At 36.5% G+C, this 144179-nt stretch overlaps 4 protein-coding genes and 1 pseudogene across 4 annotated transcripts; 2 read left to right on the forward strand and 3 right to left on the reverse strand.

Annotated features, from left to right (window-relative positions):
• Positions 1 to 9116: 9116 nt before the first annotated feature.
• LOC131144068 (uncharacterized) lies at positions 9117 to 22371 on the reverse strand. The gene is made up of 3 exons (XM_058092439.1): positions 22052 to 22371; positions 21119 to 21643; positions 9117 to 9622 (listed from the first exon to the last, which is right to left on the reverse strand). Exons 1-3 carry the CDS (start codon positions 22194 to 22196, stop codon positions 9261 to 9263), a joined length of 1032 nt encoding a protein of 343 aa, XP_057948422.1. The 5' UTR covers positions 22197 to 22371; the 3' UTR covers positions 9117 to 9260.
• A 15131-nt stretch (positions 22372 to 37502) lies between these two features.
• LOC131144069 (uncharacterized) lies at positions 37503 to 66422 on the reverse strand. Its single transcript, XM_058092440.1, has 3 exons — positions 65850 to 66422; positions 65571 to 65695; positions 37503 to 38095 (listed from the first exon to the last, which is right to left on the reverse strand). The coding sequence occupies exons 1-3, from the start codon at positions 66208 to 66210 to the stop codon at positions 37883 to 37885; spliced, it is 699 nt and encodes a 232-aa protein (XP_057948423.1). The 5' UTR covers positions 66211 to 66422; the 3' UTR covers positions 37503 to 37882.
• A 27773-nt stretch (positions 66423 to 94195) lies between these two features.
• Positions 94196 to 96273, reverse strand: LOC131144070 (metacaspase-9). The gene is made up of 2 exons (XM_058092441.1): positions 95873 to 96273; positions 94196 to 94967 (listed from the first exon to the last, which is right to left on the reverse strand). The coding sequence occupies exons 1-2, from the start codon at positions 96237 to 96239 to the stop codon at positions 94336 to 94338; spliced, it is 999 nt and encodes a 332-aa protein (XP_057948424.1). The 5' UTR covers positions 96240 to 96273; the 3' UTR covers positions 94196 to 94335.
• Positions 96274 to 97321: 1048 nt separating this feature from the next.
• LOC131143839 (metacaspase-9-like) lies at positions 97322 to 98265 on the forward strand (annotated as a pseudogene).
• Positions 98266 to 139292: 41027 nt separating this feature from the next.
• LOC131144071 (calmodulin) lies at positions 139293 to 143618 on the forward strand. Its single transcript, XM_058092443.1, has 2 exons — positions 139293 to 139543; positions 142944 to 143618. The coding sequence occupies exons 1-2, from the start codon at positions 139468 to 139470 to the stop codon at positions 143315 to 143317; spliced, it is 450 nt and encodes a 149-aa protein (XP_057948426.1). The 5' UTR covers positions 139293 to 139467; the 3' UTR covers positions 143318 to 143618.
• Positions 143619 to 144179: the final 561 nt, after the last annotated feature.

Genomic DNA, 144179 nt, shown 5'->3' on the forward strand with positions numbered 1-144179 from the left:
TTTAAAGACATTCTTCTTGTAATCAATATTAGATGCATCCACTAAGGGATTCAAGTTTCATAGTTAAATCAAATTTTCCTTTTGAGTCTAAAACATGAATCATTTAATCTTGGTTCACTCATTTCCTCTATAGGAACTTGTTACCTCTACACGATCATATCTGGTAAAGTTTCATTCATTCACTAGTCTATATCCTGCTCCAAATCATGATCATATCATAAGGATATTTTCCGATAGTGGCAAACTAGTAATAACCAAAGAGTATCATTCACTAGATATACTCTTTTGATTTCAAGTAAATTCAATTGTATAAAAGTATTTATTCAAATCTCATCTCGTAAGCTCCTATCTTTAAATCAAATCATTAAGAGCTTCTTTTGTGTTAAGTCTCTCACATGCTAAAATTCATAAGTAAAGAGGCATATACAAGCTTATGACCATGGAGAAGTATTGCTTGTAACTTTTTGGTCCTCTAAGCCTTAGCAAGATAAGCCAAGTTTAAATCATTGAAAATCTAAGGCTCTTGGCAAAGGCATAAAATGGTGATAGTGCAAAACTCAGGGGGAGCATTTATCGTTGTATTGTCGTGACTAAATTAAATGTTCTCATAGTTATATTTTATATCCATATGCCTTCATAAGAACAACACTGAACTTTCACTATCCACCCTTGTTTAATATCTATGCTTATCTGTTGGATAGTTTATTGAATTTTAGCATGAACAACAATTAAGCTATACTGAATATTGTGAGTTGATTGTCAACTTAACTGCATGCTCATATAGAACTCGATTTGAATATGAATTGCTTGCATGCTTATATACATAGCTTGAATTAACAAGTAATATCTGAAGCTTGTCTATACTATTGAATTATTCACTGGTTAAGTGATTTGAACAGTTTGATTTAAATGTCATATGGATGATGCAAAATCCTTATGACCTATATGATATAACTAGGTTTGAAAGCAAGGTCTTATGGAAAACATTCTATTTTTAAAAGGAATGCTTCCCAAATTTTCTAAAAATCGCATATATTTTTTTGGAAAAACTAAACACTATGGACTTACATGCTTCATCCTTTTGTTTTTGAGTCCAAAATCTTGTTTGCACTCCTAGAACATCATAATTATGGGCTTCATGATTATATTCAGTGTGGATTGTTCTAGTGTCTTCTGAACACCTTACAAGACTTGATGTCAGAAACTTTGTTGCTTGTGTGTTCCAAATCTTCCATCTAAGCTAGCTTTCAAATTGAAAGGGGGATATGGCACTTGAGTTCGTGTGCACTAATGAACAGTGGGCTGACATATTCACAAAACTTCTTCAAAATGATAGATTTATACAGATTAGACATGAATTAGGTCTAATGCACAGTAGAGATGCCACATAGAAGTATGATTTAGTGCATAAACTAAGGGGGAGCCATTTAACTTAGAAAACTTCGGCTTTGAAAATTTAAACAATCTCTCACATCAATTATTTATATACTTCATACTTTGTGCATTTGTGTTATCCATTTTACACTACATGATTATACTATCTTTTGGATGTTGGGAGTAATGCACTTATTATATAAACTATTTGATTCATATTGGACTGCTTGAGTTGATTGATGTAGATATTGTAAACTATTTATTGAAATCAATCAGGTCATTAATATACTAATTTTTTTGGGGAAATGCTCTACTTTCAAACGACATGCTGTCAAAATTTCTAAAAATCTTCCCAAAACTATATCTTGTATTTGAATGACCAATATGCACTGCATACCTATCAACTTCTGTCTAAGCTTATTTTCAAATGATTATATCTTTTCTACCGTAGCCATTTTGTTGATGCCAAAAGGGGGAGAAGTAAGGCAAAACTAGGTAAACAATTTCTAAACAATTTGACTGCATGATTAATTGTTGGTGTCTTCCTTTCCTTGAGCTTTATTATAAATTCCTTTATGTGTATTCTTAGGGAGAGGCTTTCATGGCTACACCCATTTTTGCTTAAAGTATTTATCATCATCAAAAAGGGGGAGAATGTTGACCTTACAGGTCATATCCCATTTTAATAACGACAAATATTTTGGTATCTTACCTGTGCTTTAAGTTTGTAAACAGGACCATATGTTGCACGCAAGGATAAGGATACGGTGGAAGCTATAGAGATCTTAATACTCATAGCACAAGATGACATTTGAAGAAGCAAAAGGAAACGAAAACCAATCTTTCATTCTTGTTAATTGCAATTTAAATTTGTTGGTCTGTAATAATTATGCATCACATGCATGATAGGGTTAATAAGCTCAATGACCATAGATTGACTTTAGGTCCCTATAAACACTTCATGAAAAATCCCCTATAACTTAAAAGTTATTCCATTAGTAAAAGGGGAGACTTTTAATAAAAACCAGGACCTAAAATAATTTTTAAAAGGATCTCGATCGACCGAACCCACCTAATTATACTCAACTGGGTCGACCGAACCTTTGATTTGAAAAAAGACTTAGCTACAATCGACCGAACCGTTTGGAAGTCAACTTGTTGACTTTGTTCAGTTGACCATTTAGTTTTTGAACGTATCATCCATGGTCGACCAAACTGACACGTGTTTGACCCCCAACTATTTAACCGACCAAATTTGTAGTTCATTTTGGTCACAGTCGACTGAACCACATGAACGGTCGACCAACCTTTATCTTCGGTCGATCAAACCCACGAAGGGGTTCAAAATCGCCTTGAGACAGCCTACGAAATCCCTAGTTCAAAATTACAACGGTCGACGGAACTCAGCAATATGGTTTACCGAACCCTAAATACGGTCGACTGAACCTCTCGAGTTGGCGAGGTTTTTACCAAGGCTAAACTGGGTTATTTTTTATTAAACCTAATTTAGCATTTTCAAAAATACCCATTGAGTCCCAAACGGTTATAATTTTTGGAGTGTCTATATATTCTCCTTCATTTTCTTTGATTAGCAAGAGATTAGCTAACATCATTAGCAAAAATCCTCTAAATTTTCATATACCCATTTTTCCCATACAAGCTTAAAAATCCTACTCTTACACATTCCTCTTGCAAAATCTTTTTGGTAAGAGTGTCTTGAGATCATCCATACTATAAGCTTACACTCTCATTTGATATTTTTTGATTGATATTGATTTTTATTGAGAGTAAGCTTGGGTTTTCCCTTTTGATTTAATTCATAAGTCTTCTTTGGGAAAACTCTCTAGGGCTTGCGAGCCTTGCCTTCTTGTTGCAAGATTCAAGCGTTTGTCTAGGGCTTTTAGCAAAATATTTTTGACAAACTAGAAATCCAAATATCTCTTATACTTAATACTTAATAAACTATTTTTTGAGATATTTGATTGTGCTCTTAAAATCTTTGAAACCATATTTGTGATTGATATATATATTGTTTCAAAGAATCTCCCATAATACACTCTCACATATTACTTGCTATATTGACATTATCTTGAGAGTTGTTTTAACATACTTCATTGAGCTTATAACTCCTATCATATTGAAGTGCATTGATTATATTGGTACATACTTGCTTATTGGAGAATCATTGATATTGTACATAAAATTTATATTGAATATCTATTGTATTCCCGACGGGTTATCGGAAGAGGGAGACTAGCCCTGTGAATAGTCCCAAACTTGCTCAAACTTGGTTAGGAGAGCAGTGGACTGGTTCAGACCCGATTAAGAGAACTTGGTGCACCAGCCTGTAAGGTGTTGTAAACGGTGTCACTCCATCCGTTAAGCAAGTATTAGTGGAATCCTCTTTCTTTTGAGCTTAAGGCAAGGACGTAGGCATTATTGGCCGAACCCCGATATCATATCGTGTGTTCTCTCATTTTCTACACTTCAATTTTCATACATGTATGCTATTATTTATTGTCTTGATTATTTTACATACATGGTTTGAATGGTTGGGAAATACTGAGATTGGTTTATTTGTTCAAATATTTTCTCAGTAGTTTTTTTGAGATATTTGGAAAAGCTTAGACAGACCTTAGGTTGTGTATTACTATTGCTGGCTTAGCTAAACCTAGGGAGAATTTTTAAATTTCCAATTCACTCCCCTCTTGAGATTACACCAAAGTCAGTAGTAGCAAGTAGGTAGTTCTATTTTTGACTCTCTTCTTCTTGACTCTCCTTTATCCAACTTGGAGTACAGTAATTTTCTTATAAATTTCTTGTTCTTCTTGAAGAACTTTTCGAGTCTTTTGGTCATAAAGGCTATGTCATTAACTTTCATCTCTTTTTCATCTTCATCACTAGAGCTTTCCTTGGAAGCTTTGAGGGTGATGGATTTCTTGGATTTAGGGTTTTCACTTGCTCATTCGTTAATAGTCATCTCATACGTGAGAAGTGACCCGATGAGAGTCATTGCCTTCAAACTCCTACCTTTAGCTATGACTATAGCCTTAGGTTCCCATATGGATAAGAGTCCTCTATGAATTTTCCTAATCATTTCATAGGTGGGATAATTCTTTCCAAGAGCATTGAGAGAGTTTATAATATGAGTGAACCTACTGTACATACTAGAGATGGATTCATCAGAATTCATTCTAAAGGCTTCATACTCATTAGTGAGCATATCCATATGACTATCCCTAACGTCTACGGTTCATTCATAACTTATCTCTAACTTCTCCCAAATTTCTTTAGCTAGCACTCTTACATGTCATTATCCTATTAAATTCATTTGCATCTAACGCACAATATAAGGTATGCATGGCACTAAAATTTATTTGCATAAGCTTCATATCAGCTTCATTCATTTCACTTTTAGTTTTAGGCACTTCCTTATTATCAACAAATTTTGTAGGCACGTAATTGTCTTGGACAATAACTCTCCAAGCCCTCCAATCCATAGTTTGAATAAAAATTCTCATCCTTTGTTTCTAAAAGGTGCAATTAACACCACAAAAAATCAGACACCTTTTGGAGGATTAACCCTCACCAAATGGGGATATACCTAGGTTTGCCATTAGATCTTTATGCAACTACTTGTTAGGATTTATTACAACCTTACTATGATACCAATTGAAAGTCGAGGTGTGATCTCAAGAGAAGGGGTGAATTGGATTTTTAAAAAATTTATGCGGAAGCTTTAATCAATTTAAATATTATTTTCACAATTGATCTTAACTTCTCAATCAAAGCAATATTCTCAGCAAACAGATATCCTTAAATACAAAAGTGTTTGTACACTGATTTCAACACGTGATTAACTACACAATGTTAACACTATTCACGGCAGATCAATATTCATATACATATGCTTAACTATACAATATTAAAAAGATTCACAGCATATCAATATTAATATGAATATTCTTAACTACACAATATCATCAACATTCACAGCAGATCAATATTAATATGAATATGCTTAAATATGAAAGAGTTGGCAATAAGAGTGATACCAGATTTTTTACAAGGTTCGGTGACCGTGCCTACGTCTTTACCTCAAGCAACTCGCTATGAGGATTCACTATCCCTCCTTCAGTAAGCAGAGAAGCCTCTCTCTTTTAGTAGGTGGAGAAGCCTTTTACAAACCTCCTTCAAATGGTGGAGTCGCCTCTCTCCTTTACTTAGGTGGAGTTACCTCTCTCCTTTTTTTAGGAGAAGTAGCCTTACTCTTTCACTAGGTAGAGTCGCTTCTCTCCTTTAATAGATGGAATCACCTTTCTCCTCGAATAGGTGGAGAAGCCTCTCAAGAGAAAATCCCCTTTCACTTGTACAAAGAAGTAGTAACAGTAGAGTTGTACAAATAAAAGCTCTCTGAATAGAGTAGATGTGTACATAATCAAATATAATACACTCTCAAAATGATAATTCTATGAAGCTCAAAGAGTTAGGCTAGGTTTTTCGGTTTTGTAAAGCTAGAAGCTTGAAAATATGAACACAGAAAAACTTTTAGCAAAACCGGTGCAAGTCACACTTGATAGTCAATAATAGGTGTAATCTCTTATGTAAAACACATTTAGGGTTAGCTATTTATATGCAGGTTTGAATTATAGTCGTTGTACGTGTTTTGGTAACTTAATATTTGAGAATCGAAAAGATTTTCTACCATTTAAGAAACTTATCGTAGTGCTTCGATCGATTGAACTTAAAGTTCGATCAACTGAACTAATTAAATCAGGAATTTCAAAACAGGCGGTAGCCATTCGGTCGATTGAACCCTAAGGTTTGGTCACCCAAACCAACTATTTCTAGAACTTAACAATGGCAGTAGCCATTTGTCGATTGAATCTAAGGTTCGGTTGCCCAAACTTTCTAATATCATACCAGTGTTCAAAATATACTTCGGTAAATCGACTGAGCATTGTGCCTCAGTCGCTCAAACATCCTGATGTATGAATTCCTTTTTATTTTTTATTCCAAAAATGATTTTAACCCTTTGAAATAACCTTTTGGACTTGTAAAACTATTTTCCAAAAATATAAAATACCTAAGGTCCAACTAGGTCACCCAAGAGTTTCGTAACAAAAATCAATTGAGATGTACTTACATGAACCCTATTTTACAATACACATGATAAACTATTTAGTTCTTCATGTTCTTTAAGCTTGGTCTTCATCCAATCTTCATGTCAATAGCCATCTTTCATTTTCTTGTATGCTTCATGGCTTTCCATTTTGTATCTTTCATTGTGCTTTCATACTATAATACATGTATACACACTTAATGACACAATTAGATGCCTTGGTTTGTCATTATCAAAACGAAATTAAGTCTTCTTAGGCCAACAAATCATCATCACCACACCCATTTGTTGCTTCTGGAAAAATCTCATAGACCTTCCCTAAGATTTGGTAAAAAGACGTGGACCTCCCTTGATACATGTTTTAAAAATATCATAGAGACCTCCTTCGAGATTCGACAAAAAGACACAAACCTCCCTTGAAGTTTAGAAAATCCCTTGGATCTCTCTTAACATTTGATTTTTGGGACATTTATACCCCTCCAAAGGCTTGAGGTAAATTAATGAAAGCAATATATATAAGTGCCCTAAAAATCTAATAATAAGGGAGGTCCATGGGATTTTTAAAATCTCATGGGAGACCACATTTTGTTTGCCAAATCTCAAGTGAACTCTTTGAGAACTTCAAAACCTAAAGTGATGTCTAATCTTATTGGCAAACCTCAAGGTTGGGAGGTTAGAATCTTTTTCCTTTAAGTTCACATAGTCAATTTATTATAATGTTAATTATTAATTTCATATAGAATATTGAATGATGTTATTCACAAAAGTCAATCTAAGTATTGAATTACAATAACATGTTACCATAAGACTTTGGTTTTTATGAAAAATGATAATAGAAACAAAAAACTAACAACTCAAACAAACATGTTGACTTAATCCTGTTTCTTAATTGTACAACAACCAAACAAAAAACAAAAGCTCCTAATTATCAAACAAAGAAGAGCTATTGCAACCAAATTGTCTAATTTAAGTTATAAGGTTTTGGGGGGGGGGGGGGGGGAAGTAATGCTAGGAAGTCCAACCAATTAACCATGAAAGGAGTTTTGGCCCTTTGCTCCAAGCATAAAAATTGTTGATTAACGCATGGAAAATGGAATTTACATATGAATTATTGTTTTAGACCCCTCCCACTCTTGTTGCATTCCTTCTAGATCTCCTAAACATCGTAGCAACAATAGCATTGTGAGTACTCCTTATTATACCTCTTAAGGAGGTGAAATTCGAGATCGTGATGCTTCAACCTTTTTCAACATAATCCATTGGAGCCATAAAGTTTCTAGCACTAGGACCAAATGACGAGAATGAAAGAACAAGGGAACTAGGAAGAGATGGTTGATTGACTCTTTATCATTTCAAAATAAGGGGCAACTATTTGCAAGCTTCCACCATCTTCTTTTTAGGTTGTCATGAGTCAGAATTTTTCCAAGTACACCTAACTAGGGAAGGAAACTCACCTAAGATGGATTGATGAAAGATCATATTATGTACTTCATAAAGGAAATGTAATTTGAATTTTGAGCTAAAAGACCAACTATTGTTGATGATTAAGAAGTTGTATTAAGCTTTGAGTGTGGAATTGCTGCTAGAGAATTGCATCCAAAGTATAGAATTAATACTAGTTGAACCCTTGTTGGATATATTGTTGGAATACATTATCTCTAATCAATTATAGAATTATTCTTCCCCAAGACCTCTTAAATCTATAAGTAAATGGAGGTTCCATGGACCACTAGAAGATACTAAAACTTTTATATTTGAGCTAATGTGGAGTATGATGAAAAGAAATTCCAGTGACATATTAGAAGCGCAAATATTTTTTTCGCTAATTTTGATACGATTGCAATGTCAGAAAACAAGCAAAGATAATATATACTATTCCAAGGGCCAAACCTTGTGCCAATTTAGACCCTTGGGAGTCCAATCATGAAGGTTGTAGCCATACTCTATGAAAATTAAAATACACTTAAGTTCCTTCTTTTACAAAGCAAAGTCTCGTTCATTTTTAACATAGAAGAAATCTTCAAGTACCATTTTATGTTTTAGGATGAGAACATGAAAAAGGTCCCTTGAGCTTTTAAATTACCTATCTGAAGGAAGGATTTTGAAGTGCTTCCATTTTTTTTAGTAGCTAACTCATAATTAGTAGGATATACAAAAAGTACATAGACAAGTTGAATAAGGTACACTTAATTAGCGTAAATCTCCACTTAAATAAAGATATCGTGCCTTCCAAGAAGTCAATATCCTTTTAATGTGTAAATATAGGGTCTGAAGTTTATCATTGTGCAATTGTGGGAAGCTCTCAAAGGCAAACTAAGTACCACGTTGGCAACTGACACCAAAGGTTCTGACAATGATATTTAAGTAAATATCGGCATCAAATTAATTGTGCAATCCATGATACCAAAAAAAGAAAAACTTACAGAAATGGCATAAATTAGAAGTGAGAGTATTTATAACTAATGTTATACATCATCAAAGACACTCTAAAAGGTGATTTTCATTTAATTAAATTCTTTCTTTCAAAGCATTACTAGACTTGAACTACACAATGAGAGGTAACCCATCCCCATTTCTTATGCCTCCCAACTACTTAGTAAGGTTAGAACCTTAAGCTTTTAATATATATATATAAAAGTCTCAAATTCTAGGACTAATAATATGTCCCTTCTAGAGTTCGCATCCAATTATATCTATGTTTTCATATATATGTTAAGATGGATGCAAAAAAGCACACACACAGCCATCAAATAATAAGTTAAGGTTAGAAACACAATCTTCTCTTACAAGCCTCCAGAGGCAAAGAGTTGGGGATGATGCAACAACAACCCATCTCTTTTACAGTCTCTTCGATCAGGTCTCTACAGATGTGATCTTGCAGGGCCAACCCTATTCTCCCAACCTCTCGCTTCTCCCCCCATGCTATGTCCCTGCGAACTTCTTCCACGGTCTCTATCATGCCTCCGCTGCTGCTCCAATACCATGGCAGCTGCTGCGCTGTGCTGCTCTCATCTGCATTGATCTTCTCCACTTGCTTTGCCGTCTCTGCTGACAATTTAATGTCATTGTCTTCTCCGGGTTTCTTCCTCACTAGTTGTTGCTTTTGCTGTCGCATTCCTCTTCTCCCTGCATCAATCATATTATGCACCACTGCGTATATCAATATTCCATGCCTCTAGCTCTATGAAAAGCAAGCAAACCAAACCCCCTGCTACGTGGTCCATCTGTCAAGCAGGGAGACCTCACCTCACATCCTCTTGCTACTTTGACATTTCATCACCGACATGTTATGCATAACATCACTCAAAGAAATGTATAAGAGGATGAATTTGGGGCTCACTGGTGGATGGGTCATATATACCAATCATTTCAACATAAAAGAAAATTTTCTATATACAGAATTTATTAATATTACAAATAGAAAATCACTTGATATATCAAGTTGAAATTAGAACAAAAAATTTGAATTTTTATAAATTTAAATAAAATATAATACAAAACAAGTATACTGAGATTCCTTAAAATTTATGTAAATTCAGACCTATGTACTGAAAGATTCAAACCCTAACAATATTTAAATATATTTCATGAGATAACAAAAATAACCGAGTTAATATCACTTTATTTGCCATTGAGTTTTTGATCATTTATATATACACTTATATATATATATATATATATATTTTCTTTGTGTCAATTGTGACAATGTCCACTTCATGTTAAAAATCATTCTTATATTCACCTTACATTTTAAATTTCTGATAGCAACAAAAAAAAGTGATATTATTAATATATGACTTTCTATTACCACAAATAATGTGAGTATGAATTATATATGCACAATATATTTCTAAAAAAAAAAAAAATTCTTGTGGACCAATTTGATGCCATAAAAATATAACATGAGAGGCGGCATGTCCCACAAAGACAATGTAATGGTAATTAAATTAAAGTGCAACATAATATGGATTTCAAGTTCAAATTTTAGGAATTGTAAAAAAGGATATACAATGCGAAACGGATTTTTTTTCCCTTATGTAATACTCTAATCTATCCAAAAACAAATTATGGCAAGTAAACATTTGTGTTGAGTTATAGTTCATATTCAGAGAGTATGCAGTTGAAGGTTGTTCAAATTGGCAGGCTCAGGAGCCTGCATGCATGAGACCTCTGTGTCAGCTTAAACTAGTTAAGTCAGGGTACGTTGAGGGTTGCGAGAGGGCAAACCCCCCCCCCCCCCCCCTCCCCACAATACGGTACAATATATGTGAGTTAGGGTGTAATGTAACTATATATCATATGAATATATTTTGGGGTTTTCATACTACATTATATATACATATTATAGTTGAGGGTTGAAACCCTAAGTTAGTTTTTCATTTGATAGTGAAAATTGTGCGAGAATTCTGTAAACGTAGGCACATTACTAAATCACGTAAATTCGTGTTTTTCTTTTTCCTTTTAATTTTCTCTAATTTTCGTATTTGTTGTGTGTGTGTGAGCGTATAATATTAAGACGTAATTTCATAAAAAACTGAAATAACTTCAAATTTGAATTAAGGGGGTTTTATTTTACAATATCTTTCAAGATTCTTAAGAATGTGATACTCCTGACATTCCAGTTTCACGTTTTCTTGAATATGAGAATATGACATGACAGACATATTCACATTCTTTAGAATGTAAGGATTCCCATGAAACATGGAAATCCTGTTTCCATCTCATCCCATTGATAAGTTTTATGGAAATCCTATTAAGTTAGACTAAAATGCCATCACTATTTTGGATTTTGAACAATAATATCTTTATGATATAATTACACTCTATTATTAGATTCAAAATAATAAATTACTAATAAAGTGAAAGTAAAAATTTTAAATTGAAATAAATTTTAATTACTTTAATTAGAAAAAATAAGTAAAATGTTGATTGTAGATATTTATTATTAAATTTTAATTTAATTAATCATTAATTAGAAAATAACTATATTTTAATTAAAATATTAACTAACATAAATTTTAGTTAATTTTCCATTAAACATATTAAAAAGTATTTATTACAAATACTAATCAAGAAATTTTATTTAATTTTTTAATTAGAAAATATTTAAAATTTTTATAATGAGTGTTATATTAATGTTAATTAACATTTTTAAATTATTAAATAAAATTAATATTATTATTTTTTTATATAAATTTAATATAATACTCAATATTTAGACAATATATTTGTTTCAATTATCGTGGTTAATTGATTATTAATTGCTAAATATTTTAAATTTATAATTATTAAAATTTTTATGATATAGATTTAATTAAGTATGTGTTCTTAGTATATTTTATGTTAAAAAATGTAATTATTTTTTATATATTCGTTAAACACATATCAAGGGTATAATAGTCATGTAAAATACTTCTGAAGATTTTCATATTTAACCAAACATTCACATGAAAATTCTATATATTCATGTGAATCTTATGTACAAAACGAATGGAATAAAAATATTTCCATGCAATAGACATCTTATTATCAAAAATGAGATTCTTAAAAATATTATTTTATGAGAATATTTTTAATATCACTATCAAACGATCCTTGAAAGGGAAAGTGAAATTAATCATTAAATAGTTTAAACTTATCCTAATTTTGAATTTGAAATGTTCACTCCAATATAAAAATAATTTTAATTACGTGCTGAGATTGTCACAATTTCAAACATTAGAATGAAAATGAAAAAACCCCAAATTTTGGTAGGATGATATAATTAATTGCCCACCATGTTATTATATGCAATACTAAGAGAAATTATACAAGGAACCTTTCATGTGTTCATGTGTCTATTTGCTTAATGTTAGACATATGACAATTTGATCCTATTTTATTAATATCAAAGAGAGACTAATTTTCAGTAAGTGAATAATATGTTGAAAAATAAACTTGACTAGAGATGGCCAGCAGCCCACCTCTGTTGAATTTGGGCTGGAGTCGGCAAAAACCTCACCAACCAACCCACCATTGTTGATTATAATCTTCACATATCGTCAGATGCTTTGTATAAATAGATATGTGTGTGTGTGTGTGTGTGTGTGTGTAATGTAATGTGTGGTGTAAAGATGGTGAATAACCAGTGAGTGAGAGAAATTGTATTTTGAGTTGCTTGTAATTTTTCATTATTGAAAGTTATCTGTATTTTCATATTCAAATCAATTGAGTGTGATTCTCACTAAGTTTCAATCACAACCAGTGATTGAGTAAGTCACCCCCACCCATTAGTGGTATCAGAGCATCAGGTTTGCCAAAATTCGCCAAATAGAGGCGAACAGAGGGGAAATTTGATTTTTTTTCCCAGATTTGAAGTTACTCTAAATCCAAAATTGAGCATACTATTGTGAAATTTGCGTCGAGACGAGTTCAGCGACGAAAATCGTGCTTCAAACGGAGTCTGGGAGCACCCACTCGCGCTCTCACGCGCTGCCAGCGAATTCAGCGTCAACGACACGCACCTCATGCGTCGGCGAGACTATTTACCAGTGATATCATGTGACACACACATCCTCACATGTCTTCTCTGCCCAACTGACGTGATCCAACCTAGACGCCCGATCCGCGACCCGGGCCGGAACCAACAACCCAGAAACTGGCCCTACGAACATGACCTGACTCGGCTGACTAACCCGCGTCTAGTCGCTGACATGCGGTAGGCCCAGAAAACGCCACGTGGCTCTAATAGTGTTCATTGACGCCATCTTTTGGTCGTTAAGTCAAATCAGTTTAGAAATTTTCTTTTAGCCGGTTCAATGTCATTTTGATTGGTTCTTTGCAACCCAAAATCAGTTCCTAAGGTGTTTTGACCTTCTAAAGACACTGGTGGCATCAAATTTGCCAAAATAAATCTCTATCACTCTGTTTTTTGATATATTAAACCCGATGGCTAATGGTACTACAGAAGCTGTTAGTCTAAAGCTGACACGCGGGAACTATGACAATTGGTCTATTCAAATAAGAGCCCTACTAGGTTCTCAATATGTAATGGACATCGTTGAAGATGGGTACAGAGAAGCCCCATTAAAAGAAGATGAAACAACTATATCTGACACTCAAAGAACGATCTTGCGAGCCGATCGAAAGAAAGATTGCAAGATGAAGTCCATAATCTACCAAGGCCTTGATGAGGTCACGTTCAAAATCATCGCCTCCGCCAAGACATCCAAAGAATTTTGAGACTCTCTTCATTGAACACACAAAGGTGCAGACAAAGTGAAGAAGATTCTTCTTCAAACATTGCGAAGTGATTTCGAATCTTTAAGAATGAAATCTACTGAATCTATTGCTAATTACTATACACGATTCATGGTAGTATCAAATCAATTGAGAAGAAATGGAGAGACTCTCAATGACGAGAGAATTTGTGAGAAAATTTTGCGATCTTTGGATCCAAAATTTGATTATATAGCTGTGACCATGGAAAAAACAAAAGATCTGGAAACCATGTTCGTAGAAGAACTTGTGGGCTCACTCCATGCCCATGAGTAGAAAGTTAATAGAAGGAGTGATGATAAAGCATTGGAACAAGCCCTCCAAACGAAGTTGTCCCTCACTACAAATAGATACGACAAAGGGGGGATGTCACAATAAGGAAAAGGCCGAAGCCGAGGATCTCATGGAAGAAGTTCGAGAAATTTTGAATCCAAAGAAGGTGGCAGAGGCGGAAGAGGTCCCACCAGAGAAGGACGCAATCAATAGAACTATGTCCCACGAGATAGAGGACAAGGAAGAAGAAGGGGATAATAATCGCTTGAACGTAGAAAAGAGAAACATTCATTGCTACAACTGCCACAAGTACGGACACTATAGTAATGAGTGTAGAGGTAATCCCCAAAATTATGAAAAAAATCAAAATGCTAACTTTGCAAAAAAAGGAGAAAGCCGAAAGAGAATCATTGATGCTAATGGCACATAATTCAACCCACTAGGACCAAAAAGTTTGGTACCTTGACTCTAGAGCTAGCAATCACATGATTGGTAGAAAGAACCTATTTAATGAACTTAATAAGAAAGTTCAGGGAGAGATATCATTTGGTGATCTCTCTAAATTCCTAGTTTGAGGAAGAGAAAATGTCTTAATCAAGAGGAATGATGGAGACCATGTTTTTATCTCCAATGTCTATTACGTTCCAGACATGAAGACTAACATCTTAAGCCTCAGACAACTTGTCGAGAAAGGCTACCGAATTAGCCTTAGAGATAAGCAAATGGTGATAACAGATGCTCGAAGTAAGCTCGTTGCTCGAGTACAAATGGAAAAGAGTCAAATGTTTCCACTCGCCATTCAACATGATATGCCTAGGTGTTTGAGCACTATCATCAAAGACAAATACTAGTTATGGCATCTCAGGTTCAGACATCTGAACTTTGAAAGTTTGAAACAGTTGGGAAGCAAGAAGATGGTGAAAGGCTTACCCAACATCCACTATCCAAATGTGATATGTGAAAGCTGTGTTTTGAGCAAGCAACACAGAAATAGCTTTAGAAAGCAAGTCGAATGGAGATCTACCATGCCTCTAGTTCACACAGATGTGTATAGTCCATTGAGGCCATTTTCAAATGGACAAAATCGATACTTTTTCACCTTTATCGACGATTACAACAGGAAGAATTGGGTCTATTTCCTTAAAAGGAAGTCAGAGGTGTTCAACAAGTTCAAAGAGTTCAAAACTCTTGTGGAGAAACAGAGTGGCTATCGCATCAAGTCACTCTGATCAGACCAAGGAGGAGAGTATAAGGATGAAACTTTCCTGGAATTCCTTAGGCAACAAGGGATTCAAAAATAGTTCACACCAACCTACACTCCCCAGTTGAACGGTGTAGCTAAGAGGAAGAACCGCACAATCCTTAACATGGCTAAGAGCATGTTAAAGGATAAGAATATGCCAAAAAGTTTTTGGGCAGGAGCAATTTCATGTGCAGTCTATCTACTCAACAGGTGTCTTACAAAGAGTCTTGATACAAAGATGCCACATGAAGCCTAGAGTACTCACAAGCCCAGTGTAAGTCATCTTAGAGTATTTGGCTTCATAGCCTACGCCAAGATCTCAAAGGCAAGAAGGACAAAGTTGGAAGATAAATGAGAGAAATATAGCCTTGTTGGATACGACGACAGCACCATGGGATATCGACTATACAATCCCATCAACAAGAAAGTTATTCATAGTAGAGATGTCATTTTTGATGAAAATGAATCCTGGTAGTGAGACAAGTTGAATCTTCCAAAGATGTGGAATTGATGCTTGAAGGAAAAGAACTCACATAGACAAGAGAAGTGGCTATCGAGTCACAAGTTCCCAAGCTGTAGACACCTCCACATGATTCACCACAGAGGAATGAAGCTCCATCACCAATTAAGCGTGAAAACTCATATATGAGGTCTAAAAGAGCCCGTAATCTAGCTTACCTATATGAAACTATAGAACCTATAGAAGAGTATGTTACACTATATTGTCTATTGTTGACCAGTGACCCAGTTAACTTTAAGGATGCTAACGAAGAAGACAAATGGAGAAAAGTGATGGATGAGGAGATTCAATCCATCGAGAAGAACAAGACTTGGGAGCTAACAAATCTCCCAAAGGGCCGCAAAACTATTGGTGTGAAATGGGTCTACAAGACCAAGAAGAACGCTCGAAGAGAAGTTTAGAGATACAAAACAAGACTTGTTGCCAATGGCTACAAGCAGAAAAAATGAATTGATTATGGAGAAATCTTTGCCCCGGTTGCCACGCTTAAAACCATTGGATTTCTAATTTCACTATCAGCACAAAATGAATAGAAGATTTACCAGCTAGACATGAAATCAACATTTCTGAATAATTTTCTTGAAGAAGAAATCTATATCGATCAACCACTTGGATAAGTGAAGAAGGGAAAAGAAGATAGAATGTACAAACTAAAGAAAGCACTCTATGGTTTGAAGCAGACACCTCATGCATGGAACATAAGGATTGATGACTATTTCTAGAAGAATAGATTTTAGAAGTGTCCCTATGAACATGCGCTATACATGAAAATGGAGACAGACGAAAGCATGTTGATAGCATGTCTATATGTTGATGATCTGATATTCACCAGAAACAATCCAGAGATGTTTTTTGCTTTCAAAAGAAGCATGGTCAAAGAATTCGAAATAACGGATATTGGTCAGATGACTCATTTTCTTGGGATAGAATTCGTGCAAAGTGAGAAAGGAATCTTCATCTCCTAGAGTCACTATGCAGAAGAAGTACTAAAAAATTTTAGGATGGACAAATGCAAACCTGTGAAAACTCCGGTTGAAACAGGATTGGAATTGAGAAAGAATGAGCGAAGAGATGTTGACCACACATATTTCAAGAGTCTGGTTGGAAGCTTAAGGTATTTGATGTGCACTAGACCAAACATACTCTATGGAGTTGGACTTGTCAGCAGGTACATAAAGACTCCTGACTAGTCTCATTTGAATGCAATGAAGAGGATACTCCTCTATTGTAAGAACCTAAATCGTGATATGTGGGTTTAAATAAATAAGCCTCATTGATGAAGTTCAGAGGTTCGTCGATGAGGAGAAGCTGAGGGGTTTTGGAAAAACCGAAGATCCCAGACTCGTCGATGAGGTCTTGGTCTCGTCGACGAGGACGCAATTCGTCAACGAGAAGTGGCCGGGTCAAAGTGCTATAAATAGAAGTTTTCATTACTTCCAAGCTAAGAAAACTAAATCTTATCTCTTTCTTCTCTCTCTCTCTAGAACTCTCCCTACTCTCTATCTCTCTAGATTTCTTCATCGTTCGTCGCGAGAATCGTAAATCTAAAGTTACCACGAGGATCGTGGAAGGATTCTCTACAAATTCTATGGATCAGAATCCCGTTTCGGAGATCTTCGGGTTTTGGAAAAAAATCAAGGTAAGGCTCGGTTTTCAATTCTGATACGATAGTTTTGTAGGGAACAGTATTGTGAGTATATTTTGTACTATGATTTGTAGGTTTTGGAACTCGGTTCGCTGTTTAGGGACCTTAGAGTTCTAGATTTACTATTCGGGGAAAAGGTAAGGGAAATTGTGTTTGTATTGGTTATTTTTGACTCGGTGGAACTGTGGTTCATGGTCCTATGTGTGTTTTTGCTACTCATTTGGGGGGGATCTAATGGGAAAAACTATGTGTTTTTCATGATTACAGTTTTGGGAAAAAAGGGGCGACGGGCTGCATCCCTGGTTTTGTTGAAAATCGAGCGTATATGTTGATTTATACTGTGTTATAGGGATGGTCATGCCTTGACTTGTTTAAACTGTATTTTTTTTTGGAAAACCATGAATTTTAGATTACCAAATGGGTGTGGTTTTTTTAGTTATATGAGCATGCATGTGTGTGTGATTGTTTAAATGCTAGTAGGAACGCGGTTCCGAATTGTTCCAGGTACTGAGAGTGTCCGGCTCTATATCCAAGGGCGTATGAAATCGCTGGCCATAGATTGGTAGAGGTCCGGCTCTATATCCGAGGGCATGAGCCTATTCCGACAGATCAGGTCAAAGGCTGTGGATCCACTAATTAGCGCTGGTACGATGCCATGGGAACCGGGGACTAGCCATGTGCCGGTGGCGCCGTGTTACTCAGATTGGCTACGGGCCAACGTCACTGGCTTCTGGCCGAAGGGTGTGACGACACCGGGATTGCTGATCATGTGTGTGTGCTTGTAGGCATTGTTGTGAAATTAGTACTGGTCTGCATTTAACTGCATGTATGTTGCATCATGACAACACTCAAATGCCACACACTGATATAACATATGTTCTTCCTTACTGAGAGGTGTCTCACCCTTACTGTACGTACATTTTTACAGATCCTTCTAGTAACCGGAACTAGCGTCCTGGTGTGGGGAGCATAGTGGTCGGTGTACTGCAGTTAGCGCTTGGGTAAGTGCTAGGACTATGTTTTGATAAGTTGCCATTTTGGGATGTGTTGGGCACTCAGTTGTACGTTGTATGATAGAGCCTGTTCTACTCTTGTATAGACTCTAGTATGGTACTGTATTTATGTATAGAACGACCTTTTTTTCGCTGCGTATATTCTGTCGTGTTTGGATGAGTTTAAGGTGTTTAGGAACCCCATGAGGTCGGACCCTCATCATTTATACTGTATCTGTGGATGGTTTGTATAATACAGGGATAGGTTAGGTTACATTTTCACCCCTGGGTCCCATTTTCGGGTTCAGGACGTGACAGCTATGTCAAGGGGTACCATCACTGATGGTATGTTCTATTCATCAAGAGATGGTTGCAAACATATTAGCTATTCAAATAGCGATTAGGGAAGAGATCTTGATGAAAGAAAAAACACAACTGGATTCACATTTATCATGGGAGATACAACATTTACATGGTCATCAAAGAAACAACCTATTGTAACGTTGTCATCATGTGAAGTTGAGTATGTTGTCGCCAATTTAACTATTTGTCATGGTATATGGATCAGGAATGTACTGAAGTATCTGAGATTTCTTCAAAATAACCCCATAGAATTCTACATCGACAACCGATCAATGATTACACTTGCGAAGAATCCAGTATTTCATGAAAGAAGTAAGCATATTGATACTCAGCATCATTTTATCAGAGAGCATGTCAAGAAGAAAGAAGTGGAGTTGATATATTACAAAACGTATGATCAGATTGCTGACATTTTCACAAAACCACTTAAGCATGATATTTTTGTAAGGCTGAAAACAATGCTCAGAATGACAAAACTAGGAGAGTCAAGTTTAAGATTGAATGTTGAAAAATAAACTTGACTGGAGATGGCCGGCAGCCCACCTCTATTGAATTTAGGCTGGAGTCGGCAGCAACCTCACCAACCAGCCCACCATTGTTGATTATAATCTTCACTTATCGTTAGATGTTTTGATATAAATAGATGTGTGTGTGTGTGTGTGTGTGTTTGTGTGTGTGTGTAAAATGTAATGTGTGGGGTAGATAGAGTGAATAACCAGTGAGTGAAAGAAATTGTATTTTGAGTTGTCTGTAATTTTTTATTATTGAAAGTTATCTGTATTTTCATATTCAAATCAATTGAGTGCAACACTCACTAAATTTCAATCATAACATGTGATTGAGTGAATCATCTCCACCCATCATAATCAAATAAACGGACACATGGATATGTGGATGGAAATGTCTCCCGCGTATTTTTTCAAATACTAGTCATGACTCTGGGTAATTAAATTAAAAAAAAAAAATGGCCATATGCTAGTCCATGACTGCCCTATTAAAGACGACCGAGGTGTCAAAATTATTAATCCCTTGGTGTAAAGCATGGAGATATTATGATTGCCCGGGCCTGCGAGCCATCCTACTTTGCTAAATTTGAAAGCAACGTAGTACTTAAATATAGCGTGGGTCCTCTTGTCCTTTCCCTCCCATGCACATGCAGACATGCACAGTGTCCCCAGTCCCACCTCCCCCCACCCAAACCCGGCCCACCGCCGGTCCGGCGACCGGTATTCGTACCGACCACCTGCAAAAGTGCACCTCCTGTCGCCCACTCAAATCTCTTAAGCTAAGCTATCGAGCTCTCCATTGTCTTTTTATTGTCTTTCTCTTTTCGTTTTTCCTTTTTCAGATACCTTCTTCTTTATTCCTATTTCCTGCATCATCATCTTTTATCTTTGACTGGGTCTGCCTGCTTTAACGCCAATAACCCGCAAAAAAACAGTCGGACCCTTTGCTTGTGTTACTATTATCTTTTTCCTTTTTTAAAAAATATTTTGCTTGTTGGTGTGATTGCGCATGTGTTAATTAGTTCTCTTTGTTTTTTTTTTGCTGAAAAGTATATAATTTTGTATTTGTATGGGAGATAACGAGATGGATTTTTTATATTATTTTTAATATCAGCAGAACTATTATAGCCTCTGGAGAATCAAATCCGACAAAGGCTAATATTCTAGGCAGTCTCATTTGCTATTTTTCAAAAAAATTACTATAGGCAATGCAATATTTCAACCCTCGGTCATTTTTGACAAATCGATCGCTTGCAATACATGCATTTAATGTACTACGAAATTTAAATTTGTATTTTAAATCACAAATAGCGTTCTTCTATTATAGGCAGTCTTTTAAGGCGATGGGTTTTCATTTGACCAACTAAAATAGCAACTATTTATTATGATTTTAAATTTTGAATAAAATGGTTTGATCTCTCTGTTCAAATCTTTAATGAATTAAATGTGTGATACAATTAATTAGAAATTTATGTTTATGGACTATACACAATGTTTTCATGCATATGGAGCAGTTGATTTTGTATAACTTTAGGGCTCACCAAATAGTTATAGCACACATGTATGCACCAAAAAACAAATAATAACAATAATAATTTCACCAATATAGATACAAGTTAAAAGGCAGAACAATTAAAAATATAAAAAAGAAAATAAGTCTATATAATTTCTTAAATTATTACTGTGTTAAAATATTGAAAACTAACCGTTAGACAAACATTAAAATAATTTAAATAAAGTAAAGCTAGTTCATTAATTCATATTAACAAATACAAACAATCATGCTTTTGAAAAAAAAAAGTTAAGAGAGAGAGGAGGCTAACCGTTAGTATATTTTTGGGCGTAGGTGCTGGGAGGTGAACGAGTGAACTCGTCGAGCACGGAGACCGGACTCGGCTGCTCGCCATTAAATTCCGGAACCCTCTTCTTCTTCGTCAACTCTCCACTATCTTCCACAATAACGTTCTTCACAACCGGCGACGGTCGAAGATTCTCCGCCGACCGCAGCGCCTCTATTATCTTCTTCAGCGCTTTTAAATCTTCATCGCATTTCTCCAATGCTCCCAAAAGCTTCCGCCGCTTCTCCGCGGCAGTTTCCTGGGCCGGCACTCCCTCCAACCCCATCAGCCGCGCCACCAGTGCCGGTGGAGTTCCGCAGTTGTCCGGCGAGTTGATGGAATTCCATCGTCGGATATCCGCCGGAATCGTCGGGCTTCTGGGTACTTCGCATGATAATCTCCGGACATCGGTGACGATGTCTCCGTGTTTTTTGTTATTACTTTCCGTCGCTGATTGCGTTTTGGAAAGAAGCGCCTCCTCCTTGGGACATGAGACCGCAGTTTTTTTCCCTGAGAAAGAGAAAAAGGATAATAAAAAAAAAAAAAATTCACCTCTGGTTGATTGCCCGAGAAATTAAAAATCTTTGGGTCGATCTTATGTCTAGTCTAGTGCCACGTAAATTTATGCGCACGCATAGAATTAAAAGGAACAACTTGTCATGTGGAAGGTAGGTAGATAGCTAGTTGTTAATTTCTTTCCTACATACAGTTTCTGATCATGAACCAAAGAAGTTAAACCAACCCTCCGTATATAGAAGGGATCGAGTTACGACGACAGAACTGTACAAAAGAGAATTAAAGCTATGGAATGGTCGCCGGCCGGTTTTTCATTCGAAGGAAGAGAGAGAGAGAGAGAGAGAGAGAGAGAGAGAGAGAGAGAGAGAGAGAGAGGGATTAATTATATAAATAATAACGTACCGAGAGTGAGGAACTTGCGGCGGATATGGTAGGTGCAAAGGAGTTGGAAAATGCCGGACATGCAGCCGATGCTTGTGGCGTGGTGGTTTCCCGGCCCCATTTCCCGGCGAGAAGTAGAAGACAGTTGACTGTCCTGTCTCCTCATCTCTCCAATCTCTCTCTCTTTCTCTCTCTGGTCAGGGTGAGAATTTTTCTTGGAATGCTGCGAGAAAATTGGTTGGGGGCGGAGGGGCGGTGGCGAAGGGTATACCGGTCTGAAATGGGGGTCAGGGGAAGGGCAGAGGAGAGAATGATGTGGTCTTCTGAGGGCAAGGCAATGCACGTGGAGTTTCCTTTTGGCGAGGGCCAAAGGGAGGAGGGGTAAGGTAACCCCGATGCTAATGGTAAAACTGAAAAAGGGCGCAAGACCCCACCACTTCATCACTACTCTCCCAGCCTTTGGATTGCAGCTGTATCCCTTTATTACAATTCATATTTTCCCTTCTTTTTTGTTGCTGGTTAAAAGCATTGGAAAGCTGAAGGCTAGTTGGGATAAATGGTCTGCAGGTCTTTAGTAGGGACATATCATTGTCCTGCGAGGGGAAGATCGATGCTGAAGGGTATATTTGTCAATTCCAGATAGCTTATATACATACTCTTACACATCAATTTTGCGTGGGGTGAATATGAATTTTGGTGATTGCCATTCTGGCTTTCTCCACTAATTCATCTCCCCTATCCACTAGCACAAACTCCTATTTGAGAAAATCTATTATAATGACGATTACTTCATTTGAGATTTTGATAGAGTTTAGGATTATGGGACTCACATCTGAGTTTCTTCATGATTAATTAAGTTGATTCATTCTTTAATTGAGGGCTGGATAATTAATAGCAGGTGTTTGAAGAGAAAGTTGCTATTATGTGAAATTGAACGTTACACATAACACATCAAAGTATACACTAGTTGAAAATATACGAATTTCGTTTGAAGTTTGAAAAAAATGTTATAGAGAAAAAAAATTTAGTTTTTTATGTTTTATTATCAAGAAAAGTAAAGACAAAAGAATCAAAATAATGTCAAATCAAAGAATAAAATTTTAATTTTAAGCATGTTAAAATAAGGTTTTCACATGTTCCTTAATACATGATTAAAGGTTCTTGTACGTGGTTTAAAATAAAGTTGCTTATGTTTGACATGAAAAGCAACAATAAAACTTAGATTTGTGCATTGTATTTGTACTTGAAGCTCGGAAAAGACAGGTTTTAGGTTGAAAACGAGTTAACTCGTCTCAACTCAAAGAGTGGGTATCGAGTTGACTCACACGAGTCAACCCATGGGGGGTTGTGTCGACTTGGAGACACTTCGAGTGGGTTTAGTATTTTGGGCTAGGCTCTGATTTATTTTGAAAATGGGCTTGTGGTTTATTTAAATGATTTGGGCTCAGGTTTTGAATTGGGCTTGGTTAAGAATTGGGCTTCGGGTGTTTTTTTTTAAAAGGTTGGGCCTCAGGTTTTGAAAATGGACTTGGTTAAATAAGTTTTGTGGGCTTTTGGTTGGTTTTACAATGAATGGGTTTGATTTTAAAATAAAATGGGCTCTGGAACGTGGGCTTGGTTTTGAAAATAAAAATGGGCTCGATTTTGTTTAAAAAGAAATTGGGCTTTCTTTAAAACAGGCTGGGCTTGGGCTTGTTTATAAAACGGGCTTGGGTTTGTTCAGAATGAAGTTGGGCTTGGGTTTTGTTTAAAAGGAAATTGGGCTTAGGTTTTTTTAAAAAGAAATTGGGCTTTATTTAAAATGGGTTGGACTTGGGCTTGTTCTTAAAACGGGCTTGGGTTCAGTGAGTGTTGGGTTCGGGTTCAGCAGGTGTTGGGTTCGGGTTCAGGTTCAATGGGTGTCAAGTCTGGATCTTGGGATCCAAACAAAGTTCAATTCAGGGGTTTAGTGGGTTGATCTGTAGGGATCCAAGTTTGGAAAATAAAATAAAGAAAAAGATAAGGGAAAATAAAAAGGATAAAACAATAGAGCTTGTCAACAAGGCTCCATTTCTCGTCAAGGAAGTCTCTTCTGTTGCTCGGCGACGAGACACAAAGGCTTGTCGACGAAAAGATACCAAGGGATTTTCAGTGATTTTGAAATCTCAAGCTCGTCAGCGAGGTCACCTTCTCGGCCACGAGCGACCTTCTTCAGCTCGTCAACGAGGCTGGTTGGGTCAACCTAGTTATAAATAGAATATTCATTTCTTCCTTGTTAAGTTATCTCCATTCTCTCTTTCTCTATAGACATCGAATCAGCCCTCTCTTTCTCTCTCTAAAAGTTCGTGCCGTCTGTTATCGGAATTAACAATCTGACATCACTAGGTGGATTAGGAAGAGAACCTCTATACTTATAGTGGATTAGATTTTCGATCTGAGGATTTTCAGATTTTTCCCAAAAGTTGAGGTAAGGATCTGATTTCGTTTTTGGTTCGATAGTTATGTAGTATACGAGATTATAGTGAAGTAATGTTCTTCGGATTTTAGGTTTCGGGAATCCCGAGTCGTTGTTCTGGATTGATTCTTTCAAGATTCGGTTTTCAGGATTAAGGTAAGGGGATTTGCTTACATCAGTTTTTTTGGAAAACTAAACCGCTAGAAAGTTAGCTTATGTCATTATGCACATTTTGACTGCTTATCTATAAAATTTTATCAGGTATAAATGTTGTTTCTTACTTTTTTACGGTTTTACGATTTTTGGCGAAAATGGGGTCTTGGCATAAGAACTCCAAACTTTCCAAAACTACTTTATTTTTTAAAAAACTAAAGTAGGAACAGCTTGATACCCATGCTTGCAGTCCAAATGGTATTTTTCGAGTTATACGCTGTTTATAGTGGATTATGACAAAACGAGCGTGACATATGATATGAAGTGGAACATACTGAACTATTATATTTGTGAATGAACTATGAGAACTAGAATCCATTCTGTTATTTGAAAATGTGGAAAACAGGTACTGGTTAATCACCGAGCTTTATACATAAAAAAGGTTGAATCGAGAGCATCTGTGTCGGTTAACACCACTATCTGACAGAAAGAAAGAATGCATGAAAGATTGCATGATTACGATTGTGAAATTATTGGAATTGCACAAATTGTTATGTTTTCATTGTAAATTATATATATGATAAATTGGGACTACAACTTGTTACTAAAGCAATCGAAAGACACTCTGAAGGAGTTGAAAGACACTCCAGGTTATCTGAGGCTTTAAATAGTTAGAGGCACGATTCCATTACTAACTGAGGTATAGTGCAACCACATATGTGAATCATTGTGGGTATCGAGATAGTCGGCTTATAGGAGTGTATGGGGTTACTGGTGAAATAAAGACCAGGTGGGGCAGTCAGACTATATATGTGATGCTGGATAGTGCCTACACGAACAGGGCCCTGTCAAAGTTATCAGTGCACAACCCATGCCACGGGGTAATTAGGCATATTTACGGAAGTTTTAAAGCTGGTCATTGTCCTAAATTTTCATATACATGATTTAAAAACCTAAATAGGCAAAATCATAGGGTTGAGTACCGTGTGGAGGGAATCGTATAGTATATGGACCTGTACCCTACCCTAACCGCAGGTACTCTCACTTGTAATGATGTTGCATTGTGTTTATATACCTTGCAAAGTACTGTACTGTAAATGTGATAATGTGCAACTATTTTCAAATTGGACTAAACTCATGTAGTCACGTGCTGATATAATATCTTTCACCTTACTGAGAAGTGTCTCACCCTAATCTTACAACCTTTGTTTTAGGTCCCACAGGACGTCAGTTCTAGTCTTTTAGAAGGACATTGGCACGTAGAGTCTTGTTAGTAGACATAAGTTTTTGTGTCAGTATTGGGTTGTTATCCTGGTTGATGGTAAGGGGATATAATACAGTTTATGTTTAAAGTATGGATTTTGTGTACTAAAGAATACAAATAGAACTCTGGTATATATCTAGTAGGATCCCGTAAGAATGTTTATGTTTTCCGCTATGCATGAATACAGATCTGTATGAGATACTCGTTTGTCTCTGTTTAGGGCGGGTTGTTTATGTATGTTTACCAGATACAGGTATAACGTATGTGTAGTAGCACTCTGTATTCAACTAAGAACCGGGGTGTTACATGATCAGAGTTCACTTCCGATTCCAGGTTCGGGCTCAAGTTGAAGGTTAGGTTTCTGGTTTGAGTTAAAGGATTCAAAGGCGTCTAGTCCCTGTTTAGTCCCAGGTCAGGTTCAAGTTTGAACTTGAAACTTGAGTGAAGAACCTGCATTCACATTATCATACACATTTGCATCACATTCTAAGAAGTAATTCAAGAAGGAAAAATCTTTTACCACTAGTCTTTCACTTCTCCGATCTTCCTGTCCTGGGTGTGTCTGTAGTTATCTATCTGGATGTCTTGTTGGGAGTTTCTGAACTTGCCTATAGGTTCCGAGCGGCCAACACCAACTTTTTGGGGTCTGGTGAGGCCACAACAGGTTTTGCTGTTTGCCTGAGATCTCCTTCTCAGTGCTTTTGATTCTGTCTCCTATAATGGCTCTCTTCTAATGATTGCTCTGACTGCCTTCTTCTTTGCTAATTACTCTAAGTCTCTCTGCTTTGCTAATTGCTCTAACTCTCTCCCCTTTTCTAATTGTTCTAACTTTCTCTCTACTTCTCTGTGCTAATTTCTCTATCCTCGCAACTTATCTCTTGGTAATTTCTCTTTTCTTTCCTCTTATGCTCCTATGTTGGCTAATTTCTCTCTTTTTTCTCTATCCCCCCCCCCCCCAACTTTTCTCTTGCTAATTTCTCCTTTTTTGCTCCCCCTCCCCCCCCCCCCCCGGCACAAGTCTATGCGAGACTCGCTACTTAAATATAATGCCCCGACCCGCCATGTGGGGCCTGGGGTGCTACTTAAGTGATATATGTGTTCCTGATACCATATTCAATATAAATATAGCGGAAATAAGTGATACATTCTCCAAACACATTACCAGAGTTCTAATTACTATTATACATAAATGTTAAATATCCATATTACAACCCATAGTACTGCACAAAAAGAAAACTCAGTCCATACACACTACATACATAGACTTTACAACTAGCTCAACCCCTCTAGCCCTGCTAAACAAGGTCCCCTGGTGTTTCCTGAAAAGATAATTTGTATATTGGGGTGAGACACTTCTCAGTAAGGAAAAATAAGTTAAAATCAGCGTGTGGCCAGCATGAATTTTAGTGTATACATAAAATAACCAGTTTTTCATTTAACTAAAAATAGTATGTAAATATATATTCATTATAAACCGTTAAAAAGAATGCCCTTTTTCCCTCCTATAGTATAAACCAGTTCAGTAAATATTTAACACCATGTACATAAATCAACAGATATGCATAAAAGACACTCCCTGTGACTAACACCATTCACTTCCCCCATGGTACGAATTGTGCGGCCTGAAGGCTGGACAACGCCTGGGTGATCAGCCTAAAACAAAGTCAAAATATCCCTCTGCAAATTCTTCTGTAGGCATCTGCAGCCAAGTTGCAGGCTTGCTGCCCTTACTTCATCCTCACACAAGCTATCCGCTAAGACCACCCTACACTTCTATCCAGAACAATGTGGGCGCACATGGTCTAATAATCAATCACTAGTAATAGTATCGTGCTCACAAAACAACTGGTCTCCAGGGTTCCTAAAGCATATCATGCAATTTAAGTAATTAAAAATTGTAGTTTAAATTATTTCATTTCAAACTGCTATTAAATAAAAACTAGGCCCCTAGCCATCAAATAAACCCAATTCACAGTCGTCAAATAAAACCTGGCCCCCGGTCATCATATAAAACCCGACTCACAGCATCATATCAAACCTCTGTATTATTCACAAGCAATTCCAGTATATTTTACCAACAGTTCTAGTATATTTCACAATCATTCCCAAATTCAGTTACACGATAAACCATATAAATTTATTCACCTGCCACACAATTTCAATATTCAAACACAATCCAGGAGACAACTAAGAAAACACTGTATTTTTAGTTCGTGAGATAAATCAGATTTTCCACCGTTCATATTATTCAAAATACCGTACCATATATCTTAGGTTTGTAAAATCTCTGTTGAATGTTTGGTTTTCAAAATAATCTTTGAACTCATAAATAAATAAATATATAACAGTTTAATCAGTTTATATTTAATAAAAATCCTAACTTAACTTAATCCCCTTACCCGTTTTCTCAAAGCTACGTGTGCAGGGATTCCAAAACTGTGCCTACGGCACTCACGCGAATCTTGAATTCATAAATCCTAATTTAATCAACTCAACCCAAGGTAAAATACTATTTTAACATTCACCAGACCCACAAATTCCAAATAAATTATTAAGCTCCCAAAAACATCAAATTTTCTTAATTCCCTACATCTTAACCCAGCCTTGGAGTGGTGCTTAAGAAACTCAAATTGAAAATCCACTCCGATTACGATTGAGGCTAGGACCCTGTGGTGGTGTCCAATCGTCGATTTGACTAAATATTTAAGGAAAAACTGAGGAAAGGAAAAGAGTTTACCTTACCCCAGGAGTGGTGCCTGTAGACACCCTATTTTTGCCCTAGTCAAATAGAACAAAGGAGCACCTTCTCATTATATTGTTATTATTATTACCTTATTTTTATTATTATTATTAGTACTTTACTATTATTTTGCTAGTATTTTTATTATCATTATTATTATTATTTTCATTTTTATTATTATTACTAGTACTTTTATTATCTTTATTTTATTTTTACTTTACTATAATTATTTTTGTTTTCCATTTATTTTATTATTTTTGATATATTATTATTATTATTATTATTATTACTTTTTGTATTATTACTCTATTTTTATTATTACTATTATTATTATTTTACTGATAATATCTTTATTATTTTTATTTTTACCATAATTATTTATTATTATTTACTATTAATAGTAGTATTATTTTTATTATTATTATCTTATGGATACTTATATTATTATGATAGTTATTATTATTATTATTTCCTTTTTCATTATTACCATAAGAATAAAAGAATAAAAAAAGAAAAAAGAAAAAGAAAATCCAAGAAGGAAGGTTTTCACAAATTTTTTTTTATAAAAGGACGGGCGCACAAAGGAACACGGGGGAAGCGCACAGCCAAAAAGAAAAAAAAAAAAAGGCTCTCATCTCTCTTAGGGTTTCTCACCACGCCGCCGCTGCCCCCTCCTCTGATTCTCTTCTTCCATAACCTCTTCTTCTCTGTTTCTTTTTCATTCTCTTCCTTATTCTCTTCCCCAAGCTCCAGCCATCTACTGCCTGCAACTCAGCAACTGCTGCACCGCCGAAGATCCTCCACGCTCCAGCCATCTACCCAACAGGCGAGAGTTCCAGCAGCCCCAGCTTCGCCATTCCGGCAACTCCACAGCCACGGCTAGCACGACGACCCCTGCAACTCCGACGACTCCAGCGTCTCCATAGCTCCGGACTGCCACACCAACAACTGCTGCCCCTGCAACTATCCATCACGCACACAGCCACGGCAGCACTGCTGCCCCTGCAACTCCCGTCACCGTCTGCTCCACCGCCGCGGCTGTCTTCGGCCATCTCACAGGCAAACCGAGCCCTCTCCAGACCCACCACCACTCCGCACTCGCCGTCGCCCTCCACCACTAACCAGCTCCAGGCTCTGCCCCTCGGCCAAGGCACCAGTCTCCCTTGCTACACCGACCACCACCACAGCAACCAGCCCCGTGGAGAACCTCTGCTCCCAGCTCCGCACCAGAACACCAGCAACAGCTCCAGCTGGGGCTATCTCCGGCCTCTCCAAGGCAATCAGTCAGGAAATCCTCAGACCAGTCGACTCCAGACCCTCGGCCAGCCCTTGGCTTCCTCCGCTCTGCAACACAGCTGAGTCCTCCGGCCATCACTGCAACACAAGAACCCCCGGTGAGTCCTCCCTTTGCCTCCTGTTTCTGCTGCACACACTGTTGTACACACAACACACAGGAATATACACAAATATTACTGTTAGTATTAATATATATATATATATATATATATATTTTCTTTTATATTATGTATATATCACTGTTAGTGTAAATATTTATATATATATATATATATATATATATATATATATATTTTCTTTTATATTATGCATATATATACATATATATATATATATATATATTAATTACTGTTAGTGTTAATAGGTATATATATATATATTTTTTCTTTTATATTGATCATATTAAATATTATTATTCTCTGTATATTATTATTAGCAATATTATGGTATTATTTGTGTGTTATTATCAACAGTGATGTTATGATATTATTATTTAACAATATTATTATTGTGTTAGTATTAATATTATATTGTTATGTGTAGTATTATTATTATTATTATTACTTATATTGCATGGTATTTTTTTTTCTTTAATAATTGTTAATTATTGTTACTAATTACCCTTATTATTGTTATGTTGTAGATAATATATATATATATATATATATATATATATATATATATATATATACCCATGTCCATATTTTTAATTGTTTTCATATTTAATACCCATGTCTATATATATATATATATATATATATATATATATATATTTATTATTAATTGATTTGTTCCCATTGTTGTAGGATTTCTTTTATTTTGCAGTGGTAAGTGGTCTATTGCCTTGTATCTAAATTGCGTGTATATTAACACATTGTTTGTTGTAGCATTTAATTAACTATGTTATTGATGGTAGTATGTTATTTACTTTAGTATATATTGTATATTTAGGGATTAAACTATTATGTGTTGTATTTAGGGTTTTTAATGGTATATTTAGGGTTTTGTTCATCATATGCTTTATTTAGGGTTCAATTGGTCTCTTATATTGTCACTATATATTAATGGTAAGGTTTCAAAATTATTTCCATAATTATTGTCGCGTGTGTTATTTGTTAATTCTAGGGTTTAAATTACTTCCCATAATATTGTTTGTGTAATAGTTTCCATTATTGTATATATTGCATGTATATTATAGGGTTTAATTTGTTTCCACATTGTTATTGTATATTAATGGTAAGGCTTCAATTATTTCCATAATTAGTAGTGCATATATCGTATATTTATTTTAGGGTTCAAATTGTTTTCATATTATTATTATTATTATTATTATTATTATTATTATTATTATTATTAGGGATTAATTGTTTCCATATGTGTATATATTGAATATTAACTTTAGGGTTTTGATTATTTCCAAGTCGTTATTATTGTATTTATAGGATGTCAATGTCTTATTATGGTATGTGTTACATTATTATTATTATTATTATTATTATTATTATTATTATTATTATTATTATTATTATTATGCGCGTATTATTACTATCTATTAGGTTGGTTTGTTATTAGGGCAAGTCATTAGGTGTTATAGCAATTTATTATCATATAGTATATATGGCATATAGTTATTATTATTATTATTATTAGTATTATTATTATTATGTAGTTTTTTTGATTTTCATGTACTATGGTATGTTTGATATCGTTGTTTACATTGTATGTTTATATTTAGTATTATATATTGTAGTATTATTTTAGTGTCCATTATAAGGTGTAGTATTTTAGCTTATTACTACGTTCACTATTATTATGTTTACTATTATTACGTTTATTATTAAATTATGTGTTTAGTATGTTATGTATATGTTTATATTATAGTATTTATTTTTACGTGGGTGTATCCCTATGATTTTATTGCGGGGGTATGAGCCTTCGGGCATCACGTACCCTAAGCTCTGAGGGAACATATATGTATATATTAGCTTTATTTATTTATTATTTTACTTATTTATTTTTTTACATGTATTTACAAATTCATAAAAATGAGTAATTTAAAGAATTATTACATTAATTTAGGGATAATTTCAAATTAATTAGGTACCGTTCGTAAGAACGGTCGCGTAGGGGGTGCTCGTACCTTCCCCTTGCGTAACCGAACTCCCGACCCTAACTCTGGTAATGTAGACCGATTCTACCCCTAACGGGGTAGTAATCATGTGTTCTAACCGCACTAAAGGTTAGTGGCGACTCCTACACCATATTTTTCCTGAAAATATTAAACTGATTTTTTTATTTCGCCTCCCGGGGCACACGCGCTCCCGGGACGTCGCGACAGTGCCTACGTCGCCCCTACGACAAATCCACTCCGGTAGGAATGTTGATAGCGAAGAATGGAACCCAGTGGTATTTTCTATTTTTCGATCGATGCTCGTTGGGTCAAGGAAATCGAGGAGAGAGAGAGAGTAGCGAGAGTGACGGCCACTGGAGGTTCTCAATTCTTAGATTCAATTTCTAATTGAATCTTCCTTGCATCAGGAAGATTCAAGTACGTAGTTAGCTTAATGATAATATTATATTATTTTAATATCATTAAATTACTTACATATATATATACATCACTTATCATATATATAACCATTCTATCACTTAATTTAATTAATTCAGTTTAATAATAATTAATTAATTAATAATTAATCTTAATTTAATTTTTTAATTTTTTTATTTTTTACACTTCCATGCATATTAATTTTATGGGCCGTTACATTATAGGGAGTCTAGGCAGTTCATTTAGCACCCAATTGGTTTCCCTCCAAAAGAAAATCCATTCAATTAGTGAGGACTTTGGCAAAGAATATTTTAATAGCTTTCATTCTCTTCATTGCTCACCTGTATTTTTTTTATTTTCATTTTAATAGAACTGACTTACTGATTTTATTTCCAATTTGGTGAATAGGAAATCCCAAAGATGCTTTGGAATGTGGTACTCGAGCTCAAATGAGGACTTTGATTTTCTTTGTATTTCTTGTTTATTTGTTATGTATCCTTGTATTTGCACATTTTCCAGTATTTGCCTTTGTGCAGCTGTATTTCATGTATTTTCTGTATTTACACCATTTTTCTGTATTTGATTATTTTTAGTATTCCCTTGTATTTCACACCTTGGGCATGTGCCCCTTTTTAATAAAATGTATTATTTTATGACTTTAGAGGCTCTCACATGTATGGAACAAGTAGGAATTAAAAGGATCAATTAACCAACAACACAAAGGATTTTTAACAAAAATTCCCGAACTCGCTTAAATTTTCCAACAATAATCGGTTAAGGATACTTATGAATGGTTAAAATAAATTGAAAATCGATTAACTTAGGAGTTTAGGAATAGTCCATTAATAATGCATGATCTTATTTTTTTTTTAAATCTGGACTTAACCTTTGCTTCAGAAACCCTATTTTTCCAATTAAAATGACTTGGTAAAAATTAGGATGTCTACATAGATGATGAGAAAAGATAAAATTCATTGATTTTACATTTAAAAATTTGTTGTGCATTGTTCCCTTGCTAAAACTAATTTTTTGGTTTACACCTTCAAGTTTTAAACTTTCAAACCTAGAAAACCAAGCCAATCTCTTGAGCTTCTTAACAAATATTCTTTTGAGAGTATTATAGTTTTTATTGTGTACAAATCCGCTCTAGTTAGAGAGTATTCTTTTGTACAAAATCAGTTATTGATTTCCTTGCAAACTGATGGTTCTGGTTGTGAATCATTGACAAGCGAGAGGATTGTTATTGCTTGATAGGTAACTCCACCTATTGAAAGGAGAGATGCGACTCAGCCTAGTGAAGGAGTAGGGTGCTCTGTCCAAGCAAATGAGAAAGGTAACTTCACCTATGTAAATAAGAGAGGCAACTCCGCCTATTGAAGGAGTTTTGTAAAGGCATCTCCGCCTACTAAAAAAGAGAGGCGTCTCCACCTAGAAGGAGATAATAAAATCCTCATAATGGGTTGCATGAGGCAAGGACGTAGGCACGGTTACCAAACCTTGTAAAAAATATCGATGTCACTCTTTCCCTTATCTCTTTTACTTTCAAGCACACTTATATTGAAATCTATCAACTGTGAATGATTTATTTTGAGTTGTGATTGCTATATTGATTTGTGAATGATTTTAGTACCCATGTTGATCAATCTCTACTATAGTTACGAGTTTATGTTTGATTTAATCTGCTGAAATTGTATGTGAAAGTTAAGATGTAATCCCAAAAAGGGGGTCAATTGGGTATTTTAATTTGTTTTTTGTGCGAAAGTTTAATTAATTCCAAAACTTATTTAACACATGCTCTAATTATTTTAATCACCACAGAAATCTATTTAGCTAACAACTATACCAATAACAACAATCCTAAATATGAGATAACTTAAAACTTATATATTGATATGTGATCAACTACATCCTATTAACAGTGCTTGCATCAAATCAATAATAAAAATAGTTTGCTTGGTTACCAAATAATTTATATAATAAAGTGACTAAGTGATGAACAAACACAATACTATTTCTAGTGGCTAAATCACAATATTTATATTAGTAGTTACAGCAGATTTTGATTAACAAGATTATTCAAATCATTCATAGCATTCACAACATCCACAAATTGAAACAAATTCACAGCACACATAGCAGATATTCTTCAAAATAATTATGCTAGAAAAGTAGATAAGATAAGGGAAACAGTGGCACCGGTATTTTTTACAAGGTTTGGCAACATGCCTACGTCCTTACCTCAAGCAACTTGCTATAAGGATTTTACTAAACCCCTCCGTTCAGTAGGTGGAACACCTCTCTCCGTTCAATAGGTGGAGCACCTCTCTCCTTCTAGTAGGTGGAGATCCTCTCAAGTAAGAACAACTCTCTTGCTTGTCAATGATTCACACCCGAATCGTTTGTTTACAAATAAATCAGCAGTGGATTTTGTACAAGAAGAAAACTATCTTAAAGAGCAAATTTGTACACATGAAAATCACTAGGATACTCTCAAAAATAAATTTGCTACGAAGTTCAAGAGATTTGATAGGTTTTCTAGGTTTGAAACCTTGAAACTTGAAGTATAAAACCAGGAAATAAGTTCAGAGAAAAGGAACGGCGCACAGCAAATTTTCAAGAATAAAATCAATGTATTTTCTCACTATTGGGTTGCCCTAACATGATTAGGGTTAGCCTTTTATAACTAGGTTTGAAATCTTACTGTTTGCCCAAGTTTTGGTAACAATATATTTCCAAATCGAAAAGAAATTACGATCACAAAATACATCACGTGCTTTGGTCGGTTGAATTGGGAGTTCGATTACCTAAACCAATTAAAATCATGAATTTCGAAATAGGCAATAGACTTTCAGTCGACTAAACTTTAAGGTTCGGTAGCCTGAACCTATTTGATCGACTGAACTTTCAGTTCAGTCACCCTAAACCAACACTGTCTGGACTTTAAACAATGGCAATAACCATTCGGTTGACCGAACCATTTGTTCGGTTGCCCAAACTCTCTTATGACAAACCAAGTTGTTCAAATTCTTGCATTTGGTCAACAGAGCATGAACCTCGGTCGCCCAAACACCCTGGAATTCAATGTTCTTTTTATTTTTGATTCCAAAACTCATTTGTATCATTTTGAAAAGATATTTAGACTTTATAAAAATATTTTCCAATTTGTTAAACAGCTCTCTAAGTCCAATAATTAATCCTAACAGCTTCACAACAAACATAAGTTTGAGAAATACTTACTTGAGACTTATATTACACTACGCATGGAATATTATCTAAGTCTTCATGTTTTTAAGATTGATCTTCATCAAAGCTCTTCTTCAATATCAATAGCCATTCTTTATTTTACTTGTATTCTTCATGGTTTTACATTTAAATATAGTTCATTGTGTTTGTAAGATATAATACCTGTAAATACACTTGAAAGCACATTTAGATCCCTTAGTTTGTCATTATTAAAATGAGATTAAGTCTTGTTAGGTTAACAATCTGCTTTTTTTTAATGATGACAAATAAGGAGTAAAATGAGGTAGCCTTGATAAGGCTCCCCCTCACAATAAGCATAAAACATAAAAAATAATCAATGTAAACATATTTGTACAAGCTCAATTGTGATTAAATTATCTCATTTTCAAAAAAAAAAATTCCCTTTTTGTTTTACTTATAACTCAAAAGGTATTTTATAATTAAACATACGATTTTGCCATTTGCCATATTTAGTATTTTATTATTCTCCCCCTTTGAAAATACAAATACAAGTTATTCTCTCCCTTTGAAAAATAAAAATAAAAGAAATATTATTCATATTCATTTTACTTATTCTCCCTCTTTTGATATCAGCAAAAAATACTCGTCCAACATTAAGCAATATAGCACAACTGCACAACGATTTCCAATAGTCAGCAAAAATCAATAGCCAGCATATAGTTCACAAAGACATGACCATCGACAAAAGGGTCACAATCGACATTCAGTTGTTCAACATGCATACTCAGTTGTGATAGAATTCATAAATGTTGCTTATAGAACATAAATATATGAACATTATTAACCATACATAAAAAGCTGTTTTCAACAGATTCAGAATACAAAACAAGTAATCATGGGAAAGGTATTTGTCAAATGAAGACACAAAACAAGTACCAACAAGGTACAACCAGATACAAAATTTTACAAGAAGCTATTTGGTATTATAATTTCATTTTTTTTTATAAAAAAAAAAAAAAAAAAGGATTTAAATTAGGATTAAATTAAGGAAAACCCAAAATTAATATCTTAATATAATAAATGAAAAAATAATGCTGGAGAGGTAAGGGGGCTGCCCTCTAGTTCTGCCCTTGATTATAATCATGCTATTTCTAAAAATGGACATTTGATGAACCAAATGCAGGTAGTGAAGAAAAAATTTATGAAATTGCATTTGTTTATGTTACTAATTTTCAATTGCTTTTGATAAAAACTAAAAACTAAATTTATAAATTTTCAAATATTTTGGCAACTTGTTATCGTAATACTTTAAGATCCTGAACTTTCTTTTTATTACAGATTATTTAATTTGATAAATATATTATAATTTCTTTTTCAAATATAACTAAAATATCTGCACATATTTACATTTTCTAAAATAACATATCTATTTTGACCATTCTGCACATTTTTTGACACCTTAACACTTTTACTTACTAAAATTAATTTTTACAACCAATCGTGGCAGGGCAACTCGGCCTTAGCCCACTTAGGACTTGGATCTAATGGACACAATATTATGAGGGAAAGGATTAGCCCTAAGGATTTCGCGATAATAAGATGACAGTTAATTTTTCATTTCATTTCCACTCTTTCAAATAAAGATAAAAATGAAATTTATGCAGACCCGAATAAAAACAGAAAAAACCAAACGTCGATGGCATATGAAATAAAAGAATTTATTTATAAATTTACAGTATACTTTATTTCTCATTTCTCTCAATTACCAAACATGTAGTCTGATATTTTTCTTTCTAGAATGAGTCCAAAAATCAGTGTAAAACAAACGGCAGCTACAAAGCGATAACTTCCAAGATTCGCATATACTGATCTTTTATCATCCACTGTACACTGACTACAAGTCATAACCATACGTTAGATTGTTCTTTCAGCATAGAACTAGAAATACCATTGGCTTTGCGGCTACATAATTGAGCACTTGCATAGGAAAAGCCAACACACTGCCACCAAATTAAAGTCAGAAAGCACATTGTAAACTGCACTACATCTACATAGATGCCTAAAAAATTCTCTCTGAAAACTAATTCTAGTCTTTGAGGCCTCAAGACATGACAAACCTCATGCATAATAAATGAAGAAACAAAATTAGATGGATGGATTGTGAGATTCCAAGTGAGAGGAAGATGGAGACACAAGAAATAGTTGACAAAATGTCATGCTTTCAGATCTTTCCAGACATTAAAATCAGTAGAGGAACTGCTATTGTTCACTATGCTGTCTTGACACCCAAGGAAGAATGCAGTCCGAATGGGATCCACATTTACTAGAGCATGTGCCATTCCACTCGGGCTACCTGCAACAGCAACCTCGTCTGCTCCAATTATCACTTCAGCATAGCCTTTATCAACTACTTCAGAGTTCTCCAACTACAAGGTTTGCAGGTGAGCTGATGAGTCAACAGAATAGAAATCTTGAAGCCATATAATGCAAGAAACATCACAATAAAGGAATGGATTGCACCATGTGACTGGTGCAATTTAGAGGCCCACAAATAGAGAGAGAGAGAGAGAGAGAGAGAGAGAGAGAGAGAGAGAGAGAGGTCAGATATCATGGTTAATTGCATAAAAATTGCATTCAATGTCTCCACTTGCTGCAATTAATTATATTTTCTACACCGAACAAGAAAAAGAGACGTCATAAAGCCAAAAGTTTCAGATCCCCTCCATTGCTTTCAGAATCAATAGTATTCAGAGCACTTGTGCACCCACCAAAACTGTCCACCCCACCCCAAGTCATTGATTTTGACAATTACTAAACTTGTCCTAATGGCTAAATTGAATGTTTATGATTTGAGAGCTATTGGATAATCACATTTGTTAATAGGCCAACAAAAACCATTTAATTGCAGGTGCCGAGCACACGGGAATGGTTTTGATGGATACATGTACATCCAACACCTAGATTGAAAAGATATATGAAGCAAAAAGATGATTTAGGAATATACATCGAAAAAACTGGCAATGGGAATAAATATATTGGTGCAGAGTGCTCTCTGTGCGGACTGTATTTCTTCCCTCTCCTGTAAGGCGTCTCCTTCTCCCTCGCTAGGGTTTCCTTCATCATGTTGTAGGACCCTCACTTCTCCGTCCATCTGATCTAGTATTCTCAAACGTTTCCTTGCTGCACGCATTTTTCGCTCCTCACTTCTGCGTAATTATCCCTTTCAAGTCCTTCCTCCCTCCCCTTCTTGGAGACATGTTTGGAAGACTATGGGGAGTCCTGGCCCCACTCTCTCCCCCAATTAATAAAAGCCGGCCTACATTAAGCACCAACTGTTGCCCCATGGAACAGATTATTTCACAGAAAACCGAGTTTGAACAAGGTGGTTAAAAACAGTCCTTGGAAGCTATAGTCTTAAAGAGGGGAGGTCACTGCAGTAGATTTGGATGTAATCCTGCTATCTTCAGAGGACCAAGACCTTCACATTGAAGTACATGGGACTACCAGGTCTATTCTGAACCACTTATACTGAGACAATGGGCAGGAAGCAACCCCATATGAAATCTCCTTCTCATCATTTGCTTTCTTGGTCATTAGCTCTAGAGTTTGTAATCGCAGAAATTTTAGGATTCATGTAGCAGATTTTAGACTTTCTCAGCATCACTCATTCAACTACACTTAAAATCAGTCCTTTGGAAGCTACAGTCTTAAAGAGGGGAGGTCACTGCAGTAGACTTGGATGTAATCCTGCTATCTTCAGCGGACCAAGACCTTCACATTGAAGTACATGGGACTACTAGGTCTATTCTGAACCACTTACTCATATACTGAGTCAATGGGCAGGAAGCAACCCCATATGAAATCTCCTTCTCATCATATGCTTTCTTGGTCCAAGTTCATTAGCTCTAGAGTTTGTAATCGCAGAAATTTTAGGATTCATGTAGTAGAGTTTAGACTTTCTCAGCATCACTCATTCAACTGCACTTTATGACATTTTGCTGGATCACTGTCAATATCAAATTGTGCGGCGGACCTTGGATCAACAGAAAGGTTGCTTCTTTGTGACTGGCTAGTCATTGTTTGAGCCCAAGGAAACAGTCTCTCGACATAAAAGCAGGGATAAGGATGCATACACTGTGACAACATTTCCCCTACCCTCGCAAAGCGGGGTGCCTGGTGATTCGGGAATGCCCTTTACTATCAATATCAAACTGTCAATGAACCCTCCCTTTGACTCTGAAAAAACTGTCCATGTGTTAACACACAATGAAAAATTTGAGCAACTCAATGAACAATTTGTCAATTTGCACAAATCCCAAGTTGTTAGAGCAAGCACCTTATAGTGGAATACCTAAATCAGCTATGCAGAGGCAACATCAAGGTTCTGCGGCCATGGAGAAATTAGAAGAGGAAGGGGAATGGAGGAGAGAGGAGACACCAGGGGGGAAACTCATGTTCAATTCAATTCAAATTCATCAATTGCCGCCCACAACATGGCTTTCACACACTATTTATAAGAAACCCTCTCTTCAAATGAAATTACATATAAACCCCTAAAACTACATTACATTATAAACATACCCCTACTTTACACAAATATTAAAAACAACCCCCAAATACACATAATCCTATGCTAATTAATAGTAAACACACATAATAAACTACTAACTAAACCCAACAATTATCAATCCAATTCTTTTTAAGTAATCTCCAACTTGGATCTTTCCAAGGTCTTGCTTCTTGTCCTGCATCAATCAGTCACTTAAGCTAAGGCTAATGGTTATGGGTATCCACATTCCACAGTGTCAGACTAGGGTATTCTCCCCACTCCTAGAGTTATTGAAGCTCTAGTGGGAGGAGTCAAGCTCCTAGACCATCCAATAGACCAGTTCGGCCTCTCTAGCCTCAAGTCAATCTAGTCTAGATTTGATGATCATTTTGATGAGATTGTCTGTGCATGGTATGAGCATATTCATAGGCATCTCCCACACCCACCTAGGCATGAATAGGACAACTTGGGTGATATCATGAGAGGCTCAAGGTAGATGCACGCATACATGATGAAAAATTAGATCCCAGTATCATTTGGATTGGATAGAGGAGATCCATAAATACTTTTTGTGGCATAGATAAATACTTTTAGTGGCACCATATGACAAGTGAGGAGAAAAGATATTTTTTCCAAAATAAAGTTAGTTGGACCAGCAAAAAGATACTAGCAAAATATGCAACAAAAACTCCAATAGAGCCAATATCACTAAATGAGAGGTCATAAGATAGACGCTCACCGAATAAATCAAGAACCAAGAATTGGTATCTGACAATTTAAAGTGTTGCACAAAGGATTAAAGGAAAGAAAAATACAAAAAGTGGAGGATAAGTAGTCCTCATAAATGAGATGGACCATCCTTCACAATGCTACCACCCTTCGCGACAACAAGAATAGTGAACTACTCCGAACATCCTTCTCTTTCGTCTTCTAGCCTGAATCATAGTTTCTTGACTATCCCTAACCTGTAATTGAATCGAATCGTAGACTTTACAACTTCAGAGAGTTCGAACTTTATAGCCATCAATGAGACTTTTCGTATTCTCATACAACCCCTGCGATGCATTTGGCAAGTCATCCTTGGCTTTAGGGTTCGTGTAGTTCCATCAACAATAGAGAGTGATTGTTCGACTTTATCATAATCGATCATTTATCCAGCTAGTTGAGTGTTCTTCTACAAAGACCTATCGAGCCCCATTTTCCTTTGCTTTTCCATCCTTTTTCAAAAAACCCTTCTCACTCCCTTTAGAACATCCCAACAGATCTTCAATTCCTTTCGAGGCAAATTATCCTTGACTTTTGAAGATTACCCAACTATGAGTCTTAGTCTCAAGTTCGGCAAGGGTGGTTTTTGGCTTCTTCATGACTCAAGTCGATCAAAGGTGGTATTGTAGAGTGGATGAGACCAGCTACATATCAGGTAAGAAGCTATTTGGGTGGGGAGGACATTCCTCAATTTAGTTCGATCGCAAAATATTTTGTGCTAATTGTCTTGGGCCTTCAAACTTAAGATTTAAGCGCTTGTAGAGAGAAAGTTCTCTCACAAATTCACTAAAGAAAGATTTAGGAAATCAAGGAGTTGATGAGCTCTCTTGAGGAGGCTTATACCTACAAGGCAACGGATCCTTGGTCTAGATCAATTTGTGATCCAATCCTAAAGGAAGATTCCTACAAGTTGAAAAGGGTATCGCAAGAGTAAGACAAAGCTTTATTTGTGTCCCTATGAGTAAGAACAATGAAGGCTGGAGGGTTTTCTTCGCAGCTCCATTGTAACTCTCATCTGAACCAAGCAAAGAGATTGTATTTAGATGTTCAGACTATGGTTTCTTTTAACAAAGGATTAGAGTGGAGGTTTGAGCAGCAAGAGAGACAATACTTCGCAAAAGTCACTGGAGATGTGTCGACAAGGGGAAGGAGGGATTTAGAAAGGAAAGCTAGAGAATCTCATGATATCAGGAAAGATTTTCCAACTGTCCAAGCCAGACACAATTTTAAACTTGCTTCTAAATATAATTGTGGGCTTGGAAAAGAGAAGTTTGGACCTAGTACTAGCATGCCTCTTGTAGTCAATAAATGGGTAATTAAAAGGAAAGCGAACAGTGAGCCAAGCTTTATCCAAAGGGGGGTTGGGCTTGTCTTTGAAGATAAAAGATCAAAGGTTAGTACCCAAGAACAAAAGATTAATGAAAAACCAACAAGGAAATTAATGAGAACATAAATGTGGGAGAAAATAAAGAAATCGGCCCAAATATGATGGCTTCTAGTTAGCATACTTAGGCTAATTTATCCTTAAAGGATATGAATGATCTTCCCAAAGACCTAGATATGAAACTAAGGGTGGAGAAGGCTGAAATGGCTAAAGAGGAAGCAGAGATTACTATGCAACAGGCAGCTGGTATGCATAGAGGATCTGGAAGAACAATCATCACGACAGAAAGAGGGCAGGTTCTCTTATGAAACTTATCCAAGTTGCAGCAGAGGAACACATTTAGTTGTATATGAAGAAACTAAAATTGATGAGTTCAATGAGGATGAGAGGAGCTCAGAAGTAGATGATGACCTAAGCAACTTTTGTGATTCTGAGCCCAACCTTCTAGTCAATCAATTGAGAAGGGAGTTAGATATAGGAGGAGAAGATAATTGGGAAGAACTTGTTGGAGATTTGGGTTTGATGAAAAAGCGGAAGAGTTATTGCTAAGTAAGAAGCTATCTCATATACCTCAGCTTGCACAAGAAGAGAGTTCTTTATTGTCCTTGATATCGTGCAAGGACTAGTTCGTTCTATTAAGCACAAGTCTAATCAAAAGACAATATTGATTGACGAGGGGCATTTGTCCTCTGCTCTTGAGTTTATTCCTATTAAGGTGGAAGTTGGTTTAGTCCTTTAGGTGTTGAAAGGGACAATGATAAGTAGATAGTTGCTTTAACGGGCAATTCAAATTCTTTAGAATTTGGAAAAGGTATTCTTCCTACTCCTATTCAATCCTCCTTTTCTAATGACTCTTTATGCCACAATGAGGAAACTAATGGGGGAAGTGACTTTGGCGCCAATCAAGGGGTTAGTGAGAGGGATTATAGAGACCCGAACGAACTCTTAAATGTCATGGGGTTGACGCTAGTGAGTTTTACAGGGGTTGAAGTTAAATTGGGGGTGAGTCTTCGAAAAAAAAAAAAAAGGTGGAAAAAGAGTTAAATATATATATATATGGAAAAAGAGTTAAATATATATATATATATATATATATATATATTTTCTGCTATCAATTACAGCGGATAATAGGGGACAGGAAAAAGGGGTAAGCGCATTAGACTATGAAGATTATTAGTAGGAATGTTAGGACTTCCCCCAATATTGTCTTAATCTAGTAGACTAAGCTTGAGTTAATAGACGAGGAGGTAGTGAAGACGATTTGGTAAGAGCAGTGTAAGGATTGGATCTTTGTGCATTCTAAGGGCACAACAGCCAGCATTCTAGTGTTGTGGGACAGTAGGTCTATTACTAGAGTGGACAATTTAGTGGGTTTTTTCTCTGTCTGACTTCATATTAAAGATAAGGGTCAATGGTAAATTTCCACTATGTATGGTCCTTCTAGACCAGCTCTTAGGGATAATTTTTGGGATGAGCTATTTTCTGTTTTTGGCTTATGCTCGCCTAGGTGGTCAACAGGAGGTGATTTTAACGCAGTTAGGTTCCCTTAGGAAAAATAAAAGGGGGTGGCAGGATTAACATCTCTATGCAGAAGTTTGATTTGGTTATCAGGGAGTGTGGGTTGAGGGATCTTCCTTTGAGCAAATACTAATTTTACGTGATCAGTGGGAGGAGCTAGGGAAGTTGCTAGTAGAATCAATAAGTACTTGTTTTCTATTGACTGGGAGGAGTTTGCTAATCTTTCTTAAGTGTTTGATCATTTTCCTATCATGTTGGAATCTAGGAAAGTGCCTTAGGGTCCAGCCCGTTTAAGTTCAAGAATATGTGGTTAGAGCATGGCTCCTTTCAAACCTTAGTTAGGGACTCATGGAGGAAGTGAAAAGGGGCTAGCAGGGATTTAGACTTACGAAGTTGTAGAGATTGAAATAAAATTTGGAAGTATGGAATAGGGAGGCGTTAGGAGACATTAGAATTAAAAATTTTATTATTCTAGTAGTTGGAAGAGTTAGGAAGGAGTGATCCTTTCTAAGGAGGAAGAGGTTAAAAAGGTTTCCCTGAAGAATGAATTGGAAGAGCAAATTTTTAAGGATATGAGAAGTTCGAGTCAAAAGACAAAGCTTAAATGGGTTAGAGCTGGTGAGTGTAATTCTAAATTTTCTCATAGGATAGAACGGAAAAATGAGGAAGAATTTGATTAGGGAATTGGAGGTGGATAAGGGGGTTATTATCTCAGATCCTAATGTAATTACCTCTGAGATCACTGATTTTTATTATAATCTGTATACTGAAGAGGATGAGATTAGACCGATGGTGGAAGGATTAGAATGGGATACATTGCCTATTGATAAAATAGCTTGGTTAGAGAGACCTTTTGAGGAAGAGGAAGTTAGGGCTATAGTTTTTGGGATAGAGAAGGATAAAGCTCCTAGGCCAGACGATTTTAGTTTAGCTTTTTATCAAGATTGTTCGGTGGTGGTGAAGAATGACCTAATGAAGGTTTTCAATAAATTCTATTGGAATGGGGTTTCAAATAAGAGTACTAATTCTATGTTTATAACTTTTGATGCCTAAGAAAAGTAGTTCTATCAAGATCTCTGACTATAGACCGATCAATCTAGTTTCGAGTGTTTATAAAATAATCACCAAAGTGCTAGCTAAAAGGTTAAGAATGGTGCTTGATAAGACTATTTCTAAGGCCTAGAGTGCTTTTGTTTTTTTTTTCGAGGGGGGGGGGGGTTGCAATCTTGATTGCAAATGAAACCTTTGAGGATACAAGGAGGAGGAGGAAGAAGGGGCTTGTTTTTAAGTTGGACTTTGAAAAAGCTTACGAAAAAGTGAGTTGGAACTTTATCGATAAGATTTTTGTGAGGAAGGGGTTTGGAGAGAGATGGCGTAGATGGATGAAAGGTTGTATGTCTAATGTGAATTTTGTGGTGATGGTGAATGGTGAGCCCAAATCTTGGTTCAAAGCCACGAGGGGGATTAGACAAGGAAATCCTCTTTCTCCATTCTTGTTTGTGCTAGTGGCTGATGTTCTGAGTAGAATGGTAGAAAGGTTTGTGGATAGATGTTTAGTAAAAGTCCTTAAAGTGGGTAGGGAGGAGCTCACTGTGTCGCACCTTTAGTTTGCGAATGATACTATTTTTTTCCCTAATGGATCATAAGCCTTCTTTCATTAATATTTTGGGGCTACTTAAAATCTTTGAAAAGGTTTCTAGGCTTAATATTAACTTGGGTAAGAGTGTTATTGTAGCTATTGTTGTGCCTGCAAAGCATGTTAGGGATCTAGCCATGGAAGTTGGGTGCGCTGAGCTAGGTTGGCCATTGTCCTATCTAGGGGTTCCTTCGGGAGGTAATCCTAGATCATCTAGTTTTGGGATCCTAAGATGGAGAGAGTGTCCAAGCATTTAATGGGTGGATGGGGGCCCTTTTTTTATTTGGGAGGGAACATTACTCTAATTTACGCTTGCCTTTCTAGTATTTCATTGTATTTTTCTTTCTATTTTTAAAATTCCAATGGGAGTCGCTAGTAGGAATAAGAGAATTATAAGGGATTTTCTTTGGTCGAGTGTAGTGGGTTCTAGGAATCATTTGGTGAGTTGGGAGGTGGTTTGTAGGACTACGAAGGAGGGTGGATGGGCCTTGGAAATTTGGTGTCCAGAAACACAGCTCTTCTGGCTAAGTGGCTCTGGCAGTTCCCGCTAGAGGTTTCTCCATTGTGACATAGAGTAATTAAAAATTTGGACTTGATGGGAATGGATGGGATACTAATTTGGGTTTTAAAAGCTCTTCAGAAAGTCTGTGGAAAATTACATCTCATATTTACCCTCTATTCCCAATACTAAATTTGTTTTGGGTAAGGGTTGTAATATCCATTTTTGGAAAGACCTATGGATAGGGAATCTTGTTTTGTCCACCTTTTTTCCTCCCTTTTTCGATTGAGCTTAGGGCAAAATGATCCCATTTCTTCATTTAGAGTAGACTTGGATGGTCCTTTACCCTCTTGGGATTTCCATTCCCAAAGAGCCTTGAATGATAGGGGAACTATTGATTTATCTTCTTTATCAATTATGTTGAATAATTGTAGGGTATCCTCTAAAAATAATAGCCGTCATTGGTTGTTGGATTCTTCGAAAGTCCATTCTTGTAAATCTTTCTTTGAATTCTTGGTTTGGACAAATTCCTCTTTTCCTCTTTACAAGGTTATATGGAAGGTCAAAATTCCCCCTAAAATCTCAGTGTTTCTTTGGTTGGTTGTGCGCAAAAGGATAAATACTAATAATTTTTTGCAGATGAGAAGACCTTTAAAGCTCTCCTTCCTAATATTTGTATGCTGCCCTTTAATTGTTCAAAGTCTATTTCACACCATTTCCAGCACTGCAATTATACATGGAAGGTCTAGAACAATTTATTCAATTACTTTGAAGAAAGCTAGATTTGTCCTAAAATAGTGTAGTTCTTGGGAATTTCTTTTGTGGGCTTTGGGAGGAAGAAGGAAGGAATTGCATTATGGAATTGTGCTATATTTGCAGTATTTTGGGGCTTGTGGATGGAATATAATGTGCACGTAAATTTGCAGGGAAGAAGTCACCATATTGGTTTGTGTGGGAAGATTTTCTGTTTATGGCTTCTTTATGGTGTATGGCTATATGGAAATTTCAAGGCAATGTGTGTTTCAGAAGTTCAGCATGATTGGACGTCTCTTCTAAGGGCATCTTGAGTTTTTGTCATTGGTTATTTTTACAATTTTCTTTTTGGTTTTCCTGAGGATTATCATACTTTGCTAAGGAGATGCCATCTATCCTACTTGTAAATTCTATCATTAACTAATGAATTTCTTTTTATATCCAAAAAAAAAAAAAAGATAGATATTAAAGGAAAAACCTCAACTATGACTAGTTCGCTTATTCTATGCTAATCTAGACCACAATGAAAATGCTAGCTTTATCCAAGTTGTTGGCCCGGTTGAGCGTCTAGAGGGGGGGTGAATAGACGTTTTTCGCGGATGTGCTGACTTTCTACAAACATAGAAATCTTACCAAGAACAAGTGCATAAAATCACAGTGTAAAGATGCAGGAAATCACAACAATAGTATAAAAGAGATATGAGATAGGAGAAACTTAACACAAAAATATTTACGTGGTTCGGCACCCCGCCTACGTCAACGCCTTGAGACTAGCTCAAGGATTCCCAAAATCCACTATGATCCTCTTTCGGGCGGAGAAGCCAATACACACGGTTGCTCACAAAGAGCTTCAACAAGGTGCTCACTTAGAGACACCCTACAATGGCTCACAAAGAGCCTTTCTTTACAAGAAGTAGATGAGAAATAAATATGAATTTGAATGCTGCTCCCTTTGAGTTGAGTATTACAACAAAATCCTTACTCAATGTCCTCTTGTCAATAGAGTGGAAGCAAAACTAAGAGCAGCAAGAAGAGGGCAAGTGAGTGTATGAGCAAACCCTAGAAATGAAAGCACCAATAAATGATCTTTGTACAATATTAACTTTCTTGGTGAGGAATAAATGTAATAACTCCTATTTAAACACCCAATAGGAGAGGGGAATGCTGGAGAGCCGTTGGGCATTTATTAATATAAGACAAGGGTCAAACTAGCTGTTCTACAGCATTTAATGAACGCTACTGCCCGATGTTTGTCGACGAAATCTGAAATTCATCGACGAGCTTTTCAGCTTCGTCGACGAGTTGCTGGTTCTGAATTCAGGTACCTCTCGGTATCTTTTCGTCGACGAGAACCCTGTGTTCGCCAACGAATTCTTCATAACATTCGTCAACGACGCCCTGTGTTTATCGACGAGTCATGGTTCTAAATTCAGATGGCTCTCGGCTTCTTTTCGTTGATGAGAACCCTGTGTTCGTCGACAAAGGTATGTTTTACACTCGTCGACGAAGCCCTATGTTCGTCAACGAGTCCCTTCTTCTTTAGAATTTTTCTTCCTTTTCCATTTGGGGGTTTCTTTACACACTTTTAAATAACTTTACTTGTTTTTTGTTGTGTGCATGTGATAGCCCATTTCTTGCTCTTAGCTTTGACTTTACTCTATATACAACGGGATTTACAAATATGGTTTCTCACTCTCATTTTCACACTCATCCTTTAGATCACTTTGTATATTGTGTAGCGTCCAAGAATGCTTTGAGAGACTGTGCTATTGGTCATGGCACGAGTTGCTTTGACTGATTTGAGACTTGTTGATTCTGGTGCCGTTCTATATAACTGAACATGACTTAAAGAGAAGGGTTAGTATCTTTGAAGAACTGCTAATGGGTTGTTGTCATCAAAACATAGTAAGAATGAAAGACCCTTAACTACTTGGTCTAACATTCTTAATATAAGACAAGGATCAAACTAGCCGTTCTGCAGCATTTAATGAACGCTGCTGCCCGACGTTCATCGACGAAATCTAAAATTCGTCGACGAGCTCTTCAGTCAATTCGTCGACGAAGCCCTGTGTTCGTCAACGAGTTGCTGGTTCTGAATTCAGGTACCTCTCAGTATCTTTTCGTCGACGAGAACCCTGTGTTCGTTGACGAGTTCTTCATAACATTCGTCGACGACGCCCTGTGTTCATCGACGAGTCATGGTTCTGAATTCAGATGGCTCTCAGCTTCTTTTCATCGACGAGAACCCTGTGTTCGTCGACGAAGGTATGTTTTACACTAGTCGACGAAGCCTTGTGTTCGTCGACGAGTCCCTTCTTCTTTAGAATTTTTCTTTTAAGTTCTAAGAAGTCCTTTTCCGTTTGGGGGTTTCTTTACACACTTTTAAATAACTTTACTTGTTTTTTGTTGTGTGTGTGTGATAGCCCATTTCTTGCTCTTAGCTTTGAGTTTACTCTATATACAAGGGATTTACAAAAATGGTTTCTCACTCTCATTTTCACACTCATCCTTTAGATCACTTTGTATATTGTGTAGCGTCCAAGAATGCTTTGAGAGGTTGTGCTATTGGTCATGGCACGAGTTGCTTTGACTAATTTGAGACTTGTTGATTCTGGTGCCGTTCTGTATAGCTAAACATGACTTAGAGAGAAAGGTTAGTATCCTTGAAGAACTGCTAATGGGCTGTTGTCATCAAAACATAGTAGGAATGAAAGACCCTTAACTACTTGGTCTAACATTCTCCCCCTTTTTGATGATGGCAATCCATTAGTGTTCTCTTTGAAAGATAAATGTTCCCCCTTACTAAATGGACTAGTTTAGAATTTAAATAAAGTTCTCCCCCTTAATATTTGCATTGTATGAAAGAATATTTTATTAAAATTTTCGGCAGCATACCGTTTATAAGTAAGACAATTTCCATTTAATCCTGCATAAAACATGACAGTCCAATATAGCAATCATTCAAGCATGCTGGTACACAGATAAAGCATTTATGTTCAAAAAGTTTCAATGCTTACTAACTTTCAATACTAAATTTGTGCAGTGATTACAAGGCTATATTATCAACTGGAAATATATTCTAAAAACATCCGAATTCATTTGAATAGAGACCTAAGTCTATTTCTCCCCCTTCGCCATAATCAAATGTGGGGGACAGCAGAAATAGTACGCTATTCACGTGGACGACCCAGACGATCAAGGAGTGCAACGAAAGAAGCGTCGAGGGAGTCAAAGCGAGCGCGGTTAGCGTTTTCGTGCCGAGCAAAAGATGCATCTAAGGAGTCAAAACGATGTCAGTGTCGAATCTCTGATTGTGTCATGGCGTGCTGAAGCCCATCCAGGCGCTCCAGGATATGGCCATACACAGTGTCCTCATGCTCGCCTTCCACTTCTTTGGCCTCCAAGGCGGCCTCAACCTCATCGACGGGAATATGACCCTGCTTGTGGGCTTTGACCCACGTGTTGGTTTCTTTGTCCTTTTCAAAATGCATGCGATGAAAGGTCGCCTCAGTGTAGATATCTTCTGGCACAGGAGGAATGCAAGGCAGGCCTGCGCAAATTAGGTCGAAGTGATCAAAGAAAGTCGTGAGGAGACGACCGTAAGGGAGGCAACCGCGCTGCCTTTTGAGGCCTTCCTCCATGTTCCGAACAATGATAGAAGGAAGATATATACCTCGTCCAACCCATAGGCAATACATGTTGAAGATATCGCCTAGGGTGACCCAGTCCCTGCCACCAGTGCAAGGGCACAAATTGTACGTGATCATATGATGAAGGACCCAAAATTCTACAGTGAGGTCTTTGGATTTCGGGCGGGCCATTGCGGGAATGCGAGGATTACCAGTAATTAGCTTGAGGGCGGTGTGTGAGTCGAACCAGTCGAAACGTGTTGGCCAAGAGGACTTGGGGAGGCCTCGAAGGGGATAAGGGGTGCAACCGAGCACGGCGGAGAATGTATCCTCGAAGAGCCGAATATCTGTGCCGCGAACAATGGAGTAAGCGGCAATGCCGCGATGCAAGGGAACGAAGTTTGCGTAGAACTCGCGAACAAGGTCTTCATAGACGAGTTCATCAAGATCAAAGAGGACATCCCACCCTAGGGCTTTTATCTTGGAGAGAAGAGTGGGGAAGTGGAGCTGGAGGAAATCAAAGGGCACGATTTTTCCGAGACTATGTGCCACCTTGCGCCACCTCCTACCTCTCTTGCCACCACGCACGACAATTTCCACCACATCCTCGCCTCTCTCCCTCCCTCGGCTCTCCCATTTCCTCAGCTTTCTCATCTTCTCGGCCATACCAGCTCTCTCCATCCCTTCGTCCCTCCATGGCTCCCCGTCCAAAACGCCGCAACCTCCAAACCGAAGCCGGCAAAGGTTCATCTCATCGCCCTACCTCCGGTCCTCCTACGCCTGCCCCAGCCAATCCCGACCCCCGGTTCATCTCTCCCGAAGCTGCCTCCCGCTATTAACACAACATTCTCAAGCGCACATAGTCTCGGAAAAATCGTGCCCTCCGATTTCCTCCAGCTCCACTGCCCCACTCTGCTCTCCAAGATAAAAGCCCTCGGGTGGGATACCTTCTTTGATCTTGATGAACTCGTCTATGAAGACCTTGTTCGCGAGTTCTACGCAAACTTCGTTCCCTTGCATCGCGGCATTGCCGCTTACTCCATTGTTCGCGGCACAGATATTCGGCTCTTCGAGGATACATTCTCCGCCGTGCTCGGTTGCACCCCTTATCCCCTTCGAGGCCTCCCCAAGTCCTCTTGGCCAACACGTTTCGACTGGTTCGACTCACACACCGCCCTCAAGCTAATTACTGGTAATCCTCGCATTCCCACAATGGCCCGCCCGAAATCCAAAGACCTCACTGTAGAATTTTGGGTCCTTCATCATATGATCACGTACAATTTGTGCCCTTACACTGGTGGCAGGGACTGGGTCACCCTAGGCGATATCTTCAACATGTATTGCCTATGGGTTGGACGAGGTATATATCTTAATTTTATCATTGTTCAGAACATGGAGGAAGGCCTCAAAAGGCAGCGCGGTTGCCTCCCTTACGGTCGTCTCCTCACGACCTTCTTTGATCACTTCGACCTAATTCGCGCAGGCCTGCCTTGCATTCCTCCTATGCCAAAAGATATCCACACTGAGGCGACCCTTCATCGCATGCACTTTGAAAATGACAAAGAAACCAACACGTGGGTCAAAGCCCACAAACAGGGTCATATTCCCGTCGATGAGGTTGAGGCCGCCTTGGAGGCCAAAGAAGTGGAAGGCGAGCATGAGGACACTGTGTATGGCCACATCCTGGAGCGCCTGGACGGGCTTCAGCACGACATGACACAATCAGAGATTCGACACCGACATCGTTTTGACTCCTTAGATGCGTCTCTTGCTCGACACAAAAACGCTAACCGCGCTCGCTTTAACTTCCTCGACACTTCTTTCGCTGCACTCCTTGATCGTCTGGGTCGCCCACGTGAATAGCGTACTGTTTCCGTTGTCCCCCACATTTGATTACGGCAAAGGGGGAGAAATAAACTTAGGTCTCTATTCAAATGAATTCGGATATTTTTAGAATATATTTCCAGTTGATAATATAGCCTTGTAATCACTACACAAATTTAGTATTGAAAGTTAGTAAGCATTGAAACTTTTTGAACATAAATGCTTTATCTGTGTACCAGCATGCTTGAATGATTGATATACTGGACTGTCATGTTTTATGCAGGATTAAGTGGAAATTGCCTTACTTATAAACGGTATGCTGCCGAAAATTTTAATAAAATATTCTTTCATACAATGCAAATATTAAGGGGGAGAACTTTATTTAAACTCTAAACTAGTCCATTTAGTAAGGGGGAGCATTTATCTTTCAAAGAGAACACTAATGGATTGCCATCATCAAAAAGGGAGAGAATGTTAGACCAAGTAGTTAAGGGTCTTTCACAAGTTCTTCACAAACCATTTAGATTCGATGCCCAAATGATCGCAGACATTTTTTATCTAGAACCGTGAACACTCGAGTCATGGAACAAAGTTTTACCCCTCAGCAATTCCTGCTGCTTGTGATGGAAGAACCCGAAATAAACTTAGGACATCCTCCGGCCTATAAGATCTTGACTCATGAAGGCAAAAATCATCCACCTTTTTATCTCATATAATATTCTTTCAAAAGGTGGATCTCGAGACTATATATCATATTTAGACTGCTTCGTTATGTGGTGCTATATACTAACAGACGCCTAAATCTACCCAGTCTTATCATTCGCTGGATGTTTGCAAAAGAAAGTGCCAAGAGGATCATTCTTTCTTATGGAGGACTGTTAAATTGAATTTTTGAAAAACTCAACTTTGATCACTCCTCCTCCTTGTTCATCCCTCGTCGTTCATCTGATATCTTCACATCCACCACAATGAAATTGATGGGATATCAATTGAATGTCGACGGTATATGGGTGGCTAAGGTTCCCCTACCCAGAAGAATGGGTGAGCCTGTTGCAGAGGAACACCGACATGCTCACATGGATAATCCTCATGTTGAGCCTCAGGTGCCGGGACATGCTGCACAAATTCCTCCCAAACTCCTCACTTCCATGGCAAACGTCTCAGGAGCATTCAATGATTTTTGACAGGATGTAGAGCTTAAATTCTGCACAATTCGTGAGGGTATTGATACGCTCAATGAATCCATGCAAGCGAATTTTCAGATCCTCAACGATAGATTTAACAGATTTGAAGGCCCTTCTACTTCCAAAGGAAAAGAGCCTATGGAAGAAAGCTCATCTAAGGACGAGGACAGCTCATCTAAAGAAGATGATGATTAGGGGACAGCTGATATTGAGGGGGAGTTGATACTATTTGAATGAAGTTTAAAACAATTTGCTGTTATCGTATATTTTTTCTTTTGAAAAACACTTTCTTTAATGTTTTGAAAACATCATATGTATGGTAATGCTGATAGCCAATGGCATAATCATTAGTTATGATTGCATGATGATTTAAATTTTCTGGATAATAAATACCGATAAATATTGCCTATTGAGTACTGCATGCTGATTAAATAAGTCAATGTGAGTCTCTACATGCTGGATAGGTATAGGAAAGCTTCTGCATGCTGGATGCAGACAACTGTGTGAATATTGTCACTAATGAATACCGATAGTTTCTGCCTGCTGGATGCAGACAACTGTGTGAATATTGTCACTATTGAATACAGATAGCTTCTGCATGCTGGATGCAGACCATTTTTATGATGGATTATATTGCATGCTGATTGAGTATAGCCTTGCTGGCTATCGCATGCTGGTTGGAATGTCATATGCAGGTGACTGTATGTTGAATGATAATAATATGACAATATGCAATTGATTGTATGCTGACAGGATAATGATATAATAGGAATTGCATGCTGATTAGTTGATGATCAATAGGATGTTGCATGGTTGGATGATATATGAGTGGCTATCGTCATAATGCGAACTGCATGCTGAGTAGTTGTCATTAGGATGCTGCATGCTGGTTGAGCATTATTATGCAGGATGTTGAATGCTGGATGAATGAAGAAACTTAATCCTTGATAGAAACTGCATATATGCATGCATGAGCGCACACAAGGGAGCATAAGCTCCATCCTCAGAGAAAATGTTTTAAAATTCTTGTGATGCATATGCATGACATTCATTGTGTCTTGGTTGTTGGGCCTTTCCTGAAAATGAAGCAAATTCTATATAACTTCTATGGCTTCAAGAAATATATGGCTAAAGAACACCATTTGGCTTAGTATTCATATGATTGCTTATACTGGTTGGAGTATTTGAATGACTTGATCTATGATAAGTATAAGTGATTCATTACATCTAAACTAGCCTTAATGTCAAAAAGGGGGGAGATTTTGAAGTAAACAACTATTTTATTCGTAACACCTTTTGATGATGTCAAAAGAGGGAAAGTTTTTAGCAAAAATTGTTAAAATTCCATTTTTATATGCTCACCCAACTTTTGGCTTAAATTTCCATCAAGAGTTTACTGTGGCATGTGTTTTTTAAAGCATAATAACTTGTTTTGGATCACAGTAATCATATGTAGCAATATGATACTCATGTACTGATCTTCTAGGCTTTGCCATATGCTTGTATCATATAACACACAATTGCTAAAAATCTTTTCAGAATCATATTCAAAGCTAAATGCAAACTGAGCTAAGCTCAAAAGTTTTAAACTTGACAAATTCTAAGTCTTCATGTGAATATGCCTAAATTGAAATGTACATTGCTTATCTTTCTAGATTTATGCATATTGTGAAGGGGAGCCTTGTCAAGGTTATCTTATTTTACTCCTGTGTTTGTCATTATCAAAAAGGGGAAGATTGTTGGCTTTTTGGGCCTTATCCCGTTTTGATAATGACAAACCAAGGCATCTTAATTGTGCTTTAAGTATATTCACAGGAATGACGTTTTATGTAAGCACAATGACTAATGCAAAGTGGAAGCCATAAAGCATTCAAAATGATATCACTTGGCCAATTTCATGGAGCCCTTGAAGATCAAGACTGAAGACTCAAAGAATTTTCTATGTATATTGCATTTAGGACTTGCATTTAGGAACTTTGTAAGTATATTTCAAAATGAATTTGGTGTGAAGCTCAAACTTGACCTTAGTTGGACCTTAGGCACTCTAAGTTTTCATGGAAAATCATTTTATTAAAGTGCAAAATCATTTCAAAGACTTAAAATGTTTTTAAAGTATAAAAAGCCAAAAAAGATTGCAATTTCGGGCAATCCGAGCGACTGAAAATCGTGAGAATCGCCTCTTGGAAAATTGCCACAATCTGAGCGACTAGATCATAAGGTTGGGCAACCGAAAATCGCTTATTAGAAAATTGCCAGCAATCCAGGCAACCGAATCCTAATCCAGTCAACCAAATCTCTTGAAAAAAAGCAAAATAGCTTTAAAACGGTTGGATTTTCAAAAATAAAATATACATAAACTCGTCCAACGGTCATATAATGGCTATAACTCGTCCTTGCCTATAAATACAAGGCTTCTGGAGTTATTCCAAGGTTGATTGATAATTGATTCATTTTGTAAATATCATTTACATCATTTGCAAGTTCTCTCTCACACATATTTCCCAAACACCCTAGAGAACACCTTGCTTCTCCTTTGAGCTTCATTCATATTCATTGGGAGTGTATTAGAGTTGCATTTTTATTGTACTCATCAACTCTATTGAAGAGCACTCACTTGTACACCATTTGATTCTCCATTCTACAACAACGGTTTGGGTGTGAATCGTCTTAAGCAAGGGTATATTGCCTGAGGTTGAGTAAAGGCATCTCCGCCGAGTGAAGGAAAGAGGCAGCTCCGCCTATTGAAGGAGCGAGTAGTGAAATCCTCAAGTGGTTTTCTTGAGGCAAGGACGTAGGCTTGAATCGCCGAACCTTGTAAAATCTCGGTGTTGCTCTCTCTTTCCCTATGCTCTTTTATTTCCGCACATCTACGTTTATATATTTTGATATTGCTTTTACATACTTAGAACACAAGCATTAACTAAGTTGGTTGTTATTTAAATATTTGGTTAAAATTTTAAAATATCCAATTCACTCCCCCCTCTTGGGATTGCACCTAGGGGTGAACAAAATTCGGGGAAATCTGAATTAACCGATCGAAATTGGTCAGTTCAATTTGGTTAAGAACACAAGATCATTCGGTTCGGTCATGGTTTTACAAAGTTCGGTTAATCGATTAATCGGTTCGGTTAAGAGGAATGTTAATTCAATTAATCAAAATAACCGATTTAATAATTAATTAAAATTTAAATATAAATTAATATATGTTAATTTGTTAATATGTTAATTAGTATATGCTAATTTGTTAATATGTTAATTAGTATTAGGTAAAAAAATCTACAATTATATTATGTTCTTATTAATTAATTTCAAATTAATTCGGTTAAATTCGATTAACCGAATTACCCGAAAAGGTAATTCGGTCGGGTTTGGTTCGGTGAGACCCCTCTATTCGGCCGGTTCGGTTAACAGTTCTCATTAACCAAAAATTTCAGTTATTTCAGTTAATTAACCGAATTTGGCCAAACCGACCATTTGCTCACCCCTAATTGCACCAATTCTAACAACTATTCACATGCAATCACATGGAGTGCAAGTGATATGCAATACAAATTAAATTGGCAAGTAGGAGAACCTTTAAGAGGAAAAATTATGAAGTTAGGCCACCTAACCACGTCACATTTTTTACAACAAATCACATCCTTGGATTTTGTGATTTTAGGAAAACTTGACAAACTGTTATTTTTAATTCTAAACCATTCAAAATCTAAGAGTATGATTTGTTATCTGACATGGTTAGTCAGCTTAACCTAATAATTTCTCTTTAAGAAGGGTTTATATGATATAGCCTTAATTCATGAATTGTGCTAGCCCTTTTGACCCAAGAAAGATGAATCTTGGAGGATGTGCATAGATAGTAAAGTCATTAATAAGATTACTATCAAAGATTAGTTTCCTATACATGGACTTGACGGCATGCTTGATAGATCATCGAGCTCGAGTTGGTGCTCCAAGATTGATTCGCATAGTGTATACCACCAAATTAGATTCAACTGCATTCAAGATCCAAGAAGGTTTATATGAGTGATTGGTCATCCTTTTTGCACTTTCTAATAGGGGCGAGCATTATTCGGGGAAACCTGAATTAACCGATTTAACCGACCGAAATTGGTTGGTTCGGTTCAGGTAAAAAAACCGGTTCGGTCCGTTTGGTTAAGCTTCACCAAAATTCAGTGAATCCGGTTTCGATTCGGTGAGCATGAAATATAAATTCGGTTAACCGATTTAATAATTAATTAAATTTCAAATATAAATTAATAGTAATGGTGCAAATTTCACTTTTATAGACTAATAGTAAAATATTTTTTTTATTAATAAAATGAATAGATGCAACATATCCTTTTTTCTTTTTAATAAAATTAATAAATGAACCACAGAATTCGTAAAAAAAATTATAATTATATTTAGTTTTTAATAACTAGTTTTAAATAATTTTCGGTTAAATTCGGTTAACCAAATTACCCGAACAGGTAATTCAGTCGGGCGAGGTTTGGTTAATATCCCTTATTCGGTCAGTTCGGTTAATGGAAATGATTAACCGAAATTTTCGGTTAATTAACCGAACTTCACCGAACCGACCGTTTGCTCACCCCTACTTTCTAATGCCCCTAGCACTTTATGGAGGTTCTAACCCATGTCTTATGGCCATTAATTGGGAAATTTCTAGTGATCAATGTTAATGATATACCAGTGTATAGTGATCTACTACCAGTTTTGTCCAGTGCACACAATCTTTTGGATGCTGTGGGTAGAGAAGAATGCAGGGATATTCACCTTTCTTTGCCAGCTAAAGGATAGGGTTTTTTTTTTTTTTTCTTCTTTTTTTGCTTCTTTTTTGTCACACTTTTGGATTTTTAGGAGGGGATATCACTGTCTGATCTTCAATGGGATTGGAGGGCAATGCTCTATAATTAGCTCATCCTTGGAGGATGCCTTCCCTTGCATCTTTTGAGATTTTGTTTAGTTATTAATGGATTGTTGTCATCTAAAAAAATATACTAGTCTATAGTAAGACTAGGACGAAGTACATGATTCATGTTATAAAGATTTTTGTCATTCTGAGGAATCTAAGTTGTATACTAACCACAAAGGTGAAGTTTTTTACAGCCTTGCATCCTACGTTTGTGGTTTCTACACAAGATATAGCAATTGATTGAGCCTAGGACTACTTTTGAGGTTTGTAACTTTAACTATGTCTAGCTACTTTCTGTAGGCAGATCATTATGCGCTTTGGCACTATTATGGTTCCATCACAAATTGCCCTAAGAGAAGGGGGTTTGATTGGGCTTTTACTGACTAAAGCTTTGGAGAGAGTAAGCATAAAATGATTGAAGCACAGTAGGCATCCAAACATTTAGTAAACTCTTCGTTGCTTGTGAGGCCTCTTCAATAATTATAGGTGAAGTTTTGAGTCAAGGCACCCGTCTTTGAGAGAAATTTTCAGAGGTTAAAACAGAAATAAAACATATATGATAAAGAAATTTATGTTGTGTGAGATCCCTCCATCATTGGAGATATTATCTATGTCCTCAAGATTTTGTACTCTATTCGGACCATCTTGCTTTGCTATATTTTTCACTAAAAAATAAAGTTAGCACTAAGCGTGACAATTGGATTGAGTTCCTCGGCAAGTACACTTTTACTCCCAAACATCATGTTGGTGTTAAGAATAAGGTGCATGGTGATATCAATGTCATTATAGTCATTTTGCATGTCATGAATGTTGCAGATTTAGGATTTGAGCAATTGACGGATTAGTAATCTTCTTGTCCTGATTTTGGTGTCATATTTCAGGAGGTGGGTACGGTAACCATAAGAAGGTTTGGGCTTTGTAGACTTTGTACTCCATGTGAATTATCAATTCAAGGGCACTAGGTTATGTATTCCCCAATTCTTTTGAGGATTTTCTAATTTGGGAGCTATATGTTGAGGTTAGGCCACCTATTTGGCATACATACATTATCATAGATTTTGGAGATTAGGGTGTACATATTAGGCTTAGTTTTGTATTTCTCTATTATCTATGATTCTTGCATCTTTTGTTAGGGTAATTGTGTGTTAATGTCTAGTTCTACTTTTCTTCTCCTTTCTACATCCAAGCATTTAGGCACCATGAACTTTGACATAATCCAACAATTGGTAGGAACGGGGAACCTTGTTTTTGTTAGCGTGAAGGTGTTACAATTGAACCCATCTACTCAAATGACAAACCCGATATCTGTAACAACCTTCTCAGATCCTCTTTTTTATCTTGAAACTGAACCAATGTCTAGCTCCATGTAGATCCATAACAGTCCCTTTTGGAATGAAGTCATCTAAATTCTCAACTCCTTAAATGTTCCAATAGTTTACATCTGGTGACTTCAATAACATTGAAGTTTGACATAAGGAAAAAAAAAAAAGGAAGGAAATGATTCTTTAGCTCTTCTAATGGGTAATTCATTAAATTTTCATCGAGCACAATGGATTGATATTCGTTTTTAAGGAAATTTCACTCCTTAGCAAAATGCAAGGCACAGCAAATGTTAGGGAAATTCTCAATCATGGGGAAATTCATTGCATAAGAAAAGGCAATGTAAAAATGTATTTCTTCCAGCCCTTGGTTATTATAAATTGCTATTGATGCCTTGAATCTTAGTGATGGTAGTTGAACTTTAGGAAAAAAGATTACATTGGAGATGAGCTGATCCATCATTTCAAGAATCTCTTCAACTTTTGTAACTCTCAATGCCCTTACGACTTGGACTCTCTCTCACACCCTCTATCTCTCTTTGCTCCCATGGAAAAGTCCTCCCAAGTTGAACTTTAGGGGTTTGCCCCTGCCCAATCTTGTTAGGGATTGGCAAGCAGAGCTTTTGTTATTGTTTTTTTGTAATTTTTGACCTAGAGTCTCTCATTTATCCTATAATCCCCAAAGAAGATAACAAGCGGTTATATGAAATACCATCAAATGAGGAAATGAAGGTAGGGCTGCAAATGAACCAAACCGCTCATGAATGGCTTGACAGCTCGGCTCGGTAAGACCTTGTTTGGGCTCATTTATTACGTAAATGAGCAATCCCCAAGCCTAATTTTTAGGTCATTTTATTAAACAAACCAAGCTTGAAAACAAAGGGCTCGGCTTTTTTCGACTTGTGAGCAGCTTGGTTAGGCTCACTAATGAGCTCAAATTAGGAACAATCACCAATTGTATATTTTTATTTCTAATAGTATATATTTTATTAATATTGAACTATTAATTTGTCAGAATTATTATTAAGTAATAATTTTATATAAGACAGTATATTGCTATGAAAGGAGGGTAAAAAGAAAGAAAGGGAGGGGTTTTATAGAAAAGAGGAGCCTCCCTCAAATTCATCCTATCTGATGTGGGAGAGCACGTCGACACCGCCACTAAAGAAATTAAGCAGCAACTTCGCATGACTGGAAGAGATACCCACACTTCCAGTAAAAAAATTAAGCCACCTCCACCCATCGGAGGCAGCCATTTTTAACTACATAAATACCACACCATGCACCCGTCTCCCCCCGCCATCCTTCCACAAAGCCCAACTCTCACCTCTTCCCTCTCTCTCTCTCTCTCTCTCTCTCTCTCTAGTAAATGACAAATCAGGTCTTTGCATGTCACTTTGATCCCTTCACTGCTGCAGATGGTGCCCAGTAAGGAAGCCTACTATTGTTGCTGGGGGGTCTTTCCTTTGAGATTTTCAGTGGCTAATTCAGACGGTAACAGCTTTGCGGCAAGGTTTCCCAACTGGATGCTCCCAATCTTTCCAAATTCACAAGCGGCATCAGAGAATCCAGAAGGTTTTGCGGAGGTTTCAAAGGGGAGTGTTTCGGCAGAGTTGGGGAATAATATTGTGTGATGATAGAATGAGTTTTTGCAATTTAGGAACTTGGTAGACTGATCAAGTAATGACACAAATGGGCAAATGGGAGAAGGATGAAGCCACCTCTGTTTCGCAGTGTCGGTACTGTTGTTGTACTTATTGTACTTTGTTAATTGTTAATGTTCCAAGATTGTTTCTATACATAGATTTCATTAGGTGTTTGGAGTTTTGTACCTCAACCATGTTTCTGCTCAAACACCTGCCCCACATTGATCAAGAAAACATGGGAAGACCTTCTTCCCCTTCATAAATATCCACCCCCTTCCAGAAGACTGAGAGTTGTCGTTGTGCCGAGGTTGATTGTCTTGTTGCTAGCCCTCTCAAAAGCCCATAAATTATTATAGTGGGGCCTTAACATGTCCATCCTCATGGGCCTTGTTTAAATTTCGGTTGGTTAGGTCCTGTTGGCAAATAGAATCGAGCTTGAGCTGAGTCTTTAGGTTAATGAGTCGAGCTTGAACACATTAAAGCTCAGCTTGGCTTGTTTGCAGCCATAAATGGAGGCTGTTATTTTTTACATGGACCCCTTTAAATCTCTAGGACAGGATGGCCTCTTGATAGCTTTCCATAAAACTTATTTGCCTTCGATAAGAACTGATTTGAGTAAAATGGTCAAAAATTCTTTAATGAGCAAAGGTACAAACACAAGTCACTCATTCATTTCACTTATTCCAAAAACTCCTGAAGCAACCTCTGTGCATCACTATCACCCTAGCCTTTACAATCATCTAAAAAATCTTGGCCTACCTACAGCACATTATTAGCAAAATGATCTCTCTTCTTACCAGTCAACCTTCAACAAAGGAGCAAACAGAGCAGATCACATATTTTTTGCTTTAAAAATATTCCACGCCATTAAATCCAGAAGGTGGAAAAAGGATCTTCTCAATATGAAAATTGACATGCCAAAAGCTTTTTGTAAGGTGAAATGGGATTTTCTTCTTAAAATTTTCTGCTGCTTTGGACTCTATGGGAAATTCATCATCAACGGCATCAACAATGCATTTCCACTTCCTCTTTCTCAGTGCAATTTTTTGGAGGAATTTCTTCAAACCTAGGCATAAACTGAAGCAAGGATCTCCTCTCACCCTTCCTCTTTATGGGTTGTTTTCATTTTTGCTCTTGATAAGCTGAAATCAAGATTGGTAGGCCAGAAAAAGAACACTATATCTTACAATGGATGATCATGATAAACTAGGTTCGTAAGTTTTTGTCCTCCCAAAAGACCCTATCATAAGATGGACTCTCTCATCCAAGATTTCTAGTTAGGCAAGAGCTATGACACCAATTACATCCCCAGCTAGGGACTGGGACCTTATTTGTAAAGGTGGCAAAATGGATTGGGTAGCTAATAGGCAAGGCTTAGATGGGTTTAGGTTTGGATTGACCCATTTATAAATGAGAAAGTAAAGAAAATACTCACACCCACCCAATTAATTAATGGGTTATAAATGTGTACCAAGTAACAAATAAATAGTATAATTTCTTTGATATTTCAACATACTTGAGTAGAATTTGTAGAAGAATTGCACTTATGTTCGCCAATAGATTTTCTCTTCAAAGTAGGAAATCCTTTTTAAAAAGTACAATTTTAGGAGACATTTCCAATTTTAAAAAGTGTGGGTCACCCAACCCAAACTAGTTTGGCTCGTTATCAACCAAGTATGTTTGGGTTGACCTAATTTTTTAACAAGTCGATATTACCTAAACCAAACCCCACTTCAATTATATGGATCACAACTCGCCTGTAATCAACCAGGCAATGACCCATTTTGCTATCCCTAATTATTTGGACTCCCAAAAGCTTTGGAGGCTTGGGCTCAAGAAGAACACATGACAGTCAACAGATACAGAGCTCTTCTTGAAAAGCTTAGTTGGGGCCTTCTTAAAGGTGGTTTTCTCTAGCAAACAAACTTTCAGCCAAGTATTGAATGTGTTCATCATTCCTTTGAGTCAGAAAGTCAAGTTCGGATTCTCAGTGCACAAGAAGTATTCTAAGTTGAAAAGGCATAATTAGAAAAGAGGCATGCCTTGGTTGGAGATGGAAAGCCAATTAACATAAGGATGGACCCATGAATCTACAGAAAATTTCTCATGGCCTCGAATGACTTGAATCCTTCAGCCTTTTCATTTAAAGATCTCATAGATCAGACCTTGCAATGTTCTCTCGTAGCCTGCATTGATCACAACACTATTGAGAAAGTCATGGAAATTCCTATTCCTGAAACGAGTGCCTCGGATTCTTCATTTTAGACACTGGATAGTCAACTGCCGCAGTAATTTGTTAGTCAAATCTGCATATTTTGAGGATCAATCTTCTAGAATTGTTGTTTTTCGGTGGTTCACTCTTCAGTGTGAATAGCTATTTGGTATGTTGGGTTCTCTTCCTCTAAGGTTGCTTTTTGGCTAAGACATTCCCAGTCGAGTCCTAGCCTCGACTCAGCCATTATGCAATCAATGTCAAGATTCAGTAGCACACTTGTTCTATTTCACCAAAATCCTATTTGGTTTGCTCGATAGGACAGATAAGTTTGCCACTAAATGAAGTCAACACAACCATGAACCACCCAAGCTCAAGAATGGACAGGGATGACCATGCTTTATTTACTGTGATTATGGAGAAAATTTGGAGCCTTAGAAATGAAGTCTTATTCAATCAGAATTCTGTAAATTCTGTATCTCCAATGGTTTCCCCAAAAATGGCCGCCTCTCCTTTGCAGGAACACAAGGATGCTTTGTCAAAACCTTTTGAAGCTAGATTCTCAATTTCTCCCCCAATATCCAAACCGAACCCTTTAATTAAGCCTGCACAGAGACCAATTTTAATGCAGCAATCAGGAATGACTTTGGCTGTGAAGCTTGTGTTGCTAGGAATTATGAACAGAAAGTTCTTGGACTTTGGTCCTCCAAAGTTCACTCAGTGCAGCTTTTCTATGGGAGAGGCTTCCACTGTTACGATTGCCATGAAATTTCTTGATAAAATTCTTGGTCAAGTTCAGTTTAAAGAAGATTCCTAATCAGCATGTGAGGCTACTGAGAAGTCTCAGGGTACTTGACAAATCACTGCCATCATTTGTGACATTCAAGCCTCAATGAATTTGCTCTCTTCCTAGGAAGTCTCTTACATAAAAAGTGATCTCAACTAGAATGCCCACAAATGGGGTAAATGAACAACTTTTTACCCTTTTTTACACCTTTCAGCATATTTCCATTTGCTCCTCCAGTTTTCTTGCTGTTCTTGTCAAGAGTTGTAATTCTGCCCTGTGATTTGTTTCCAACTTTCCTTTTCGAAATGTGCTTAAAAAAAACAAAAAACAAAAAAAACCAAAAAACTGCTTCAATTGAATCAAGTGGAACCCAAATCATTTTCACTTCTCATAATTCTTTTTCCCCCGAGAGCAAGCCTTCACTCAATGATAAGGATGCTAGTGTTACATCCAAACCTAAAGGTAACATGTTCAAATAAACAAAAACAATTTCTTCATGGGCATAGAGGTAAGGCTGCATACATCTTGCCCTATTCAGAGCCTTAATGATGTGGGAGCTTCACACACTAGGTGTAACATAATAGTCAATACATATTACATGCATAGAAAACCTTTTTTTTCTTAACAAAATTACTAACTACGTTTTCTAATAGGAAATCTAACATGTAGCAGCTTTTGTCATTACCATCACAGTAAGCCATAGATGTGGGTTATAGGCTTACAGATGAGAAAATTTACGGTATGCATGGAGTATTATCCAAAAAGAATTCACTTAAACTCAATTCATTTAAAAATTCAATAATCCTACATGAAATGGATTGCATGGAGTATTATCTAAAAATAATTCACTTAAACTCCATTCATTTAAAAATTCAATAATCATGCATGAAATGGATGGAATTTAAAGTGAATTTTCTATAATTCCTCTGATTGGTATTGCAAATGGGGAAAAATGCACTCATTTTTTTCCATCTTATCCCATATTTACAAAAAAGTTTAAAGGAGAACTTATAAATGGGGGATAATAATGGCATTTTATTCCTAATTCTTACTGATTCTCGCCAAATCCAACCATTTTGAGTCAATTTTGTAACTCACAAGATGTATCTTTTACAGAATTGTGGTTCGAGTTACCTTTATCTTTTAACATTCCATGCACCAGATTTAACGAAAAATGAGAATTACAAACATGCGATTTGCATATTCTCCCATTCCAAGGAACGCCCTAACATCAAACAGAAGCATAACAAAATCACTGCACACGAAATGGAAATGAGAACATACCCTAAATTTCGTTTTAGCGCCCCAAATGAGAAATGTCTCATTACAAGTATGGTGCCTGTGATTCCCCCTCAGACCACGAGGTCGAATTTCACCCATATGAATCGAAGCACAAAACGCAGCTCCACCTGAGACCGAAAACAATACACACTCAATATGTGTGTGTGTGTGTGTGTGTGTGTCTCTCTCTCTCTCTCTCTATATATATATGTGGAGAGAGAGAGAGAGAGAGAGAGAGAGAGAGAGAGAGAGAGAGAGAGAGAGAGAGAGAGAGAGAGAGACCTGTAATGCCAGCTTCACGGGCTACGGCGATGGGGTCCAACAGCCAGCCACGCTTGTCTTTGGCGATCTGAGAGGGAAACGCAGCGCTGAATCTGATCAAACCGGCCTTAGCATCTTCTTCTCTGCTCCAATGCAGACGATGGTTGGAGAAAGAGAAACGGTTGGAATGCTGGAGTCTGAGAGAGACCCAGGTGAGAAGAAGAAAAATGGAGAGGAGTAAGGGGAAGGCATGGGGCTTCTTGAGGAAGAAGACGATGGAGGAGAGAGAGGGGGTCTGATGGTGGGCTTGGAAAGAGGGTAATGGAGAGTTCTCAGGGAGTTGGGCGTTGGAAGAGTATGAACTCCTCCTAGGGTTCGCCATCACTAACTTCTAAAATTCTCTCGACTTTGGGCGGGTTTGAAATTGAAATGCTTCCATCACAGCTTTAGTGGGGCTAGGAAGAGGAGGAGGAGGAGGAGGAGGAGGCGGAGGGCTGCTCTGTTTCCGATTAGTGATGCTTTGGCGTGATGAGATGACAAGCCTGCTGCCCACTGGTTGTTGCCCACTCTGAAGTGTCTAGGATTGTTTCCATTATTTTTTAACATGTTTAATTTTTTTAATGAGTTACACCAGTATTATTATTGTATTTTGCAACTGTATTTGATTTTTTCATTAGTCTTCAATTTAATATTATTTAAAAGAATTTCAACTTTTGCTTTTTTTTTTTTTCAATGTAATAAATTGTGTCAGGCATATGTGGCGAAATTACATAGATATGAGTTTTAATGCAAATATCAAAACAAATGTTCTCATAAGAAAAGATCAAATGGTCAATTCAAGAAGAAATGATCAAAATGGACAATCACTCTCAAAATGATTCAAGCACAATCATCAAAGCACATGTAAAGTCATATGTAATAATGAGAAGTGTTTAAGATGATGTTTATTGTAACTATTGTAGTTCTGATTCGAGTAAGTTTATTTAACAACAGTTGAGCAAATTGCATGTGCATACTTAGTTGTAAGAGTATATAGGATATCACCGAATCATAAGTTCAATACTTATGAGCTTTCAAAGTCAAAACAAGAGTTTTATAAAAATATCATTTACTCAAATCAAATGTATTTTTCATAGGGGACAAGTTTTAAATTATATGAGTGTTATAATCTTTTAAAAAATTGGTCGTAGTTGGGTTTAAAACTTCATTTATGCACTCCTCAAATTCTTCTCTCGAATTTCCTAAAACACCCTTTATTCTTGTTGAGTTCAAATATTAAAACCAATATGATCTTTTAACTGTATATATCCTTGTTGATTTGTTGATTTATTTTAAAAGTATTGGTTATAGTTTATGAGATGAAGTAGCATGCACACCCTTATAACCTCTTTATTCAAGCTTGTTCTTTAAGAATAAATTTATGGGTGACATTAGAAAAACCTTATATTTCTGAGATAAACAACCTAAGTCATCTACTTTTGATTAAAATCTTAGAAGCATGCCCAAGAAACTCACCTCTTATAGACAAGAGATGTCTTCCCTAGTCATATGAACATATGATAGTAAAACTTTTGAATATGCATAGTCAACATATTTCTTGCATAATATTGAGTCTTAAGAAAATTAATCATAAACAACATGAGTACTAGGTATCATCCAACCCCTAACTCTTTTTTGGAACATTTTAAGCCAAAAGAATCGTTCCTTTCTTTTTTATGATGATCAAAGGGGGAGAAGTAGGTTGGTGTTATAGGTTGGGTACTATAAGTGGGTGTATTAAGTACAAATCTGTAGTGTTACTTAAAATAATTTTAATGGAAGTTCAGATTTGTTACTTAATCTGTTTCAATAAAAGTTCAGTTTATTTGTTAAGTTGTCTTAATATAAAATGAACATTCTAGTTTATGTAATTGTATTTTAAACGTTTTAATTATGCCTTAAATGCATATAGTAAAGGGGAGAAAGATTTCATCTTATTCAACAATATGCATAAATTAAGGGGGAGTTTACAATTATATCCTATGAGAACACCAATGGTTTGTCATCATCAAAAAGGGGAAGATTTGTTGGAATTGGTGTAATCCCAAAAGGGGGAGTGAATTGGAAATTTAAAATTTCTTACTAGGTTTAACTAAGCCAGCAATAGTAATGCACAACCTAACAGTAATGCACAACCTAGGGTCTGTCTAAACACATACCAAGTTAACAGACAAATTATTGAGCATATATTAAAACAAATAAATTGTTCTTAGTAATTCACAATCATACAAAATGCTTATGTAAAATAATTAGAGCATTAAACAATAACATATAGATGCGGAAAATAAATTGCGAAAATATAAAGTGCACACACGATATGTTATCAGGGTTCATCCAATACTGCCTACGTCCCCACCTCAAGCTCACAAGTAAGAGGATTCCACTAGTTGCTCGCTTATGGGTGGAGTGACACAATTTACAACACTTTACAGGCTAGTACACCTAGTTCTTTCAACCGGGTCTGAACCAATCTGGTGCTCACCTAACCGAGTCTGAGCAAATTGGGACTTTTCACAGGACAAGTCTCCCTCTTCCTACCACATGTCAGGAATACAACAAATATCAATATTTTTTGTACAAATGTAATGCTTCTAATACAAGCAGATGATGTACAACAATATGCTCTATACACTCACGTATGATAAGGATTTATGCTCAAGTGAGATTTGGTTAAAACAATATATCAGCTCACAATAATATGTGCATCTATATGTATATGTGTGAGTGAGTGAGATCTTTGAATCAAAATGGTATGATCACAATATGAATACTCAAAGATTCTCTACAACCCTAAGCAAATATCTCAATGAAAATTTTCAAATATCAAGCACAATAGATATTAGGGTTTTATGACTCAAAAATATTTTTGCAAGTATAAAATTGAGCCTTTAAATATTGCAATGAATGTGCAAGATTCACAAGCAAAGAAATAGATTTTCTCCAAGGATATATATTAATGAATATATATGGAGAAAACTTTGATTTACTCTAAAAAAAATAAGATATGAAAAGTGAATAAACTATGAGAGTAAAAAAGATTTTGATTTGTAAAACAAATGCTCAAAATAGTGTTTAAAGCAATGCTCTCTTTAGAAATTGATCTTTCAAAGTAATAATAAAAAAGAGGATGAAAAATAGGCTTAGGAATATGAAAATAGGATATAAAAATTTGAGAGATTTTTCTGACTAATCATCTTGCTAATTATGAATTATGAAGGGGTATATATAGAGTTGGGTGAAAATATGATCGTTGGGAACATGCTAGGTATTATTAGAAAATTTTAATTAATTTTTAAGCATATCTAAGCATTTAAAAATGGCTTAACTCGAGAGGTTCAGTCGACCAAGGACAAGGTTCAGTCGACCACTTTTATAAGTTCGGTCGACCGAGGTAAATTTGAACTACAGGGTTTGATCAACCATAATAGGGTGTTTCTGAACCCTTCGTGGCTTCGGTCAACCAAGGCAAAGGTTGGTTGACCATTCATATGGATTCAGTCAACCAATGCCAATTTGAACTATAAGGTTTGGTTGACCAAGTAGTTGGAGTGTCAAAGGTTAATGGTTCGGTCGACCGAGGACGGTGTGTTCAATTCAGTATGGTCAACCGAGCGAAGTCAACATGTTGACTTCTAACCTGTTTGGTCGATCGAGGCATTTATACTGCCAAGGGTTCGAACGATCGAGACCACTTAAAAAAGTGCATTTAAGTTCATTTTGCCCTCTATGCTTCATCAACCCTATATGAATAAGCATATGTCTTTTAAGTTCAAGAGTATTGGTCCTATGGTCATCCTATGGCCTAGGCTTCTTAATTAAGCCCAAAAATCTAGCGCCAGTCAACCGAAGTCTTCGGAAAATTTATTTTCTAGCCTTGTTTTGTTCCTTAAACACTTTCAACCCTATGTGAATAAATTATGGCATTTTACTTTGAAAGGTTTTGGAACCTAATGATCAATCTGTGGTCATTGAGCATTTATCCCTATCATACACGCGATGCAAATATTACAGACCATATTATAATTACAAACCTAAAAACCTAATGCAATCACAATAAAAACAAATGTCTTCAATCTTCTTGCTCGTATGACTTCATGGAATGCGTTAGATACATATGATTGTGGGTTTTCTTCTGTGTAGTAATCCTAAAAAAAACAAATTAAATTAAATTTAAATTTAAATTTAAATTTATATTTTAAAAATAAAAATAATAATAATAAAATATTAATTAATTAAATATTAATAATAATATAATATAATATAATATAATATATATATATATATATATATATCAGGTTTCCTGAAGGATCAGGAAACAGATTATATGTTATTTTATTTCTTCTTCTTCTTCTTCTTCTTCTTCTTCTTCTTCTTTCTTTCTTTCTTTCTCTGCGTCAACGCTCTCCTCAACTCCTCTCTCCCACTCTCCTCCATCTCGTCTTTGTTATTCGGCCGATTGGAAATCTGAAAATACCATTGGGCTCTACTCGTCGCCACCGATATTTCTACTGGGGCAGATCTGTCGTGGGAGCGGCGTAGGCATATCTCTTGAGGTAAGGTCAAATTTCAAACTTATCTCAATTACTCTTAAACTATAAGCCCTATCAACGAATGAAAATTGTCAGGAAACTCATGGAGAGATTCTCTACAATCTAGCCGGAGCGAGTTTTCGAATTGGAGCTCCAGGGTACTAATCCTAAATCGAGGGTAAGTTTAATAATTTAAACTTTTATTAGGCTATTTAGGGTATTCAGAACCTAGGGAAATTTTAAGAAAAGTCACTCTAAGAATTGTGATGAATAATATAGTGAAATTTGAATTTCAGGGCTCGGGGGTTTTTGAACACCTAGAGCGTAGGCCGGGGTGTTATTGGGTTTTTTCAGGAATTCGGTAAGGGGATTAAGTTAAGTAAGTAATTTTATGAAATTTGAACCAATTAAATTGTTATGTTTATATAAATATACTTATTTATTTATTTATTTATTCATTTGGGAATTTAAAGGATATTTTGGAAACCAACCGTTCAAAATGGATTTTACAAACTTAGGATATATGGTATGATATTTTTGAATAAAATGAACGGTGGAAAGCTTGTTTGTTTATATGGGTTTGTTAAAATGTGAAAAATCGTGTGGCAGATGATTTAATTTGTTTGGATTATTGTATATCTAGATTTGGGATTTTGAAATAGTAAATTTTCTGTGAAATACTGGAAATGCTTGTGAAAATACTGGAACTGTTTATGAAATGCAGGAGTTTGAACTAACGGCCAATGGGCAGGTGTTATTTGATTGGCCAAGGGCCAAGATTATTATTTGATGGTTGAGGACTGAGTTTTAATTAGTGGCTACATGCTTGATTGTATTTTGTGCCGGGTGCTAGTTGTTTGGAATAACAGGAAATATATATGAATTAATGTTTTAAATGATGATTTCTATCTTCTAAATTGCATGATATGCTTTAGGAACCCTGGAGACTAGTATATTTTGAGAACGGTACCGTTGCTAGTTAGACCATGTGCACCCACATTGTCTGGATAGAAGTGTAGGAGGTCCAGCCGACTACCTGCGTGAGGTTGAAGTAAGGGCGTCGGACTTGCAGTTTTGCTGTGGATGCCTGCAGATGTATTTGCAGAGGATGTTGTATTTGACTTTGTTTGGGCTGATCACCTAGGCTTAGTCTAGCCTTCGGGCCGCATAACCCATGCCATGGGGATGTAAATGGCGTGTTTATCGCAAGGAGTGTCTTATATGCATATTTGTTAATTTATGTGAATACGGTTAATTAATAAGATAATTTCGAGGGCTTACTGAGAAAGATGAGTGCCCTGATAGCAGTAATGGTACTAGAGTAGAGGAAAACTACTTGTATGGGCGGATAATCTTCCCTATCCTCGACTAATTGTGTGTGTGAGTGTAAATTAAGAATGTTTTCATAAATGTGATTATTTGTTTAGTGAACTGATTATTTTCTATACACTAAATGCATACTGGCCACACACTGACATTAACTTAGTCTTTCCCTTACTGAGTTGTGCCTCACCCCTACTTTACCAACTATCTTTTTAGGAAATCCTAGAGATCGGGTCTAGCGGGCTAGAGGAGCTGGGCTGGAGGTGTAAATTTATGTATGTAGTGTGTAGATAGAGATTTTATTTTTGTTTAGTTTTATGGGATGTAATTATGTGAAAATGGGTATATTTGTGTATAAAGATAGTTAAAACTCTAGTAATGTAATTTGTAGATTTTATATTTTATTTTCGCTGCGTATATGTATTTTATATTTGATGAATACGGTATCAGGTACACTGACGTCACTAAAGTAGCACTCCGGGCCCACGTGGCGGGTCGGGGTCGTTACATTCTAACTTCCAAGTCCCTTGATCTTATGTGTACTGAAATTTAGATTTGTTCACATACTTAAACACACATAAGATGCTGGTGCTTTGTCAGCATCAAAACAAAGATCGGACTCAAAAAGTCAACAATCTCCCCCTTTTTGATGATGACAAGTACCGAGGAGCAAAATAGGTTATGCTTGAATAGGCTACCCCTAAGAATATGCATAACTTGAAAATAAATAATATAGATCAAGCATATTCACAATAGAAGACATCTCAAATAATATGTATTTAGTTTTGACAATAAAGCACAGATAGACATGCATGCAGCTCAGCAAACCTCCCCCCCCCCCCCTTTTTGGTAATGAAGATTTTTATCATTTTACTCCTAAAATTCTTCCCCTTTTATCATCAGCAAAAGGGTTAGGCTAAGTAAAAATAATTTTGTCATTTAAAACAGACTTAGTAAAGAGAACTCCCCCTTTTTGAAAAACTTTCCCCCTTTTGAAAGTTTAAGTGCAGAAAAATTTTCCCCTTTATCATATAGTATTTTGGGCATAAATAGTTTGCAAGTGTTTGAAGTTTATAGCAATTTAGCACACACGAAACAAATAATATAACTGGTCATAAAAGAATAAGATAACCTGATAAACTAGGTTAGACCAGAAATATACACAAACCAATTCAATTTTCTCAAAACATAAGATCTACAAAGATTCGAATTTTAAAGTGCGCGGCGTGTGACCACAAAGTGTAGGTTTGAGTATAAATGTAGTCTAACTGGTTCATATGCATGTTCATATATGATTAGCAAACCAGTTAAAATATTATAATAATAGTAAGGCAAGATATAAAGAATTTTAGCTTTTAAAGTATTTCTTGCCATAAAAAAAAAAAAAAAAAATCTCCCCTTTTGATGTTTTAAAAAAGTACTAGGGATGTGCTTGCTGAAAAAGAAATTTTAATATAAAGCTCAAGCAAGCAGAATTTTTCTGGTGAACATTTAAGCACAAAACAACTCATGACCATAAAAATAAAACCATATGAAATTTAAGGATATATCAGAAAATAAAAAACAAGATCATATGGTAAAATGAATGACTGTGGCAAAACAATATATTTCAACTTAAGATTTTTAATAAAGCCAATGCATTTTAGCACATACCATAGTGAATTAAAACAAAGATCTAAGTCATAAAAGTTGGTGAGCATGACATGAAGATTTAATTTTAGATACTCCCCCTATGAAACTAAGTAAAAGCTTAGATGTTGTGAGGTGCTTATACTTATCAAATGATAGTTTCACTAAGAGTTTCAAGCCATATAAGCAATCATTTAAAATCTCTTAAAATAAATATACTGGTAAGGATTGATTTATTCTTTTATGCAACCTGTATAATTATTTCAATAGGTCACAGATGCATCAGAGAATATATATATATATATATATATATATATATTTATAGATCTTTAAGTACTGGATATGATGTTCAAGGTTTTTCAAAAGAGCCTCAATATTCAAAAAGTGAAGTGATGCATGTGAGTTCTTTAAGCTCTTTCTATAGGGATGGAGCTAAGCTTCTCTAAATATCCGATAATTATGCTAGAATGAAATTTAATATTTAATTAGTTTTCACTCATTCTTTTAAAATATTAGAACATTTATTTTTATCATAATCATCCTTAATACATGGTTTTATTTTGGAAAAATTATACCAAAATTTCGACAGCATGCCGTCTATAAATCGGACATTTTTCCATAAAACCTATACCTAATAACTGGTTGTTTTTAACAGATAATTCATATGAAGCATGCAACAACCTAAATTCCACTACTAGCATGCAGTTCACATCACTACATCCGCCATGCAAGAGACATTTTAGACTAAGCATGCAATCAAATAGCAATCAACAATTCATAAAAATGAACTATCCATCAACGAATATACATAGTAAAGAGCAGAGGATAGTTATAAGTTTAGTGCAGTGCTTATATACAGATTCAGGCATAAATAATGGTTGAGAACATTTCAATTTTTATAGACATGAAAGTGTAATGCTCCCCCTAAGTTAAGTACATATTCAACTTATGCATTATTTTTCAAATCCATAGCCAAGAGATTTAAGGATTTCAATGATTCAGACTTGGCATTGATTGCTTTAGGCTGATCGGACCAAAAAGTCACAATGAATATTCGTTTACGTGTGACAAACCAATGTCTGCCTCTTTTCTTATCATCTTCAAAACATGAGAGGCACAAGTTGGAATGACTTTTAATTTTAATTACATGTGCATAGGTCTCCTTTAATTTTTATTCCATCATCTATATTTGAAACCTAGTGTAACCACCTTAATTATTCAACATCATTTGAAGCTCTGAAAGATTTGACTTAAATTTTGAGAGCTTTTGAAGGGAATGTGAATGAATAATCTTAAAGAGAAAAAACATTTTCATTATGTTCAGAAGAGTATTCAATAGAAGCAAGACATTTTTCAATATAAGCAAGTTGGAGGGTATGTCCTAACTATTTAGCGAAAAAACATTTACGAGTATATGAATATTATTGAATGATGCTCTTTAGAGAATAGAAGGTATCCTTTAGATATGATCACAATCAAGAGTAAGGATACACACCAATAAATAAGTAAAATCTTTACCAAGTGTGATAGTGGTTTGGTAAAGATTTCATGTGGAGGAAATTAGCTAAAAATTTGAGAATTTAATGAATTAAGTACATAGGGATTTTATTATAATTCGATGAACAATTTGAATCTCTTCAAGGCTGCCTCTAATTTGGCTAAGAAGGATGTCTTGTAATAAACACTCAATTTATTAGTCATTTATGATCAATAGTGCTATAAGCCTAGAGTGAAGACTGAGATTTTGATCAAGGCTTTTACAGTCAAAATTGAGTTTAGGGATAGATGATATATTCCCTAAAAACCAGGCTTGTGTAATGGATAGAAGTGTACTTAACTTTATATTTTTATAATAAGACATGAGTTAAGTAATGATAATTATATTCTAGGCAAAGTTGTCTTGTCCATTCGGAAGTGGATTTCATTTTAGTAAGCTATAGCCAATGTTTTCACAATTTCACCAATCATTATGATATGTATGCATTAAGTTCAAATTGGATATATTACATGAATTTCCAAATTGGCGTGATTCTCTAATGGTTCTTAGTAAAACAATATTATATAGTGAATGCATATACTAGGATCTTATATTTTAAGCATAGACCACTTCCTGACCTTTTGGTCATCATAACCCTCTAAACCTAGGAGCTAAGGAAGAATTTAAAATGAATATTTAATTCTTATTTGATCCCACTCTTCCTCAAGTCCTACAGGGTTTGCTTTCATAACTACCCACGCCATCTCCTCATCTAAGCCTCTGACACTTCTGATAGACAATTAAACCAGAAGTGCCCTTTCCTTTTGCAATATAAGCAAGTTATATATGTGCGTGATAGATTATGCTTGTTTGATCTATTTTCATTTGATGAGGCATGAGAATGACTATGAAATTTATGAATCAAGCCTGAACCCATTTTGAAAATATTTTTCCTTTTGATTCCTAAGGGTTTAATATGATTATTCTTTTCATTTTTAACTCCGAGTGTAACTTTAGAATAATCATCCATTTCTTCTTCTAAGCAGATAATTTTCAATATCTTCTTAGAAAGAGATTTGGGTCAGAGAAAGGAGGAGAGTTGCAAAAGCAGAGGGGTTGCAGAGAGGAGAGGGTAAGGCTCGTAGGGGATTAGGGTTTTCGCACGTACAGAAGAGAGAAGGGGAAGAACAAGAAACCCTAGGGTTTCGTTCACTGGGTTGTAGAGAAGAAGAGAGAGAGGGAGAGAGAGTTTTTGAAAAAAATGAAATGAAGATAATGAGAGGAAGAAGAAAAAGGGAGGTTTTTGTATCTTGGGTATTAGGACCATGACGATGCGACAAATGGAGCATTCATCTCCACACAGGCTGAAGCGTGCATGGCCCTTTAATTGCTGTCGGATTTATGTTTCCTAGCAACACTCAGGATTAAGCCACGTCAAGGATATGAGCACACCACAATCCTTCACTGTTCGATCCATGCCTCCCCACTACAGACAGGATGATGCCACGTCTTTAATCCATGTTTGTGTTTGTCCGTCCACTCAGCAGCTGACATGCGGCACCTCTACCCCCACACCACCAGGCACTACGCAGCTCTCCGAGAGCCGTCCGATGTGCGTTCCCTGGCAATGGCTACGATGATGCCACGTCAGGGATCCCTTCTGTATGCTCCCTTCCACCCGATGGCGATCCCTTGACCGGTTGACCGCCCTTTGACTGGTTCCTCCATGAACTAGCTTGTCTCATTGAATCGGTCTTGAACCGGTTTATTATTTACTTGTTTATTTTTATAACATTTTATTTATTTGATTTTTAAATTCAAAAAATATGGAAAATTACGAAAAAATTCAAAAAAATCAAGGGAAAATTCTGAAAATATTTTTGACTTAGTTTCCTTAAATTATTTTTTGTACCATATTATTTAATTGTTTAAAATTCAGGAAACATATGGAAAAATTACAAAAAAAATTCAGAAAATTAGAATTTTTTTTTTTTTTTTTAGGTTGAGAAAATTGTTTTTGCAAACTTTTCATCTCAAATGAGTTCAAAAACCTCCCAAGATTCCTAAAAATATTTGTCCTTTCATAGAAAAATCTTACGAACTTTCAAAAATTCTGGGAGTGTATTTTTGTAACATATTTTCTTGATTTTCTTTCTCTATGATTTCAAAAGGGGCATGGGTTGTTTGGAGTATTATATGCCTTAATTCTGAGGGTATATGTATATTATGTAAATATTTGTGTGGTTTAGTATTTTGCATGCGTACGAGCATTTTTGCAAATTTTCAAAAGGAGTAATTTAAAAGGCTATTAAGTTTAATTTGAGGGATAATTTTCGATTAATTAGGTACCGTTCATAGAACAGGCGTGTAGGGGGTGCTAATACCTTCCCCTCACGTAACTGAACTCCCGATCCATGCTTTGGTATACACAGACCGATTCTACCCTTAATTGGGTAGTAATTACGTGTTTTAACCATACTCCAAAATATTAATGGCGACTCTATCACACCATTTTTCACAAAAATATTAAAACGCTTTTTCATTCGCCCACCTTGGGGCACCTTTGCTCGACGAGGATGTCGCAATAGATAATACAAAATTTTAAATTTTACTAGAGCCGATTGACCACCTAAATGAGTTGGTTGACCACCTATTGAAGGCACCAAATAATGGTGGGAAATGGATTAACCACCAAAAGTGGTTAGTTGATTGCCCCATGTCATTTTCCTTTCCTTTTGCATTTTGACCTAATTTTTCAAATATTCAGTTTAGTCTTTATTTTAATGGGTAAAAATGACTATTGATAGCTATCCCTCTTTCACTAATATTTTTGGTATAAAATGTTAGAAAAAGATAGAGATTCCATTTTTTAACCATCCCATGGAGAAAGTAGTAAATATGTTGGGCTATCCGATATGGTCCTAATCATTATTTGAGTTGGAATTCAGTTGTAACTACTAGTTTCTTTCATAAATTCTTTATCTAAAGTATTCTTTCAAAAATTTGCATCATTTTGAAACATATTTTGTTGAACAAGTTAGGTGTTTGGTTCGGATTAGAAAAAGCAGTTAAGGTTTATCAAAGGTGGAAATGAAATCATCATTGATTGTGTTAAAAAACACTTTGTTCTTCCTTGTGACAAAAAAAAAAGAAAAGGATTTTTTACCACTAAGAACATTTTCAAGAAACCTTTGAAAACCCCTTCTAAAATTGTCCTAGTATTTATGCCTTTAAATCTTAGCCAAACATTGATTGATCCAACCTATCTGAAAAAGTTTTTCCTCGGGTCTTTGATTATCCAAAAACCTTTGTTTTTATGCAAGTTATTTCCATTAAACCTAGATTTGTGACAATTTGGACTAAATTTATCATTTCATCTGATAGGCTACCTACATGCCACTTTTTGATGGATCAACTCCATTTATAATTTAGATGCAATTTCAAAGTTAACAATTTAGTTTTTTTTTTTTCAAAGTTAGGTGACACCTGAAAACTCTGAGTAATGGAGAAACTTGCATTTTATTAATCAATGAAATGAGTATTACATTTTGCTCATAGGCACAATACAAGGCTTAAGGATAAAACTTTTAATTACATTTGAATTATAAGGTTGATCAATTACTTCGTTGTCCATGTCAGCTAAAATAACAACACATCCAAGAAAGCTTTCTTCACTACAGTTGTCCACATTGGGTTTAGAAGGCCTATTTGGGTTGCCAATATTTAGTGACTTATGAAAATCAAAGTAACTAAAATGAACTAAACCCTTGGTTCCTTTACTTATCCTTTTATTTACAAATGGAGTCGCCACTTTATTTTAATTTTTAAAAAGGTAAAATATAGGAAAACCGTTTTATAAAAAAAGATTTAGTTTAAGAGTACCGTTGTAAGTAGGGAAGGTAGACTTTTAAATCTTCCTAATTTAAGATTTAAAAGGTTTAGCACCCAACAACACCCATTCCAATGATGGTTGCAATACTTACCCTATTTGAGTGTGTGTATCTTCCACTTGAAAGTTCAAAAGTTTGAAGAATAGGTTAAAAAACAACCCAAAAATATGCTTACAAGATAAGGTAGTCGACTGCTTGCAAAGTACAGTCGACCAAGCAGTCAACCGTCTCTTTGGTTTTTCTATTTTGTTTGCTTTTGAAAATTCAAATTTACTACTCTCAAATCCATCCTAAAATACCTTTATAGAGTTCATACAAAGGTCTATACAGTAACGACCTGCTATTTAAATGGGTTTTTATTTTATTTTATACTATAACATTTAAAATGCCCTAATACCATACTGGATTAAACCTAATCATCAACCTAAGCAGCGAGAAGCAGAAATCAAATATATATAACCATATATAATTATATACAATACCAAAGTGCTAAAATGTTCCCAAAATATACATGTACGGCTGTTCCCCAAAATACCCTCAATTGGGCTAAGGCTATACAGAAATACTCCAAGAACATACTCACTTTCCACAAACAGGGCAGTACTGAGGCCCCTCTATCTGCGAGCCTGGTCTGCTCGCCTAACTGGATCACCAGAAAAATGTTAAATTAATTGGGATGAGCCAACGCTCAGTAAGACGAAATATGCTATTGCTAGTGTGTGACAAATGACTTATAATATTGTGAAAATCTATTACTATATAATCATGTATCACTAAATATGTAAAGTAAAATACCATTAATATAAATCATCATCTTTTATCTATTGCTTAACATTTCTATACTTTAGGCTTCTACTCAAAATACTTCTAATAAATAAATAAATAAATATATATATATATATATATATTTTCTGTCTCTGTAAATATGTATAAACATAGTAATAACTAAAATCTTCCTTGTGGATAACTGTGTATTATGATTTAACCCCTTATGACAGGGTTGTGCGGCCCGTAGGCGGGATCTATCTTGGCTGGCCAACCAGGAATAAATCATTATACTCCATAAGTCTGATCAGCCCTCCTCTACCCATATCTGATGGAGAGCTTGTCCACTCGTGGGCTCTATGCGATCAACCTTTATGCCACGTATTATCTGAATAGGTGGTTGCACTCTATAAACTGTATGTAGCTACGGTACCGTGCTCTGTAACTGTATGGTCCAATAGGGTGTGATACTATATAATACATCTCTATATACAACTATATGTTTTACCGTGATTCTGTAATAATTGTATAAACCATGACGTCATAGAAAATTGTATCTATATCAACTGTGTTTCTGTAATTAACTGTAAATCTGTATGTTATGGTACTGTAAAACTGTATAATCATGGTATTTCTGTAATTGCTGTAAAATACATTCACTGTCTGTATATCTGTAAAACACATCTCTGAAAAATACTGTAAAGCATGTTTCTATACTATATCTATATTCTCAAGCCACACATTGATTTTAAAACATATTAATCATTCTTGATAAACTGTATAAATCTCTGCTGTGAATAATACTCTGATAGAACATTTATAATTTATACTGAAATCATACTCAAATAACCTAGCATAACATATTTCCCTTACTTGATTTCTTCTAAAACCCTCTTACTGTAACGGGTCCTACACTCGCAGGGTTTTCCACTCAACACCCTGAAAACTATAAATTCCAAAACAAAATATTACTACTTCTACATCTATTACATTTCTTACAAATGCTGAAAACCCAAATTCCGAATAAAAGACCTTACCCAAGATTTGGGATGAATTCTAACTTCGTTCCACCAATGATCCGCTCCGGCAAACTTAGAGAACTCTGCCAGGAGCGTCGTGGTGGCCTCAAATCGTCAATTCGACGATTGAAGGGACCAAAATCGAAGAGAGATAGAAGAGGGGCCGTAGGAGAGAGAGTGGCACTGCATTTTTGAGTTAATCCGAAGTTTGGCACTATTTATACTGTGGGATTCATCGACGAGCCACGTCACCTCATCGACGAGTCATGTAGCAAGTTCATCGACGAACCTGCACCTTCGTCAACAAATTTCAAACTTTTCAAAAATCCTCTCTTGGTATCTTCTCGTCGAAGAGACGGGACCTCGTCGACAAGATCCTGAAGTACCCTTGTCGACAAAACTCTCATGTTCGTCAATGAGGCCTGGAAAATTCTTGGAAATTTTTTTTTACCTCCAAAATGCAATGTCGTCGACTGCCTCCTTCTGTTACTGTTTTCATTTTCCTTCCTCTTTATTATTTAAATACTATTATTCTTCGGGTCACTACATATATTGTGACGACCTGCTTAATTTCCACTTTTTTTTTTTTTTAATAAATTAATATCACAAATCCCAACTCAACAGATCATAATCCACCTAGACCCGTGGGTACTAGGGATAAATCAGAACACGACACAGAAGCCTAAGAAGCAGGAAACATATAATCACAATATTGTAAATACAAAACATCCATCACATTACTACAAATATCAGAGTCACATCATCCTCTGTATTTCAGTATATATACATCCCAAAAACAAAATCTAGGGACATTTTCCACCAAAAATCCAATTGTCGCTACAAAAACTTACCCTTCAAAAGGGCAGACAACAGCTCTAGATCAGCGGGGCTTTTCTCGCTCTCCTATCTGGGGCTCCTGAAAAGTTTATAAAATTTTAGGGTAAGACACCTCTCAGTAAGGGAAATAAATTAATACTAGTGTGTGGCAACATGAGTATTCCGTGTTATACATATACCATACATAAGGGAAAACATATATATATATCAAATCATGGTAAAACATACTGCATTTTCATAAACATATCTCATCTTATATAATAATAATAACATAAAACATTCCTTGTAGGTTAGCTGGCTGTTGTCATATATCAACCCCATCTGACTAGGTTGTGTGGCCCGAAGGCGAGACCTGACAATGGTTGGCCGATTACTACCAAGTCAAAAGTACAGTTTGTAAGTCTGATGGGTCTGCCTGACTTGGTCCGTACACCAGGGGCGATCACACACTTCTTAAAAATCACATCGACCATCCAATCTCACACCACGCCGTACAGTGGCGTTAATACAAATATCATGATCACGAAGACCATGGACACATAGCAATGGTACCGTGCAAGTGCTAGCCTAGACCAAGCCAACCAGGTTCTGATACCATATAACATATATTGAAACTGTGATACATGGATATTTCATATCATTAATTTTCAAATCAATCATATCATTTTGCATATATACGTATATCATGAAAATCATCGGCCCGTACGCCGGTATTACACCTTTTATCATAGCTTGACCCGTACGCCGACAAATCATAGCACAGCTCGTATGCTAGCAAATCACATCATAGCACGACCCGTACGCTGGCAAACCACATCATAGCACAACCCGTACGCTGGCAAATCACATCATAGCACGGCCCGTACAACGGCAAACATATATAAAAATCTTGGCTCGTATGCCGGTTTTCCCATTATAAAAATCTGTATCATAATCTCATTCCAGAAAGCAATATTTCAAACATTTTATACTCATGCCACACTGAACAGATTTTCCGCATATTTAACATACCATCATTTTAACCATATTTTCCCAAATATAAATCATATATAAATACAGTCATTTCCCTAAAATCAAATTCTATAATAATATACATACATTTTTCATAAAATACTAACTTAATTTATCCCCTTACCTGGCTACTGAGAAAGCCTCCAAAATATTCTAGTCTAACACTCGAAGGATTTCTTGACCAACACCCTGAAAATGAAAACTCCCAGTATTAAACTTCAGCATTTCCACGTATATCTCATTTCCTATAACTATCACAAGACCAAATTTGGTTTAAAAAATCTTACCTCAACTCAGGGATGATTTCCAACTTGCTTTCACCAATGATCCGCTCCGGCAGAGTTGGGGAGAACTTCCCCAGGAGTGTCGTGGTGGCTTCAAACTGTCGATCCGGTGTAAATTTAGTCCGAAATCGAAGAGAGAGAGAGAGAGAGAGAGAGAAAACCGAAGGGGGAAGAGAGAGAGAGGAGAGAGTTAGGCTTCATTAGTAAGTTAAAAATCCAGATTTTGATATTTATAGAGTAGGGGATTCGTCGACGAGCCACGTCATTCGTCGACAAAATTCAATCGGCTAAAACCTCTCTCGGTATTTCTTTGTCGATGAATCCCCTGTATTCGTTGACGAAGCCCTGATGATTCCCCTTGGTTATTCCTTCCAAAGTGTAATGTCGTCGACGAACGCTTCGTATTCGTCGACGAAGTCGACTTCCTCCTTCTGTTACTGTTTTCTATTTCCCTTCCTCTTTATTATTTTAAATTCCATTTTATTCGTGTCGTTACATATACCCCATAGGAACTCCATTACTTAGATGCCTAATCAATTTCCTCAAACAAAGCATACAAAAAAAACAAAGAGAAAAGAACAAAGAAAGACACTTAGTTTTTTAACTGTGGTTGAATGTATAAAGTAAATTGCCTACATATCCTCTAGTGGAGGAATTAATCCACTTATAGTTCCAAAACATTCTCAAAAACAAGTTTTAGAAAACCATTTTGGTGGTCTTTTTTTTTTTTTTAAAAAAAAAAAAGACATGTAAAGATACATGAAAAATTCTTGAAGCCTTGCTAAAAAAAATCATTTGTTCTTGATTAGAAAACTAATTTTTCAATTAAAACTTTGTAGAACAAAGATTAAAGTTAAGTTAAAACATTAAGAAAATTTCTTTTTTATTTTTCCACCCTCAAGCCACTTTATAGGTGATTTCTTTGAAAAATGGCTTTTTAATTGTCTAAACTTGAAAAGTGTGGATTTTTGGTGGGAGAACCACAAACTTGCCTGGATATATGTTTTTAAAGACTTGGAGAACATCCAAAAGCCACATTATGGATGTATGACTCCAAGAAAGTTTGAAAACTTTGTGAAAAATTGTGTAAATTCATATTTTAAATGAGAAACTTGGTTTTTTTTTTTTAATGGAAAAACCTTGAAAATCTCTAACAAAAAAAAAAAAAAAGAAACACTTAAACTCAACAAACTACACTCTAACGAGTGTAAAGACTCCAAAGAACATAAAATCTCAGAGAAATCCATGAAAAAGTGCAAAAATATGCATTCTTGGGATTCCATGGTTGACTACTTGCAAAGGGCAGTCAATTGCCTAGTAGCCAGCTAAATGACTACTTTTTCAAATCTAACAAGTGGAAGCTAACCACAAGCTTTTATCAATGAGATTAAAATAGAAACACCCTAAAACATATATCATGCAATTATTGATATGATTTAATGAAAAAAAAACATAACGCTTCTAATACATGAACATTCATAAAATATCCACAACATACAAAATCTTATAAAACTAATGAAAACTAATGAAGAGAAGGGTTAGACACTAACCTTGATGAAGAAAATACTGATGTAGATCAAGTGGAGTACCCTTTCTTTCAAATTCACTCCCTTAGTACTTAAGACAAAAGATGAGAGATGCAGTTATCTCTTTTTTTTTTTCTTTTTTTTTTTTTCTTTCAATCAATCAAACTCCCAATTTCATCCCTCTAAAACTCTTGAAAGTCCTCTCCTCACCCTCACTTGGACGTGCCCCTTTTCTCTCCCAAGAGGTCCTTTTATAGATCTCCAATGGAATGGAGAGAAAGACCTTTTTTATTTTAGTTTTGAAAATTCAAATTCAAAATTAACTACCGTTAACTACTAACTACCAACTGCCAATGTGGTTACTTGACATGTGGCAACATTGGGACACTTGGCATACCCAAATTCCTTAGCCAATCACAAAAGGACAATAAAAAATTTCAAAATTTTCTAGGGTCAATCGACCACCTGTTGGAGGCACCAAATAAAGGTGGGAAAAGAGGCCGATCGATCGCCAAAAGTTGTTGGTCAACCACCTTATGTTGTTTTCCTTTCCCCCTTTGCATTTTTTTTTTTTACCTAATTTTTCATATGTTCAACTCAGTATTTATTTTAATAGGTGAATAATGACTATTGACAACTCTATTTTAGGTGGTCGAGGTTGTGATCAAGCCAACAAATCATAATCTAGATTTTAGCGATAACAGTTTGATACCACTTGTGAGAAGTGGGAGGAGTAAATTGATAACAATCATAACATCCTCCTATAATTCTAATTTCAATCATCTTGTCAAAGATGTAAGAACTCGACCCAAGATATGTAGATTGAATAAATAACAAAAAGGTAAAAAGGTAAATTTTATAGGCTTTGTCGACAAAGCCATTGTTCTCGTCAATAAAGGACCTCATACTCTTCGTCGCCGAAATTCAGAGTCTCGTCGACGAAGAGATACTGAACATGTTGTAAAATATTGGAATAGGGTTCATCACCGAAAGAGCTGGTTCATCGACGAAATGTGTGGATGATTCGTCGACGAAGGCGCCGTTTCATCGACGAGGTTGGCCGGGTCAAAGGGGCTATAAATATCCTATTGCTTTGCTTAGAGGTTAAGTAAGATAAAACTCTCTCTCTCTCTCTCTCTCTCTCTCTCTCTCTAGAACCAGTGAAATCTCTCCCCCTCTCTTTGATTCTTTGCTATTCATCACCTGATTCAACGATCTAATGTTACTATGTGGATCAGGGGAGGAATCTCTACGTTTTTAGCAGATAAGAAAGTCATTTTGGGCTTTGACCCAAAATCGAGGTAAGGGTCCGATTTTAGTTTTGTTTCAGTATATATGTAGTAGTAAGAATTGTAGTGAAGTATAGTTTTGGATGTTTAGGTTTTGGGGACTCAGTTCGTAGTTTTGGAGCCATAGAGTTTGTATTTTGTTATTTGGGAAAAGGTAAGGGGATTTTGTTTATATCAATAATTTTCGAAATCGGGATTGGTAAACCTATAGTTTACGATCGTATGTATGTTTTGGCTACTTATTTGGGAAAATCTATCGGGTGAAAATGCGGGGTTTTCGGGTTACAATTTTTGGAAAAATTGGGGGTTTCAGGTATCATCTCTATTTCTGTTGGAAAAATTGCATGTTGTATAAAACTGTAGTATTGAGATGACCGTACCTGTATTTGTATTAACTTGTATTTCTCGAACTGAAAACGATATGATTTGTTGTATACTCAAATAAGTGTGGAATGAAATGCTGTATGTAAAATGTTTCAAGGTTTTGTACGAATATTAGTTTGTTAACTTAGAACTTGTAATCTAGGCTTTGAAATTAACATCTTTACACATAAAGTTTGATTCCTTGATTAGTAATACTTGGGACTTATTTTATGGACAACATCATACACCTTTTCAAAATCCAACAATATGTGAAATATAGCATAATTTATGATGTTTATGATAGTTAATTGAATTCTTAATCCAAAGTCTTTTGAGTGTATGTGCTTGTGTGAGGGTTGAAATGTAGGATTGGGCCACCCATACCCATCCTACACCATCTTGGTATCAGAACTTAGGTCAGATTAGGCAAACCCTTAAAAGTCCCATTTTCCCTTAGAGCTATAGAAAAAAAAAATAGTTTTTGTCCAAAATAGTCGACTATTTAGCCCAAATGGTTGACTTATTGGCTCCAGAATTCAGACAATATCCATTCTGTCTGAAACAATCGACTAATTAACCCAAATAGTTGACTAATTGCCCCAAACAGTCGACTTTTGATCCAATCAGTCGACGAATTGACCCAAACGGTCAACAGTTTGGTCTAGTTGGCAACACAAATTGTGTTTTGATGGAAACCGGAGTTGGGAATCGTTATCGTGGTCATAGGAATGATATGGACCTTGACACACTCTTAGATGACCTACAAGACTAAGTCCATGACTTGACCCAATACTTGACTAATGCACTTGTAAGAATTAAGAAGCTAGAAGCTAGCTTAGCCCCCAACCCACTTCCAAAAAAATTTGGGACAGCCCCTTAAGGTTGACAAAGAGGTTGCTTCCCATCATTCTAGGGAGCAAAACCATACTCCAAGAGAGAGAGAGCAATACCACTCAAGAATGACCTCCAATTCATCCTCGACAAAGACCAAAGGCTCCTAGAAGGTTCCAACATCATGACCCTTATGTTCCAAACTAGAATGGTGAGGATTATGATAAAAGGATTTTCAACCAAGGAGACCATATTGTAGGGAAAATCATTATCCAGATGTGGATGTGATGAAAAGAGTAAAAAAAATTAAAGCCCCTACATATGGTGGTCAAATGGACCCAAAAATTTTCAACATTGGTTGATTGAAATGGATTCATATTTTTATTGGTATAAAATGAATGACCCACATCGAGTGAGATTTTCAAAGATGAGGTTGATTGGGAAAGCAAAGCTTCATTGGGTGAATGTTGAAAGACAAGAAGCTCGTCTTGGTCATAGACCTATAGAACATTGGGATTTGATGAAAGAAAGGTTGAAAGAAAAGTATGTCCCAATATCTTATAAGGAACGCCTCATGGACCAACTATATAGTCTTAGGCAAGGAAGTTTGAATGTGACCGAATACATGAGCAAATTTGATGAACTTTCCATTAGGTATGGTGTGGAAGAGTGTATTATCCAAAATTTTTCCTATTTTAGGATTAGCTTGAAACCCAAGTCAAGAAAAGAGTTGTTTTCCCATCATATTGATTCACTTGAGCATGTATTTAATTTAGCACACGACTATGAGCAAATGAGTAAATATCAAATGGGAAGAAAATTTGGAAACACTTCCAATGATACTTACCCAAGAAAGGCCACATCATATGAGAAGATTAGACCCACCAGCATGGGTCAAGTAACTTCTAGAGGTAACAATCCCACTGTCCAACAACCATTGGACAAGAGAAAGGCACCCATGAATGGATCTTCAAAACAAATTTTTAGGAATGATGTGTGCTATAAATGTCACAAAAGAGGCCACTTTGCTAAGCAATACCTAACTAGAAATTTGGCAATTTAAAGAGAGGATGAAGAGGAAGATTCGAGAGAAGAACAACCCTTTGTCCCTGAGGAAGTAGCAAGTGAGGATGAGTTGTCAATCGAGGAAGATGAAAATGCTAATTTGAATGTTATGAGATGCATCATGGTTACCACTCAAGAATAAGAGGATTGGTGACACATTTCTATTTTCCATACTTACATTAAGTGTGAGAATAAAAGTTGCAAAATGATCATTGATGGAGGAAGTTGCATGAATGTAATTTCAAAATCAGCTTTAGAAAAATTGAATTTAAAAGTTGAATCCCATCCCCATCCTTACAAAGTTGCATGGGTAAATGCAACGACAATACCTGTAAGGCATAGATGCTTAGTCCCTATCAAAATTACGGACTATAAATATGAAATTTGGTGTGATGCCCTTCCTATGGATGTTGCACATATTCTTTTAGGAAGACCTTGGCTTTATGACTTTGATGTTTCACATAATGGTCGTGCCAACACTTATTCCTTTAGGTGTAATGACAAAAGAATTATTTTGAGTCCATTAGAGCCAAAAGGTGAGAAAAAGAAAAAGGAAAAGACAAAAACTAGTGGAGAATCATTGAATATCATAAGTAAAAATCAATTTGAGCAGGAAAGTAGAGATAGAGAGGTAGTGTCGGAGGTTATTACTAGGGAGACTGAAACACCCCTTCTCGAGCATGAAACACTATTAGAAGTATCACCTACACTTTCCAAGTTTGAGGATGTCATCTCTGAGCCATTTAGTGAGTTACCTCCCATGAGAGACATTCAACATGTCATTAACCTTGTTCCTAGTTCATCTCTACCTAATTTACCACATCCTAGAGTGAACTGATAGAACATAATTAGTTAATGAAACAAGTGAATGAATTAAGGGAACATGACTTTATTTAGGAAAGCATAAGCCTATGTGCTTGCCCTACTCTCCTTACTCCCAAGAAAGATGACACTTGGAGCACATGCATCAATAATAGAGCAATCAACAAGATTACCATCAAGAATAGGTTTCCCAAGACTATTGTCTCTGATAGGGATGTAAAATTTGTGAGTTATTTTTGGAAAACCTTGTGGGCCATGTTAGGCACCAAATTCCAATTTTCTAGTGCCTACCACCCCAAACTTATGGGCAAACTGAGGTAGTTAATAGAGTTTAGGAGCTTAAGTGACCTATTGAGATGTCTAGTGGGTGAAAACATAGGTTCGTGGGATTTGTGCCTTTCTTTGGCTGAATTTGCATTTAATAGTTCAGTGAATAGAACCACAGGATTGAGTCCTTTTTAGGTTGTCACTGGTTACCAAGCAAGGAAGCTTATAGATCTTATCCCAATACCCCCACAGGCTGGAATGAGTGAGCAAGTTGATGCTTTAGCAAAGCATATGCATGATTTACACTTTGAAATAATAATGAAAATTAATGAATAATGAGCATTATAAATCTAGTGCTAATATACATCGCAGGTTGCAAGAATTTTTAGAGGGTGATATGGTTATGATCTGTATTCATCCCGAGCAGATTCCTATAGGAAAGGTAAGAAAGTTGCATGTCAAAAAGATGAGACCTTCCAAAGTTTTAAAGAAAATTAGTTTTAATGCTTACATACTTGATATTCCTATTGATTTTCGTATAAGTAATGTGTTTAATGTTGAAGATCTAACCCATTTTCTTGAAGCATTATATTTTTTAGAGCCTTCAAATTCTAACCTTGTAGGATCCTACTCCATTCCCTACTCCTCTTGAACTTGAAACACCAAAGTTACCTTTACCTCCACCTTTACCCATACCAAAGAACCTTGATGAGATTGAAGAGATCTTGGATGACAAGACTACATTGACATAAGCAAGGTCATACCAAAAGTTCTTGGTCAATTAGAGAGGCAAGCCACTTTTCAAGAGGAGCTGGATTCTTAAAGAAGATGTCCTTTGTCTCAACCTGGAGTTGTATTTGTAGTACATCACTTCTCATTCTTCATAGAGAATTCTTTTGGTCCCAGGAGAGATGATGGGGATCAACATAACTTGTCTATTTCCTTTGTAGATATGGTGACACATGGATGACCTCCCGATGTCCGCTACTGTTTATAAGTCTTTTGTAGCTATACATGAGATTTCTTGAAGACTATCTACTTTTGATGGAAGACATTTGTTGAAGAGTTTATTATTTTGGATTTGTATTTGCTTGGATACTTTATTTCAAGATTATTAGGTTCTTGAAGACCAAGTGAAGTATTGAAGCAAGATCTACCTTAAGACCCATATGGACCCCACATGAATTTGGGCCTCCCTTTGGCATATGTCTCATATTTAATTTGTAATAATGCAAGATGATTAAGCTTGCATGTGTGTGCTTAGTAAGTTGTGAGAGTATTTAATATGTTAGTAGTTAGTGTTAGTATTTATTATGTTTGTCTCCCATGTTTGTGTGGGAAGTGTATGCTAGTTAATGTCTTGTCCCCCATGCTAAGCTTTTATATATTTCAGTGTAAGAACTTTTATGGAAGCTCATGTTTGAATATTGAATGAATTTCCATTATTGAAGCTTGTTTAGCCTTGTCCATTCTATCAATTGTGTAGTGTGAGACTACATCGTTCTCTCCGGAGATCAAGTGGTGAGAGACCATTCTATCCAGTGATACCATCACCATCTCCTCCCTCTTACCCACATGAACACCCCCATCTAAACACTCGCACGACCACTTCCCTTTATACACCCACACAACCACCTTCCCTACACTCCATTATTGCGTTCATCTTGGTGATTCAAAGCTTGTACGAAGGACTCACGACGTGGTCTAACTTGTGTTGAACAATGTCAAGTCATTCAATGAATCTCGTGGTAAATTTAGTACTTGTTTGAACAATTACTTAATATTGTGTAAGCCTTTGCTTGAAGCCTAAAATTACATATTTGAATAGCACATTTAAACCCTTAGATTTCAATATTGTCACTTGCTAGCTAATATCAATCATATGAATATTAGTTCGTTAACTTATAACTTGTAATCTAGTCTTTGAAATTAACATCTTTATGTATAAAACTTAATTCCTTGATCAGTAATACTTGAGACTTATTTTCTAGACAACATCATACACTTTTCAAAATTCAACAACATGTGAAATATAACATAATTTATGATGTTTATGATAGTTAATTGAATTCTTAATTCGAAGTATTTTGAGTGTATGTGCTTGTGTGAGGGTTGAACCATAGGACTCACTGATACCCATTCTACATCACTAACGGTGCCCAAAAACTCCTCTCCGGTTGAAAATTATGTGCTTAGAAGTAAACCTAGCAAACTTAGTCGATTTTAAGCACTTCGGTGTTCAAGTTGGGCATAGGAGTTCCAAATCGAGTGGGGTCAATCTCGACACATCCATGATATTGAGCTGGACGTGGCAAAGCTGATGGTGCCCAAAAACTCATCCTTAATTGAAAATTATACACTTAGAAGAAAACCTAGCAAACTTAGTTGATTTTAAGCACTCTGGTGTCCAAGTTGGGCATACGAAGTCCAAACTAAAAGGGGTCTATCCTTACACATCTTGACATTAAGTTGGACGTGCAAGAGCTGACGGTACCCAAAAACTCATCCCTGATTGAAAATTATACACTTAGAAGCAAACCTAGCAAACTTAGTTAATTTTATGCACCCTAGTGTCCAAGTTGGGCATACAAGGTCCAAAATGAGTGGGGTCAATCCCGACATGTCCATGACATTGAGCTAGATGTATCGGAGCTGACGGTGCCCAAAAATTCCTCCTCGAATGAAAATTAAGCACTTAGAAGCAAACATAGCAATCTTAGTTGATTTAAGCACTCTGGTGTCCAAGTCAGGCATATGAGGTCCAAACTGAGTGGGGTTAGTCCTGACACGTCTATGACATTGAGCTAGATGGGTCGGAGCTGACGGTGCCCAAAAACTCTTCCCCGATTGAAAATCATGCACTTAGAAGCAAACCTAGCAAACTTAGTTGATTTTAAGAACTCTAGTGTCCAAGTCGGGCATATGAAGTCCAACTCGAGTAGGGTTAGCCCTGACGCATCCATGACGTTCAGTTGGATATAGCAGATCCAATGGTACCTAAAAACTCCTCCCCGATTTAAAATTATGTTCTTAGAAGCAAACGTAGTAATCTTAGTTGATTTAAAGTACTTTAGTGTCCAAGTTGGGCATATGAGGTCCAAAATGAGTGGGGTTAGTCCCAACACGTGTGTGACATTGAGCTGGACATGTTGGAGCTAACAATACCCAAAAACTCCTCCCCGATTGAAAATTATGCACTTAGAAGCAAACCTAACAAACTTAGTTGATTTTAAACACTCCGGTGTCCAAGTCGGGCATATAAGGTCCAAACTGAGTGGGGTCATTTCCAACATGTCCGTGACATTGAGCTCGATGTGCTGGAGCTGACGGTGCCCAAAAACTCGTCCCCGGTTGAAAATTATGCATTTAGAAGCAAACCTAGCAAACTTAGTTGATTTTAAACACTCCAATGTCCAAGTTGGGCATATGAGGTCAAAGCCGAAAAGGGTCAATCCAAACATGTCCGTGACATCGAGTTGTGCGTGGCAAAGCCGATGGTGCCCAAAAACTCCTCCCCGGTTAAAAATTATGTGCTTAGAAGAAAACTTAGTGATCTTAGTTGATTTTAAGCACTCTGGTGTCCTAGTCGAATATACGAGGTCCAAACTGAGTGGGGTCAGTCCCGACACATATGTGACATTGAGCTGGACATGCTGAACCTAACAGTGCCCAAAAAATCCTCCCCAGTTGAAAACTATATGCTTAGAAGCAAACTAGCAAACTTAGTTGATTTTAAGCACTCTGATGTTCAAGCCGGGCATACGAGGTCCGAACCAAGTGGGGTCAATCCCGACACGTCCATGACATTGAGCTAGACGTATCAAAGCCGAAGGTGCCCAAAAACTCCATCCCGATTGAAAATTATGCGCTTAGAAGCAAACCTAGCAAATTTAGTTGATTTAAGCACTCAAGTGTTCAAGTCGAACATACCCTTTGCAAATCGAGTGGGGTCAATTCCGATTGATCAAACTTAGTTATTTAAAATTGTATCACTTTTTGTTTAGCTATGTATAATCATTCGTGCTATCAAATCATTTGTTTTTATAGTACATACGCATTAAAAAATAATATACTAATTTTTTTGTATAATTATTACTTTGTAGGGTCTGCAGTGTGTCACAAGATGATGAGGACGATGACAAGCACTATAAAAACGATGCATCCTATTTTTATTTTTTTTTTGTTTGTAGTTTTTGTTATCATGTATACACATTCTAACAATTTTTATGCATATATCTTTATTTTCTAAACAATTTATCATGTATTTATTATATGATGTATACACATTCTAACAATTTTTATGTATATATCTTTATTTTCTAAACAATTTAAGAATTTATCCTTAATTATGGTTCAATATTATGTGTGCAGAAAATTAATTACGGGGTTCTCATAGGGATTAATGTGCGATTTAAAAAAAATAAAAACTTAGATTATTTAAATCTTTTAGTGACGCTTTTACAACCGTCACCAAAAGTTAGAAATAGTAACTATTAGTGACGATTTTTTGAATCGTCACTAAAAGTTGTCAAATAGGAACTATTAGTGACGGTTCTGAAACCGTCACTAATAGTGTATCTTTAGTGATGGTTTATTGAACCATGTCACTAATAGTGTGTCTTTAGTGACGGTTTTGAAACTGTCACTAATAGTATGTCTTTAGTAACAGTTTTGAAATCCGTCATTAATAGTATATCTTTAGTGACGATTTTCAGCCAAAAAATTGTATCAGTTATAGTGACAGTCTTAGTCTTTTAGTGACGGTCTTCTTCCGTCACTAATAATTGAGACCGCGGTTACAATGACCACTCCGTAAGCGTCACTAGCTAAGTCATCACTAATAAGTATCAGTGACGACTTTCTATTATTAGTGACTGTTTGAAATCGTCACTAAAAGCTTTATTTTTTGTAGTGGCTATACAACCATTACCATATCCTAGGAGCTGCACAAAAATGACACAAAATATTTTTCAAAATGATTAATAAATTAACGACCATGCATGTTTACATGAACTACTGAAGAGATTTAAAATATTATTTATGTTTCAAATTCTTACATTGAATTTATACTTATTTAGTTCAATGTTTAATGTGTTGCATTAAATTTATATAATGGGTCCTCAAATTTTTGGGAAATAGAACACGGGCCTTCTTTGAAGTGTTTGAGGCGGTTTGTCTCAAATTCAAACATTTTTGACTTCAAAGTTTTGGGAATTATCCCTACTAGTTGGTTGTTTATGAAAATAAAAAACTACAACATTACACCAAAGATTAACTCAATAGCTCACGTCTTCTTCAAATCATCATGTTGAGATAGTTGCCTTTTTCTTTAGGTTACTTTATAATTTTATTTAGAAAAAAGAGAGAAAACCTTTGCACTTACCCTTAGCTATTATAAGCTAAATAAATACTATTTCCAATCCTTTCTCCCGTAAAAAATTAAGAACACAATGAATGACATATCATCCATCCTAATTTATTAATAAAATTTCACAAGCCATTCTTATTCATAGAACTCGATCAATCACCATACGCCACGTCTCACTGATCACTCGCGCATCCATCAGGCTGCGACAAGAAAACCGCATCCGCATTCTCATCGCTGCAATAAAGGCAAGGATGCTGCCCCTCAAATCCTTCCACCTCCAAGACCTTCCTCGCCATCATCACTACCTCCCTGTTGCTGAGCTTCTCCGCGTGCTCCTTCAACGCGCTCTGAACCGCGTTGCTGAACGCTCCGCACGCCTTCCTCCCCCCGCCGGGATCCGCCGTGACGTCCGCCGAAGTCTCCTCCGCCTGGCAGCCGCTGAGCAAGATCCCGGCGTCGGGGCGGAGCCGAGCGGTGAGCAAATCCTCCGCTTCGAACGGCGGCAGGCGGAACCGAGGGCTGGCGTCGGAGCCGAAGAGCTGGAGGAGGTGGGTGCCGATATCGGGGGTGTTGATGTTGGTGAGGGATGCGAGGTGGTTGAGGATAGCGTCGAAGGGGATGGTTCTGAGTTTGGAGAGAGATAGCTGGTGGGGTGGCGGCGGAGCGGCGGAGGAGGAGGTGAAGGTGGAGGGTCCGATTTGCTCTTTCTCTTTGTCGATGAGGCCGCCGCTGTGGCAGGAATCGGAGACCATGGTGAAGCTGACTCCTTCAGGGAGACGGTTGACCAGCTGCCTGAAGTCCAAATCTAGGTCCATGGAAGTGCAAGTGAAGTTTACTTTAACTTTTATTGAAATCATAAATGATAAAGCCAAGTTAATTAATTAATTATGCCATTTTTTTATTATTTTTCACTATAAATAAGATATTAGCAAATGACAAGATCTGAAACCAAATCTTCAAGAATAATGTAATTAGTTTAAACTTCATTTTTTTTTTTGTAAACAATAACTTGTGAAAACAAAAGGTTTATATATGAAAGAAAGAACCATAATTTTTAAATCTTAAAAACTACCAAAAAAGTCCATCTACTATATATACCCATATATGTGAATTTGAATTGCATTGAATTTGTCAAAATTTATATAATTTTAAATTTAAAACTTAAACTTTATATCCACAACATTAAAAAAGAAAAGTGAAAGCACAATGAAACTAGTCGAGTGAAATAATTCAAAATCTCGATTTAGTTTGCATCCTAATAAGTTGTCCTTCTTCTTTCAGCATTTGAAAATTCATGCAAATCTTAGGCATGTTTAGTTATTGGACTTGTTTTCACTTTTTCATTTTTCAAAATTTCAAATAATTACCAATAGGATTCACACAAACTTTAAAATTAATTTTAAATTTTTAAAACTAATTTTATATAAACTTTAAAATAAAATAGGACCCTTTTTTTTTTTAATTTTATATGTATGCATTGCAAGATATATCAGGTTGAGTCTCTGTCTATAAGTATCTACATATGAGTAATGTTATTTGTCACAAGTTTATAATATAATTATGGGCTTAGGCAAGACTTATATAAGTTCATGTAGATCTATGTCTTATCAACTCGCTACGTCAAAACAACATACTATGACACGAAGAGTATTTTTTCTTAATAATATTTAGAAACAAGTAAATAGAAAATAGTAATAAGCATGCACTTACCAGTAATGAGGTTAAAATCACAAGGCACGATGGCTTCTTCGTGGCGGAAGGGATGGCCTCGCTTCAACGATGGGATTAGCGTGCCGTGGCCACTATAGTGGAAGAAGAGGACGTCTTTTGACTGGGCCTGGTCCACCATCCGATCTAGTGCTGCTTTAATGTTTGTGCCAGTGGGCATGATGGTGGGGCCTGGCGCATCGTCGATCAAGAGTTCGATGTCACCTAGTTGGAACCCAAACCGATTCAGGAGCATGTCTTGCATGGCAAGCACATCGTTGATGCAGCCATGCAACTCATTTCGGGTGTTTGGATAGTTGCACCCTACTAGTACTGCCAACCTTTTTTGTCCTCCGTTCTTATTCTCCATTATTAATTTCAAAATGACAATTACCAAATTTTCTCCACGTGTTGTTAATTTCCAATGTATGTGTATATATAGAGGTTTTAAGGGGTTAGGTTCAATTTCTTGGTATGAGTACTGTTCTTCATATCTAGCTTTGGAAAATGGTTTTGAGTGACCTTTGGGGTTAAGTTACACCAATAGGCAATAGGCTTAAATTTTTTGGAAGGCTACTCTCTTATAACTTTCTCAAGGGATTATCATATTAATTAGCTTTAAATTTTTAATTCTATATTAATTATTATGTTGCCTCATCATAGCCTCTTAAAAAAAAAATTATATTGGCCCTTCATAACTAATTCAAATAGTTAGCAAATTAGATTTTTGTGTACGTCATTTTCTAATTTTGAGAAGGGAATTGCTGACTCATGAGTTATACTAGTATGAAGATCTCATTCTAATTAATGAAGAAAAAAAAAAAAAAACATACGGGTGATTATTTAACATATTTATCCCATATTTGAGAATCTAGAATTGAGACTTTAGATTTGAATTTATTTGAATAATTTGGATAAAACATGGTACAAAAATTCCCACAAATCTAAATTCAAGTCTTGAAATCTATGGAGACTCTTGAGCACTATGTTAGTGAAATCTGTGGAGACTCTTGAAATTTCATAATAGATCCTTGAAATTTTAAAGTAGGGGAGTATCTTTTAACTAAACCTCAAGAGAGACCATTGTTTTTTGTTCTAAAACTAAATAGTGACAGAATATAAAGTAAGATTTTGAAACATACACAATATTTTAAATTTCTTTGGTAATTTGAGGAAACATGCACAGCTGGTAATTAATTATTAACCATTTTGAAAGAGAAATGGGATCATAGAATTTTAGGCTCTAATAGGAGGCTTTATTTTAATTAGGTTAAAGCGCAATAGCTTGTTTCACGTACAAGCAAACATTTATATTTGTTGTTCGTCTTATTCATAAAAATTCCCATGCCTCACTGTATATATACTTCTTCTTTTAATCTTATCCCACGTTTAAGTTCTAACCAAATAAAGAGAATTACATTCGACTTTGGAGCAAAGAAAATGTTGGCAAATTTGGTGAAGACAGCCCTTTTAAAAACCACAGGAGAAACTCTCTGCTGATGTGAATACGCAGAGAGAGAATTTACAACACATCTGCAGGATTAAGGCAACACCACTAAGCATATCTCCTAACTTTACGCCCAAGGTCACTCCAAACCATTTTCCAATCTCTAAGACTGCCCCCAATACATACTTGCTTTTAAATTTCGAAAGATCTATTCTTTTCTTTGAAAAAATTACGTTAATGAACTTGGCTTATGACTTGAATAAAAGCTCAAGTAAACTTCACTCCGCTCCATCCCTCCATGTTCGTAACTTTGGACTTCTGGCGGCTGGTGAACCGCCTTCCTAAAGGAGTGATCAGCTTCACCATGGTCTCCAATTCTTCCCACAGCGGCGGCCTCATCGACCAAGAGAAAGACCAAATCGGACCCTCCACCTTCACATCCTCCTCCGCCGCTCCACTACACCCATCCTCTCGATCTCCAAAACCAGAGCCATCCCCTTCAACGCCGTCCTCACCCACCTCGCATCCCTCGTGACCAACATCAACACCCTTGATATCCGCACCCGTCTCCTCCAGTTCTTCTGCTCCAACGCCAGACGCCTGTTCCACCTGCTGCCGTTCGAGGCGGAGTATCTGCTCGCCGCCTGGCTCGGCCCGGACGCCGGGATCTTGCTTAGCGGCTGCCAGGCAGATGGGACTTCGGCGGACGTAACGGCGGATGCCGGCGGTGGGAGGGACGCGTACGGATTGTTCAGCAAAGCGGCTCAGAGCTCGTTGAAGGGGCGCGCGGGGAAGCTTAGCAACAGGGAGGTGGTGATGATGGCGATCGAGGAAAGTCTTGGAGGTGGAAGGATTCGAGGGGCAGCACCTTGCCTGTTCCAGCAATGAGAACGCGGATGCGGTTTTTGTTGGGGGCCGCGTTACTTACTATGTAAATTTCGTTACTTAGAAAAATAAAGAAAACGGCTAAATAAATAGTAACTAAGGATACTATAATTTTATGTAAAAAAATCCTTCTATAAGAAGGTAAAAATCAAGGGACATCCCGTGCAAAAACTCTATTATGATAAAGAAGCTTACAAAAAAAATATTCCTAAATTTTGCTCAAAATTTAAGACACCCAACAAACAAGAGGTATTAAAAAATTTCTGAATAAATCCCAAACCCAAAAACTACCCTCATAATTTTATACCACACTCACAATGTATGAAACGCCCCTCACATCAGACCCTAATAGTGTATAGAAAAATATATAATACTCTCTTGAGATCTCTTCTCTCGGTATAATTGGTTTAAGGATAATTCCTCTATTTATAGAGACCTTCTGCCCGCAATTTACATGGGTTATTGAACAACCCCCTCACGCTAGCCATGCGCCAGCAACAAAAGTTGAAAAACACTGGCTAATCATGCTGCCTTTGTTGATAAAAAAAACTGTCCAGCCGTTTGCCACTTTTATTGACAAAGCACCACCAAAATGGGAGTGGGTAGGTTTGTCTCCCATTCATGGAGATGGCTTGGACCCCAACAATTTTCTTGTGCCAACCTAATGATTGTATAAGTGAGCAGTGAGACAGTGATTGAGATGCGACGTGTTGTTAACTATAGAGTTTGTGGAATAAGGTCGGCTTCTTGTTAAATAAATGAAGTGGCTACGCTATGACGATATTTAATTTGCATTCTTATCGTTATTTTTGAAAGGTGTACTACATTTTACTAGAGACAAAACAGAAGATAATATTATTTAATTTTTTTTAAGAGGTAAGAGACAAATTTATTCAAAAAAGAACTACTCCCAACTAAGGAATTTGAGAGTACTTAGATAATATAGATAGTTCCCTCTAAAACAATAGGTGCAACGGAATTTACAAGCCATGATTAGAAGCGATTAGTTTTAAATCATTTCATCCCCATGCATGCATAAAAACAAGAACAAGACTTGCTCCAAAGAAAAAGATTTTAAGATCTTAAAGTAAACAATATAAGGCGGATTGATCTTGTTGAGGAAGACTTTACATTTCTTTCCTTCCGTGTCTTCTAAGAAACAGTTACATGAATCACCATTTGCAACTCCTTATCTTTACTATTTAATCTTGAAGATGACTAGCTACTGAGAAAATCAACAAACTTCTGTGGCATGATCCATCTTATGTTTACCAAATTAAGCAAGGAGCTCCACACTTCGTTGTACTTGTTGAAATATTGGGTTGATCTTGTACTTAACTTAAATTGGGATTCTTTCCTATTTTAGAAATAATGTAGCTATCCAGTCATTATATATATAGCTTGATTATAGGGACCCAAAAAAATATATATATATATATATATATATATATATATGAATTCATTGAAATAAATAGAACAAAAAAACATATTATTCTTACACTATGATTTCAAGTTGGTATCAGAGCCTTGAACACTAACAACCCTCGCCATCACCCAGTTCGCCGCCCGCCCCTTCCCTCCTCCCAATCCTCGTTTTTTCCGAGGGCCATCAGGCGCCAAATCACCCAACGGCAACAGTGACCCCTTTGATGAACTGCACAGCTCCGAATCAAATGACCAACGTGATGACCCGGTCAATTTCATCATCATCGGAAAGAAGCCCATAAATTCTACAAACCCAACTTGATCTGCAAAATCCGAATATGCAAAATCAAAAAAATCCACCAAGTTTGAATCTCTGCAAACCCAAGTGTAGTGTGTAATTCAGCTTATTGCTAATTCTATTTTCATATTTTAATTAATTCCAAACAAATCACAATAACAATCTGATTTTGTCCAAGCATCAACCACAATCACACCTAAACTTAAACCTATTTATTTTGACATGTGTGTGTGCGCTAAGCCTAATCAAGAAAAATATATGTTCACCAATCCAATATTCAGTAAAGCCTTAATAAATCTAGCAAAATATAAACATGCCAATCACATAATCACAAGAACACATTTACGTGGTTCGGTCCAAAAAATTGCCTACATCCACAGTAGAAACTCACCTCAAAGAAACTATATTAAATTGGTGGAAATAAATACAAGTACACACTAATTTACCCTTTCTTGTCTTACTAATCTCCTCTGAAAATCAGCCCAAGAATAACCCAAGAAACCCCCACTTCGCACCTGCGAAAAACCCTAGGTTTTTCCTTATATTCCTCCCCGATTTCCCTAAAAGAAACCCTCCCTAAGAAACTAAATCTGTGTTTTTACCTTGCCTTACCCTTGTGCGAACATCCGTTGGAGATACCCAACGCCGCACCCACCTCCTACCGTCTCCCTCTCCCACGCGCTACAGTTGAAGGATCTCATGGCGGTAATGGCTTCCTCGTTGTAGGTCTCCTCTCTCGGCTGGGAATGCTCTCAGGGTTGGTGAAGTAGAAGTCTCGCTGCGGCTCTGCAAGAGTCTCTCGCGACTAGAGCAAAGAAAACCTTCTGCGCTGCTGTGAAAAATTGAAGTGAAGAAAAACCCCTGCCCCCTACTATGTTTTTTTATTTATTTATTATTTACAATACATTATATATGGAATTATGTCACTGTCCCTCCACTAAATAAGTAAATGTAAAACAGTCGCTGGATCAAAAACGAAATGGACGACCTGGATTTTTTCAAGCCTTGACACTCCAACAATTCTCCACCTTGGCGAGCTTGTGATCCTTGCACCTCTTTAGCATCTCCTATGACGGTTCCTGCAAAACAAATACTAACAAGTTCCAAGGTTAACCAAGTTTGAACAATGTTCAAACTTGGATTTAGGTACTGCTTTAGTCATCATATTTGAAGGATTATCCTCCGTTGGAATTTTTCTGACTTCTATTTCTCTCACAAAATGCAGCCTAACATCTATATGTTTGGACATATCATGATAAACATGATTCCTAACCAAATGAATAGTGTTTTGATTGTCACAATAAATTGTAACGGTTCTACTATACATTCCTAACTCTAGGCATAGTCCTTTTATCCATATAGCCTCCTTAAAGGCTTTAGTCATGGCAATATATTCAACCTCCGTGGTAGACAAGGCTACCATCAACTGCATGTGAGATTTCCAACTAATAGCACTACCTAAAAAAGAAAAGACCATATCAAACAAAGACTTCCTGGTATCTAGATTTCCAGCATAGTCAGAATCTACATATCCTTTTAATCCTATTTCACAATGCATATCCTTTTTACCAAATATTAATCCTTGCTGTTTTGTTCCAGACAAGTATTGAAAATTTTTTTTCAAAGCATGCCAATGTGGTTTTCTAGGTTTGCTCATAAATCTACTCACTTGACTTACAACATAAGATAGATCAGGTCTAGAACATACCATAGCATACATTACACTACCAACCATACTAGCATAAGGTATTCTATTAATAAACAATGACTCATTTTCAGTTTCAGGACATTATTTTCTAGACAATTTAACATGCTGTGCAATAGGAATAGAAGTAGATTTAACATGACTCATTCCAAATCTTTTTAATACCTTTCAAATATAAGACTTTTGAGACAAGTAGAGAAACTTTTTATTCCTTTCTCCAGTTATTTCCATACCAAGTATTCTTTTAACAGGTCCTAAGTGTTTCATTTCAAATTCAGATTTGAGCATGCATTTAACTTGATTTAACATATCCATGTCTCCACATGCAACCAACATGTCATCAACATATAATAGCAAATATATATGACATTTATCACATGATTTAAAATAAATACAACCATCATAATTGCTAATCATTTTGAATCATGTAAGAATCAAATCGTTTATACCATTGTCTAGGTGATTGTTTCAATCCATATAAAGACTTCTTTAATAAACATACATGATTTTTATTCATTTCCGTATCAAAGCCCTCGGGAGGTTGCATATAAACTGTTTCTTCTAAAGTACCATGCAAGAAAGCAATTTTAACATCAAGTTGTTCCAAATGCAAGCCATGTACAGCAACAAAGGATAATAGAATTCTAATAGAACTATGCCTTACAACAGGGGAAAGTATTTCATTATAGTATACCCCTTCCCTTTGTGCAAATCCCTTTACCACTAACTTAGTTTTATACCTAGGTGGTTCAACTCCTGGGATTCCCTCTTTCCTTTTAAAGATCCACTTGGATCCTATGAGTTTCTGTTTTTCTGGTCTAGGTACCATCACCCATGTCTTATTCTTGTTTAGAGACCCCATTTCTTTTTACATTGCAAGAATCCATTTTTCAGCCTCTTTACTATCCATGACCTCTCTAAAAGTCTTAAGCTCCACCTCAATTTCTGTTTCAGCAACAGAAAGAGCAAAAGCTGTCATATTAGCTTCCCCATACCTTTGAGGAGGTCTTATGACCCTCCTCTCCCTATCCCGTGCTAGAAGGTAAGTTTTACTTAATTCAGAGGTTTCCGTTTCTGAGTTTTTCTCCTCAAAATCTGCAACATCTGTTTCTAAATGGCTATGAGAAGTGGAGGGTTGCTCCACCTCAAGCTGTGGCTCACTAGTATCAGAGTGCCTAACACTATCATATGAATTTTCTGGTTTTCCCCCCATTTTAGTTTCATTAAAAACTACATCCCTGCTAAAAATACATTTTTGTTTTCTAGGTTTAATAACCTAGAGCTTAGAGCCTTTAACCCCCTCTAGGTATCCCACAAAAATGCATTTAATAGCCCTAGGCTCTAATTTATCAGCTCTAATGTGGGTATGAGTTACGCACCCAAAAACTTTTAAACCCTGATAATCAGCAGGCTTACCCGACCAAATTTCTTGAGAGGTTTTATAATTTAAAGCTGTGGAAGGACACCTATTAATAAGGTATACAACAGTGGTCACCGCCTCTGCCCAAAAGGTCTTAGGCAGACCTGAAGTGGCTAACATGCATTTTACCCTTTCCAAAATAGTCCTATTCATCCTTTCAGCTAATCCATTCTGTTAGGGAGTATCCCTAACAGTCCTATGTCTAGCTATGCCCTCGGCTTTACAAAATTCAGAAAATTCATTTGACAAGTATTCTAATCCATTGTCTGTTCTCAGTGTTTTTACTTTTCTGCCAACTTGATTTTCAACTAGGGTTTTCCATTCTTTAAACTTTTCAAAAGTATCACTTTTATGTTTTAGAATATAAACCCATACTTTCCTAGAAAAATCATCTATAATTGACAGAAAATACCTAGAACCACTATGAGAACTAACCGTAGCAGGCCCCCACAAATCTGCATGTATATAATCAAGAGTCTGTTTCGTGGTATGAGTGGACTTCTTAAAACTAACCCTAGTAGACTTACCTAAGACACACTCCTCATAGAATGACAATTCCTCAAGTTTCCTATCTCCAAGGAGCCAATGTTTCTCCAGCTCCTTTAGGCCCTGTTGGCTAACATGTCCTAACCTCCTATGCCATAAGGAAACCTGATTTTCTACCCTGTGATTGATAGGTGAAGTCTCACCAATTGCTGTCTTTCCTACTAAGGTGTATAACCCATTCTTTAGCACCCCTTTCATCACTACCAGTGAACCTCTACAAACTCTTAGGCTACCTCCTTCAGACTTAAACGTGTACCCTATTTTATCTAAGCTACCAAGAGAAATCAAGTTTCTCTTCAGCTCAAGTATATACCTCACATCTCTTAGCACTTTTTCCATCCTATCATGCATTAGAAGAAAGTAACAATCTCAATACCCTGTATTTTACATGACTTATTGTTTCCTAGGATAACATGACCTCCTTCTAAGCATGTAAAGGACTCAAACCAGTTTTTCAATGGACACATGTGGAAGGAACATCCTGAATCTAATATCCATTCTTTTCTTGAATCTCTATCAAAGACATTCAACACTTCTGCACTGTTATACCCATCTAAAACTATAGATGCCTTACCCTTTGATTCAGAGGTGGTGGCATTGCACCATTTTTCCTCTCAGGGCAGTCCCTCTTGAAATGTCTCTCCTTATGACATGCAAAACACTTTAGTGTCTTACTCTTAAACTTTGATCTAGACCTCTTGTCTTTTCCTTTCTTGTTCCTCTTTTCAGACCTACCTCTCACATTTAAGCCTTCCCCTGACCCTGATTTAGGCTCAAACTTATAGTACAATTCCCTAAAGTGCAAAACGGCTTGCACATCTTCTAAAGTTAGCCTCTCTGTCCCATACATCATAGTTTCTTTAAAATTTTCATATGTGGAGTCAAGAGAACTCAATAAAAGAATTGTCTGGTCTGCTTCATCTATACTAATATCAATATTAGATCATTCCAAAAGAATTTTATTAAATTCATCTAAATGATCATCAATCGATGTTCCAGGGGTCATTCTAAAGGTGTAGAATCTAGTCTTCTTATGGAGTCTATTTGCTAGGGATTTTGTCTTGTACAAACTTTCTAGTTTTGACCACACCCCAGCTACCGTATCCTGATTGGCAACTTTCCTAAACACTTTGTCTCTTAGGGACAAGATAATGGCACTATGTGCCTTTTGAAGGATTTCGGGCTTCACTTTGTCAGTGGAGGGAAAACTTAGTTTCCCCTTTTGTGAAGTGGAAGCTCCTTTCTTTTCTCCAAGAAGAGCCTCCTGAAGCCCCTGATGTACCAAGATGGCACGCATCTTAATCCTCCATAAACCAAAGTCATTTTTTCCGGTGAATTTTTCTATTTCAAACCTAGCGGTCCCCATTACATAGCTAGGCTCTGATACCACCTGTTGTGTGTAATTCAGCTGATTTCTAATTCTATTTTTAAATTTTAATTAATTCCAAACAAACCACAATAACAATCTGATTTTTTTTCCAAGCATCAACCACTATCACACCTAAACTTAAACCTATTTATTTTGACGCGCACGTGTGTGTGTGCTAAGCCTGATCAAGAAAAATATATGTTCACCAATCCAATATTCAGCAAAGCCTTAATAAATCCAGAAAAATATAAACATGCCAATCACACAACCACAAGAACACATTTAGTGGTTGGGTCCAAAAATTGGCCTACATCCATGGCAGAAACTCACCTCCAGAGACACTATATTAAATCGGTGGAAATAAATACAAGTACACATAGATTTACCCTTTCTTGTCTTACCGATCTCCTCTGGAAATTAGCCCAAGAATAATCCAAGAAATCCCCCCTTGGCACCTGCGAAGAACCCTAGGTTTCTCCCTATATTCCTCCCTGATTTCTCTAAAATAAACCCTCCCCAAGAAACTAAATCTGTGTTTTTACCTTGCCTTACCCTTGTGCGAACATCCGTTGGAAATACCCAACGTCGCACCCACCTCCTGCTGTCTCCCTCTCTCACGCGCTATGGCTGAAGGATCTCTTGGTGGTGATGGCTTCTTCGTTGCTGGTCTCCTCTCTCGGCTGGGATGCTCTTTCAGCTGGTGAAGCAGAAGTCTCGTTGCGGCCTTGCAAGAGTCTCTCGCGACTGGAGCAAAGAAAACCTTCTGTGCTACTGTGAAAAACTGAAGTGAAGAAAAACCCCCGCCCCCTGTTGTGTTTTTTATTATTATTTACAATACGTTATATGTGGAATTACATCATCGCCCCTCCACTAAATAAGTAAATATAAAACAGCCACTGGATCTAAAACGAAATGGATGGCCTGGATTTTTTCAAGCCTTGACACTCTAACACCAAGATTGTGAAAAATTAAAGGAAGAAGAATATATATAAACTCTATTCAAAAATTGTATATCTTACAACAATTTATAACCCCTATTTATGCTTGTAATTGGGGAACAATGAAATAAATACAAAATTAATCCTAAATTAATTTCCAGCTCCTTTCTGTAATAAGGAGATTTTCTGACTTTTCTCAAAAGGAAATATCACGTAATTGGGGCCTCATGTTTTCTCCTTGATTTGTGGTCTTCCCCAACACTCCCCCTCAAGTTGGTGTGAATATTTATTACACCCAACTTGCTGAGTAGGTAGTTAAATTGTGCAACTCCAAGAGATTTGGTAAATAAATCAGCAGGTTGCTGGCTTGTGTGCATATGGATTGTTTGAATGATCCCATTTTGGAGTTTTTCTCAAACCACGTGACAATCTATCTTGATATGCTTGGTTTGTTCATGAAATACTAGATTTGAGGATATATGTATAGCAGCTTTGTTATCACAGTACAGTTTGATTGGTTGAGAATATGTCGTTACAAGATCTGAGAATAAAGTTTTTAACCAAGTGACCTTATAGCATATAGAGGCCATAGATCTATACTTTGCTTTAGCTGAGGAGTGAGAAACCGTTGTTTGCTTCTTGGTCTTCTAGGAAATGAGTGATTTTTTGAGCAAGATGCAATACCTGGTGACTAATCGTCTAGTGTCTATACAGTGTGCCCAATCTGCATCACAGTATGCATGGAATTGAATTTCACTAGAAGCCGACAAGAAAAGCCCCTGGCCTGGAGATTTCTTAATGTACCGCAAGACTCTATGTGCTGCATCCAAGTGTGGTATATGTGGCTTGTCCATAAATCGACTTAGTACATGTACTGAATAGGCTAAGTCAGGTCTTGTGACAACCAAATAAATCAGTTTTCCAACAAGTCGTCTATATAATGAAGGGTCTGTAATGAGTTCACCTTCACTCTCGCTGAGTGCAAGGTTTTGTTCCATAGGAAAGTTGATAGGCTTATCTCCAAAGAAGCCAGTGTCTTCTAGTATCTCGAGGGCATACTTCCTTTGAGACAAATATATTCCCTTGGCTGAACGAGCCACTTCAATTCCCAAGAAATACTTGAGAATTCCCAGATCTTTGAGCTTGAAGTGGTCACTTAGACGTTTCTTGACTACATTGATATGTTCCAAACTGTTTCTTGCAACGATAATATCATCCACATATACTAAAATGGCAGTGAAATTGTTCTTGTGGGATCGGACAAAAAGTGAGTAATCTGCCTTGGACTATGAATATCCTACATCAATAAGGGTGGATGAGAGCTTGTCATACCATTGCCTCGAGGCTTGTTTAAGGCCATAGAGAGACTTAATGAGCTTGCATACTTTAGTCTCCCCCTTTCGTCTGAATCTCGATGGAAGCTGCATGTATACTTCTTCTTCCAGATCTCCATAGAGAAAAGTGTTGTTGACATCAAGCTGATGAAGATGCCAGTTATGCACGAAAGCAAGTGCCAGAATGGTGTGAACGGTGGTCATCTTGGTGACTGGAGCAAATTTCTCGGTGTAGTCAATGCCTTCTTGTTGACTGTAACCCTTGGCAACAAGGCGAGCCTTGTACCGTTCGATGGATCCATTTGGATTGTATTCGATCTTATAAACCCATTTACATCCAATAGGCTTCTTACCATAAGGGAGAGGAGTGAGGATCCAGGTATTGTTGAGCTTGAGAGCATCAATATCAACACACATAGCAGTACGCCAGTTTGGATCGGTCATGGCCTACAAGAAAGATGGTGGTTCTTTGGCAAGAGAGATAGCCATGGTGAAGGCACGGTGAATAGGAGTTAAGTGGGAATAAGAAAGGTAATTAGTGAGAGGATAAGGAGTACCTGATGAACGGACTAGCGCAGGGTCAGATGATTGAGTGGGCGGTCGAGATGGTAGAACCTATTCCAAATGAAAATCCTTTAAGTATGTTGGTGGCTTAGTTTGATTACTAGATCGTCGGGGCACTAAAGAAGGATATGGTGATGGTGATGGTGGTGGAATAGGAGATGGTGATGGTGACGGAATGGGAGATGGGTTATCTAGAATATGGTCAAGGGAAAATATAGGACAAGGTAGGACAGTTTCTGTAGGTTCAGGTTTAGAAGAGGCAAAAGGAAAAATATCTTCATGAAAAATGACTTCGCGGGAAACAAAGACTTTGTGTGTGCTAAGATTATAGATTCGATACCCCTATTGAGCATACGAGTAACCAAGGAAGACACATTGGATGGCTCGTGGGTTGAATTTGGCTGGGTTCTGAAAGTGAGTGGAAGCAAAAGACAAGCATCCAAATACTTTCAGGTGAGTATATGTGGGTTTGACACCATGCAATTTTTCATAAGGAGATAAACCACCCAAAATAGGAGAAGGTGTGCGGCTAAAGAGATAGGTAGCTATAAGAATAGCATGCCCCCCTCCCCCCCCCCCCAAGAAGTGTGTAGGCATATGTGCTTGAAAGAGTAAGGAGCGGGCAACATTGAGGAGATGATGATGTTTGCGTTCAACCACTCTGTTTTGTTGAGGAGTGGAGACACAACTGGTTTGGTGGACAATACTCTTGGGTGCATAAAATGTAGGCATGTGAAACTCTAGTCCATTATCACTTCGTATGATTTTGATGGTGGTAGAGAATTGGTTTTCAATGAGATGAATAAAAGATTGCAAGAAAATTTTTTTTCTTAATAAATAAACCATGAAAACTATAATGAAAGATCAATCAGCATTAATCAAATGTGCTCTACTATGTTTAGAGACATAAAAATTCTTGAAAAATAAAGGAAATTATCGATGCCCAATTATGTCCCAAGGGTCTTTTATAGTAATTACTGAACTTAAGAGAGGTTAAAGCCCCTCCAGGGGACTTTAACTATAATTCAGAGCCTCTCAAAGGCCTTTCAAGGCTTGAATTGCATATCAAGGCCTTCCAGGGCTTTATTTGTGTCTTAAGGCTTCTTAGAGCCTCATTAAGGGACCACAAAAGCCTTCATTCGGGTTAAATAGGCCTATATTGGGCCTATAAGGCTCCAAAACCACTCCTAATAGCCTCAAGGGGCAAGGATGTAATCATTCTTGCCCCCACGGACATTTTGTGCATTTACCAAATTTAAAAGGAGCCCTAGCTTCCCCTTGCCTATAAATAGGAATGGAAGCTAAGGGAGTGGAACACAAGCACAAGGGAAGAATTTAGGTAAAACACAAGGAGGCAAGAGAGCTCACGTAAAAGAGCTAGAGAGAAAAAGAAAAAGAAAATAAAACTAAGGGAAGAGAGTATACATAGAAAACACACAAAAGAGAAAGAGTTGGGTTCATCCTCATGAAATTCAACCGGAAAAATGTATCTTTTCATATCTCTTTGAAGCTCTAAGATATTTACCAGTCCTGAACAATGCATTTCCTTCTTCTTTCTTTCTACCAGCAGTTTCAATCTTCTCCTGAGTGCTCATATCCCAGGACTCCTTCTCCTAGAGACAAATAAAAATCAAATACTTGAGAACACAATTTCCATTTGCCCTCCTTCAAAAAACAAATACGTTACAAGAAGGAGAAAAAAAGTGAACACTTATCTGCCTACCTTATCTGTGTAAGTAACATTCACATAAAATCTAGAAATAGTCAGAAAAACGTAATGATATAGTGAAGCACAAAATACAGATAGAAACCAAAAGCACCATGTATTTTCATTAATTTTAGAGGCAATACAATGTAGATAGAAACATTGAAGCACGCGTATAGCCATTCAAAGGCATGGTAAAACAGAATACATGAAAAAACAAATAGAAGGAAAGAAAAGAAAAGAAAAGCAAAGGGTGCATAAGTACAGTACATAAGCAAAAAAAGAGAAAGTGCATCAAAAGATCCCAAGTATCTTGTCTATCCTAATCAGAGTTAGAATCAGAATCAAAACTGGCTGAGCAAGGCGAAGCAACTACTGCTCTAGCAGCGTCTTGGTCTTGTTCCATTTCCTTCAGAATATGACGCAAGTTAAAGGTAAGAGGCGAGGATAGTGGTTTGTGTGGCATGAGGATACGGAGCGGCACTAGCTGGTCAGGTGTGTCTACCGGAGGCCCCGTGGTAACATCCAATGGCATGGTCGCCCTAATCATATAGGACAACACCGGCTGAGCAAGCATGCCCTCTATAAGCCATGGGGTAACATTCGAGGGCTGATCTCTAATGGGTGGCGCAGCAGAACGTGCCGAGGGCAACTACATATCCTCAAGAGTCACCCTTGGTGCTCTCGTGCTCACTCAGGGCCGCTCAACCCCTAGAAGAAGACTCTCCCTTTGGTGGGTCCTAGACCCTCTCCGCTTGGTAGCACATCGTGGCTAGTGGTCGTGCTTTGAGGCAACCCGAGGCTTCATTCGCGGAGGCATTGGCCAGGAAAGACGAAACTCTAAGATTTATGTTGAGAACAAAATTTTTTTCAGAGGGGCACACTTAACAATAACATGACAAGAAAATATTCACCCCTACTTATTAAAACAATTCAACATAAATTTAATTTTAAAACTCATTTTCTAAATAAGTAAAGTATGTTAAAACTCACACTACAAAAAATGAGGTTATTAGTGAAGGATCAAAACCGTCACTATTAATCAAAAAACTGTCGCTAATAGTATTTTTTTAGAAAAATATTTACCATTTAAATTTTGTGATGACTCTTTCTAAAAATAACCCTAAATGTGGTTGCATTTCTTCTATCGCATCATTTCTTATAACACTAAATGGGCAATTTTCCAAAATTATGGACATAGTTTCCTCTTTTGAGCTTGATTTCCAATAAGTAATAGCTATTTGTGGTTCCAAGAACATTACTTATCTCATTTGGTGCTTATACAGTTATATACTTCAACATCTATTATCTCATATTTTGGAAAAGTTTTTAATAAAATTTCGACAGCATACCGACTGTAAAGTGAACATTTCCAAAAAAAATTTTACCTGAAAAAGAGTTTATATATAAGAGAATGCGAGAACCTAGATTCACTACTAGCATGCAAAATCAAAGCATAAAAAAACACATGCTTGAATATTATATTCAGGACCTCTAAAGTCTCGAGGGATGACTAGAAGCTCAAAAGTTTAATTTTAAAATAAATATGCTCCTTATTTTCTGCACATATTGTTTAAAATTGAATAATTCTTGATCAATTACTCCACACAAGCAGAACATGTGTATATTTCCATATTTATTCAAGAAAAAATGCATATGATTTATCACTGGAACCTAATAATTAATAATTCTTAAAATTTCTCTCCCCAACTCCCTTACACAATAAAAAAGAAAAAAAAAGGTGGCAGGGGTTGGAGAAGCAGTAAAGTTATAAAAGAAGCATCTTAAACCTTCATGGAACACGAAGTAGAAACACAAAAAATGTTGACATTTTTTCTTCTTTTCTAGAATTATTTGATAGTTTTGCCATATGGTAATTCATGTCATGGATCAATGCCTTAGCACCAAGGACTCTAGTCCTAGAATATGTTAGAACTATAGGTTGCTTGAGATACATTATCCAATGACTTTCCTAAAACAGTTAGTTTTTGCATAATATTCCAGTGCAAATAATATAATTATCACTAAAATTAAATCATCCAAGAGCCAATCAAAACCAAGACCACAAAAAAATTGAGATAATGATCCTGTTAATCCTTGTTTATATGTCCCCTAAGACCAAAGTTCATTCCATGAGATTACAAAATCCTACACACCACACAATACTTAACAACAAGGATGCAACATGCTCTAAATCAAAGGAATTAAGAAGGATGAAGTCCCCAGGCTTAAAAATTGGAAGCTAAACTACTGACTTCCCTGGCGATGGCAAAAGTGAGGGGCTGCGATGGCGACAGGTTCTGCGAATGAACAGTGACGGGCCCTCGGTTGCGACGGACTGCGAACGAATGGCGACAAGCCCTCGGGCTGCGATGGTCTATGAATGGTGACGGGCCCTCGAGCTGCGACAGAGAGAGGAGAATTTGGAGGGGATGATCGGGAGAGGAGGTGGGAAATAGATAAGGGAAAGGAGGGAAATGAGGAAGATTGGAGCGAAACCTGGTAAATGAAAGAACTAGTAGTGACGAATCCCATAACCGTCACTACTACTGTGAAATGAATTAATTTTTTATTAAAAGAAAAGAACTAGTAGTGACGAAACATCTAAACCATCAATACTAATGGACTAATAGTGATGAATATGACAAATCGTCACTACTAGTTTAAAATAAAATTTTTTTATTTATTAACAAAAAGTAGTAGTGACGAAGCATCTAAACCATCACTACTAATGGACTAATAGTGACGAATATGACAAACCGTCACTACTAGTTTAAAATAAATTTATTTTATTTATTAAAAGAAAATAACTAGTAGCGACGAAGCATCCAAACCGTCACTACTAATGGACTAATAGTGACAAATATTCCAAACTGTCACTACTAGTGAAAAATAAATTTGTTTTATTTATTAATACAATAATAATAGTGACGGTTAATTAACTGTCACTAAAAATTTCCTTTTAGTGACGCATTGAAATTGTCTCTAATACCCAAATAATCGTCACTAATTATTTCTTGGGATAGTTTTCGCACGAAAGGTGGTTTCCCGCGCTAGTTTGAGTTGGGAAACTAGAGTATTAGTGATGGATGAAATTTTATCACTAAAGGTGCAGTATTAGTGATAGATGAAATTTATTCACTAACAATCGAACTATTAGTGACGTTTCTAAAAAACCGTCACTAATACTGCACTTTTAGTGACGAAATTTCATCCATCACTAATACTTCCATCACTAAAAACCAATTTTCTTATAGTGTGGATTCGTTTGTGAGGAAGAAAGAGTTTTATAGGAGAGTGGGGAGGGCTTGGAAGCGAGGGTACCTGTTGTACGACCCTCCTGGCACCGAAAAATCTAGTTTGATCGTTGCAATGGCTAATTACCTCAAGTTTGATGTCTACGATTTGCAGCTTGTGAGCATAAAAAATGAGTTTAAATGGGAAATTGTAAGGGGTGCCAGCCCCTTTCTGTTAGAAAGAAACCATCAGAGCGCGACGAGCGAGATCAGTTTTGGGACGGGCAGCGAAGTCACTAGAGAGAGTAGCAAAGAAGAAGAACCATTGGGCTTTCCTGTGATGACCCGAAGAATAATAGTATCTAAATAATGATTAAGAGGGTGGAAAATGGAGATAGTAATAGAAGGAGGAAGTCGACTTCGTCGACGACATTGCACTTTGGAAGGAATAACCGAGAGAAGTTATCAGGGCCTTGTCGACGAACATAGGAGATTTGTCGACGAGGGTATAAAAGGACCTCGTCGATGAAGGCAAGATTCGTTGACGAGGAAATACCGAGAGAGGTTTTGAGCAATTTGAATTTCGTCGACGAGGAGTGAGTTTTGTCGACGAAATTATTGAAGGACTCGTCGACGAGATAACGTGGCTCATCGATGAATCTAGTCCTATAAATATCAAAAACCCGGACTAAACGTCAAAATTAAGGAAAATTTTCTCTCTCTCTCTCTCTCTCCCTATGGTTTCTCTCTCTTCTCTCTTCTATTCCGGCTCCGTTGCTCACCGGATTGATGATCTGAAGTCACCACGATGCTTCTAGAGAAGTTCTCTGCATATCTGCCGGAGCGAATCGTTGGTAGAACTCCGTTGAAAATTATCCCTGAGTTGATGTAAGGCTTTTTAAGCCAAATTTGGTTTTACGGTAGTTATAGGAAATGATATACACATGAAAATACTAAAGTTTAGTGCTGAGAGTTTTAGGAAATGATATACACATGAAAATACTAAAGTTTAGTGAGAGTTTTCATTTTCAGGGTATTGAGCAGGAAATCCTACGGGTGTGAGACCAGAGTTTATAAGGGCTTTTCTCCATAGCCAGGTAAAGGAATAAACTAAAGTAATTATTTTTCCATGCAAATTACCATTATTTCTCAGCAAATTGATTTTCAGAAAAGCATGTATTATATATGAATATTATTGAGTAAATGTATATTTGGGAAAAATATTGCCGTATACAGGAATTATGATTTTAAATGGAACGTACGATTTAGTTAAGCATTATGTGGCATGAGTATTATTTTTCATAAAACGTATTATGTTACGGCAATTTTACGAATAAGCATATTTTCAAGAATTACATAATAATGCAATATATGATGATTTTGAAATACATGATAATTGATTTATTTTTAGAATGATATGTAAGAAATGTTCAGCACGAGGCCGTAATGATGATTTTGAAATACATGATAATTGATTTATTTTTAGAATAATATGTATGAAATGTTTGGCACGAGACCGTAATTATGAAATATTCAGCACGAGGCCGTAATTATGAAACGTTCAGCATGAGGCCGTATTTATGAAATATTTGGCACGATGCCGTATTTATGAAATGATTGGCACGAGGTCGCTATAATATCATGTAATATATGCTATCAGAACCCGGATGTTAGTTTAGTTCAGTTTCAGGAGCTCGATACCGTAGCTATATAGATTAGATATCTATGTTCAGACTTATGCTAACCACCCCACGAGGGAGTGGGAGATGGATAGTCAATGTGGCTTTTAGTGTAGAGTTGTAGATGTCCACCTGAGAGACCAGCGGGTTGTGGCCGCCGTTAAGTGAGTTGAGTTACCCCACTAGGAGGATAAGATTTTGATCTAGGATCAGGAGATTTTTGTTGTATGATCCTAGGATTATTTTGATGTTTTGGAAGTTTTGTATAAGTACAGTATTTTGATGATGTAGTAAACGCTGGTATTATATAATTCATGTTTTGATGGATGAAATTTATTTTTACTACTGCTTAGGTTTCCGTTGTTTATGTCAGGTTATCCCCGCTACCCACGGGTTCGGGTTGATGTTGTTATTATTTATGTTTGTTATGTGATAAGTTAAGCAGGTCATTACAGTTTGGTATCAAAGCCTAGGATTCTATATTCTGTAGACTCTAGAGTGCAGCAGTAATAATACCAGAGTATAGGATAAGGGGATTTGACGTTTGGTTTTGTAGTCTAGATGTAGGACTTCCGTGGTGGTTTGTGTGATTTTCCTGGGGTGACGATTTTATGAAATTCATGGTAAACTATCGTCGAGTTGGGTATCTAGGTTACAGGATTGAACCTTGAATTAAGATTATGAGTGACGAGTTAATTAGGAGAATATACTATATGAGTTGAGTGATATGTATAGTGAAGGGATTCTGAGTTAAGTTATTTGTTTTCAGGATGGACCTTGGTGGCAATAGTGCCCACGCTACTGGGAGTGAGGGTGCTGGACCCTCAGGCGCTACGGGTAGTGATTTAGATGTTGTCTTACGCAGTGTGGCACAGCAGGTTATGGCAGAAATTGCTAGGTGTTCAAAGGAACAGGATGGTCCATCGGCAGGCCACGATAGCTCAATCGAGAAGTTTATTAAGATGAGTCCTCCAGCTTTCTTAGGAGGGACAGATCCTGTAGTCGCTAAAAAATGGGTATAGGAGATAAAGAAAGTGTTTGCAGTACTGCAGTGTTTAGAAGAGCAGAAGGTACTATTTGCCATATATAAACTAACTAGAGAGGCTGAGAGATGGTGGTCGGTGGTGAGATTATTAAAGCAGTAAAGGACTGTACCTTTGGAGATGTCGCGGGAGCAATTTAAAGAAATATTATTCGACAGGTATATTCCAGCCTCGTCCAAGGAGGCTAAGATTGAGGAGTTCCTGAATCTGAAGCAGGGATAACTGTCAGTGCAGCAGTACGCGTCAAGGTTCATCGAGCTATCTCGCTTCGCCCCGTACATCATTCCAGATGAGGTGAAGAAGGTAAGACAGTTTGAAAGACGCCTGAGGAGAGAAATATACAAGTAGGTATCGATATTGAAGTTGCAGGACTTCGCCGAGCTAGTTGATAGGGCCACTATAGTAGAGATTGGAGAGCGGTTGGAGGTTGAGGAGCAGAGACAGAAGAAGAGATCCATACCTTCTGGTTCCCAGTAGGGGATTGGACGTGGTCCATGGAAGAGAGGTGGCTACTATAGAGATCGGAGGTAGGAGACCTGGAATCGTGGTTTTCAGGGTGTACAACCACCTCTAGTTTGCCCGACTTATGGAAAGAAGCACCTAGGAGAGTGTCGTGCCGGGCGAGGTGTTTGCTATAGAGTGGGGAGCCAGGGCATGTGATGAGGGATTACTAGGCTCAGATTGGTGCTGCTTCTGCTCCCAAACCTGCTCGAGGAGATTACCAGGCGCTACGTGGAGGTCAGCAGAGGAATATGGCCCCAATTAAGGTTTTTGCTTTGACGTCGGGTGACGATGAGACAGCCGGTGACGTGATGACAGGTACGATTAATATGTTTTCATTTAAAGTTATTACACTTTTTGATTCTGGTGCCACACACTTGTTTGTGTCCTTAGGATGCGTTAAATTATGTGGGGTTGAAACACAATTACTAGATGTCAGATTATTAATGACTACACCTATCGGGTCAACGGTTAGATGTAGTAGGGTACTCCGAGGTTGTCCAGTTGATGTTCAAGGGAGAATTCTATCTGCCGATTTGGTGGTGCTAGATATGCACGGGTTTAACATCATCTTTGGTATGGTTTGGCTAGCAGCTAATTCTGCTATTATAGACTGTCGTGCAAGAAAAGTGATATTCAGATCTCTAGGGAAACCAGAATTCAGATTTACGAGGTCATAAGTGCAATCTTTACCTCAGATGGTCTCAGTTGTTCAGGCGAGGAGACTGTTCCAGAATGGCTATCTGGGATTCGTGGCTTTTGTGAAGGAAATGTCAAAAAATGAATTGAAGCTTATTAATATGCTTGCAGTGAAAGAATTTACGGATATGTTCCCTGATGAATTACCAGGTCTACCACCTGATCGTGAAGTAGATTTTCCTATTGATCTACTTCCAGGTACAACGCCGATCTCTAAAGCACTGTACCGAATGGTGCCAACAGAGTTGGTAGAACTGAAAGATCAGTTGCGGGATTTGCTTGATAATGGCTTCATACGACCTAGTGTATCTCCATGGGGAGCTCCGGTTTTATTTGTGAAGAGGAAGGACAGGACTATGAGAATGTGTATAGACTATAGGGAGATTAATAAAGTGACAATCAAGAACAAGTATCCTCTACCCCGTATCGACAATTTGTTTGACCAACACTAGGGTACACGAATGTATTCGAAGATTGACCTCAGATACGACTACCATCAAGTAAAAGTGAAAGCAAAAGACGTCTTGAAGACGACCTTCAGGACCAGGTACAGGCATTACGAGTTTCTTATCATGCCGTTTGGTTTGACGAATGCTCCTGCAGTATTTATGGACTTGATAAACAGAGTCTTCCACCAATACCTAGACTAGTTTGTTGTTGTTTTTATTGATGATGTATTGGTCTATTCGAGGAGCTATGAGGAGCATGAGATGCACTTGAGGTAGGTTTTGCAGACACTTCGGGAAAAGAAGTTGTACGCCAAGTTCAGTAAATATGAATTCTGGCTTGAGAAGGTCGTGTTCTTGGGGCATGCTGTATCTGGAGACGGTATTTCTGTGGATCCTAGCAAGATTGAGGCGGTAGTGAATTGGGCTAGACCGAGAAATGTCTAGGAGATTAGGAGTTTCTTGGGGCTAGATGGCTATTACTATCATTTCATTGAGGGATTCTCAACTTTGTCAGGACCATTGACACGACTGACGAGGAAGAATGTTAGATTTGAGTGGGACGACAGCTGTTAGCAGAGTTTTCAAGAACTGAAGCAAAGATTAGTCACAACACTAGTATTGGTTATCCCATCAGGGGGTGAGGGGTATGTCATTTACAGCGATGCGTCCTTGAAAGGACTTGACTGTGTATTGATGCAACATGGTAGGGTAGTGGCGTATGCGTCTAGGCAGTTGAAAGAATATTAAAAGAACTACCCTACACATGATCTTGAATTGGCTGCAGTGGTACACACATTGAAAATTTGGAGGCATTACCTGTACGGTGAGCAGTGCGAGATTTTCTTTGACCACAAGAGCTTAAAGTATTTCTTCACTTAGAGAGAATTGGATATAAGGCAAAGAAGGTGGTTAAAGTTAATTAAATATTTTTATTGTACCATCAGTTACCACCTCGGGAAAGCAAATGTGGTAGCTGATGCGTTGAGTAGGAAGACCGCGAGCCCAGTGTTAGCAGCTATAGAGATCTAGCATTCGATTATTATGGATTTGGAGAGACTCGGTATAGAGTTGGTAGAAAGTAATCCTCCAGTATGTATCGCCAGCCTAGTGGTATAGCCTACTCTGCAGGGAAGAAATAAAGCTGCTCAGAAGGAAGATCTAGAATTAGCAAAGGTGATATCTAAAGTGCATACTGGTTAGGGAGAGGAATTCAGCATTTCTGATGACGAAGCTTTATGGTTCTGTTCCAAACTATGTGTTCCTGCTGATGCTGACATTAGGAAAACTATTTTGGAGGAGGCTCACAAATCTTTGTATACAGTTCATCCCGGCAGTATGAAAATGAACAGGGATTTGCGAGAGTTTTACTGGTGGAGTGGTATGAAGAGGGAGATTGCCGAGTATGTAGCCTAGTGGTTGATGTGCCAGTAGGTAAAAGCTGAGCACCAGAGGCCAGCGGGTCAGTTACAGCCGCTATTTATTCCAGAGTGGAAGTGGGTTCATATATCCATAGATTTCATTTTAGGGCTGCTGTCGACATCACATAACCAGAATTCAATTTGGGTGATAGTAGACCGGTTGACTAAGTTTGCCCATTTTCTCCCTATCAAGATAAGCTATTCCCTTAGTCGATTGGCAGAGATTTATGTCCAGGAGATAGTTCAATCTCATGGAGTGCCAGTATCCATAGTGTCAGATCGAGACCCGCATTTCACGTCATGGTTTTGGAGAAACTTGTAAGAAGCTTGCAAGAAGCTTTAGGATCTCAGCTATCATTTAGCACAACATTCCATCCTCAGTCGAATGGGCTGACTGAGAGGACGATACAAATATTAGAAGATATGCTCCAAGCATGTATTTTAGATTTTTAGGGCAATAGGACTCAGTTCATACCGCTGGTAGAGTTCACATATAATAACAGTTACCAGTCTAGTATTGGTATGACACCATTTGAGGCACTGTACGGTAGGAGATGTCGTTCTCCTTTGTATTGGGACGAGATGGGTGAGTGGCGAGTTGTGGGGTCAGAGCTGGTACAACAGGCGTATGATAAAGTTCAACTTATCAGGGATAGAATCAGTGCAGCTCAGAGCCAACAGAAGAGTTATGTCAACAATTGCTGCAGGAATTTGGAGTTCGATGTGGGTGATCACGTATTTTTGAAGATAGCTTCGTTAAAAGGAGTTATGAGGTTTGGTAGGAAGGGTAAATTTAGCCCTAGGTTTATCGGTCCATTTGAGATTTTAGAGAACGTGGGGCCGGTGGCCTACAAGCTAACTTTGCCACCTACACTATCCAGGATGCATGACGTATTTCACATATCTATGTTGAGGAAATACTTCTTAGACCCTTCTCATATTATTAACTATGGTGAATTAGAACTCAGTGACTCGTTAGTCTATGAGGAGGTACTGGTGCAAATTTTGGACAGAAGGGAACAGGAACTACGTAGTAAGAAGATTCCTTTGGTAAAAGTTCTATAGAGGAATCATGCGATAGAAAAGGCTTCTTGAGAGCTCGAGGAGCAGATCAAACAGAAATATCCGCAACTATTCCAAGAAGTTTAAATGTAATTAGAAAATGTGAGTAAATATGTAATATTTCTTTTGCAGGTAAATGTAATTCTTTAATTAGTAAATGGTATTTTAGTTTTGGGGGAATTTTCTTTTGGTATATGTAATCTCCTAGGACTTGAAATGTAATCACGATATTCCTCTGCCATAAGTGAGGGTAAGTAATAAAATAAGTAGACCATTTTGCCTACTAAGGGATGATAAATTATGTGAATAGTAAATTTTAAGGACAAAATTTTATAAGGAAGGGAGAATGTGATGACCCAAAGAATAATAGTATCTAAATAATGATTAAGAGGGTGAAAAATGGAGACAGTAACAGAAGGAGAAAGTCGACTTCGTCGATGACATTGCACTTTGGAAGGAATAACTGAGAGAAGTTATCAGGGCCTCGTCGAAGAACACAGGGGATTCGTCGATGAGGGTATAAGAGGACCTCGTCGATGAAGGTAAGATTTGTCGATGAGGAAATACCGAGAGACGTTTTGAGCTGTTTGAATTTTGTTGACGAGGAGTGGGTTTTGTCGACGAAATTATTGAAGGACTCGTCGATGAGATGACATGGCTCGTCGACGAATCCAGTCCTATAAATATCAAAAACCCGGATTAAGTTAAAATTAAGGAAAATTTTCACTCACTCACTCTCTCTCTCTCTCTCTCTCTCTCTCTCTCTCTCTCTCTCTCCCTACGATTTCTCTCTCTTCTCTCTTCGATTCCGGCTCCGTCGCTCACCGGATCGACGATCTGAAGTCACCATGACGCTCATGGAGAAGTTCTCTGCATATCTACCGGAGCGGATCATTGGTAGAACTCCGTTGAAAATTATCCCTGAGTTGAAGTAAGGTTTTTTAAGCCAAATTTGGTCTTACGGTAGTTATAAGAAATGATATACACATGAAAATACTGAAGTTTAGTACTGAGAGTTTTCATTTTCAGGGTATTGAGCAGGAAATCCTACGGGTGTGAAACCAGAGTTTATAGGGGCTTTTCTTCCTAGCTAGGTAAGAGAATAAACTAAAACAGTTATTTTTCCACCCAAATTACCATTATTTCTTAGCAAATTGATTTTCAGAAAAACATGTATTATATATGAATATTATTGAGTAAATGTATATTTGGGAAAAATATTGTTGTATACAGGAATTATGATTTTAAATGGAACATATGATTTAATTCAGCATTGTGTGGCATGAGTACTATTTTTCATAAAATGTATTATGTTACAGGAATTTTACGAATAAGCATGTTTTCAGGAATTACATAATAATGCAGTATATGATGATTTTGAAATACATGATAATTGATTTATTTTCAGAATGATATGTATGAAATGTTCGGCCCGAGGCCGTAATGATGATTTTGAAATACATGATAATTGATTTATTTTTAGAATGATATGTATGAAATGTTTGGCACGAGGCCGTAATTATGAAATATTCGGCACGAGGCCGTAATTATGAAATGTTCGGCATGAGGTCGTATTTATGAAATATTCGGCACGAGGCCGTATTTATGAAATGATCGGCACGAGGCCGCTATAATATCATGTAATATATGCTATAAGAACCCGGATGTTAGTTTAGTTTAGTTTTAGGAGCTCGGTACCATAGTTATATAGATCAGATATCTATGTTCAAACTTGTGCTAACCACCCCACGAGAGAGTGGGAGATGGATAGTCAATGTGGCTTTCAGTGTAGAGTTGTAGACATCCACCTGGCAGTCTAGTTCAGGGTGCGGCGGGCCCATCGTACTTACATACATTTTTGACTCGGCAGTGGTCGGCCAACCATTGTCAGGTCTCGCCTTTGGGCTGCACAACCCGTCATGGTGGGTAATACATGACATGAGCTAATTATTCATCCTGGGTATGTTTTCAATTTTATCAGATATAATAGACGATTTATAAATTATATGAGTTACTAGAAAAATATGAAAGTATATGATGATTCAGTATGTCATGACGAATATCTACAGATTTATCAAATGTATTGTATATGTATAACTGCATTATATATTCATGTTGTCACACAGCTATATTTAGTTTATTTTTCCTTACTGAGAAGTGTCTCATCCCCAAACTTAAATTAATTTTTTAGAAGACCCTAAGAGACTGGCAGGTCGTGGCTGCCGTTGAGTGAGTTGAGTTATCCCACTAGGAGGGTAAGATTTTGATCTAGGCTCAGGGATTTTTTTTTGTATAATCCTAGGTTTATTTTGATGTTTTGGAGGTTGTATATAAATACAATATTTTGATGATAAAGTAAACTCTGGTATTATGTAATTCATGTTTTGATGGATGAAATTTATTTTTACTACTGCTTAGGTTTCCACTGTTTATGTTAGGTTATCCCCGCTACCCACGGGTTCGAGTTGATGTTGTTATTATTTATATTTGTTATGTGATAAGTTAAGCAGGTCATTACATTTCCTTTTGAGGGTAGCATGACTTTCCTTTTGCGAGAGACTTTCCTTTTCTTTTACATGACATGTGTCAAATTTTTACAGGTGAGGCGCAGCTCCGCGTGGAGGGGCTGGCTCCCCTTATAATTTCCCCTACCTTAACCTCTCATATGCATAAAAACTCGATCTTTTTTAAGCTATCCTACCTCCACTCTTTTTTTGGCTGGTGAAGCTTCGGTGAGCTTCTCCTCTTGCTTTTTCTAAACCCTAACCTAAAATCACCCAATCCAAACACCAGTAACCAACATTCAGATCACACACACATGAATCATATAAGCATAATAGAAAGGAATAAGGAGGAAGGTTATACTTATATGAAAATATGAGGCAAAACCATCTCACCTGAATCTTGATCAAACCTTTCTTGGGTTCTCAAATGAAATGTCCATCGAGCTTACAAGGATTCATAGGCCTTCATAGAGACTACTAGGGTCTCCTAAGAGGTCTTAGGAGAGAGAACAAAGAGGAGAAGTTAGGGTATTAGAGCCTTGAGAGTTTAGGGTTTCGAAGATTGGGGTTTTCGAAGGCGAACAAAGAGAACAGAGAGATTAGAGATAGGTTGAGATCTAGGGTTTTCCAAGAGTCTTTTAGAAGAGCCTTTGCGAGAGAGAACATGAGAGAGAGAGGAGATAGGTTAGTGCTTCAATGGTTCGTAAGGTTAGAGAGGTAGAAAGAATAGAGAGAAGGAAAGGTGGGGTTTACTGGGTTAGAGAAGGACTGAGAGAGAACAAGGGTTTCAGGGGGCTCTATCCTAGATAGGAAGGGAAAGAGAGAAGAAGGAGAGAAAGCTTCAGATGAGAAAAGAAAAATGAGCCAAAAAAAAAAAAAAAATGGGGCTTTGATGTCTCCAATTTAGGAACCACTAGAGTGCGACACGTGGTGCTCTCTTCTCCATTTGTTCGTCGCTTCACGTGGTCAATCCTTAGCCACACGATCTCTATTTCTTTAGAGCGGCATGGATTATACCACATCATTGATCCGTGCGCACCACTTCCTAGTCGTTCGATTTGTGTTTTCTTGGAACAATTGAGATTGCGCCATGTCAGCAATCCCGATCCGTCGAACTGGCCCAACCAGTGGCCAACACGTGGCCTAGTAACGTCAAGATGATGTCAGAGTAGGCGAGTTCAAATGTGCCCCATATATGTTTTGTGTTTGTCACGCATCTTTGCTCAAAGGCAACGCATGGCTCCGCCCCTTGACCCAGACTGGTCACTTATGAATCGGTTGACCCCCCCTCGAACCGGTTCTCATTATTTTCTTTGTTATTTTTTTGTATTATATTATTTATTTGTTTAACATTTAAAAAAATATATGGAAAAATCACCCAAAAAATTTAGAAAAATTAGAGAAAATAAGAGAAATATTTTTGAGGCCAAAAAATTGTTTTTTCAAACTTTTCATCTTGAATGAGTTCAAAAGTCTCCTAGGAAATTTTAAAAATATCATTTAATACTTAGAAAAATTCTACAAATTTTTGGAAACAAATTTGGGATTATTTTCATGAATTATTTTCTTGATTTTTATTTCCCTATGATTTCAAAAAGGGGTGTGGGCTTTTCAAGCCTTACGTACCTTAGTTCTAAGGGAATATTTATATTAAATATACCATTTGTGTGACCAATTTGTTGCATGTACATTAGAAATTTTGTAATTTTTCAAAGGGAGTAAAATAAAAGGCTATTGAATTAAATTTGGGATTAACTTTAATTAATTAGGTACTGTTCATAGAACTGGTGTGTAGGGGGTGCTAGTACATTCCCCTCACATGACTGAACTCCTGATCCCGATCATGGTAACACAAACCAATTCTACCCTTAATTGGGTAGTAATCACGTGTTCTAACCACACTCCAAAAGGTTAGTGACGACTCCAACACTACATTTTTCCTTAAACTCTTAAAACATTTCTATTTCACCCACCCCGTGGCACCCTCGCTCCCTAAGACGTTGCGACAGCTTGGCGACTCTGCTAGGGACCTTAGAGAGTTGAGCCAGTGATTAATTGACAATTATCCCAAATTCAAATTTAATAGCCCTTTAATTACTCCCTTCCATGTTGTGAATATTGCATACTTGTGAATATCTGAATGCTTCTTTATACATGTTGTGATTAGTATATCATTGTTTGTATGATAGCTTATCTTTTAAATTTTGTAAATTATGTCTAAAGGTTGCATATGGGGATCATGGGAGTAGGTTGAACTAAAATTCACACACTTTCACCAGCCTTCTACCCGGGCTTAATCTATTTAGGACTAGATAGGAGTGTAATAGTGCCAGTCCCCACATGGCAGGGCTTGTGGGGACCCGCAAACCACTCTGCTCAGTTTTGAAATTTGTCCAAACGCTTTGGGTAAAGATAAGGGTCAGATTGGGAACCATTTGTCAATAAGGATTCGAGTTTAACCACACATAATTATCCAAGATCACTATCCCTGCTCACTTAAACAGGCGGAGCAAAAGCTGTTTACATCCTCCCCTTATGGGGCGAGGAAAACCCCAACTCAATTACAAGCCTGAGCCAAACTTGTCTTATTTACGAGGCTAAGACTCCCCAATTCAATTTCCTGGCTGAACCGAACCGGTCTCACTTACGGGGCTGAGACTCTCCAGTTCAATTTTCGGGCTGAACCGAACCTGTACATTAAAACCATTTTTGTACATGAAAATACTTCTGAAAAATACAAGCAGATATGTACACAATAAAGTTCAAATATACACACTCCAATGATATGAAATATGCTTAGGGAATAAGGGTGTTTTACTCAAAATAATACTTTCAATCTATAAATAAGATGTATATGATAAGCACATAAAGATTTAAATTCTATAAAACATTTTCTCCAAAAGTATTTATCAACCAAATAAACGGGAGAAACTCAAAGATTTACCCTCAAATAGATTTTCCAAAAATATGAGTTTAAGTGAGAGCAAGTGTACTTTGATAAAATAAAAGCTCAATCAAAATGAATACACTCTTTCAAATGATTTTCAAAAACTAACAAAGAGTGTTGGGAGAGTATAAAATTTACCCCATAAAAGATTTTGCAATAAAAACGTGTTTTGAGGGAACTTTGACTAGGATAAAAATTAGAGAGAAAATGAGCTAATCAAAGTTGCTAATCTTAGCTTAGGAAGAGGTATATATAGAGTTTCTGAAAATTATAATCGTTGGGGACACGTTGGGTATTTTCCAAATTGTTTAATTAAAAGTTAATTACATTTAAGCCCTTAAAAAATTGGGAACCCGAGAGGTTCGGTCAACCACTTTTGTGGTTTGGTCGACCGTGGTGCCAAGTGTGGTTGACCAGGAAGAATTTGAACTACGAGTTCGGTCGACCATTCATAAGGCGATTTATGAACCTCCGAGGTTCGGTCGACCGTTTTGGGTTTGATTGACCGAACTTGGGTGTTAAGTCAACCAGGTCAATTTTCTATTGAAGGTTTGGTCGACTAGGGCATTAGGATCTCCCCACGTGTCAGTTCAGTCGACCAGAGTGTTGTAGCTCATTTTAGGTTCGGTCGACTGAACGGTCAAACTGTTGACCCCAGGGAGGTTCGGTCGATTAAATGGTTAAGTGTATTACAGCTCGGTCGACCGAACATTCTAACTTTGGGCATTTCGGTCCTATTCCTCTTATGTAGTGTTCCTAATGACATGATAATCAGTTCTAAATCAGTGAGGAACTTTTTCATGCAGAATTATGATTCCTAAGATCAGTCTAAGGCCTTTAAGAAATACCCCAAAAATCTGACGCCGGTCGATTGCCCTACGGTCATTTGGTTCCCTATGGTCAATCTACGGTCAATCTGAGCATTCATCCATATCATGCAAATGCATGCATTATTACAAACCAAAGATAAAAAAATTAAAAGCAATACAATTACAAAACAAATGTCTTCTTCTTTGCTCTTCAGTTTTTCGTGGAAAATGTCAGTTGATGTGAGCTTTCTAGCTTCCATCTTCCTCTTCTGTGTGTGTATTCTGAATTGTAAACCTGTTCAAAACACTAGGCACACACATAAGATATATGTGCTTTGTCAGCATCAAAATAGGGATCGGACTCAAAAAGTCAACAGTCAGCATATCTATACAACTTTCTTTTACATCCTTGGTACCCTCATATGTAATCTCTAGTTTGTCCCATATCTCTTTAGTAGATGTACATGCCATGACTCTATTAAATTCATTTACATCTACTACACAGTATAAAGTATTCATGGCAGTAGCATTTACTTGAACTTTTTTCATATCATCATCAGTAAAATCATCTTCATCTATAGAAACATTTTTTCCTTCTGCAATTTTAATAGATACATAATCTCCCTTAGCTACAACCCTCTACACTTTCCAATCCAAATTTTGAAGAAAAATACGCATTCTTTTGTTTCCAAAAAGAGTAGTTAACATCACAAAAAATTGGAGGGCGTGTGGATGATTGTCCCTCACCAAAAGGAGAAACACTAAGATGAGCCATTGTGATCTTTAACAAAAACGTTTAGGTCTTTTGCAACAAGGCTCTGATACCAACTGTGAGTTATGGTGTATTCCCAAGAGGGAGTGAATTGGATATTTTAAAAATTATAGGTCACTTATGCCTTATTTTTAAAACACGATCACACAATCACAAACTTAGAGATATATAGGTTTCAGTATTACCCAACCACACTAATTTAAGCCAAGAATTTTTCAAACAATCAGTATTACACAATCAATCTCAAGAACAATAAATATTTAAGGCATTCACAATAAAATGAATTTGGGATAAAATATAAACATACAGAATCGGAAATTAAAAGAGATAAGGGAAAGAGAAGCATACACAAGATTTTAAGAGGTTTGGCTATTCCCGCCTACATCCTCACCTCAAAGCAACTCACTTAAGGATTTCAACTATCCACTCCTTAACCGAGGCGGAGCTGGCTTATTACAATCCGCTTCTTCCCAAGGCGAAGCTACCTTCCTAGACAATACCCCATGTCTAGCCCGATTCTATACCCGAACCACCAAATACAAAGGAAATAAAATTTTGAGTACAATGAAGTGCTTCTTGAAAGCTAGTGTGTACAAATGAAAATCCTAAACACTCTCACAAGATATAATTTAAAGCTCAATAGAGTTTAGGGTGTTTCTCAATAAGATTTTTCCTGCAATGAGAGATTAGATGATCTTTGAGTATAAATATGTATATAAATGCTTCAAAGATTCAAACCCAATAAAAATTTTCACCAAAGATGATTTGCAAAAAAGAATGTAGGAGAAGTTAGGGTTTTGCTCTTAAAATGAATTTTACAAAATAACGAAGTAGGAATAAATACTCAAATGAATGCCTCTCCAACAATCCCTCAAGAGCAATAAATGATTTGCAAATGATGGGAGTGAATGAGAGTAAATGCTTTGTAACACCCCAAAAATTCTGGCTATATTATTATTAACACTGTTTTTTTTTTTACTTAATAAACTCTGATACCACAAATTGTAAACAAAGTCAACTCGAACCTGAAGTGGGGTACCGAGGATATACCTATTCATAAATACATACATATCAACTGTGCAACGGAAAACATGATATATCTGAACCTTATACACATAACCAGAGTTCTACTAACTTCATAATTATACATACACATCTCTAAAAATTCATAGAAATATTCTAGGGACTCACAAAAAATCCCTCTTCCAACTCAAACACTCACCCTGCAGTTAGGTCAGTACTAAAACCTCCTCTATCTCTAAGCTCGCTCAACTCATCTGTCTGGGTTTCCTGAAATGTTTGAATTCTAGGGCGAGACACCTCTCAGTAAGTGGGATAAATTAGCATTAGTGTGTGGCACATGAGTTCTATTGTGTTGTAAACATATATTGTACATAATTAACTGCATATGATAAATCAAGTAAATCTATTCTGTATAAATCGGAAGAAATCATATTTCAACATAGACATATTGTGTCATGATAAATTTCTATATGCATATAAATTGTCTGTTATATCTGTTTAGTACCGAAATTTCTATATGCATATAAATCGTTTGCTATATCTGTATAATACTGAAATTCTCCCCTGAAAAGATAGCTAGCTGATATCATGTATTACTCCCATATGATTTGGTTGTGTAGCCCATAGTCGGAACCTAGCAATGGTTGACCTACCATGCTAAGGCAAAATTGACTTGTCTATAAGTACGATTGGCCTGCCCAACCTGGTTTGGACTTCCAAGGGGGCACACTATTACACTGGGCTCAATCGACTATCCATATACTAACACTTTATCCGAGACGTGTGGTGGCACTAATCTAAACCGATAGCTACGATACCGTGCTTTGAAACCAAACTAAGCAATCTGGGTTTTGCTAACATATAGTACATTTCATAAATAACTGTAATATAACTATTTTATGATTCTGTGTAAAATATATCATAATAATTTTTTGAATAAACTGTTATAAATATATCTAATCATGGCATCTGGGTCGACTGAAATATCATGGCATATGGGCCGGCTGAAATATCACGGCATCTGAGCCGACTAAATTATCATGACATCTGGGCCAGCTGAATTATCACAGGGTCTGGGCCGACTAAATTATCATGGCATCTGAGTTAACTGAAATATCATGACATCTGGGCCAACTGAAATATCACGACATCTGGCCCGGCCGAAATATCATGACATCTAGGCCGACTGAATTATCATGGCATCTGGGCCGGCTGAATTATCATGGCATCTGAGCCGGTTGAATTATCACGATATACTGACAATATCATAAGTTCTGTACTGTTTATAGATTTTTTAAAAATTTGCTAAAAAAACACGCTTGTTCTCTGTAATTATAAAATAATCTGACATGCTAATATCTACGATAAAGTATTTATACTCATGCCACACAAGTGACTGTTATTCTATAATATACCTATTGTCTGGGAAGATTATATTTTTCTAAAAAATAACAATAAATTCGTTTCTCAGGTTTTCTTAGTTCAAACATCAGATTTCCCAAAAACTTACATTAATTCATATATGCAATTTTTGAATCAAATACTATATTTTAAACGGCAAACTTTCTGAAAATACCTGATATAATCTATCCCCTTAACTGTTTCTTAAAACTATGTCTGTAGGGAATCCGATACTATACCTGCGGCGCCTACATAAAGCCTGCATCCATAAACCCTAATTCAATCAACTTAACCCCAGAATAACAATCATTCAACATACCTAGGTCCACATATTACCAATAACTAGCTAAACTTTTAAAAATAATCTCCTTACCCTGATTTTGGAGTGGTACCTGAAATGCTCGATTCACAAAATTACTTCGGTTAAATTGCAGAGAATCACCGCCAAGATCTCGAAATCATGTTTATCAGCTAATTCAGGCTAAAATCAGGTGATAAATCAAGGAGATAAGGAGTGAGAGCCACAACCCTAAGAAAGAGAAAGAGAGAGATTTGATTTTGTTTATATGAAATGGCTTATAAGACGTTACATATAAGCCTCTGCTAAGCAAAACCGTTGATGGTTCGAATTTTAACCAAACTTTTTCACCGTTTTACCCTTAACCGTGCCGCGGTAATTACAAATTTTTTTTGCTCCCCCACCAAACCGTCGACGGTTTAGTCTACACCAAACCAAATTCCTTCTTTTCCTGTATTTTCTTATTATTCCTATTTTTCGGGTCATTACATGCTCTGTCTCAAAAATATATTTCAAAAATGAATAAGGAGAAGAGAGTAAAAAAGCTCTTTGATTTTGAGAGAAAGAATGTATGAGAGTATGCATCAATATGCTCAAAAGTTGCTTTATGACTTTTAAACTTGGTATTTGTAGGCATTTTTGGTATATAGTCGTTTTATGGCCTTTGGAGCAACAGAAAATTAATATATTTGAATTTTATGGTCGTTGGCGCACTGTGGCGTCAGTTCTGTCCATTAGGCTCATCAACGAGTGGCTACCATTAATCAACGAGTGGACTGCACTAGTTGATGAGTCACCTCCTTTTGTCCACGAGTCACCTGGCCTGAGAAAATGAATTTTGCTACTAGAAACTCTTGTCGACTAGTCAATAGCACTCATCGACGAGTCAACCCCTTTCGTCGACGAGCCAAGCTCCTTAGTTGACAAGTGACATGGATGGAAAACTCTTTAAGGCTACTGGTTTACACTAGTCGACAAATGGGTGTCATTAGTCAATAAGTCCCCTATTTTTCATGCTTAGTAATCCTTCTAATGAGCTAACTCAACCTAGGACAAGTGTATATGAATTTTCATGAAAAGCTTGAGTCCTTAGGGTCAGTCTATGGTCATTTTTGAGCTTTCATCATATCATGCAAGACATGCATATCACAATCAAATTTAAAACAATACAATTAAAAATTTATATGTCTTCATCCTTTTGCTCTTCGATATTCGTGGAATGGGCCAAGCCATATGCGTTTTAAGTTCCTCATGGCCTCCATAATGTAATCAGTATTTGTGCCTTTTAAGATATACATTTGTTCAAAACACTCAAAGCACAAATAAGATTCTTACGATTTGTCATCATTAAAACAAGAATCCGACTCAAAAAGTCAACAGGGTGTAATCGTCGACAATTTCAGCTAGTCTTGCAAAGGTGTTCTTCTTGGCGTTAAATCGTCGATGGATTGGCCTAAATCGTCGGCTGTTTTACTTGTGAACTTCATGGATTTTTGAATCTGAGATCAGTAAATTGGGAGTTTTTGGAGGAATTTCCTCCAAGGGTTTGCTACAGAAGTATTTTAAATAAACTATAGGTCTTTTGTATACATTAGATTGATATATATTCATTATTATGTAACCCTAGATAGATTAAACTTGGTGTAAGCTTCATTGATATTGAAAAATAGTGCTGCTCCCGTGGACGTAGGAAAGTTGTCGAATGACGTAAATTCTTGTGTTTTGATTGTTGCTTTCATTATTTATCGTTGTTGAGTAATTTCTAGGTTCGTATAGTTCATCATTGAGTGCTTGCTTGCTTGTTCTAATGATTGTTCGTGAGAGTTTGTGTGAGATCTTCCGCTGTGCACATTCGGCACTGGCAATTGGTTTCTAAGGGTTGATTGTTGAGAACAACAATTGGTGTCAGACCCGTGTGATTGTTGGTGTGGTGAACAATACACCCGACTACAACAACATTCTTCAATCATTCTGAAATACTAGCTATCCATGAAACTAGTAGAGAATGTGTGTGGTTCAGATCAATGATTTCTCATATCCAAGGAAATTGTGGTCTTCAATTAATCAAGGGTATTCCATCAGTTTTATATGAAGACAACGCTGCATGTATAGTTCAACTAAAAGGAGGATACATAAAGGGCAACAGAACGAAACATATCTTTCCAAAAGTCTTCTATCCATATAAACTTTAGAAGAATTGTGATATAGATATTTAACAAATCTGATCAAGTGATAATCTAGCAGATTTGTTCACCAAAACTTTGCCTACTATAACATTCAAGAAATTGGTTCATCTCATCGGAATGAGACATCTTAAAGATTTTAACAGAAGGAGTTAACATATGAGTGACATCCAAGGGGAAATGTTATGAAAACCATAAAAATTAATGGATGTCACCCCTTCATTTTCACTTCCATAAATTATGTTTCTTCGTTTTCCACCACCATAAATTATGTGTTATCCTTATTGCCCTATAAAGAGTCATTTCCCCCTCTTATTTTGACATACACACATAAGACTTGGATTAGACATATAAATAGAAATGATGTCAGAAGAGGAAAGATAGAAACAATAGAGATATTTTGTATAAGGTCAGTTTCAAATCATCTTATAATTCCTCCTAAGATAGTGAAGTTTTTTATCTCATCCGCCCGTAGAGTAGGCATAGCCGAATCATGTAAATTTCTGTCTCGTCTCTATTTATTTTTCTATATCTTTTACAACATAATTAATGGTTAATTATTGATATTCATTGAAAAACTGCTCACAACTCGTCATTATCTTCCTAAATTTAGGATTGTGGCGCACACACATAGTTAAGAAGAGTTTATTAAATATTATTCAAACAAAAATGGAAAATGAAAAGTAGAAGTAAATTTTAAAAATTGAAAACAAGCAACTTGTTTAGTTCATATTCCTAAATAGAAACTAGAATAAATTTTTAGAAAGTCTAATTTCAACTTATGTTCAATTTTATTTATGAATAACAACAAAAAAACATTATTAAAATAATAAGCATAAAAAATTGTTAGAAAAATACTATAATGAAAATAAAAAATTTATTTATAACCATTAAATTAATTATTATATTTTAAAATTCAGCTCCAAGAAAACTCAAAAATAGTAAACATAACATTTTGAAAGACTTTGTCTATTTTTTTTTTTTGGGTATATTTTTAATTAAATTATAGTTTAACTTCAAATGGTGATATTATTTTGATTTCAATTAAAATTTATACATAAAGTAAATTACTTAATTCGCAAAATTCAATTTTGAGCATTTAAAAAATTCTAATAACAGACTATCATAACATTTTAAAAATATAAAAATCTAGTTTTTATATTTTTGAAGATAGACAACAAAATCAAAAACCAATAACAAAGGCTCGTTCGGTATCATGTTTATTTTTCTTTCCTATTTTTGTTTTTGCTAATTTTCTATTTTTATTGTTGATTTTTAATTTTTTTAAAAAATAAATTTTACAGTTTTCGATTGCTTTAATATATTAAATGAATTAAATCTCTCATCCATACATAATTTCTAAATTTTAATTAAAATTAAAATAAAATATTCATACATTTTCTTCATAAAATAAGAAGTCATTTTTAGAAAAAAAAATAATTTTCTTTTTTTTGGTTGTCGGTAAGAATAATTCTGGTAGTATTAAAAAGTAAATTTTGAAATATAATGATTAAGAAATATAATTATAATAACGACTCAATTAAGTTCGTAATAGTTTTTTTTAATAGTGACTCAATACGGTGCGCTGATGTGGCAGGGACTCTTGGATGCCTATTGGTCAAACCGCGTATCCGCGTAAACAGAGATATCTCACCGCGTATTATGGATCCGTCAATTTATACGCTACGCTCGTCACCATTTTAGTCCTGCGTTAAAAATGATACCAGCCGCACAACTGGGATGCCCCTCGTTTTTGAACTGCCAGATATTTATCTAATTCTCACATATGTACTCGGGGCAAATGTGAAATGACCAGAATACCCACCATTCATGCCTCCCGGCAAAATGGGTCACCTCGTATTATTCACCCATTTAAATACGGATTTAGAGCCTGCAAGGGTGGATAAGAAAGGGTTATATTACCAAAAAGCTAAACTCTATGCGAGAAAGTGATTAGAGAGGTTTGACTAGAGAAATATCACCAGTTGCCTTCGGCAAAAGAAAATCTTGACTCAGATCCTTGGATAGTTGAACTAAGGAAACTAAAAGCAGCGGTAGAATCGCACCTTGCAGAAATTGAAGAGCCGATTAGGTTCTATCAGTCTAGAATCATGCAATGTGAGTTGCAGTTAGAAGCACTCCATAGGGCCTTAGAAAAAGAGTTATATGATCAGGATCTTATCTCTTTTAACTAAAAATCTTCATAGTCTAAATGAGTGATACAAAGTCAAATCTTGAACAAAATAAGAAAGATATTGAAGAGTTATGAAGACAAAATTCAAGCCCTTAGTGGGAAAGAAGATCATCAATCATCTCAAATCAGATGCAGTATGTCGGGAAGATATACGGCTAGAGATTATGAAAAGACACAAGAACAGGAAGTTCAAAGTGCTCTCTGAGATATTGATGAAACCAAAGTTTTGTCTAATATAACAGATGATATTCAGAAAGCTCAGGAAGAGTTGAATAAAGTATTACTCAAAGAGAAATGGACAAATGAAAAAGTTTCTAAGATCCAAGATAAAATTAATAGTAAGCTAAATGAGATAGAAAATCTTAAAGCTAAGCTAATGTTGAATCAAATCTTGCAAGAACTAGTAGAGGATCTGCAAGAGTTGGAACTGCAGGAGCAGGACCATCATATCATAGGGAAACAGTAACAATAAGTTTTCCTAAGGTATTATCTTAGGATGCAAAACCAGTATGACAACCCCTAAGACTTGAACCAAAACCATGGGAGCGAAAGAAGTCGTCTTTCAAGAAAATGCTCCAAACAACAACTATGCAGCGAGATACTGCTTTAAATTACTCAGGGAGAATTTAGGAAGAATTCAGACCTAAAAGAAGTGTTCTAGAGGGAGTACCTCAGAATGGAACAATTCTTAGGCTCAATTGCGAAAAGAATCTCGTAGTTGCAATCGATGATTGAGTTATGGATATTAGATACAATATTCTTAGTCATGGTGTAGAGACTTGGTTAGTAGAGCAAGCTTACAAGTTTGCAGTATCTACCTTAAGGGAAAATGCAGGAAATTTTTGGGAAATATTGCAAAGAAACTCAAATGTGAGTACAATAATTATAAATACCATCCAAACCCCAGATAAGGTCATAACAATCATAGCAGATTTCCTCAAACAAGAATTTGTAGGATATTTCCTAGTGGACAGAGGAGATGAGCAGGTTGAGAAAGCAAGGATGGCAATAACAAAAATCCAAATTTGCGATATGTGTTATTTCGAAGAATACCTATGTGAGTTTCAATATTGGTATTACCAACTAGGGCCTTAGGACTAGGCTTATTCTAAAGAAGTCTTTGTCCAAAAATTACAAGGCAGTTGGCCAGGATTGGTAATTCAAGCTATTAAGCAAAGACTTGAGAGAGATACAAAAGTATCAGATACTCACGAAGTCAGGGTAGGAACAGTAAGACAGATGATAAGATTTTACTGTATGCAAAGGCATGTCTTATAGGATGTAAGAAGTATGCCTTATATGAACCCAGATTGCTGTCCTAAAATTAGTGGAGTAGTTGGGAGATATGACTGTAACTAGAAAACAATTAAAAACCCAGAAAGGGTAGAATCTAGTTGTACAAGAGGAAAATGCCATAGGAAATCAAAACCCAAGAATAAATCTTGGAGGAGATTTGGAAAAAGGAATAGCTCAAAGAAAGAGCAGAAAATTCTAGGAAAAAGATGTCTCAGACCAAGTCGAGTCAGAAAGGATGTTAAGGAATCTTTCAAAGAAAAATATGGAAGATATCCTAAATGTCCTCAGGGGAAATCTTTAACCAGTTGCAATTGTTGCTAGTTTTGTGGCAAAAAAGGCCATAAAGCTAACAATTGTCCGGAAGCAGAAAAGAGGAAAGGAAGCCTTAAAAGGATTTTAATAGAGGACTCCTCAAAGCTTTTGTATGAACCAATTTGGGGTGAAGAGATAGATTCAGGTGATGAAAGTATATATTCTATCTTTTCAGAATACTACGAATCCGAAGGGGAGGATTCAGAAGAAGAGTCCTCATTCCATCTAAAGTTAAGTCAGTTAAGACTAGCTGCGATGAGAGCAATGGATAAGGCACCAAATCTAGTATCTCTAGCAGGAGAAGAAGAAAACTTAGTGCAAGTTGCAAAAATGGAAATCCCTTTAGAAAGTCAGGATTGTCAGGAATGGAGAATGCCTCAAACTAGTTGGTCCAAAGCATATTTGACTTCATGGATACCTTACAGAGAAATTGTAAAGGTAATTGAAAAGGAAGTAATTGTAGAAGTGTCTAGTACAAACGTAGGAACCTTTGTAGTACCTCTACTTTCTGCACAAGAAGTCCAGAAGGCAATGGATAAAAGGGCAAGATATGTCCATTATGGGATAATCCAGATAGGAGTTGGCCCATTAGTCAGAAAGGGACAAGATCTACCCATCCTAGTGGTAGTTATGAATGGAAGTATTGGAAATTTTGGTAGGTCTCTGCTAGGAGGACTAAGAACAAACCTTCATTCAGGAGCAACTTGGATTAAGGTGATACCATATTTACACGTAGATCTACATGATAGAAGTGTAAAAAAGACGTTGCAGGTAAAATTGAATACAAGAGAGTGGAAAAATATGCTAAGATGTGGTCCACATAGGAGGTGCATCAGACTAATAACTCGATTGTATCTAAAGTTCTATAATACGGGGAAACCAGCTCTATGAAGAGGAATTAGTAGATTCACCAACCTCTTTGAAATGAATCAATCTACAGACTCAGTCAAAGGGTTGCAACCGGAAATTGTAAACCCTAGGGAATTGAGTTGGCCACAAATTTGGGTCACCCCGAGATTAAAAGAAAGATTAAAATCTTTATTGCTAGAATCGGTAAGACAGGAGGCAAATAAATTAATAATATCTGACCCCCTTACTGATATAGCTCCCAGTAAGGCAAGTGTATCAAATGAAGGAATCACTAATTCTAAAATAAGGTTAGAAGGACAATCAAAACTAAGAACATTGGGCAGATTCTTATATACTTTGAAGATGAAGATGACCAAACTCATATAGCGTATATGAGAATGTCAATCCTGAGTACAAAATTAGAAGGATGGACGACACTCATAGACATTTCTATCAGTACGATAGAATGTACGGCCCTAGTTGATACAGGATGTATGTGGTCATGCACGAGGATAAAGTTTCCTAGAGTAACTTGGGAATCAGCTAATCTTCAAGTAATAGTTGGTAATAGTGCACTTCTCCAGATAAGGGAGATTGTAAGGAATGTCAGAATGACAATTAATGGTAGAGTGTTTGAAGAACAAATCCTTTGCCTAATTCTAGAATTACTGGATGATTTTCTTTTAGGAAATTGGTTCCTTAGAAAGTACAAGCCGTTCACGGTATTTTCAGAAGGAATCATCCTGAATAACCATTTTATTCCTATTTCTTCAGGAAATATCTTAACAGGTAAAAGCTATGTAATGGTAGAAGAAGAAAATGAGTCTCCAAATTATCAGGAGAAACTTAATAATTGGAAAGAGTTGGTTTCAGGAAGTATTCTAAAGTTAAAGCAGCCAGTATTAGAAAAAGATAGTCAGCTTGAAGAAATCAAGACATCTTTTTTCAGAAAATTGGTCCGCTAATCCACAGACATTATGGCAGAAAGCTATGCCAAAAGCCGATATTGTGCTTAAAAATCCCGATACAGTAATACAAAGTAGAGGGATAACTTATCCAAACTAAATGATAAAGGAATTTGAGAAAATTCCAAAATTATTAAATTTGGGACTTATTAGAAACAATACTAGTGAGCACAGGAGTGCTGCATTTATGGTAACAAATCATGCCGAGGAGGTGCGAGGTAAAGCCAAAATGGTAATAGATTATAGAGATTTAAACAAAGAGATAAGAGATGATGAGTATAATTTACTTAATCAGGAATCTTTTAGGAATAGAATCAGAAGAGAGAAACCTACAATCTATTCTAAGTTTGATCTCAAATTTGGCTATTGATAGATAAGGGTCAAAGAAAGAACAGTAACTTTAACAGCCTTCACAACCCCGATCGGACTTTTTGAGTGGTTAGTTATGCCATTCAAATTAAACTTAACTAGCTTCAAACAGACATGTCATTACAAACATATTTCCCCAGACAGGCATGTCATTAGACTTGAAACATATTCTCACCCAGAAAATATTTTCTCAGAAACCACTCAAGATGACATTGGGACAAATTTGTGTCTCTCAACCCCACAAATCACTAAGACATATTTCTTTAGAAATTTTTTAGGAAAATAATTTCCACAAAATTGAGCGACCCTTCGACATGAAAACAGAGCATAGAAATCTAGATCTCACAATGGGCACAGTTTTGCCAAAATCCATATACTATTTTATTTCTTACTTTTTTTATAATCAAATGTTAGAAAAGATAAATTCATTCATATTTTTTTTTCTTATTTTAGTATTTTTCGAATTTGAAATGGGGTGAACCTCCAAAAAAAGAGGACAAAAAAAAAAGGTGTCATTAGAATTTTGATCCAGAGCATGATACAGCAGAGGGCATTATGGTCATTTGAGGAAAGTAAAATATTTTAAGGGTAAAATCTAATTATACCCATCCCCTCTATTTTCATAAACTACCAAACAATCTCTCATGTTTGATGTTATTAATAAAATGAATCTTCCACTACTTGACTAACCTATGTGAAAAAAAATAATTTTAGTCATAATAAAATGATATTTTTTTTAATGACACCTATTTAATATATTAAACTAAAAAAATTAGTCAGCATAATATATTAAAAATTAACAAAATGACTCAAAGATCTAATTAATTTCCAAATTAAATCATTTCAGATCAACCAATTGACATCATGAGAAAAAATACATAATTATTTTTTATTTTTTTAAAAATAAATATAAAAAATAAAAATTACTAATAAATCATATATACCTAGTAATTATAACACTACAAAATGTTTATTAGATATAATTTCTATAAAAAATTAATGACTAAGCACATCATGAAACAAATAGAGCATAATTCAATATTTTTAAATTCAAGAACTTGTCAAACATAGTCTTGAAAAAAAAAGGAAAAAGAAAATTTTAAAATTTATTATTTGTAAATTGAAATTAAAAAATGGGATAATAGTTCTTGTGAATGCTAAATGGTTAAAAGAAAAAACTAAAATTTATATGATGTTTGAGACAATTCGCTTGACTTTTCTTGATTTTATTCAAATTGTTATATTATTAAATATGATATTCAATCAAATCCAAAAAGCAAACCACAACTCAACAAACGGTATATCTAAATTAATTTTTTAGAACTATATTTTATTTATAAAATATATATTTAGTCATTCAATTTTAATGGAATGTTTATAACAAATATTTTGTAATGATATAATTACTTAAGTTTCGAATATATTGTAATTAATTGACCAATCTTTCCAACTTAACATATTAAATTAATATCATTTTTTAATTTATTTTACTAAAATTAAGTAAAAGGATAAAATTATTATTTTATTAAGTTTAATATTTTACTAAACTTAACGGTCAACTAAGAAAAGATTTATATTGTTAATTAAATTAAATTTTAATTTTTTAATGAAAACTTTTAAAAATTTAGAGCCGGAGATTTTTCTAAAAAGTGAGAGGGTGTCATTAAATTTCACCCATATTTTTACCAAATTTAAAAATAGACGAAAAGGAATGAGGGCAATATGGTAAATCGGCAATAAACTGGATTTGATAAATTGGTGAGATCCGAATTCAATGCATCCGATTCCCCAGTTCATATAAATCCATTGGCTTTGTGCGAAGGCCGAAGCAGGAAAGCCATCCTTTTTCTTTCTCTCTCTTCGCGTAAGTCGTGCGCAGTTCGTGAGTTAGTTCCATTGGAGTCTCTTCGAAAGAAAAAGAACAGGAAAGGGGGTCGGGATCTCTGAGGCGACATGGCGGAGCAGCTCACCGAAGAGCAGATCAGTGAGTTCAAGGAGGCTTTCAGCTTGTTCGACAAGGACGGAGATGGTATTTTTCATCTTTCATTCGCCTCTTTTTTCCCTCTTAGATCCGGTTTTTGATTGGCTTTGTTTGGTTTACCCCTGGTCTACTTTTGTTTATGTGTTGCGATGACCCGATTTAGTTTTAGATTGTGTTGGAAATGAAGAATTGTGAATTTTTATTATCTGTTTGGAGGCTGAGAAAGTTCGCACCATAAAATTATTTATCCTCAGATCGAAAATTTTCTCTGATATTGCTTTTATATATATATATATATATATATATATATAATTTTATTTTTCCTCGTTTTTTACGAGGGACCTTATCTCCATAAAAAATTATTTAGCTCTATTTGTTTGTTTTTTTTTTTTTTTCCATTTCCATTATCTGGTTGAAGAACCTTTAATGCTAAATATCCGGTAAAATTAATGTACCATTATATTATAATTTCTTTTTTCAAGTCCCTTTTGTTCTATTTTCTTTAAGGAAAAAAATTAATTCGCGGGTAGAGATATCTCTCCTTCCTCTTTCTTCTTCTGAATCTAAATTTTTAAATGCGAAGAACTCGTGATAAATAGGAACGCAATTTTTTAGTATTTTTTTTCCTGAAACAAATTTTATTTCTTCAAAACAGGTTGAACTCGATTGTTCCTTCCTTTTTTTCGATAGATGTATTGTTTCAATTTCTAATGCACGTGTTAGGATTCGTTTATCTCAGCGAATAGTTCATTTTCAGAAGTTGGGAAATCAATATACTTTTTAAAATTTTAATTCTATGATTTTATTTCTATATCTTTTTTTGAAAAAAAAAAGTAGTTTAGTTCTATGATTTTAATTCTATATTATTATTATTATTTTTTTAAAAAATAACCCCGTCAAAGAAGGCTTCAAAGGGAGCTTTAAAAAGTATTTTCTTCCCTCAGAATTTGCTTCCCTAGACTTTATAGCGTATGCCCTACAATTGGCTTGAAAAGCGGGATTTAGATCTTGGAGCGTATGAGATAGTGCGTGTTACCCCTTAATTGGATGCCACTGCAAGCACTCCTTTGCCACCTGCAGCTGCCTTGCCCCATCATCGACCATCACTGACTACCACTTCCAAGCTCATAGCAAACGGAAATTCTGAGAAAGGAAGGATGGGGGGGGGGGGGGGATTGGGCAATGATCTAGCTATCCTTTGCTCAGTAGTTATAGCAACTAATTTGGAGAGAGAGAGAGAGAGATTATCCAGTAACAAGAAAGGGAGATCTAGCTATCCTTTGCGCAAGAGTTGTAGCAAATGGAATTTGGATCTTAGAGAGAGAGAGAGAGAGAGAGAGAGAGGCAAAACCAGGGATGAAGTTCTGACCTATTGGCCCACCCCACCCCCCATTTTTTTAATATTAATTAATGAAGATGAAATTATACTTCAATAATGCACCAGTTTTGCTATAAAAGTGTCATATGTAAACTATTAAATTAGACCTTGGATTGGTAGATTAGTGTTAGAACAAAAATGCATTGTCTTTTGGAATAATCTGAACCATCCTGGGTCTGTGGGGTGTTAGTGCCTACATAGTGATGAACTAGTTTGTCATGGTGACTTTTTTGTTCTTTATGCTTTTCTTGCTCTTCCAAGCATCCATTTTTAGATAACCTTTGCTTATGAAACCTAATATCTTTAAACAATATTCAGTACTGTAAGAACAACAATGAAGCCCCAAGTCTTGCAAATTAGGGTACTTGGGTAAGTCATGAATCATCTTTTGTTGTTTTAGGGCAACATCCATCCTATGTATTGCCAGCAAATTCTTCCTTATTACCACAATGCAAGTTACCCGAATGCTGCAATGTCAATGAAACCATGTTTTTGATGTGTTGTGTTATACGTTGCAGATGCCCAAAACAATTGCAGTTCCATTTCCTTCATATTATCTTCTACAAGCACTAATTGTAGCTTGTGATGTGTTCAGTCCTTACGTTAAATCATTAATCTATCTTAACATTTTGATTTTACCTTTCTTTTTTATGTGTTATCAATTTTTTTTCTGCCTTCCAAAAATTGTAAAGTTTCCCGATAATTGCAAAAGAGAAGGGTGTTCTAGATCTAGTAAGACATTCGTCCATGGTGGATGCACTTCAATAAATTAATGCAGGTAGTCAATTTATAACTTTTATTATGTCCCAAGTGCTGCTTTAGTATTTCTACTAACTCTTCATTGTCAACACCTCTAAGAATGTTTATAACATCGCATTGAGGGAGATATTCATTGAGCCATGCTGCATTTATTCATTGTGTTAGATTACCACTTTACCTAAAAGCTTAAGCTATTAGGTTGTGGGCCAACAATGTATATCAAGTTTTGACACTCCCCACCACATGCAACCCAATAGTATGTGGAGAGATATACGCACGATAAATAACACTCATTATTGGGAACACAATAATATTTTTTTAAACACCACGGAATAAATGCGGTCGACAAAACTGGAACACAGGACCTCCTGAAAACCGGCTCTGATATCATGTTAGATTTTACCATTTTACCTAAAAGTTTAAGCTATTAGGTTGTGGGCCAGTAATGTATATCAAGTTTTAACACATTGGTTGGGCAGGCTTGTGACACTTGTCGTTCTACTGTTTCTGTTTAGTGTCTTCTTTGAGCTAATTTTTAGCAAAATGGGAGGCTATTTTGGTCCACCTTCCCACACCAGAAGTTACATAGAACTTTTCACAGGATTTTTCTTCCAAATTCTAACAGACATTTGAAAAATAAGGTCACAGATCAAAATATTGAAATGCTCACTGCTCTATATGATTCAATTTTTAAAAATGTTTTGAAAAAATTAATACTCAATTCTTTCTTCAAATTATTTATATATATATATATATATATATATATATATATTTTAAATTCACAATTGTGTGTACTACTAAACTACTCTCAACTAATTTTATTGGTTGCATGTGCACAACTTTTAGTCTGTCAAAATGACAGGATCTTGACATGCTAAATAATGGGAATATTGGTTGCAAGGACAATTTTTAATATCTTAAACATTGAGTTGACTCTTACAGAATGTGAAGAATTGAAAGTATTAGTCAATATTGAGCCAATATGGCCTCATTAGATCAGTAATCAACCTTCCATTTTAATTTCTAATGAATAGCCTTCTTGCTGGAGATATGCTGATTGTGTTTGGGGTATTTTTTGGTGGTTAGACTTCATATAGCTAATTCAATGGCAGAAGTAAACCCCTGGTGGGTGGGTTGTGTATTAGTGAGGATGTTATTACTGTAAAGTTAGAAGAAGTTTGATGGGCAGGCATTATTCCTATGTTATATTGATATGGTCTTTGATACTAGTGAGGATCTTATTACTGTTGAAACAAATGGATAAAAAAAACTACTTCAATGATTAATGTTGAAAATGAACTAATTTTTCAGGTTGCATCACCACAAAGGAGCTTGGGACAGTGATGAGGTCGCTGGGGCAAAACCCGACTGAGGCGGAGCTCCAGGACATGATTAACGAAGTGGATGCTGATGGTAATGGGACCATTGATTTTCCTGAGTTTCTAAACCTCATGGCTAGGAAGATGAAGGATACTGATTCTGAGGAGGAGCTGAAGGAGGCATTCCGAGTTTTTGACAAGGATCAGAATGGGTTCATCTCGGCTGCTGAGCTGCGTCATGTAATGACCAACCTCGGGGAAAAGCTTACCGACGAAGAAGTGGATGAAATGATTCGGGAGGCCGACGTTGATGGAGATGGACAGATAAATTACGAAGAGTTTGTGAAGGTCATGATGGCCAAGTGACGATCTCCTCCTCGTCAAAACCAAGAGCTCATTTTAAAAAAGGAAAAGCCAAGGGGAAAAATGGAGAAGTTGGGGCGTGGGAAAAGTTGCTATTGTATTTAGTATAACGGGTTCCGTGTATCTTTTTGTTGCCTTTTTAACCATTTCGTTTTTATGGTTTTAAGATTTAGACCTTTAAGAAGGGGGAATGGATGGGTATGCTATCCTTTGCTGCTGGTTGCTTGTTCTCTCTCACCCCCACTGTCTTGTTATCTGTAAGTTTGGCATTTCTATTTATTAACCCTCTTCTTTTTCCTTGACACGGATGTGACTCATTTTATTAGTATCATAGTTCTTGTTTTCAATTATTTCATTTCTTATTTTAGCTCATTCAGGGGTTAGCTGCATCATCTTTAAGGAACTTGCTTTTGCTTCCATGCCTATTTGTTAATTAAGCTTGTAGTTGTTGTGAGAATTATTCACTGGAAAATGATTTTTTATCTTAGTTTTATAAAAATTTATAAGTATTGTTGTAGTGCTCATCCTCAAAACTTAGGTGTTAAGAGGAGAGAATTAGAGGATCTTATATTGACTTTGGAACTGCTCATAGAAATGATGTGGGACTGGACGAATATTAATATTTCCCCTCGAGCTTATGGAGGAAAATGAAGCGAGGAGAAGTTCAGCCTATGGAGGAGTTAAGCAGCCCAAGGCGCGGTTCTGATATCATGTTAAAGAGCTAATCCTCAAAACCTAGGCGTTAAGGAGAGAGAGAGGTAAGGGAATTTTATACTGTCTTTGGAGCTGCTCATAGAAACGATGTGAGACTGGATAGATATTAATTAAAATTTTTATAAATTAAATGGAGTAATAAAACGTTGCA

This window comes from Malania oleifera, chromosome 12 (genome assembly GCF_029873635.1).
Source record: "Malania oleifera isolate guangnan ecotype guangnan chromosome 12, ASM2987363v1, whole genome shotgun sequence".
Lineage (NCBI taxonomy): Eukaryota > Viridiplantae > Streptophyta > Magnoliopsida > Santalales > Ximeniaceae > Malania > Malania oleifera.

Coding starts and splice junctions, on each gene's coding strand:
- LOC131144068 (XM_058092439.1), bottom strand. CDS start 22,196: ATGAGGAGACAGGACAGTCAACTGTCTTCTACTTCTCGCCGGGAAATG. Junction 21,644..22,051: donor CCGCAAGTTCCTCACTCTCG/GTACGTTATTAT, acceptor TCTCTTTCTCAG/GGAAAAAAACTGCGGTCTCA. Junction 9,623..21,118: donor CGCCCAAAAATATACTAACG/GTTAGCCTCCTC, acceptor TGATTGATGCAG/GGAGAAGAGGAATGCGACAG.
- LOC131144071 (XM_058092443.1), top strand. CDS start 139,468: ATGGCGGAGCAGCTCACCGAAGAGCAGATCAGTGAGTTCAAGGAGGCT. Junction 139,544..142,943: donor GTTCGACAAGGACGGAGATG/GTATTTTTCATC, acceptor CTAATTTTTCAG/GTTGCATCACCACAAAGGAG.
- LOC131144069 (XM_058092440.1), bottom strand. CDS start 66,210: ATGGCGAACCCTAGGAGGAGTTCATACTCTTCCAACGCCCAACTCCCT. Junction 65,696..65,849: donor CCGTGAAGCTGGCATTACAG/GTCTCTCTCTCT, acceptor TTTCGGTCTCAG/GTGGAGCTGCGTTTTGTGCT. Junction 38,096..65,570: donor GCGCTAAAACGAAATTTAGG/GTATGTTCTCAT, acceptor CAAACCTTGTAG/TTGGAGAACTCTGAAGTAGT.
- LOC131144070 (XM_058092441.1), bottom strand. CDS start 96,239: ATGGAGAATAAGAACGGAGGACAAAAAAGGTTGGCAGTACTAGTAGGG. Junction 94,968..95,872: donor TGATTTTAACCTCATTACTG/GTAAGTGCATGC, acceptor CCATGGACCTAG/ATTTGGACTTCAGGCAGCTG.